At 43.2% G+C, this 144179-nt stretch overlaps 2 protein-coding genes and 1 pseudogene across 2 annotated transcripts in view; all 3 read left to right on the forward strand.

Annotated features, from left to right (window-relative positions):
• The first annotated feature begins 2074 nt into the window (after nucleotides 1–2074).
• Nucleotides 2075–82882, forward strand: LOC140193376 (solute carrier family 2, facilitated glucose transporter member 11-like; annotated as a pseudogene).
• Nucleotides 82883–116809: 33927 nt separating this feature from the next.
• LOC140193378 (basic phospholipase A2-like) lies at nucleotides 116810–123190 on the forward strand. Its single transcript, XM_072250714.1, has 5 exons — nucleotides 116810–116843; nucleotides 116940–117099; nucleotides 118333–118454; nucleotides 120754–120759; nucleotides 122917–123190. Exons 1-5 carry the CDS (start codon nucleotides 116810–116812, stop codon nucleotides 123030–123032), a joined length of 438 nt encoding a protein of 145 aa, XP_072106815.1. The 3' UTR covers nucleotides 123033–123190.
• A 12165-nt stretch (nucleotides 123191–135355) lies between these two features.
• Nucleotides 135356–144179, forward strand: part of LOC140193379 (phospholipase A2, minor isoenzyme-like) — an 11661-nt gene continuing 2837 nt past the window's right edge. The window contains exons 1-3 of the mRNA XM_072250716.1: nucleotides 135356–135389; nucleotides 135486–135645; nucleotides 136337–136461. Coding sequence (XP_072106817.1) covers nucleotides 135356–135389; nucleotides 135486–135645; nucleotides 136337–136461 — 319 coding nt within the window. The remainder of the gene's footprint in view (nucleotides 135390–135485; nucleotides 135646–136336; nucleotides 136462–144179) is intronic.

Consider the following 144179-nt stretch of genomic DNA (forward strand, 5'->3'; position numbering starts at 1 on the left):
GGACACTTCCATGGAGGTTGGGTGAGACTCGAACGAGAGCTCATGGGTTAAAGGTTAAAGGTTAAAGGTGAAATGTTTATTTAAGGGGGACCTGAATGGGAACTTGCTCACTGAGGGGATGGTGAGAGTGCGGAATGAGGGGCCAGCAGAAATGGTGGGTGTGGGTTTGGTTTCAACATTTAAAAGAAGCTTGGGTAACTTTAAAAGGGCTAAAATGAGGGAACACTCACCATTTCAAAGGGGGATCAGAAGTGGAAAGAGTAAGCAATTTTAAGCTCCTGGGTATCAGAATCTCTGCGGATCTATCCTGGGCCCAACATGTCGATGCAGCTACAAAGAAGGCACGACAGCGGCTATATTTCAATAGAAGGTTGAGGAAATCTGGTATGTCACCAAATACACTTGCAAATTTCTACCGATGTGTCTGATATTGGGGAGGGGGCGCACTGCACAGGATGGAAATAAGCTGCAGAGGGCTGCAAACTCCCAGCTCCATCATGGGCTCTAGCCTTCCCAGCATCCAGGACATCTTCAAGGAGCAGGGCCTCAAAAAGTGGCGTCCATCATTAACGGCCCCAGTCACCCAGGACATGCCCTCTTCTCACTGCTACCACCAGGGAGCCTAATGGCACACACTTAACGGTTTCTTCCCCTCTACCATCAGATTTCTGATTGGACATTGAACCCATGAACACTACATAAATATATATATATATATACTGTAATTCACAGTTTTATGTTTTTGTATTGCAATGTACTGCTGCCACATAACAACCAATCACATGACATATGCCAGTGATATTAACCTGATTCTGATTCTGACGCGTGAATGGAAGGTACGTGGATGTCTACGGTCTAAATGCAGGTCAGTGAGACTAGGCAGAATAAGAATAGTTCAGCACAGATTATTTCAGCTGAAAGGTCGGTTTCTGTGCTGTACTGCTCTCTATAACTATCTCTCGATGTAGATTCTTCTGGCCTTTATGAAGACATTCCAAAAACCTTTCTATTCAGATGGAGTATGTGCAAACTAACAAGCTGGCTGATGGAGAATAAGTCATGAACGAAAATGGTACAACTTCTTCCACAATTCAGTATGAGTACATGCAGTGGACCTCATGGGGATGGTTGGGTGCATGGAGATTTGCAGGAGTTTGACAGTGACATTTTGCGTGCTGACTACTGAGATGTGTAGCAGCCCCACTTTGATGCCTTCCATGGCAGTTCTGTGGGTGCGGATGAGAGGCTTCTGTTTAAATGTTCTGAAGTTGCGTCCCTTGCCCACAGATTGAAGTGTCATGAACAGTCTCTGCCCGAAATGTTGACTGTTTGTATCCCTCTATAAATGCTGCCTGACCTGCCGAGTTCCTTCGGCACTTTGTGTGTGTTGCTCAAGAATTACAGCATCTTCGGAATCTCTCGTGCCTTCATTTATACATGACCGTACTGCACAAGATCACCTGCGACGTTGCAGTACTTTCTGAGCACAATGCTGGATATGGTGATCAAATCTGAACAACAACCGCCTCTCTCAGACGTGAGGGCGTTTTGATCCATAGCGGACACATTTTACTTCCATCTTCCCTCTACTTTACACTCTAAAGCCAAGGCTAGGGACTCATCGTCTGGGGGAATTTAGATCAGTACGTTGACTTTGTGGCTGTGGATAGGACTTGCTGCAGTGCCATGTCACTCTGCTGCCTCTGGTACCGAGTCCGTGTGTGGGGCCAAAAATGGAACTTGAAGGCACTGATTGTACTTGTAGAGTACTTGGATCGATTGCGACATCACACTCACCTGCGCAATGGAAGAGTCTGGTTCTTCTAAAGGTTAATGGGTATTCTCATCGCAATATGAAGAAAGTGCAACTTAGGTATTTTTAAGATAATTAACAGAGCATGAAAAGAGATTCTGGAACAATCTGCTCATGCACAGACTATATATAAGACCCATGTTGGAACTTGAAACGCTACCCATCCGATCCTTCTTTTTCCCTTTGGTGCTTTCATTTAAACTTGCAGCCTTTGTAACTTTTTCCTTACCTGCAGAAATTGGGAGTGGCTTAGGATCAAAGATCTAATGGAAAATATCCTGAAGGAGCTGGTATGAACCATATTATTTTAATCATGCGTGTGTACAGATTGGGTGTTATTATTGACAATCTGTTTTGTGATTGGATGATGTTGTTTCTTCAGCAATGCTTTGATTCATGAAAATGGAGTTGCAGGGCAAACACTGGGACAATTCACCAAGCAATGCTTCTCCTGGGACTCCAGAGGTCCTCATCCAGGGGCAGGGTCCCCAGGAGGCCTGCTTTACAAGCAGAGGGGCAACACTTTGGCAGCACAGACTCATGGACTGAATCCTTCAATATGCACTGAAAGATAAAGCTTTCACCTTCTTCTCAACTTCTTGTCTTGTTTGACTTGCTCAGTAAAGTACATGGGTACAGAAGGTCTTGGTCTCCATTGGTAATGGGCACAGACCTTCAAACACTGTCAACCACTTACGCTTAGGGAGAGATTGAAACTGTTCAACAGCAGAAGCACAACCAGGAAACCTTCTCGGTATGATGCTTAAATAGAATTATAGTTAGCTACTTTCCATTTTCTGAATACTATTTTCTTAAATCTGTATTTTTAACACACAAGATTTAGTGGAATAAAAATGGTCTTATTACAAGTTAACAGTGCAGGGAGCTGAAAGTAAACTAGCTGTTGACCAGTATATTTCAGTGCAGAGAGTTTGTAATGGAGAAGTTATCAGCATGTGAACTCTAATATTTCAATTTCCTGATTGTAAGCACTTTTTTCTGACTTCTTTAAAATTTTCTATTTTTGGATTTTGTGGGTTTTTTGTTAACTACGTCAGAGGAGATTGGGGAGAATGGAGTTATATTGCACTAGGATGCACGCAGTTCAAGAAATTGCTTAGACACTGTTGGGAAAATTCCTTTTGAACAATGCAAGAGAGGAGAATAGAATGAAAGAGAGCATGTAGGATGGAGCTTACAACAAATAATGAGAAGGAGAGTGCAGAGGGAACAGAGGAACGTAGACAAAAGGAAATGCCGGGAGGAAGACAGTTGTTGGAAGTGTAGGAACAGGGACAAAGAACAAGTGTAACAATGGACTATTTGTCAGGCAAGTGGGTATATCTCTCCATTAATGTACGGACATTTTCAAGGGCTGGTTTTCAAAAGGAAAAGTGCATTGAGTAATGAAAATGAAAAAGGAATGCACAAAGACTGAGGAACTTAGAGTCAATGAAGAGAAAAATAAAAGATAATAAAAAGATACTTATAGCAGAAAAAAGCATACTATTCTAATGGTGAGAGATTAGGATGTCTTAACGTACGATTTTCCAAAGACTAGTAAGCAAAGGGGAAAGCTGACACGATGTAATTGCTTATTTACTGACTTACTGCCTGTTACACCGCTGGTGTTTAGGGCAGCAATGAAGGTCCCCCATCTCTGGTGGTGTTCAGGGCTTCTCTCATTGTGTCAGCAGCTTCCCCTCAGTTTCCACTACTGTCAATCATGCAGATCCTGGGCGGATACTGTCGCACTCAGTTGCAGAAGGATTCTTCATTGTTTCTGTACCAATTTTGTTTGACCAGTCAAGGTTGTAGCCCTGATCTGACCCCCCAAACCTGGAGGACCAGTGGACCACTCTTAGTCTGTCTCTAGCCTTTGACCTGTTTGGCATGGGTGATCCTACCAACAGCCAAAGCATAAAGTCCTGACATGGCTCTGCAGATCATTAAGGCAAGCAAACCTCCAAACCATCGCAAGGTTATGGTCCTCTATAGGAGCTGCTTATTGTGGAAGGAATGATTACAAAGATAAAGAGGTTATTCTTCAGTTATATAGGTCTTGATGAGACCCTGTCCTCAGTTCTGTGTAAGGCATTGATGTCATGACTTAAGAAAGGATGTAAATGCATTGGAAGCAATTCAGAAATTCACTAGTCTAATTCAAGTAATGGACAGGAATCTTGTGAGGCATGGTTGGATGGGCAGAGCTTGTATCCTCTGGATTTCAGTAGAGAGAGAAGTGAATTAGATATTGAGTAATTTTCACAGGATGAATATAGAGAGGATGCTTCCTTTCATGGGAGAATCGAGAACTTGGTGTGGAGGTCACCTTATTTTAACAAGAGGTTGGCAAACTCAGAGAGATGAGGAGAAATTGTTTTCTCTCAGCTTTGTCAATGTTTGAAATTCTCTTCCTTGAAGAGACAGAGTTCTGGATTTTTTTAAAAGTTGGAGGGGTCAGCAGCTTGGTAATCAAGGAAAAGAAAGGCATCAGTGAATAGATGTAAATGTCTAGTTGAGATTCAGATCAGATTAGCTATGAATTTATTAAATGGTGGGGCAAGCCTGGGGCCGAATGATTGAATCTCAAAGCACATTGTGTGAATGTCAATAAAGTACTTACGAATTTTCAGTGCACAGAGTGCAAGTAGAGTATGGTGGCAAATTTACATAAACTTCAGGGAAGGAAATTATATCGAGATGCAAGGGAATGTCATCAAAACTATTAAGTCATTTTGTACAAAGTCAGAATGTACTCGAAATACTGGAAATACTCAGCAGGTTAGTGGAGAGGAAAAGAGTTTTAGTGTTACTTACCAATAACCGCTCATCAGCACTAGATAACAAATAAGCAAAAATAAATCAAAGCTGAAATTAAAAAAATATGTAATAAGCAATATTCATTTCTACTGGAAAAGTAGTCCTATCTTGTGGCTTTTTCACGCAGGCTCGAATGCGGGCATGTAACTTCATGCGGACAGCTTCGATTGTTCAGAGATGTTTTGGAGGGATATAGAGAAGAGTTAAATTGGAACATGGGAGGACTTAATTGGAAAGCCTTTAACAATAGGTTGGCGACTAAATGTATGATTAACCCGTCCTTGTGGTTTCCAATACAGGGGAGACACTGACTTTGTGCTGCTTGCTTATTTACATTATTACCGCTAGCAGCTTGTACAAATTCATTGTTTCATTAGTTACACACTTCTGCCACGGACACAAAACTATAGCTGGTTATCACCACTTGTTACTTGTTAGAAGAGACTGGGCCATTATAGACCTGGACCTGCTTGAGTTTGTTCCTCCAAGGCTACCTCCGATGAGTCAACAGCCTTCCACCAGTCATACTGCAGCCACTACAATCGTGTTACATAGGACACTGGAGCAGAAAGATACATGCGAAAGACATTCACAAGGGTCAGTAGTTGACCTGTCATAGGAAGGTGCTAACTTTGTGTTGTCTTTTATTTTGGCATTATGGCCCAAATCGTCACTGTGATCAGAAAATGAGGCAAGGAAGTTGCCCGTATGGTGAATTGTGGTTGAATCTACTGGCATTGCTATTGGAATTGTAGTTTGTAGATAATCTGATCAATCTGATCAAGGTTACCTCTTCCTTTGGCTCCTACTGCAACTCCCCCTTCTGCTCCTGCACCTCGTCTACCCTCTACAAGTCTGCTAGCTGGGGGTAAGACCTGTTGACAGAGCTTTCCCAGAGTCTATTAACAAGTTATAAAGAACCGTGTTTGCAGATTAGAGTAAGTTTCTCATCATGTCAGGAATCTGTTTATTTGACTGTCTCTTTTCTGATTATGGAGCTTACAGTGGATACTGAGGCAACGGGAAACCATTTCCAGAACTATTCAGCACATCGCAGAAACCAGCCTTCCTTCTACACTTCCAGTTGCCTTGGCAAAGCAGCCAGCATAATCAAAGATCCTGTCCATCCTGGACTTTCTCTCTTCTCCTTCCTCACAATGGGTAAATCTACTGACTCTCGCTGCTACTTTGACTATACCTCTTCCCACCCTGTCACTTGTAAAAATGCTATTCCCTCTTTCATTCCTCCACCTCCACCCTATCTGTTCTCAGGATGAAGCTTTCCATTGCAGGACATCTGAGATATCCTCCTTCTTCAAAGAACGGGGTTTTCCTTTCTCTACCGTTGATACTGTCCTCACCTGTATCTCCTCCATTTCCTGGACACCACCCTCATCCCATCTTCCCACTGCCAGAACGGGGATAGAGTTCCTCTTGTCCTTAACTACCACCCCACGAGCCTCCATATCCAGCACATCATTCCCTGCAACTGCTGCCATCTTCAATGGGATCCTACCACCAAGCACAACTTTCCCTTTCCCCCATTCTCAGCTTTCCACAGGGATCGCTTTCTCCATTCACCCCTTCCTACTGATCTCCCACTTCTCCTTGCAAGCAGAAGTGTTACAGCTGTGCCTTCACCTCCTCCCTGACCACCATTCAGGGCCCCAAGCCCTCCTTCTTGGAGAGGCAACAATTCCCCTGCAAGTCTGTCGGGGTCATCTACTGTATCTGGTGCAGCTGGTGTGGTGAGACCCAATGCTTTGTTGAGCTCCTTTGCTCTGTCTGCATCAGGCAGGATTTCCCAGTGGCCATCCATTTTAATTCCGCTCCCTATTCCCATTTTGACGTGTCAGTCTGCGGCCTCCTTTAGTGGCATGATGAGGCCACTCTCAGGTTGGAGGAGCAACAATTCATATTTCATCTGGGTACTGTCCAACCTGGTGACATGATCTTCAATTTCTCTGACCGGTAATTTCTCCCCTGCCCCTTTTCTCTTTTTCCATTTCAGCTCCCCTCTTACCCGTTCTCTTCTTACTTGCTTATTACCTCCCTCTGGTGCCCCTCCTCCTTCCCCTTCATGGTTCACTCTCCCCTCCTTTCAGATTCCTTTTTCTTCATCCCGTTACCTTTTTCATCTATCACCTTCCTTTCCAGTCCTGATAAATGGTCTCAACCTGAAATATCGACTGTTTATTCCTCTCCATAGATACTAAGCTCCTCCAGCATTGTGTGTGCGTGTTAGTCTAGATTTCCAGCATCTGCAGGATCTCTGTTTATCAGTTTCTGTCCTGGTGTTCTAAACTTACTGAAAGGTACTATTGTATGATAGAAACATGGAAATCTACAGCACATTACAGGCCCTTTGGCCCACAATGTTTTATCGACCATGTAACCTATTCTAGAAACTGCCCAGAATTTCCCTACCGCATAGCCCTTATGTTCCTAAGCTCCATGTACTTATCTAGGAGTCTCTTAAAAGACCCTATTGTGCCTGCCCCAATCACCATCACTGGCAGTGCATTCCACGCACCCACCACTCTGTGTGTGAAAACTTACCCCTGACATCCCCTCTATACCTACTTCCAAGCACCTTAAAACTATGCCCCCAGCCATTTCAGCCCTGGGAAAAAGCCTCTGTCTATCCACACGATCAATACCTCTCATCATCTTATACACTTCTATCAGGTCACCCCTCATCCTCCATCGCTCCAAGGAGAAAAGGCCAAGTTCACTCAACCTACTCTCATAAGGCATGCTCCCCAATCCAGGCAACGTCCTTGTAAATCTCCTGTTACGTACCCCGTAACTGGGTTGCCAAACCAGCAGAAATGGATCACTCAGTTGGAGTCTGGATTACTAGAACTAAGAAAGTTTTATTAAAGAAACAAGCAACACGGTAATCGAAAGGATAATAAATGCAACAGTTCAGCAATGATAACCACACATGTGCACAGAATTAAGATAACAGGATCAATCAAGCTCTCTCGTTGTCTAGGGATAAATGACCAATTTCAAAGTGACACAAAGTTCAGTCCAATTTAGTAGTTCAGTTCGCAGTAATCGTTGCCATGGCGATGGACAGCGTGGGGGGAGAGAGAGAGAGAACGGGAACGACTGATCATTCAGACACGGCTTCCACTCACAGACCGGCGAGATTGCTCATAAGCAGCTTTCCGGGCGGGTCCTTGGTGATGTCACCTGAGGTCACCGACTGTGACCCCTCCTCCAGATGCGGTCGATCCTCTGCAGTGAACTCGGCACCCAAGCAAGGGAGGACACACACCGGGTTCCCGCTGATCGTACCTTTCCACCCTGTGCGTTGTCCGGTACTTCCCACCGACTCGTGAGAGGCGCACCGCTTCCAGGGTCTCGTTACCTTGGGTGTCGTGTGTGTGTTGCCTTAGCGAACCTGTCCCTTTTTATCCCCCTGCTGGGGTATCGCCTGTCCATCACTTCAAACAGTTCAGGGTTCAAAGGGGGAGCCGCTCCAGACAGCTCTCTCTCCCGTCCCTTCATTACACATCTTCAGACGCTGCTCCATTGTTCCTTATCTCTCCTTCCCCTGAGGACAGGTGGCAGACCAACTGCTGATGTCACTGATGCTAACCCAGGCCAGCAAACATCTTAATTTTATGTGTATTCTCGTCACACTTCCCCCCCTTTAAGGATTTTTACCGGGAGGTAAAAATTACAAACATGAATACATTATTTGATACACACACAAACATACATCTTTATCAGCTATTTGGCTAATACAGAGAATTTGAAGCTGTCAACACCTTGACAGACAGTCAACGATCACATTTTCCGTGCCTTTTATATTTCTAATTTTTATATCAAATTCCTGTAGCATCAGACTCCAATTTAGCAATCTTCTGCTTTATCTTTCATAGTGGCCAAAAACACTAATGGGTTGTGGTCAGTGTAAATTACCAGTGGTTTCCGTGCCGGGCAAATATAAACTTCAAAATGTTGTAATGCTAGTATGATGGCCAGTAGCTCCTTTTCCACAGTGGAATAGTCCCTCTGATGGGTATTAAATTTCTTAGAAAAGTAAGCGACTGGGTGCTCAACCCCCTCTTTGTCTGTCTGCAACAGCACCGCCCCGGCAGCTTCGTCGCTAGCATCTGTTGCTAGTTAGAAGGGTTTTGAAAAATCAGGCGCATTTAGCACAGGATGGTGACACAGAATCGCCTTCAGACTCTCGAAGGCTTGTTGACAAAGGTCGTCCCACACAAACTTCGCATTCTTTGGCAAAAGCTTAGTGAGAGGGAGAGTAATATCCGCAAAGTTTTTGCAAAACTTCCTGTAGTACCCCACTATCCCCAAGAACCTTCTCAGGGCTCTCTTGTCTGTCGGGGTGGGGACCTCCGAGATAGACCGCACCTTAGCCTGCATCGGAGCCAGCTGCCCCTGTCCTACCACAAATCCCAGAGAAGTGACCTTCGCGTGGCCGAACTCACTTTTTGCGAGGTTAGCTCCCCCACCGCCACAATGTGCTCCTCCCACGTGTCACTCCAGACCACAACATCATGCACCGACCCTTTGCATCGCCTCGGGACATCGGGACATACACCTGTGTGCCGTTTAATTAACTTTATCAATGGCCCGCTTTGTTCGGGGGTTAGGTGAGAGACCTTGTCAGCAAGATTAGCCAGAACAATAGAGTTCTCCAATCGGGTCGGCACCATATTCACCTTTTCAAAATGGGTTTTTCCCGTCTCATTCGACTCCCCAGTCTCAGTAATTTCTGTGATAACACCAACCGGGTTTTCTTTCTGATCGTGGTAGGCTTTTAACATGTTAATGTGTACCAACTGTGTGGGTTTACGCCTGTCCGGCGTTTCGATAACATAGTTCAAAGGGTCTATCTTCTTAGTTACCTTGTACGGACCGTGGAATCTCGCCTAGGGGGTTGGCTACCACTGGGTACAGAACTAAGACCCAATCGCCCACTTGGAACTCTTTTTCGCGGGCACGCCTATCATACCATTTTTTCATTTTAGTCTGGGAGTCTCGCAGATTTTCTTTGGCAAGGTCACAGATCCTTTCCAGCCTCTCACGAAATTTTAAAACATAATCAATCACATTAATTTGAACTGCCGGACTGAACCATTGCTCTTTTAGTAAGGTCAGGAGTCCTCTGGGCCGATGACCAAAGACGAGCTCGAATGGGCTTAACCCCAATGACTCTTGAACCGTGTCCCTCACGGCAAATAACAGGAGGGGCAAAGCATCATCCCAGCTCCTAGCGTTTTCTTGACAGTAAATTTTAATCATTGTCTTTAAGGTGGCGTGGAATCGTTCCAACGCCCCTTGTGACTCAGGGTGGTACGCGGAGGCCAAAATCTGCTGTGCTCCCATCTCATCCAACATCCGTCGGAATGTGTGAGATGTGAAGACACTCCCCTGATCCGACTGGATTTCCCTGGGCAGCCCCACCGTAGTGAAAAATTTCACAAGCGCCTTTACCACAGCGGGCGCCTTCACGCTGGCCAGGGGCACAGCCTCCGGAAACCTGGTGGCGGCGCACATCATAGTCATCACATACTCCCGCCCACTCGCAGTTCTGGGCAGGGGACCGACAAAATCCACAATGACTCGGGAAAAAGGTTCCCCGAAAGCGGGTATCGGTCGAAGGGGCGCTTTAGGCAGGACCTGATTTGGCTTCCCTACCACCTGACATAAATGACATCCCTACAGTATTCAACAATATCTTTCCTCATGTTTGGCCAGTAAAAGTCCTTCATAATTCTGTCGACTGTCTTCCTCACCCCGAAATGTCCACCGAGGGGTACCTTGTGGTCCAGGTTAAAAATCTCGCCCCTATAAATCTTCGGCACTACCACCTGGTGTACAACTCCCCATTCCTCATCTGCCGGCACAGTAGGTGGTCTCCATTTCCTCATTAGTACTCCCTCCTTTACATAATAGCCTACTGGCTCCTTTTTTAATTCTGCCTCTGAGAGCTGTCTCTGCCAAATCCATCAGCTCCTCGTCCCACTCCTGTGCCTGTATAAGGTCCCCCCGGCTAATGCTAAGTCTGCCTCAGCTCCCTCACTCCCTCTTGTTTCATTTCGTTCCGTCTTTTCACTTTCTATCCCCCCCCCCCCGTACAAGGCTGGCAGAAACGTTTCAGCTAACTTTAAGTCGGCCTCTGCAGCTTTTCTCGTCATCCGCCTAGTTACTGCGCAAACGGGATAAACCTGCGAGTCCACGGGCGGGGCCTCCATGCTGGCAGGCTGACTTGTAAACCTCATGGCGGGGAACACAATTCCCCCCGCGGGGTCATTTCCGAGCAAGACTTCCAAGTCTTTCATCGATAATTCGGACCTCACCCCGATCGTGACTAGTCCAGAGACCAAGTTGCTTTGTAGGTGTATCTGGTGCAAAGGCACGGCTTCAGTCCCTTTTCCAATGCCCTTTATCACACTGACCTCCCCAGTCTCGGTCTCTGAGCTAAAGTCTAAAGCACTCTTCAGTATTAGTGACTGACACGCTCCCGTGTCTCTCCAGATCTGCACTGGAACTGGTTTTAACCCCTCCTTCACTGACACCAATCCGGCCGAGATAAACTTCTCGCGCCCTTCCTGAACTTTATCAGACCTCCTCTCCCTTGGCGGTGGGTTTGCCGGCTCAATACAGCCAGCCGGAACCCCCGTCTTTCCTTTCCTTGCGGCAAAGCACCTGGACGCAAAGTGTCCGACTTTCCCACAATTATAACAGACGACCCCAGGGGACTTCCTACCAGACTGCTCCCGGTCTACCTTATCCTTTTCACTAGCCGCCGGCTTACTTACTGACTTTTCTGGCGGACTCTCCCCGCCGTCCTGACGACCCTTTTGGTAGCCTTTACTCGGGGCAAACTTCATTTTATGCGTCAACACATACTCATCCGCTAACTTAGCAGTTGCGGCTAACGTGGCTGCCTCTTTCTCATCGAGGTAGGGTCTCATACCCTCAGGGACACAACCTTTAAACTGCTCAATCAGGATCAGCTGTAGCAGTCTGTCATAATCCCCCTCTACTCCCTTCGAGGCGCACCAACGCTCACAATATGTCTGCATCTCACGGGCAAACTCCAAATACGTGCGGTCCCACTGCTTCCTCGCATTCCGGAACCTCTGCCGGTATGCCTCCGGGACCAACTCATAAATCCTGAGGATGGCCTCTTTCACCACCTCATACCGCTGGGCATCTTCTGCAGACAAAGCGGAGTAAGCTTCTTGGGCTTTCCCTTTGTTTCTCCTCTCTCTCCAACTGTCTGTCCCTCTCTTTCTCCTCTCTCTCCCACTGTCTGTTCCTCTCTTTCTCTTCTCGCTCCAACTGTCGTACCCGGAACTCGTGATCGAGTCTCAGTTTTTCAAGCTGTACCTGTACCGCGTCTCCAGCAGGTTTTTCAATAGACACCACCCCCAGCTCGCCTTGGGGAAACACACGTTTAGATACATAGTGCTCTACAATAGCTCTGTGTATCTCCTCTCTCCTCATTGTCGACTTCACCTTAGCAAGATTCAACCGTTTGGCCACAGCTACCAATTCCGATTTCCTGGCATCCTCTAGTGCCTCCAAGGTCGGCGCCTTTATAAATTCCTCAGCCTCCATTTCTGCTGTTTGTCTTTTCTTTCTTTCGGGAATTTTAACCCAACCAATTTACTCCATCCCAAATTTAGCGTTCAAAATCCCAGATGAGCCCCCACTTATGTTACGTACCCTGTAACTTGGTTGCCAAACCAGCAGAAATGGATCACTCAGTTGGAGTCTGGATTACTAGAACTAAGAAAGTTTTATTAAAGAAACAAGCAACACAGTAATCGAAAGGATAATAAATGCAACAATTCAGCAATGATAACCACACATGTGCACAGAATTAAGATGACAGCATCAATCAAGCTCTATCGTTGTCTAGGGATAAATGACCAATTTCAAAGTGACACAAAGTTCAGTCCAATTTAGTAGTTCAGTTCGCAGTAATCGTTGCCATGGTGATGGACAGCGTGGGGGGAGAGAGAGAGAGAACAGGAATGACTGATCATTCAGACACGGCTTCCACTCACAGACCGGCGAGATTGCTCACAAGCAGCTTTCCGGGCGGGTCCTTGATGATGTCACCTGAGGTCACTGACTGTGACCCCTCCTCCAGATGCGGTCGATCCTCTGCAGTGAACTCGGCACCCAAGCAAGGGAGGACACACACCGGGTTCCCGCTGATCATACCTTTCCACCCTGTGTGTTGTCCGGTACTTCTCACCGACTCGTGAGAGGCGCACCGCTTCCAGGGTCTCGTTACCTTGGGTGTCATGTGTGTTGCCTTAGCGAACCGGTCTCTTTTTATCCCCCTGCTGGGGTATCGCCTGTCTATCACTTCAAACAGTTCAGGGTTCAAAGGGGGAGCCACTCCAGACAGCTCTCTCTCCCGTCCCTTCATTACACATCTCCAGATCGCCTATCCATCACTTCAAATAGTTCAGGGTTCAAAGGGGGAGCCGCTCCAGACAGCTCTCTCTCCCGTCCCTTCATTACACATCTCCAGATCGCCTGTCCATTGTTCCTTATCTCTCCTTCCCCTGAGGACAGGTGGCAGACCAACTGCTGATGTCACTGATGCTAACCCAGGCCAGCAAACATCTTAGTTTTATGTGTATTCTCGTCACACTCCTCTGCACCCTTTCTATAATTTCCACATCCTTCCTATAGTGAGGTAACCAAAACTGAGCACAGTACTCCAAGTGGGGTCTATCTAAGATCTTATACAGCTGTAACAGTACCTCACGGCTCTGGAGCCCAGTCCCCATCACACCATACGTCTTCCTAACAACACTGTCAACCCTGTCAATGGACTCTTGACCTCATAATCTACCTCGTTATGACCTCCACTATACTTTCCCTGTACTGCAATTCTTCATTAAAATGGAGAGTGACATAGTTAATTCAGAAACAAAGGTTCTGAACTTAAAGATGGGTAACTTTGAAGGTATGAGATGTGAATTAGCTAAGATAGACTGGCAAATGACACAAAGGATTGACGGTGGATATGCAATGGCAAGCATTTAAAGGTTGCATGGATGAACTACAACAATTGTTCATCCCAGTTTGGCAAAAGAATAAATCAAGGAAGGTAGTGCACCCGTGGCTGACAAGGGAAATTAGGGATAGTATCAATTCCAAAGAAGAAGCATACAAATTAGCCAGAGAAAGTGGCTCACCTGAGGACTGGGAGAAATTCAGAGTTCAGCAGAGGAGGACAAAGGGCTTAATTAGGAAGGGGAAAAAAGATTATGAGAGAAAACTGGCATGGAACATAAAAACTGACTGTAAAAGCTTTTATAGATACGTAAAAAGGAAAAGACTGGTAAAGACAAATGTAGGTCCCCTACAGACAGAAACAGGTGAATTGATTATGGGGAGCAAGGACATGGCGGACCAATTGAATAATTACTTTGGTTCTGTCTTCACTAAGGAGGACATAAATAATCTTCCAGAAATAGTAGGGGACAGAGGGTCCAGTGAGATGGAGGAACTGAGCGAAATACATGTTAGTAGGGAAGTGGTGTTAGGTAAATTGAAGGGATTGAAGGCAGATAAATCCCCAGGGCCAGATGGTCTGCATCCTAGAGTGCTTAAGGAAGTAGCCCAAGAAATAGTGGGTGCATTAGTGATAATTTTTCAAAACTCGTTAGATTCTGGACTAGTTCCTGAGGATTGGAGGGTGGCTAATGTAACCCCACTTTTTAAAAAAGGAGGGAGAGAGAAACCGGGGAATTATAGACCGGTTAGCCTAACGTCGGTGGTGGGGAAACTGCTGGAGTCAGTTATCAAAGATGTGATAACAGCACATTTGGAAAGCGGTGATATCATCGGACAAAGTCAGCATGGATTTGTGAAAGGAAAATCATGTCTGACGAATCTCATAGAATTTTTTGAGGATGTAACTAGTAGAGTGGATAGGGGAGAACCAGTGGATGTTGTATATTTGGATTTTCAAAAGGCTTTTGACAAGGTCCCACACAGAAGATTAGTGTGCAAACTTAAAGCACACAGTATTGGGGGTAAGGTATTGATGTGGATGGAGAATTGGTTAGCAGACAGGAAGCAAAGAGTGGGAATAAACGGGACCTTTTCAGAATGGCAGGCGGTGACTAGTGGGGTAACACAAGGCTCAGTGCTGGGACCCCAGTTGTTTACAATATATATTAATGACTTGGATGAGGGAATTAAATGCAGCATCTCCAAGTTTGCGGATGACACGAAGCTGGGTGGCAGTGTTAGCTGTGAGGAGGATGCTAGGAGGATGCAGAGTGACTTGGATAGGTTGAGTGAGTGGGCAAATTCATGGCAGGTGCAATTTAATGTGGATAAATGTGAAGTTATCCACTTTGGTGGCAAAAATAGGAAAACAGATTATTATCTGAATGGTGGCCGATTAGGAAAAGGGGAGGTGCAACGAGACCTGGGTGTCATTATACACCAGTCATTGAAAGTGGGCATGCAGGTACAGCGGGCAGTGAAAAAGGTGAATGGTATGCTGGCATTTATAGCGATAGGATTCGAGTACAGGAGCTGGGAGGTACTACTGCAGTTACACAAGGCCTTGGTGAGACCACACCTGGAGTATTGTGTGCAGTTTTGGTCCCCTAATCTGAGGAAAGACATCCTTGCCATAGAGGGAGTACAAAGAAGGTTCACCAGATTGATTCCTGGGATAGCAGGACTTTCATATGAAGAAAGACTGGATGAACTGGGCTTGTACTCGTTGGAATTTAGAAGATTGAGGGGGGATCTGATTGAAACGTATAAAATCCTAAGGGGATTGGACAGGCTAGATGCAGGAAGATTGTTTCCGATGTTGGGGAAGTCCAGAACAAGGGGTCACAGTTTGAGGATAAAGGGGAAGCCTTTTAGGACCGAGATTAGGAAAAACTTCTTCACACAGAGAGTGGTGAATCTGTGGAATTCTCTGCCACAGGAAACAGTTGAGGCCAGTTCATTGGCTATATTTAAGAGGGAGTTAGATATGGCCCTTGTGGCTACGGGGATCAAGGGGTATGGAGGGAAGGCTGGGGCGGTGTTCTGAGTTGGATGATCAGCCATGATCATAATAAATGGCGATGCAGGTTCGAAGGGCCGAATGGCCTACTCCTGCACCTATTTTCTATGTTTCTATGTTTATTCTGCACTCTGTTATTGTTTTATCTTACAATGCTCAGTTGTAAAAATTGATCTGTACAAACATTACGCACGACATGTCTTTCACCTAATTACATATGACAATAATAAACCAATTTACCAACCTGCCACTCCTTCAGTCAGAAATCTTTTAGGATTGCACTAGAGACTTCGAGGGTTAATGTTCTGCATTTCAACGAACTAGTGAGAAAAATAGTTTTGTTGTTGAACAAAGTTGAACACCTTCATAGTTTCTGAATATTGCAAACAATGTGGCTGGGCTGCCTCCTGAATTGGGCTCTGTAGTAATCGGGGTTAGAGCAGGTTCAACACAAAGATTAGAATTGGAAGTAAAAGTGAACACGGCCACTCTAGGCAGTGTTATCAAATTACAGCTGGAGATGATTTCAAGGGTTAAGGATTAACCTTATTCATGATATACAGTCACATGGATTAGGAGTTTGTTGTGGTGTGTTGGTGTGATATGTAACAGAAAAAACAACATTCAACAATCAGAAGGAATCATTAATTCTATAAAAAATTAGAGGCTAAACACAGATATGGAATAAAATGTACATAAATACAAACACCAGCATGTATTTATAATGTAAACAATTTTATAAAATGCGGTTTAAAGTGTTTATCGTGCAGTGATTGAGATAATAGACAGAGGAGGGTGTGATGGGCTAATTAGAATGGTTAATCAGATCATCTGTCTGAGGAAAGAAACTTTTAAAATGCCATGAATTTTTTGTTTTACTAGCCCCATAGAGCTTTCCAGACGGGAGCTTTTGGAACAGGCAGTTTGCAGGGTGGGTGGTGTCTGCAATGATTTTGCAGGGATGGTAGACTGCAGACAATGGCCTTTCCTGCTGAAAATCTGGCGAGAGATCCAAATGTTTTGGAAGAGCTCTCACTTACAGAGGGAGCAAGGTGGAGAATCAGTTCAGAACAGAGAGTGACACCTGTATAATAAATCTCATTATCCTTTTTATCTTCGGGAGCACCTGGCTCAGTCTTCCATCAGCTTTATTGTAATTGCCATGAAATTTTTGTTATGATGCACACCAACTGCACCAGCTTCTGGGGTTTATACGCTCTGACTCTCCGGAATATCAGTAACTGGCACGGCCCCTTTAAAGATTCAAGCCCATCCGCTAACTGGCGCCCATGTTTTGGCACCTGGATTTTAATATTTAAAGAGTATCTGAAGTGAGCTTCGGTGCTCAGCTGTCAGCTGTACTTTGATTCTTGTCTAGTGTCTAGTTTTAAACCTGTCCTCGTTTCAGTCTCGTATCCTGTCTCGATTCTAATTTCGGGTGCTCCCACACTTGGATCCTTGCCATTCTTGTATGACTGAGCCAGGACCCAGTAGGGGATTGGAGCCTCTTGTCAGCTGTGGCCAGCCATGGCGAGAAGTTTTCTAGACAGAGCCTGGAGATACACGACCTCCAGGTCGCCATGCACCGACTGCCGCAAGGAGGATGCCAGAGTCGATCAAGTGAGGCTGTCGGTAGCATTGTGGAGTCGGTCCATCTGCTGACCCCAGAGAGACTCGGCAGTGACCCAGGTACTTGCCAGGGCTTCCTCACTCAGTGTTCATCGGTGTTTGAACTCCAGCCCTCCCAGTCTCACGTGGAGCGCAGAAAGGTGGCCTTCATGATCTCCCTTTTGACTGGGAGGACCCTGGCCTGGGCCACTGCGCAGTGGGAATAGAGGTGGAAGATCAGCTCTGACTCGGCAGAATTCATGAATGCCATGGAGAGGGTGTTCCACCATCCCACCGGAACCAGCTAGGGAACAACCCGTCAACTGAAAATCCCTCCGCAGGAGCTGAGCCAGCATGTGATCACAACTGCCTTGGGTAGTCACCCTCTCGGATCTGGGCAGATCATAAAGGAGATGCTGGTTTTACAAATGAGGACGGGGGAACATGCAGAGGACATTAGTTTCCATATCATAGCCTCTCCTCACACACCTCTGACTGTCCAAAAATAACTCTTGACAGCACCCTTGGCTGTCCAAAAATAACTCTTCCATGAACTGGGAGGAAGGGAGGACCATCGGATAGTCAAGTCTGGGCAAGAGGGAAAGTTTTCAGTTTGGTGAGCCTTTCGATTCTCCCAAGACCGGAGGCCAATTTTTGCTTGGACTAACCTGAAGCCATTAGGAGATTCAGTCCTGCACCTAAGGGCAGGCATGCCGGCTCCAGTCATAAGGACCATGTGAGTCCCAACCCTGTCTAGTCAGAGGTGCACTGGAACTGGAAAGAAAGGGTCTCTAATTCAGGAGCAAGCCAAGAAAGCCACCAAGGAGATGCCAAAGAATTCTGGTGGCTTAGCAGCCAAGCCTAAGGGAAACAGTCACCAGGTCCTGTACAAGGGAAAGGCTCCTAGGCATTGATCCTTGAAACCTAGTCTCTAGTCCCAGGAGAACAAAGACTATTCGTAGCGCCTCATTGTCATTGTCTGAGGATACAGATGACAATTTCGACTCTGATTTGGTCAAGGTTCTGGAGATGGATAAGTACTCTGATTTGGACTCTGTTTTGACAAAAGATTCTAGTGAAACTATGAAGGAGGCTCTGAGGTCTGCCGAATTCCCCTGCCACCTAAGGAGCCTCAGGAGGCACCCTTGGAGGGATGTTCGGAGGCAGTTTCAGCACTCAAGCTGGTCAAAGTTCCCTGTGCCTACAAGGATTTGGAAAAGGTCTTCAGCGAGGGAAGGGCTTTGACTGTTCCACCACGTCAACCCTACGACTCATGTCACTGGTGACTCCGATAACCTTGTCAGTCTCGTGACACAAACCTGACTGGAGTGATTCCAGGAAAGGTGGGCACGACTTTGCAGGGATTAACACTTACAAGGACTTTGAAGAAGAAAGGGAGGTTTGGATAAGGCAGCAGGTTTTCAGGGATTGCGGGATTTCGGGTGTATTTTTGTTTAGGAGGGTCATAATGGTGGGGTGCTGATCGCGCCTGAGGAGGAAGTATATCAGGCTGGGAGGGGAAGTGGGATGGATAGTGCTGGAGTGGGAATCAGATGAAAGACAATGCACGATTGCAAGCACGCACAGTGCAATGAAAAGCCTGCATACAGCAGCATCGCAGGCAACGGCATCAGATAAGCAGCATTCACAGAAACATGAATTAGTCATGAATTATTTTTACAAGCAAGAACGCCATTACAGCAAAAAAAAAGGGGAAGTCCATCTTAGTGCGAGGGGACCAAAGTGGACATAGCGTTGCTAAAGTGTAGTGATTAGGGCTGTGCCAGTTGGTTCAAGCACCTCCTGCAGATACTAATGATGGTGGGGAGGGATGTGTTCCTGAGGTACTGGGCTGAGTTTTCTGCTCTCTCCAGCTTCTTATGTTCCTGCGCATTTGAACTGACATACCAGACCATGATGTAGCTAGTCAGGATAGTTTCAAAGGTACATCTGTTTCTCAGGGTATTCAACGCTTATTTAACCTCCTTTGAAGGTAGAAATGCGGACACACCTTTCAGGTGATTGCACCTATGTGTTGGACTTTGGGCAGATCATTGCCCGGGAATCTGAAGCTGCTGATTGAAGGGTGCATGGTGTGAGTGTCAGGCACTTCCTTAGCTCAACGTGTCCTTAAAGAGAGGAACTAGAGAAAGATGTGACTATGTGTGGATAGTCAGAGTCAGACACCTTTTCCCAGGGCTGAAATGGCTAGCACGAAAGGGTGCAGTTTTAAGGTGCTTGGAAGTAGGTACAGAGGAGATGTCAGGGGTAGGTTTTTTATATGGAGAGTGGTGAGTGCGTGGAATGGGCTGCCAGCAATGACAGTGGAGGCAGATACAATGGGGTCTTTTAAGAGACTCCTGGATAGGTACATGGAACTTAGAAAAATAGAGGCTATGGGTAACCCGAAGTAATTTCTAAAGTAAGGACATGCTGGGCACAGCATTGTGGGCTGAAAGGCCTGTATTGTGCTGTAGGTTTTCTATGTTTCTATCTTTCCGGAGTGGAAACGTCAAACACTAGACAACGTAGAGTAGCTTAGGGTGAGAGAGTGAAAGTTTAACGGAGGTGTGTGAGGTAAGTTTGTTTTACACAGACAGCGATAGGTAGCCGGAATGTGTTGCCAAGGGAGAGAACAGAAACAGCTAAAACTATAAATTTCAAGAGGCGTTGAGACAGATGTATGAACAGAGAATGGAAGGATATAGACCATATGCAGAAAGAAGGGGTTAGCTTCATTCGGTGTCATGGAGAGCACAGACATGTTAGGCCGAAAGGCCTGCTCCTGCTCTGTATGTCTAGGTTTCCATGTAATGCTATGACAGGGGCAATATGACCTGGGGCTTGGGTAGTGTTCCTCAAACCAGGGGCTGCAATATTTTGCTCATGGTTGGTGGGGGGAGTTTTATCCTGGAGGCATCACACACCTCAACTGGTTAGCAATGACTTTGACTCATTCTCATCACTTCCCATACCAGGCCAACTGGTGATAATGCCGGGAGAGGCAGGAAATCCAACTCAACTTGTAACACTTAAACCAGCAAGTAACACACACACAATGCTGGAGGAACTCAGCAGGCCAGACAGCATCCGTGGAGAGGAATAAAGAGGCTGAAACATCTACTCTTTATTCCTCTCCATGGGTGCTGCCTGATCTCCGAGTTCATTTGTGCGTGTTGCTCTGAATTTCCAGCATCTGCAGAATCTTTTGTGTTTAAATGAGCACCTCCTTGCAATACTTGGCAATCAAGCTCACACCATCCCACGAGGAAAACTTGGATCAGAGCTTCACTGTAGAACATAGAACATAGTATGGTACAGAAAATTGAGGTAGTAAATTGGATTAGACATTGGCTTTGCAGAAGAACCCAGAAAGTGGTAGTAGATGGTTGCCTCTCTTACTGCAGGCCTGTGACTAGTGTTGTGTCGCAGGGATCGACACTGAGTCTTGTTGTTTGTCATCTATATCAATGATCTGGATGACAGTGTGATTAACTCGATTAGCAAATTTACAGATAACTCCAAGATCTGGGGTGTAGTGGATAACGAGGAAGGCTAACAAAGCTTACAGTGGGATGAAGGCCAGTTGGAAAAAACGGCAGATGGAATTTAATGCATTGGATAATTTACAATGACCAGTTAACCTACCCACTACGTCTTTGGTCTCCGGAAGAAACTGGAGGACCCGGAGAAAACCCATACATTCCACGGGGAGGACATAAAGAAACTTCTTACAGAGGACGCCAGGACTGAATTCCTAACTCCGACACCCCAAGCTGTAATAATGTCCTTCTAACTGTACGCTACAGTGGCGTAAGATGTTGGTGAGGCCTAATTGTAGTGCTGTGTGCAGTTCTGATTACCTACCTACAGGAAAGATATCAATAAGATAGAATGAGTGCAGGGAAAATTTACAAGGATGTTGCCAGGACTTGAGTTACAGGAAAAGGTTGAAAAGGATAAAACTTTATTCCCTGGCGCATAGGAGACTGAGGGGAGATTTGGTAGAAGTATACAAAAATATGAGGGGTAAATGCAAACAGGCTTTTTTTTCACTGAGGTTGGGTGAGACTAGAAATCGAGGTCATGGGTTAAGGGTGAAATGTGAAATGTATAATGGAACCTGAGGGGGGACTTCTTCACTGAGAATGTGCTGTGGGTGTAGAATGAGCCTCCAGCAGAAGCGATGGATGTGGGTTTGATTTTAACATTTGGGAAATTCCGATAAGTACATGGGTGCAAGGGCACTGGAGGTCCAAGTGAAAGTCGATTGGAGCAGGCAGCATAATAGTTCACCATGGGCTAGATGGGCCGAAGGGCCTGTTTCTGGCTGTAGTGATTTATGACTATACAACAGGCCCTCTGCCCACAATTTTACGCTGAGCTCAAGGTGGTAGTTAAACACCTAGCTAAATTAATCCCTTCTGCTTAAACAATGTCTGTATCCCTCCATTCTCTGCACAATCATGTGCCTACTTCAGAACCTCTTAAACACAATGATCAGATTTGCCTCCTGTGTCACCCCGGCAACACATTCCCAGCACCCACCATTGTCTGTGTGAAAATACTTGCTCACACACCTCTTCTGAAATTTCTTCCTCCTCCCTTATCCACATGCCCTCTAGTATCCAGACATTTCAACCCTGGGAGAAGTACTAGCTATGTATCTATTATTTTTTTGGATTAGAAATGTTTTCATATCTTAATATCTCTCTCACTGTAAACCATCCACTTCAAGGTTGATAATTATCACCTCAATACCTCAAAACATGTCCTCAACTTTGTGACTGTGACAATGAAAAGGTCTTGTTGAAACCAGCAACAATATTGGTGCTTCTGTCTATTAATCAGTTCACCATGTTGAGAATATACATAAAAATAAATTATTTGAAGCAGTGGCCTAGGATATCGGAATAAAAATCTACCTGTGAAGGCCTGTCCGTGTGTGGGAGATTATCTCTCTCTCCATTCTAGTCATCCCAGCGCACAAGGTTACTGGGCATCATTCTTTTGTTGCTGGAAATGCTTTGACAAAATGTCTCTTGTGATTTTTCATTTCATTTTAAAATCTTTTTATTAATATAATCTTCTACAGCTATAAAATAGAGATTCAGCAAATTAGTATATATATAATTAATAAAGCTAAAGAAAAAACCCATATATATGCTAATGGAAAAAAAAATTATAAAAGAAAAAGAAGGAAAAAAGAAAACCCCAGCTAACTAAAAAAAACCCACTAGCTATAAAACAAAAGAAAGAGGAAAAAAACCCATTAGGAACCAACTCCTGGAGCGATACATCTTACAATCATTTATATATATAAAGAAAAAGAAATCAACAACCACCAAATCACATTTATATAACATAAAATTGGAAGGAAACCACGTAAATTGATTCAAATTAAATGATAATATTTCGCAAAAGAGCCCCACCTTCTCTCAAAATCAAATTGGGGATCAAAAGTTCTACTGATTTTTTTCCAAACTAAGACATAACGTTACTTGTCTACGCCCACCTGGACAAGCCAGCGAGCACTGTGAGGGTCATGTTTTTTGACTTCTCCAGTGCGTTCAACACCATCCGCCCTGCTCTGCTGGGGGAGAAGCTGACAGCGATGCGGGTGGATGCTTCCCTGGTAACATGGATTCTTGATTACCTGACTGGCAGACCACAGTACGTGTGCTTGCAATACTGTGTGTCTGACAGAGTGATCAGCAGCACTGGGGCTCCACAGGAGACTGTCTTGTCTCTCTTTCTCTTCTCCATTTACACTTTGGAATTCAACTACTGCACAGAGTCTTGTCATCTTCAGAAGATTTCGGATGACTCTGCCATAGTTGGATGTATCAGCAGGGGAGATGAGGCTGAGTACAGGGCTACGGTAGGAAACTTTGTCACATGGTGTGAGCAGAATTATCTGCAGCTTAATGTGAAAAAGACTAAGGAGCTGGTGGTAGACCTGAGGAGAGCTAAGGTACCGGTGACCCCTGTTTTGATCCAGGGGGTCAGTGTGGACATGGTGGAGGATTACAAATACCTGGGGATACGTATTGACAATAAACTGGACTGGTCAAAGAACACTGAGGCTGTCTACAAGAAGGGTCAGAGCCGTCTCTATTTCCTGAGGAGACTGAGGTCCTTTAACATCTGCTGGACGATGCTGAGGATATTCTACAAGTCTGTGGTGGCCAGTACTATCATGTTTGCTGTTGTGTGCTGAGGCAGCAGGCTGAGGGTGGCAGACACCAACAGAATCAACAAACTCATTCGTAAGGCCAGTGATGTTGTGGGGACAGAACTGGACTCTCTCACGGCGGTGTCTGAAAAGAGGATGCTGTCTAAGTTGCATGCCATCTTGGTCAATGTCTCCCATCCACTACATAATGTACTGGGTGGGCACAGGAGTACATTCAGCCAGAGACTCATTCCTCCAAGATGCAGCACAGAGAGCCATAGGAAGTCATTTCTGCCTGTGGCCATCAAACTTTACAACTCCTCCCCTGGAGGGTCAGACATCCTGTGCCAATAGGCTGGTCCTGGACTTATTTCATAATTTACCGGCATAATTTATATATTACTATTTAACTATTTATGGTCCTATTACTATTTATTATTTATGGTGAAACTGTAACAAAAACCAATTTCCCCCTGGGATCAATAAAGTATGACTATGACTATGACTATGAAAACCATTGAGTTAGTGTAGGAGCAGAGGTATCTTTCCACTTCAGTAAAATAGCTCTTCTTGCCAACAATGTGACGAATGCAATTATATTTCTTGCAATATTTACAGGTCAGACATGTTACAAAAATATATTTCTACGTTTCCATATATGCAAGAATCTGATTTGTTGGACACTATTTTGAATATGAATCCCTTAGTGAGAGGTTCCATTGGTAGAATTTGTAATTTATTTTTACTACAGAAAGATAACCTCTCACTAAAGATTAAGTAAGATCGGAAGAGAGAACTTAATATGACTTCTGTTAATGAAGACTGGTCGCGAGTTTTGAAAATGGTTAATTCTTCTTCAATATGTGCCAATCATTGTTTAATTCAGTTTAAAATTGTTCATCGCTATTATTTAACAAAGGAAAGGCTATCCAAAATATTTCCTAGTAAAGATAATTACTGTGATAGGTGCAAATATGAAGTAGATACTTTGTCACGTATGTTCTGGTCATGTCCCTCGTTGAAATCTTTTTGGAAATCTTTATTTTCTACAATTTCTAAAGCTTTGAAAATTAATTTACAACCTAATACATTGACTGTTCTATTTGGAATAGTTCCGCATCATATTCAGGGTATTTCATTTTCAAACCAAAATGTAATTGCATTTGTCTCTTGTGATTTTTAATTAACCATGGTAAAAATAATATTATATCGAGCTTCAGTGTGGCAGTGGCAGCTGCTCTCTCAACATTTAAGACATATCTAAATGAACCAAATACACATCTCATTAGCCGACACAAAACTTCATCCAAAACCTTACTTCCTTAACTCCTTAACTGCCACGGATTCCCATTCATCCAAACATTCCCATCAGTTCCATTGGATGTTTTTATATTGAGTTGTTGAAGGAAAAAAAAACCCTAAATCCCCCAATCCCAAAGCAAAGGAATTAATGGACTAAGTGCTATAGGAAATGGGTTTTGTGGAGATAAATGCTTGATGGTAGAGGGCCAGAGAGCCTGGAGTCAGATCAATACAGAACATCAGAACAATGTAGACAGAGAGATTCTGCAGATGCTAAAGATCACACAAAAATTACTGGAGGAACTCAGCAGGTCAGGCAGCACCTATGGAGGGAATTAAACAGAGTCATCCTGATGAACGGTCTCAGCTGGAAAGGTTGACTAATTACTCCCTTCCATAGATGCTGCCTGACTTGAGTTCTTCCAGCATTTTGTGTATGTTGGCAAGATGTGATTGGTTCATGTGCTTGTTGTGGAAGTTTGTTGTATTTGTTTCATCTCCTCTTACAATGGCAGTAACACTTTGGGATATCTTTGTGACATAAATACCATGTAAATTCAAATGTCTTTTTCTCTTGTAGTACTTTGAATCTTTTATGGCATGCTCATTGGCATAAATCAGTCTCGCTCCAAAAGAAATGAGTTCAGATTACTGAGTCCAAGTAAACAGACAGAGGGTAATGTTGGGAGAAGAATAATTAAAATCACTGGATTGTACTCCAAACTGTCAAGAGCTGAATGTTCAAAGTATAAGGTTGAATCGTGATCTTAATAAAAGCTCCGCTAACTAGTTCCTTTTACTATTCAACTTTGTTTACCACTTCCTCATAAGTATTAACTTGCAAGGTGTGTTTATGTAATCTCCAGTCCATCTGTTCTTGTTATTGAAAGCAAGTTAACTGCTTAGGTGGTCACATTTCCCACGGACAACAGCACAAAGGATTTGTTCATTTCCATCCGCCCACCATTCAGCTGATCATTCCATAGTCACTTATGAAAGTGGACTAGGACATTAAATCTGCCAAGTCAAAGGCAATCACCTTACAGTCCAAAGCACCTGTAAAGGAATTATTAATTGAAGTAGCTAACTGGTTTTATGTCAGTCTTTCCCTGCCCGTGTAGCAATGGGATGAACGAACAGGGACCAGCATGTGGTGACACCCCCTCACCCACCTACCCAGGGATTACTTATTCATGCACTGACCTTGGCTTCATCTCTCATCGTATCTGTGTGATATAAATTCAGAGAACTACACTGAATACACTATGTTATAAAATACACTATATCATAAAAGTCACTTCGTGGGAAAAGAATGCACTTCCAATGTTTTCCACACCTGTGCGTTCCATTGTTATTTCTCGAAGCTGATTGTTTCTTTCTTATTCATGCACAGTATGCACTAGTTTTAATCTCTTCTAATTAAACTTGGAGCGTGTAGAATATTGAAAATTCAATCTGTATTGCAGCTGGATTCCCAGAAGCACACTCGGTGGCCTCTTTATTAGGTACAGGTGTGGTCCCCTGCTGCTTTAGTCTGTCCATTCCAAGGTTTGACATGTTGTGGTTTCAGAGACACTCTTCTGCACACCACTGTTGTAATGTGTGGTTATTTCAGTTACTGTCACCTTCCTATCAGCCCACAGAAATGCTGCTCACTGGATTTTTTTTGTAATTCACACAATTCTCTGTAAACTCTAGAGACTTTTGAGCATGAAAATCCCAGAAAGTCAACAGTTTCTGCAATACTCAGACCACCCCATCTGGCACCAACAATCATTCCACAGTCACAATCACTTAGATCACGGTTATTCCTCCGTCTAATGTTTTGTCTGAACAAGAACTGAACCTCTTGACCATGTCTGCATTCTTATATGCTTTGACTTGCTGCCACATGTTTGGCTGATTAGATATTTACATTAACAAGCAGATACACAGGTGTACCTAGTAGAGTGTGTAAATACAATTTGAGAGGCAACTTGGCCCATTATACTTGTACTGTACTGGCTATCTAACAATTCAGTCACTCCTCTGACCTTTCCCATTGTCTTACACTTGTTTTTCCCTTTTGTCCCACACTAAAGCATTTCTTATGGAGAATCCATGAAAAATGGGACTATCGGTAAAAAAGCAATGCCATTAATCTAGCTCCTGCACTTACCACATATTGTCCAAAGGAAGGTGAATATGTGTATGGAGAAAGATCCAGAGGAGATACATCTGCAGTCTCTTATCTGAATTGGGATTTTGGACATGTGCTGAGAAGTAGCAAGTAATATCCAAACTACCCTGATGTCCGACAACAGCCAACCATAACACAATGGAGGTCAACCCCGAGTTACCCACCTTCAGTACCCTGGCGTCACCACTGACCAGAAACTCAACCAGTGCAGCCACATTAATCCTGTGGCGACAAGAGCAGGTCAGGGGTTGGGTATCCTGTGGTGAGTGACATTTCTTTACACCTCAGAGCCTTTCCGCCATCTGTGAGACGCAAGGCAGGGAAATGTTGGAATATTCTCCACTTGTAGGATAAGGGCAGTGCAGGCCTGGAGCTCTCTCAACCATTCCCTCCCTCCACCAGCATCGCACAGCGTCTGCAGAGCGCGCCGTCTAAAATGCTCAGCAAATCCGTTAAAGTCCACCGTTGTATACCAAACCACACGTGCCCTCTCCCAGCCACCCACAAGCCACTCTTTAGGAAGGGAGACTCTCTCTTCATTGCCGTCTTCCCATTAACAATTTGCTCCAGGGCTTCCAAAGTCTGGCTGTCAAGTGCTTGCAGTTTAGCTTATTGTCAGTATGAAATATTGAAACATGTCAATCAAAGCTGTGTGTGCAAATGGGGTGATTCTGATAGGCATTATGGTTGTCATGGGTGAGCTAGGCTCGTAGGGCTTGCTTCTGTGCTGACAATTCTGTGATTCTATCATTTAATCAACTGGTGGTTTGGACATTTGCATAGCATTTGACATAGTGTGCACCCTCTTGGCACTTTCTGAACATCTCAGCTGTATTTTGTACACTGCCTGGTATTTTGACATGTTCTCTTCATATTCCTCACAATATTCCTGCATTTTGACCATGATTGGTATGTTGATAAAAAAAAATAGTAACACTGCTAATTGCATCATCAGGAAGGCAACTTTCATCATAGGATAGAACATTGACTGTGGAAGTGTGGCTAAGCTGAGCTGTTTTTTTATGAAGATGCAATGGAATTTTGCTAATGTTGAGTTCACATGTTCATTCCTGGTCTGTGGGTGGCATTGCTCAGGTTGCCATTTATTGCCCAACATCTCTTCACATGGGGTGCTTGGCGACCTAAGGGGGAAGCCCAGAGAAAACTTTTCTGGTGTGGAGCTCTGCACGTGGTGTGAACCACTATAATAACCATGGCATTCCTTAAAAGAAGTCCCAGCACCAGTTCAGTTTGGATTCAGATTCGGATTCGGATTCAGATTCAGATCGAGCTTCAGATTAGGATTCAGCTTTGCTTTGGATTCAGATTCGGCTTCGAATTCAGTTTCAGATTCAGCTTTGGATTCAGATTCAGCTTCAGCTTTAGATTCAAATTCAGCTTCAGATTCGGATTCAGCTTCAGATTTAGATTCAGATTCAGATTCACATTCTCGAAATGAATTCTAGCATTGGATTTGCCTTCCTTACCACCACCTCAACTGCAGGTTAACCTTTAGGGGATCCTGCACGAGGACTCCCAAGTCCTTTTTCACCTCTGATTTTTGATGTTTTTCCCCATTGAGAAAATATTTCTTCTACCAAAGTGCATGACCATACACTTCCTTACACAATATTCTATCTGCCACTTCTTTACCCGTTCTCTCAATCTGTCTAAGTCTTTCTGCAAACTCCCTGCTTCCTCAACACTACCTGTCCCTCCACCTACCTTTGTAATGTCCGGAAACTTGGTAACAATTCTGTCATCCAAATTATTGAGATATAAAGTGAGAAGAACTGGTCCCAGTACCGACCCCTGCAGAACACCACTACTCACATACAGCCAACCAGAATAGGCTCCCTTCATTCCCAATCTTTGCCTCCTGCCAGTCAGCCAATCTTTCTATCCATGCTAGTATCTTTCCTGTAATATTATGGGCCCTTAACTTGTTAAGCAGCATCATATGCGACACCTTGTCTGAAAATCCAAGTAAACAACACCTACTGGCTCTCATTTGTCTATCCTGCATATTTACTCACAGAATTCCAACAGATTTGTCAGTTAAGATTTTCCCTGAAGGAAATCATTTTGATTTTGGCTTAGTTTATCGCATGCCTCCAAGTACCCTGAAACCTCATCCTTACTAATGGACTCCAACATCTTCCCAACCACTGAAGTTAGGCTAACTTGCCTATAATTTCCTCTCTTTTGCCTCCCTCCCTTCTTAAAGTGTGGAGTGACATTTGCAATTTTCCAGTCCTCCAGAACCATTCCAGAATCTAGAGATTCTTGAAAGACAATTGACAATGACTCCACAAGCTCTTCAGCTACCTCTTTCAGAACCCTGAAGGTAGTCCATTTGGTACAGGTGACCTATCTACCTTCAGACCTCCCAGCTTCCCAAGCACTTCCTCCCTACTAGTAGCAACACTCACTTCTGCCCCCTGTCACTCTTGAAATTCTGGCATACTGCTGGTGTCTTCCACAGTGAAAACTGATGCAAAATACTTATTATGTTCATCTGCCATTTCTTTGTCCACTATTACTACCTGTCCAGCTTCATTTTCCAGCAGTCTGATATCTACTCTAACCTCTCTTTTACTCTTTATACATCTGAATAAACTTTAGGTATCCTTTTTATATTATTGGCTATCTTAACTTCATATTTCATCTTTTCTCTCCTTATGACATTTAAGTTGCCTTTTGTTATTTTTTTAAAACTTCTCAATTCTAAAACTTCTCACTAACTTTTGCTATATTATATGCTCTCTCTTTTGCTTTTATGCTGATATTGACTTCCCATGCCAGCCACGGTGGCTCCATCTTCCCTATAGAATACTCCTTCATCTTTGAGATGCATCTATCCTGCATCCACCGAGTTGCTCCCAGAAACTCCAGCCACCGCTGTTCTGCCATCATTCCTGATAGCGTCCCCTTCCTGTCAACTTTGGCCTGTTCCTCTCTAATGCCTCTGCAATTCCCTTTACTCCATTGTGATACAGATACACCTGACTTTATTTTCTCCCTCCCAAAATGTAGGAGAATTCTGTCATTCTATGATCACTGTCCCCTAAAAGTTCCTTTTCCTGAAGCTCCCTAATCCAAGCTGGTTCATTATAGAACATCCATTCCAGAATTGCCATTCCCCTAGTGCTCTCAACCATAAGCTGCTCTTAAAAAAACATCTCTTCTGCGTTCTACAAATTCCCTGTCTTGGGATCCGGCTGATTTCCCAATTCACCTGCATACTGAAATCCCCCATGACTATCATAACATTGTCTTTATTGCATGCCTTTTCTTTCTCCCATGGTAATTCACATCCCACATCTAGGCTACTTTTTGGAGGTTTGTATATACAAGTCAGAAGATGCAAGATACAGGTCAGAAGATTGGATGAAGGCTCCAGCAGTGTCTGCTTGCAGTCTGTCACTGCTATATGCTGTTCTACTTTGGGACTTACTAACTGGAAAGTTCTTCAGTTTATGATTCTGTCCTCCAAAATTAACTGTGCTTCTAGCCAGTCTGTTCTACTGCACAACATGGAAAATAGCCCAAACATGCGCTGTTGTCCAAAACCAGAACAAGTCTAGTGAAGTTCCCCAGCACCTGACCAGTCTTCTCTTAATCATCTGCAATCTGGTAGAAACTGCCATCACCACTTCTCTTGAATGGTCATTACTCATGTTGGCTGGATCGCTGATGCCCTGCTGGACTTTCACACAGACCATTCGGCTGCTGACTATCACAGTCGTGGACCAGGTGTCAACCAAAGCGATGACTTACTGAGGTGAGACTGGAGTAACAGCTCTTGATGCCAACATACCATCTGACAAGTGTGGCACTAAGGTGCCTCAGCAGAACCACTCCAGCGACTGGAGTTGTACTCTTCATGGAGTCAGTTGGCTGCGTTGTCAGAGATCATTTATCACAACCCAGAAGGCAGTGTCCTGCGATCAACCATTTCAGCTCTTCTGCAATGATCAGAAGGTCAGGAGAAAGCTGGAGATTGCATAATATTTATTTCCATTCTGAATTCCTCAGCAAATGAAGCAGAACATGCTTTCATGCATCTAGACAGTGGTTAGGCTTGGACTGCTAAATTACACCTTACGGCACTACAGCACAGTACAGGCCCTTTGGCCCATTATACTGTGCTGACCTTTTAACCTACCCCACCCTTCCCTCCATTTTTCTATCATCCATATTCATGTGCCTACCACCTAGAATTTCTTAAATGTCCCTAGTGTATCTGCCTCTGCCATCACTCCTGACAGGGCATTCCACACACATGCCACTCTTTGTATAAAAAGCATACCACTGATATCCCCCCTATACTTTCCTCTAATCACCTTAAAATTATGCCCCTTATATTAGCTATTTTTGCCCTGGGAAAAAAGTTTCTGACCATCCATTTGATCTATGCTTCTATTATCATCTCGTACATCTGGATCAAGTCACCAACTTTATTCTAGAAAGAAAATCCCTAGCCCACTCAATTTATGCTCATAAGACATGTTTTCCAGTCTTGACAGCATCCTGGTAGATCTCCTCTGCACCTTCTCTAAATCTGCATACCCCAGAGGCACTTGATAAAGACCATCTCTGACAGAACTGATCTTAATCATCTACCCTTAACATTCAATCCATTGCCATTGTCAATGACCAGGAGTTAAACTGGCCAAATCACACGATACTTCAAGAACAGGTCAGGGGCTGAGTAATTTGTTCCCTGATGCCTCATGTCCAAAGTGTGGAGTGTGATAGATTATACTCCGGCTGCCTGGATGAAAGCACCCTCAGCTACTCCTGAGGACCTCCACACCATTCAGGATGGGACATCATGCTCAACTGGTGCCTCATCAGTCACTCTAAACATTAACTTCCCCCACCACCAGGGTAGAGTGGTAGGGGTAAAGGGCTGAAAGAGGGGTGGGGAAGAAATTAATGGAATCGACGTCCATGCCAACAAGTCAGAGACTACCCAGATGGAATATGAGGTGTAGCTCCTCCAACCTGAGAGTGGTCTCATCATGGCATTTGAGGATTTTATCTCACAAATAACCTGTCCTGCTCCTAACTAGAAGCATGGATTATAATTATAAAAACTGTAATATTCTGTATACCAACAATGATGTTCCTCATTTTTATTTCTAATGGGCAAAAGAGGGATCAAAGGACAAAGGGAAGGGATTTCTGAAGACTTATACATGGAGGGGTGAACCACTCTTTGCAACTTAGATAATCATTTCTTGCTCAGGCTGAACATTAACCAGAAGTGAAACACGAATAACCTATAATCACCTTCATATAAAGCTGACAAATCTTAAAATTAGAGATGGTCTTTGAAATGAAACCAGAAAGCAGTTCCACCAGATATAATTTCACAGGAATTTGTAATTCTCTTCCCAATAAAAGCTGTGGATGCTCTGCCCATTGGGTCTTTCAGAGTTGAGAGGATGTTTTGTTTTGCAGAGTTGGGTCATCAAGGGATAAGGAACTAAGGCAGAAAAATGGAATGGAGACACTGATCAGTCACAGCGTAGCTTTAAGGATCCAAATGAGACTCTTGCTTTTATTATTCCCAAGCGAATTTTTCAAGATCCAGATGTTCATATAGCAGAGAGATTGTGTAAGAGATGGTAAAATGATCTCGGGTACTTAACATCATCAGTAAGTTAAATCTGGGCCTTTGCTGGGAAACAAATCCTGATCAGCATCTAAAATGTGTTGCCAGGAAATATAAAGAAGGGCAAGACCAAAGACCCATGGCATCATAGAAGATGCTCTAATAGAAATCGGTCACGGTTGGTATTATAGAAATATGAGATCAAATGAGCTCAGTATCTTTCAGCAAGTATGAATGTTAATTCCTACAATGGCTACATTTATGAATAATGATACTTTCTCCACATATAGTTCCATCTGAAGGTTCTCCTGCTGCTGATCATTGCCACAGGGATGGGAGGAATATTTCAGCATGGTCTCAATATGTCCCTCATTAACGCACCATCAATTGTGAGTAGACCTGCCTTATTATTGCTTATTAGTAAGGGACAATGCAATGGCATTGACTCATTGGTAAGGTGCAGTTTATTAAGGACCTGGTCCACTCTTAGAGCATAGAACATCAAACGTTACAGCACAGTTCAGCCCATGACCTTTTCAACCTACGCTAACATCAATCTAACCCTTTCCTCCTACACAGCCCTCTATTTTCTATCATTCAAGCACCTGTCTAATAGTTTCTTAAAAACCCCTAATGTATCTGCCTCTACCATCAGGGCCCCTCTATGCACTCACCGCTCTTTGTGTAAGAAGCGTCACTCTAACACTCCCCCCTATACTTTCTTCCAATCACCTTAAAATGATGCCCTCTCATTTCCACCCTGGGAAAGCCTCTGGATAGCCACTTGATTTATGCTTCTTATCATCTCATACACTTCCATCAAGTCAGCTCACATCGTCCTTTGCTCCACAGAGAAAGGTTCTAGCTCACTCAATCTTTCCTCAAAAGACATGCCCTCCAATCCAGGCAACATCCTGATGAACTGTCTCTGCACCCCCTCTAATGCTTCCACAGCATCCCTATTATGAGGCAACAAGAATTGAACACACCGGGCTGTATAGAGGCACAACACTACCTCTTGGCTCTTGAACTCAATCCACTGACTTAACAAAGGCCAACACACCATAGGCCTATCAAACTGCACAGCATCTTTGGACGCGGACCCGAAGATCCCTCTGTTCTTCAACATTGCTAAGAATCATGCCATTCACCCTGTACTATGCCTTTAAGTTTGACCTTCCAAAGTGAACCACTTCACATTTTCCCGGATTGAACTCCACCTGCCACTTCTCAGCCCAGCCCTGCACCCTGTCAATGTTTCGTTGCAACCTATGACAACCTTCTATGCAATCCACAACTCCACCAACCTTTGTGTCATCTGCAAACTTACTAACCCATCCTCCCATTTCCTCATCCAAATCATTTATAGAAATCACAAAAAGAATCACATCTCCTTTGCCAGTCCCTAGGCTTTAAAGACAACTTGCTTGCATGGAGTGGCAGGTCCGTGTTATTTCAATGTTGCAAGTGTGCAAAAATCTCTGCAAAATTCCAGGAATGTCAGGGCACAATTAATCAGAAGTTTCAGTGCTGTGATATTTATTTAAAATTTCCCTCCATTTATCTTAATACGTTGGAGGTGTTAAGGCACAGGAGGACAAGGGGAGGCCATTCAACCCTTTGGGATCCTGCAGGATAAATGGCTTGTTCCTGACATGAGGGCAGAGTTTGGAGAGGTTGGTAATTTGGTCAAATTCTCATTTTGTTGTACAATTAAAAGCCCTACCACTGAACCCACTGCTCTAGTTGTGATGATGATTTTCTCCTGACAATGTTAAAAAGGGGAATTTCTGGCAGTGATGAAAGAACAGTGACTGTGTCTAAGTCAGGATGCTGACTGATTTGGAGGGAATGTGAAGTGATGCTATTTAATTCATAATCCTTTGTTTATACTAATTATACCAGGGATCATTATCTCAGTATACCCAGATAACAGCCTGTTATCTCTTGTGGAATTACATGAGCCAATCTTTCTGACGTAGCCGGCTATATCTGCATTTTTAATGATTATTATCACCTGGTACCCATTGTTTATGAACCCATGAATTCTTCTGTTTTTTTAAACTCAATCGTTTCTTCCCTTCTGAAGAACACATGCTGGGCTGCTTTTATTTTTAACTCAACCATCTCTGCACGTGATGTGCTGTATTATTTTTTAGTTCGAGTGTCTTGCTGCAGTTCAATAGGTCGGTAGTCGTCTCGGGTGTGCTTTAAAAATACCTCCTCGCCAGTGTTATGCTTTGTAGCTTCAGAATGTTAAACTGATTGAATGGAAGATATGGGAGTTAGAAATGAGAGTCTAATTTCGAATTCACTTTAAGCGAGACGTGTGCATATCACATGGTATGCAATTCACATACTTTTACATAAAACCCGCAATGAATTACAGTATATGGAAGATTTCTCAAATTTTACTGAAATATTAAATACACAACAGAAGGAATGACTATATACTGAATTGACAAGTCAGGGTGACCTGTGAGCCAGAGGAGAAATTATAGAATATACCTGTAACGTGCTCCTGGCACTCTTGGTGTTAGGGGAGAGAGACAGATCTAGGAGGCGTCAATGAACTAGCCTGGGCTGTCGTAGAGGAATGCTGGAGTGGAGTCTATATTGTTATTTTTCTTGTAGTTTTTCTTTCTTTATGCTAGCTTGTGCTATATATTTGTATATGCTCAGTAGATTTTCAGTAACTTGAAGCATAGCTAGTTCTGTCATCCTGTAGTTTCTTTGTAAGCATATGTCATGGCAGCATAAATCAAGACTGTCCTTGTTGTCTCACAGGCTCTTTGTTATGTTTTGAAACTCTAAGGCATAAAAACTAATTGAAAGTAAAAGGTAGGAGCATGGAGATAACATGTCAAGTTTGATTTTTTTTAAGCGAGGCACACGTGTATGGCGTGACAGCATAATGAATCATGCCATTCACATATTGTTACAGATACTGTAACTCCTAAGGAAATATTTACGTAAAGGATCCTTAATTAAACAATATATTTACTATATTACTAACATATTAGACAATAGACAATAGGTGCAGAAGTAGACCATTCGGCCCTTCGAGCTTGCACCACCATTCTGAGATCATGGCTGATCATCTACTATCAATACCCGGTTCCTGCTTTGTCCCCATAACCCTTGATTCCCCTCTCCATAGGATACCTATCTAGCTCCTTCTTGAAAGCATCCAGAGAATTGGCCTCCACTGCCTTCTGAGGCAGGGTGTTCCACACCTCCACAACTCTCTGGGAGAAGAAGTTCCTCCTCAACTCTGTCCTAAATGACCTACCCCTTATTCTTAAACCATGCCCTCTGGTACTGGACTCTCCCAGCATCTGGAACATATTTCCTGCCCTATCTTGTCCAATTCCTTAATAATCTTATATGTCTCAATCAGATCCCCCCTCAATCTCCTTAACTCCAGCGTGTACAAGCCCAGTCTCTCTAACCTCTCTGCGTAAGACAGTCCTGACATCCCAGGAATTAACCTAGTGAACCTACGCTGCACCTCCTCCACAGCCAGGATGTCATTCCTTAACCCTGGAGACCAAAACTGCACACAATACTCCAGGTGAAATACACAACAGTCCTCCCTGCTTAACTGTAAACTCCAACTCAATATAGAATGCATCTTAACTTATATAAATATATACCGTGTATACAATATACTATATAATACAACTATTATATAGACATCTTCAGCATAGCAATTTTAAGTTGTCCCATTCAGGCCTAAAGATTTAATCACTGCGAAGGCTTTCTTACTCTTGTGGATAATGTCTTTCCTGATGGGTGGTGGGGGGTGGGCTGAGGGTCACTTTGCTTGGCAGGAGAGACGTGGATGTGAAACATTCTCAGTTTCTGGGGCCTCCATGATGGTTGTAGGATTTGACTCTGGACTGCAAGAAGTGGTTCTGGCAGCTCTGGGTACCTTTCTTCTGGAAGTGTTAGGATCCCAAACAGTTCATGGCAAGCTTCACTGGACGATGTGGATCATAATGTGTGAGTACAGTGTCTGACGTCACCATTTCTTACACCTTTTGGAAAGACACCTCACAGTGCTTTGTCCATTACCATTTTTTTCCTAATCTGTAATAAAGAGTTCAAGGAGTGGAACACAGAAGCCAGGTTTGGCAGGAACTTGTTATAGTGATTGACAAATCCAAACAACAACTGCAACTATGACGTGTTCTTTGCCCTTAGGTCATCCACCACTGCTTAAATTTTCTCAGTACACTTGCGTAATGCTTGTGCGTCAATGGTGTGACCCCAGGAAGTGACGCTTGGTTTAATAAATTCACACTTGCTGCCGCGTGCTCTGAGCGCATAATCTTCTTATCTTTTTAACACTCTCTTGAAATGTCAGAGATTTTCCTTGTCATCCTGACTAGCAACAACAACGTGATTCAGGTAGCACAGTACCTGGACAGCCTTGCATCACTTGGTCCATAGTCAGAGTGCAGGTGCAAATGCTACTCCACAAATAAGCCCTTTGTGACGGTTTATGATCAGAAACACTGTGGACCCTTCTTCCATCTCCATCAGTAGGTAAGCCTCAGCTAAGTCCACTTTGCTAAAGTGTTTTCCTCCAGAAAGGTTTGCAAAGATATCCTTTATCCTGGGCAGAGGGTATTGATCTGCCTCCAGTACTGGGTTGATGGTGACCTTAAGATCACCATAGATACTGACAAACCCATTCTTCTTGGCTGCTGGGACCACCGGCATTGCCCATGGGCTCCACTCAACCTTGGAAAGAATTCCTTCAACTTCCTCGAGATCTAGCTCACTAACTACTTTATCAAGGATAGTATAAGGAACTGGACAGGCTTTGCAAGACCTGGGTGTGGCATTTTCATTTAACACTATTTGATCCTTGATATGTTTGAGTTTCCCAGTTACCATCCCTGAACACTGCAGTGTTATCATCCATCCAGTACCTTTCTTAATTCACTTTCAGTTGACTCTATTAAAGGATATGTGGCATAACAGTGGGGGATGGGGCTCCAATCAAGTTGCAGTTGTCTCAGCCACTCATGTTCCCACAATGCTGGCCCTCCTGTTTTTACAAGCTCTATGTGGTGTGTTGGTTGTTTTATTTCACTGTTATGATTGTCGTTCCCACTGGAGTTATCTCTTCTCCTGCAGTCCTTAATTGGATATCTTCAATACCTTTGAAATGTGTTTCAGTCTCATTTTATGGAAAGACTGGAACAGCCAAGCCTGTGTCCATTTTAATTAATTGGCTGTTCACTTCTCATGAAATCATATTGCTTGGTGTTAATTTTCACATTGTAAATCTCAACTCTAGTCCGTCCTCTGCCACTCGCATCATTATCAGATTTTTCATCAACAACACGCTCTTTTTTAAAACTGCACCTTGAATTTTTATCTTTTTCTCTTCCCTGTGCAGTCCATTTACTTTTGTCTGCCAGACATGCTCTTTGTATGTGTCCTACTTTGTCGCATTTTCTGCAACTGTTACCTTTAAATCTGCATTGATTTGGTGTATGTGAGCCTCTGCCACAACAGTAACACAAGTTGTTTGGCTAGGTTGATTTCTGTCTAGACATTGCAACTTTGTTCACATTCATTTTTATTCTTGACTGCAATTCAATTGCATCTCTGTCTGCTGTTACCATTGATACAGCTATTCCATCTGCTCTTTTAAATGTGAGTTGTGCCTCAGTTAAAAGCTGTTTTTGAATGCTTTCCTGTAAGATTTCACAGACTAAAAGATCCCTCAGTGCATCATTAACCCCATTGTTGAATTAACAATGCTCAGACAATCTCTTAAGTTAAGCCAAGTACAACAAAATGGGCTCCCTCTTCCTTTTGATTCTGCTTATGAAACCTAAAGTGTACTACAATCAACAATGGCTTTGGTTCCAAATGTTCTTACATTATGTTCACGATATCAGTAAATCTTATTTCAATTTTAAAACTACAACTTAACTTTTTATCTTTTTCTCTTCCCTGTGTTCAGACCATTTATTTTTGTCTGTCTGTTTGAAGCAATCAAACTTCTAAGCAAACTGTCTGCTCTTCCATCGATCGCACTCAACAAAACTGGCATTGGCTATTCCATTTGCTGTGAAATACTGTTCAATTCACTCATTATACATATTCCAGTTATCTTGTATGCAATCGAATGCTTCTATCTTTCTGATGTAGATGGCCACCTCTGCTTTCTTTTATTTATGATTATTGTCAGCTGGTATTCATTGTTGTTGAACCCATGAATGTATCCATTTTCTGCCTTTATTAAAACTCGACCATTTCTTGCAATGCTTTTCTTCAATTCAAACGTCTCCCTGTGCTTCAACAGGTAGGTAGTTGGTTCAGCAATGCACACAACATGCTGGAGGAACTCAGCAGGCCAGGCAGTATCTATGGAAAAGAGTACAGTTGACATCTTGGGCTGGGACCCTTTAGCAGGACTGAAGAAATACAATCCTGCTGAACACAGTCATCTTTTTTTCTCATGTCGTCATGGTGAAGGGAGTGAATGTCTAGGATGATGGATAATGTACCAATCAAGTGGGATATTTCCTCATGGGTGGTACTGAACATCTTGTAGGAGAAACACTCATCCAGGCAAGTGGAGCTTTCCATTTTGCCTAGATGATTGGATATTCAAGAAAACAATTGCTTGCGGTAAGGTGGAAGTATTAAAAATAGAGAGAGACTCTCGTCCTCAGCACTAATGTGTGTTATGTGAGTTGGTGAGACCAGAGTTGAAGGCCCAGTGGTTGGTAAGTCTGGAGTTTGGTGTCCTCGTTCAGGATCCTCACTGGTGAGCCTGGGATCGATAACAAAGATCAAAGCCCAAAGATTGATTGGAAGTTCTGAAGATGAGGCCCGATGGCCGGAGCCCTGAATCTGCTGGAGAAGTCCAAGCCCAACGTCTGCGAATCTGAGAGTCCATTGGAGGTGGAAGGCTAGATTCAGCTTGCCCTGGGGTTGGAGGGCTGTGTTTGTGTGTGGGTGGCTGGGTGAGTGGGAAGGAGGAACGGGGCTCGTTTTGCTATTGTTGCATTTGCTGCTTGGTAGGCTCTGTTTTGCTGTGTTCTGTGTTATCCTGTCAAGTATTGCAGGCATGCTGTGTTGGTGCTGAAAGTGTGGTGGCTCTTGGGTGTAATGGTTGTTAAATGGAAATGACACATTTCACTGTACAAGTGCAATATTCATCTCAGCTCAATTCTTTCTAATTCCAGTACATTAAGTACTTTATCAATGAGACCTGGTTGGAACGATATGGCACTGTGATGGAAGAGCAGCTAATGTTAACAACCTGGTCGATCATTGTATCAATGTATCCAATCGGAGCTATTTTTGGAGCATTCATTGCCGGGCATCTGGCAGCAAGATACGGAAGGTAAGAACAGACTCATTCAGAACTTGCTACCCTTGTCTGTGCTCGCCTGATTTTGTGCAGAAACATTGGACTAAAATTGTGAATTTCCCATTCCAGAGGCGCACTGGAAATATTTCAGATGCCAATGCCATCTCACACGGGTTTCCATTCTCCAGCCTGAGATGATCATTGACTTCCTTGAATGTTTACATCTGGATGAGGGAGTCGATGGATGGTCAATGCAGAGGGTGAAGGGTTGCATGGAGGCAATGTGGGATTAAAATGGAGATCAGGTGGAGGAGTGAGTGTTGGATGGAGGAGTGGAGGGGTGAGGGAGAGGATGGAGGAGTGGAGGGGTGAGGGAGTGGATGGAGGAGTGGAAGGGAGAGGGTGGAGGAGGGAGGAAGTGGAGGGGTGAGGGAGTGGATGGAGGAGTGGAGGGGTGAGGGAGTGGATGGAAGAGTGAAGTGGTGAGAGAGAGGATGGAGGAGTGGAGGGGTGGAGGAGTGGAGAGGTGATGGAGTGGTTGGAGGAGTGGAGTGGTGAGGGAGTGGATGGAGGAGTGGAGGGGTGAGGGAGTGGATGGAGGAGTGGAGTGGTGAGGGAGTGGATGGAGGAGTGGAGGGGTGTGGAGTGGATGGAGGAGTGGAGGGGTGAGGAGTGGATGGAGGAGTGGAGGGATGAGGGAGAGGATGGAGGAGTGGAGGGGTGTGTAGTGGATGGAGGAGTGGGGGGATGAAGGAGAGGATGGAGGGGTGAAGGAGTGGACGGAGGAGTGGAGGGGTGTGGAGTGGATGGAGGAGTGGAGGGGTGTGGAGTGGATGGAGGAGTGGAGTGGTGTGGGAGTGGATAGAGGCTCACTCCATGGTATGAGTGTAAGGAGTTTGTACGTTATCCTGATGGGTTTTCTCTAGGGCTCTGGTTTCTTCCTATATTGCACAGACATATGTGTTATGGCTAGTGATTGTGGACATGTTACATTGGCCCTGGAAGCATGACAACACTTGCAGGCTGCCCAGTACAATCCTCTTGGGTTTGATTTGACACAAATGAGACAAACTGTATGTTTTGATGTTGCAATGTCCCCATGACAAATAAAGTTAAGCTTTAAAAGAGATCTTTATCTTCTACTCCCTGAGTATAGGCAGAGACTGAAGGCCACAGCACTAGTAGAGGGGACCAAGAAGATATGGACAAGGGAGGCAGGGAAGCACTTCCAGGTCTGCTTTGAGTTGGTGGACCGGACTGTATCTGGGATACATCTTCCAGTTTGATTGAATATGCTACACTTGTCACTGATTTCTTCAAAACCTGTGTGTCTAAAAGAGCATACTCTACACACCCGAATCAAAAGCCATGGATGAACCTAGAGATTCGTAGTCTGCTGAGGGCTAGATCTGTGGCATTCAAGTCTGGTGATGCAGGACGTATGACTTACGGGGGGTCTAGTTCAAGAGAAAAAAAAACAATTCTGATTGAGCTTAGAGGCAGAATTGGATGCATGTCAGGGTTTGCAGGCAATTAGTACTTCCTACAAAGCAAAACCTAACACCATGACTGGCTGTGATGTTTCACTCCCAGATAAGCTCAATGCCACTTATGCTCGTTTTGAAAGGGAGAATGAAGCTACAGCTATGGGTATCCCTGCAGCATCAGTGACCCTGTGATCTCTGTCTCGGAGGCCGACTTCAGAATGTCTTTCAGGAGGGTGCACCTTTCCGAGGTGTACCTGGTAACCCCTGCCAACAAACTGGCGAGGGTGTTCAAGGGTACTTCAATCTCTGATTGCTACAGTCAGAAGTTCCCAACTACTTCAAAAGGGCAGCAGTAATTCCAGTGCCCAAGAAGATCGGAGTGAGCTGCCTCAATGACTAATCACCCAGTGGCACTCACATCTACGGTGATGAAGTGCTTTGTTATGGCTAGAATTAACTCCTGCCTAAGCAGGGAACTGGACCAATGCAACTTGCCTATTCTCTCAATAGGTCTAGAGCAGGCGTGATCTCACTGGCTCTTCGTGCGGTCTTGGGTCACCCGGACAACACTGATACTTACATCAGGCTGCTGTTTATTGATTACGGCTCATTGTTTAACACAAACATTCCTACAGGTTTGATCGTAAAACTCCAAAACTTGGGCCCCCATACTTCCCTCTACAACTGGATCCTCGACTTCCTAACCGGAAGACCACAGTCTGTGCAGATCGGAACCTCGCTGACAATCAACACTGGCACACCACAAGGGTGTGTGCGTGGCCCACTGCTCTACTCTCTCTACATCCATGACTGTGCGGCTAGGCACTGCTCAAATGCCATTTATAAATTTGCAGGTGACACAACAGGACATCTTCAAGGAGTGATGCCTCAAAAAGGTGACATCCATCATTAAGGACCCCACATCACCCAGGACGTGCTCTTTACTCATCGGGGAGGAGTTACAGGAGCCTGAGGAACCACACTCAGCAATTTAGGAACGGCTTCTTCCCCTCTGCAATGAGATTTCCAAATGGACATGTAATGCATGAACACTACCTCACTACTTTTCTTTCTCTTTTTGTGCTATTTATTTAACTTTTTAATATATATTTACTTCTTACTGTAATTTACATTTTTTACTATTATGTATTGCAATGTACTGTTGCGGCATAACAACAAATTTCACGAGATATGCCGATGATATTAAACCTGTTTCTAATTCCTTTTGCCTAAACCAAGGGCTTTGTCCACAGGGTCACACACAACAGGATCTCTCTCCATACCATTACACCCAAGTCAAGAAACGTAAGCGGAGAAAAGTCACCATCCATACAATCAGACCCAGAGCATGGGCGTACAGTATATACGCATTGCAAAAAGCACAGGGCACCCATTCATTCGATCATACTCGGGACAAGACCTCCATTACATGGATAGGGTCCTGGTGTAGGTGTATTAGTGTGGGTGCACTCCTTCCTCTAGATCTGAGTGTCCTTGCCCTGGGCATGATTGTGTGGTCAGAACCTTTTCTCTGAGTAGGATGCAGTGCAGGTTGTTGCAATGGGTCGGCTATAATGGGTGATGTCCTTGTACTGGGTCGGCTATAAAGGGTGATGTCTTTGCAATGGGTCGGATGTTATGGGTGATGTCTTTGCAATGGGTCGCATGTTATGGGTGGGGTCCTTTGTCAATGGGTCACATGTTATGGGTGGGGTCCTTTGCAATGGATCGCATGTTATGGGTGATGTCTTTGCAATGGGTCGGATGTTATGGGTGATGTCTTTGCAATGGGTCGGATGTTATGGGTGATGTCTTTGCAATGGGTCGGATGTTATGGGTGATGTCTTTGCAATGGGTCGGATGTTATGGGTGTGGTCTTTGCAATGGGTCGGATGTTATGGGTGATGTCTTTGCAATGGGTCGGATGTTATGGGTGATGTCTTTGCAATGGGTCGGATGTTATGAGTGATGTCTTTGCAATGGGTCAGATGTTATGGGTGGGGTCTTTGCAATGGGTCGGATGTTATGGGTGATGTCTTTGCAATGGGTCGGATGTTATGGGTGGGGTCCTTTGCAATGGGTCAGATGTTATGGGTGATGTCTTTGCAATGGGTCGGATGTTATGGGTGATGTCTTTGCAATGGGTTGGATGTTATGGGTGGGGTCCTTTGCAATGGGTCAGATGTTATGGGTGGGGTCTTTGCAATGGGTCGGATGTTATGGGTGATGTCTTCGCAATGGGTCAGATGCTATGGGTGATGTCTTTGCAATGGGTCGGATGTTATGGGTGATTTCTTTGCAATGGGTCGGATGTTATGGGTGGGGTCCTTTGCAATGGGTCGGATGTTATGGTGGGGTCTTTGCAATGGGTCGGATGTTATGGCTGGGGTCCTTCGCAATGGGTCGGATATTATGGGTGATGTCTTTGCAATGGGTCGGATGTTTTGAGTGATGTCTTTGCAATGGGTCAGATGTTATGGGTGGGGTCCTTCACAATGGGTCGGATGTTATGGGTGATGTCTTTGAAATGGATCAAGTGTTATGGGTGGGGTTCTTTTCAATGGATCAGATGTTATGGGTGGGGTCCTTTGCAATGGATCGGATGTTATGGGTGGGGTCCTTTGCAATGGGTCGCATGTTATGGGTGATGTCTTTGCAATGGGTCGGATGTTATGGGTGATGTCTTTGCAATGGGTCGGATGTCATGGGTGGGGTCTTTGCAATGGGTCGGATGTTTTGGGTGATGTCTTTGCAATGGGTCGGATGTTATGGGTGGGGTCCTTTGCAATGGGTCAGATGTTATGGGTGATGTCTTTGCAATGGGTCGGATGTTATGGGTGATGTCTTTGCAATGGGTCGGATGTTATGGGTGATGTCTTTGCAATGGGTCTCATGTTATGGGTGGGGTCCAGTGCAATGGGTCGCATGTTATGGGTGGGGTCCTTTGCAATGGGTCGCATGTTATGAGTGATGTCTTTGCAATGGGTCGGATGTTATGGGTGATGTCTTTGCAATGGGTCGGATGTTATGGGTGGGGTCCTTTGCAATGGGTCAGATGTTATGGGTGATGTCTTTGAAATGGATCAAGTGTTATGGGTGGGGTTCTTTTCAATGGATCAGATGTTATGGGTGGGGTCCTTTGCAATGGATCGCATGTTATGGGTGATGTCTTTGCAATGGGTCGGATGTTATGGGTGATGTCTTTGCAATGGGTCGGATGTTATGGGTGATGTCTTTGCAATGGGTCTGATGTTATGAGTGATGTCTTTGCAATGGGTCGGATGTTATGGGTGGGGTCTTTGCAATGGGTCGGATGTTATGGGTGATGTCTTTGCAATGGGTCGGATGTTATGGGTGATGTCTTTGCAATGGGTCGGATGTTATGAGTGATGTCTTTGCAATGGGTCAGATGTTATGGGTGGGGTCTTTGCAATGGGTCGGATGTTATGGGTGATGTCTTTGCAATGGGTCGGATGTTATGGGTGGGGTCCTTTGCAATGGGTCAGATGTTATGGGTGATGTCTTTGCAATGGGTCGGATGTTATGGGTGATGTCTTTGCAATGGGTTGGATGTTATGGGTGGGGTCCTTTGCAATGGGTCAGATGTTATGGGTGGGGTCTTTGCAATGGGTCGGATGTTATGGGTGATGTCTTCGCAATGGGTCAGATGCTATGGGTGATGTCTTTGCAATGGGTCGGATGTTATGGGTGATTTCTTTGCAATGGGTCGGATGTTATGGGTGGGGTCCTTTGCAATGGGTCGGATGTTATGGTGGGGTCTTTGCAATGGGTCGGATGTTATGGCTGGGGTCCTTCGCAATGGGTCGGATATTATGGGTGATGTCTTTGCAATGGGTCGGATGTTATGAGTGATGTCTTTGCAATGGGTCAGATGTTATGGGTGGGGTCCTTCACAATGGGTCGGATGTTATGGGTGATGTCTTTGAAATGGATCAAGTGTTATGGGTGGGGTTCTTTTCAATGGATCAGATGTTATGGGTGGGGTCCTTTGCAATGGATCGGATGTTATGGGTGGGGTCCTTTGCAATGGGTCGCATGTTATGGGTGATGTCTTTGCAATGGGTCGGATGTTATGGGTGATGTCTTTGCAATGGGTCGGATGTCATGGGTGGGGTCTTTGCAATGGGTCGGATGTTTTGGGTGATGTCTTTGCAATGGGTCGGATGTTATGGGTGGGGTCCTTTGCAATGGGTCAGATGTTATGGGTGATGTCTTTGCAATGGGTCGGATGTTATGGGTGATGTCTTTGCAATGGGTCGCATGTTATGGGTGGGGTCCAGTGCAATGGGTCGCATGTTATGGGTGGGGTCCTTTGCAATGGGTCGCATGTTATGAGTGATGTCTTTGCAATGGGTCGGATGTTATGGGTGATGTCTTTGCAATGGGTCGGATGTTATGGGTGGGGTCCTTTGCAATGGGTCAGATGTTATGGGTGATGTCTTTGAAATGGATCAAGTGTTATGGGTGGGGTTCTTTTCAATGGATCAGATGTTATGGGTGGGGTCCTTTGCAATGGATCGCATGTTATGGGTGATGTCTTTGCAATGGGTCGGATGTTATGGGTGATGTCTTTGCAATGGGTCGCATGTTATGAGTGATGTCTTTGCAATGGGTCGGATGTTATGGGTGATGTCTTTGCAATGGGTCGGATGTTATGGGTGGGGTCCTTTGCAATGGGTCAGATGTTATGGGTGGGGTCTTTGCAATGGATCGGATGTTATGGGTGATGTCTTCGCAATGGGTCAGATGCTATGGGTGATGTCTTTGCAATGGGTCAGATGTTATGGGTGATTTCTTTGCAATGGGTCGGATGTTATGGGTGATTTCTTTGCAATGGGTTGGATGTTATGGGTGGGGTCCTTTGCAATGGGTCGGATGTTATGGGTGGGGTCTTTGCAATGGGTCGGATGTTATGGGTGATGTCTTTGCAATGGGTCAGATGTTATGGGTGGGGTCCTTTGCAATGGGTCAGATGTTATGGGTGGGGTCTTTGCAATGGATCGGATGTTATGGGTGATGTCTTCGCAATGGGTCAGATGCTATGGGTGATGTCTTTGCAATGGGTCAGATGTTATGGGTGATTTCTTTGCAATGGGTCGGATGTTATGGGTGATTTCTTTGCAATGGGTTGGATGTTATGGGTGGGGTCCTTTGCAATGGGTCGGATGTTATGGGTGGGGTCTTTACAATGGGTCGGATGTTATGGGTGGGGTCCTTTGCAATGGGTCGGATGTTATGGGTGATGTCTTTGCAATGGGTCGCATGTTATGGGTGGGGTCCTTTGCAATGGGTCGGATGTTATGGGTGATGTCTTTGAAATGGATCAAGTGTTATGGGTGGGGTCCTTTTCAATGGATCGGATGTTATGGGTGAGGTCCTTTGCAATGGATCGGATGTTATGGGTGGGGTCCTTTGCAATGGGTCGGATGTTATGGGTGGGGTCCTATCCATGCGTGGGGTCCTTGCTCTGGGTCATATGTAGGATCTTTGCTCTGGGCCAGATATTATGAGTGGGTTCTTTGCTCCAGATCTGATGTCTTCATGTTCTCTTACTACCGTACTTAGGCCTCTGCTGTTACTAATCAGCTCCTCAACAGTTATTTCTGCTGTCTGCTCCTCCTGCTTGGGGGTAGGGGTTATTTATCAACAATGTATTATCCTCACTTTCTCTTCTGCACTTATACCTCCCTTCTTCTACTTTCCTGAGGTAGGTTTACTCATTTACTAACATCTGCCACTGCAGTGTTGTGCTTTGCGAGTGGTGGTCAATGTGAGAGGATTGTGATGTGTTTGGTCTGCTGCGTGGTCTTTTCAAATCAAATGCATTGCATTGCAGGAAGAACAGTCTGATATTCAACAATGTTGTGGCAATAGTGGGAGCTGTAATAGTGGGTTTCAGCAGGATGGCAAAGTCCTTTGAGATGATCCTTGTGGCGAGATTCCTGTATGGAGTAAATGCAGGTACCAGGGATATTTCTTTAGCCTTGTGGCAAGATTGTAAGTAATGATGTTTCTAATGCAATTGTATGTGCTTCATATTTAAACTCCATTGCAACTCTGATCCTGTTTTCCATGAGTAGGTTCCGAGCTCAGCTCTTTGCTATGTTTAGATTTTAACAATGTACCGTGAGTAACTGGAGGAAATGTGAACTGATATTAATGAGGAAGGAAAAAACTGTTAGAAGAACATAGAACACTACAGCACAATACAGGGCCTTTGGCCCACAAGATGCTGTGCTGACCTTTGAAGCCATTCTAAGAGCAATCTAACGCTTCCCTCTTACATAGCCCCCCATTTCTCCATCATCCGTGTGCCCATCCAAGAGTTCCTTAAGTGCTCCTAATGTATCTAACCCTGCTGCCACACCTGACCAAGCTAATACTGATGAGCCCTGACATAAAAATCTGTAAACCTATGCTGCTCATTACATATTCTTACACTGAACTCTCTGTATCAAAAGGTGGGCGGCAAAAGTCTGAAAATCTCCATTCTGAAGAAAAGACTCAACCTTCTCCCCTCCCATGACATTAAACCGTTCCTCATGTAACAATAAACTGCCCCTCCTATGGTATTAAGCCACCTTCTTCTATGACCAGGACATTGAACCTTCCATTACTTACCTTAAATTCTTCCCACTTCTAGTGACATTGAAACCTTCCCTCCCCCTCACACAAGATTAACATCTCACTTCTGACAAAAACCTTGCCCCTTTCCTCCGATTTAATTTCCCCTCCTCTGGCTGTTCGGTCCTGTGAAAGTGCCTCTGCTAAGAACTAAATCCTTCTGTGAAAGGTTACATGGAGAGTTAAGTTGGCAGGTTAGATTGATCTTTGAGTAGTTTAGCAAGTTGGCTCAACAACGTGGGCTGAAGGGACTGTATTGTGTGGTAAAGTTCTGTGTTCTGTAAATGTGCCCTAATTCCTCCCAGTTATTGCAACTATTGCCTTCAAGGCATTGACGAGAAGCATAAATTATAGAACAATGTTCCAAGGGTCAGTTCCTTTCTCACCTGAGATTACTTCCCTTCTTTCTCAGAGAGAGTTCCTTTGTGGACGGGGAAACCCAATGATCCAAGTCACTGACCCAAACCTTTAATTCTCTTTCTTTCTCCATGGATACTGCCTTGCACACATCTTCCTGTTTGTTTCCCATGTCAAACAATCTACTCTCCTTTGATCTTGTGACAGTGCTTTCTTCCTTGTCCAGGGTCACTCCTTTCCTGTTCTGGCATTCTTCTTGTCCAGGGCCACTTTCTCCTTGATGTCGCTATCTTCCTGTGCTTAGGTCTTTCTTCCACTTGACGAGCCCCACACTCCCCGTTCGGGATAACCTGCCGTGTCAAATAATCAGAATCTCAGCACCACTAGATCTTGCCGGTTGAGCTGATGGAGACTTACATCTTAAGCACAAGAGATTCTGCAGGTGTTGGAAGTCCAGAGAAATGCACACAAACTGCAGGAGGAACTCAGCAGGTCAAGCATCATCTATTGATAGAACCCTGTTGAAGGGTCTCCGTCCGAAATGTTGACTGTTCATTTCTCTCCACAGATGCTGCCTGACCTGACAAGTTCTTCCAGCACTTTATGTAATTTACATCTTAAGTTCCTTCAGCATGCCAATAATGGGTCTGAATAACATTATTTCCTTTCTATCTGAAGGGAATGGTATGAATATTCATTGTATGTACCTTATGGAATGTTCTCCAAAGAAGTTACGAGGCCTTGTGACCATCACCACAGCAATATTCATTTCCCTGGGTAAATGCATAGGACAGATCATTGGACTCAGGTCAGTCCCTTTCTGATGCTCCAGCGCGTTCTTACACCGGTGGGATTACATGGCCACCAGGTTATTGCTGGTGTGGGAGGAGAGTTCACTCAGAGACTAAGGGGCTTCAGGAAACTCTACGTTCAGAGTGGCAGTTCTGCACATTAAGATGTAACAGTAAGAGAGGTCTGAGGCGCTTCAAGAGAGTGTTCCGACATTTGGGATTGCACGGTAACTCCAGGGCTTGAAGTCCCTGCTGCTTTTTGGAGTTCACTGCTCTTTTCTACTCTGCCCCATCTCAGGTTGCCATTGAAGGGTGCCTTGGTCATATATCTGCTCAGTCTGAGTGGATGGCAGATCAAACCCTCACCATGCCTCCTCTTCCACAGTGGCAAGTTATTTGCCTTCTATCTGATAGCCGATCCCTGAGCACTGGTGTTTTATAAGAATATTTTCCCAGTTTGTCCAGCAGGTTCCTTCCCTCTCTGTTCACTGGAGATGGTGATAGGGTCATGAATGGTGTCAAGTTACCGGACATCATGACCTCGCTTAGTCTTGCCTGTGGTCCTACAACCAAACCCATGCTGCAGGGCTCACTGGTAAAACATAAAACTTTTCTGGCTGGTAACATTGTCCCTAGACTGCTTCACTGGCGTGGCAGTTCACCACTGAATGAGCTGTGCACCAGCGAATGAATAGTCTGCTTTACGGCAACACTTTGTCCTCTGCACCAGTGGCGCCCCATGTCCAAATCCCTACATTGGTCAACCTGTACACAGTGTCTGCTGGCACTTCACCGTCTTTCATTTCAAGGGGACAGACCTTTGCTCATGTTCTTTATGAAATAAATGGTTATGGCTGCTTGTGAACCTGAGTAATTTCAGAGGTAAAATACATAAATGAAAGCAAGATGGTTAGAAAGAGGCTGAACATGGCTGCAGATGTGAAGGAAATGTTTGACAGCTGGACAACCAGACCATCCAGGGGCTGGTAAGCATCTCTGATGGGTGAAGAAACTGGACACAGAACAAGGATGTGGCCACAGTTATAGAGATTTAACAAGCTATCTTAAAAAAAGAAAATGTTGTTATGGTGAGTAACAAAATTGGTACGTGAAATTTGTAACCTTTAGTTTCTTTGCTACATCTCTGGTAAGTTTAGAGGAAGCAAGCTGCAGTAATACTGTTTTAATCTGCTCTTGCGTAATTTTTAATTGTTATTGTAAACCAATAATTGTGTTGGGTAAATGACAGCTTGATGTAAATCAACTTTTAATAATGCTGTATACTTTGCTGGAATATTTACAGATTAGTGACAGATTTCTACGGAATCTAAACGGAAGGTCTGGACTGGTGTGTTAGTTATGGCTTCATGTGATGTTGTGCTGAGTATGGGTTCGGTCACACACAGAGAGGGCTGAGTGATAGGTGTAGAGGAAGTGTGGGAGTGTTTGGCTTTCTATAAGCAGAGAGATCATTTCCGTAGTCAGGGGCCATGCTGCTGTAACAAAGGCACCTGGAAAAATGAATCTCGCCTTTGCTCTGTGAATCAACTGTGGCAGCTTAACAGTGAGCTGGATAGATCTCATGAGTTATTCTCATCCAAAATGAATTGTTTTCTGATCCTGTTGGCACCACCCACACTTGGGACACAGTCTACTATCTAAGATAAATTCTCTGAACAGACTGGGTACACTAAAGGCTGGAGACTTACTGGTGACGATTTTTGGAAGGGCAATAAGAGCCCTTTTGGGACAAGTGGCCTTGATTGAAGAAGAGGTTCCATGGATGAAACATTTTTGTTGGAGGAAAGAAAATCAAAGGGAGACACACCCCAACTATGAATCAGATATTCATAAATCTGTACCTACTGGTCACACTCCAGATTAGCTGCCCATTGTGGAATTCATCAGTGAGGCAGGAGGGAGCGAGGGGATTGCTGATCTTGCTGCTGTCTTCACAGGTCTCACAGAGTAAGCTTAATGGTATATTTGTGAAATGGAGAACTGTGCTTCGCTCTTAGATGTAAGCCAGTGGTCTTGTTGCAGAAGAACAAGATATATGAAATGACATTGATGGAATGCAGGATACATACTAATACCATTTTCACTGAATACCAACCCCTGCTTCATATAAAAATTAAGGACTTAATGGTTCTAGCATCACTGGAACCCTGACTCTGTAGAAACGTGGTGAAGATGAAGAAAGTACAGTTCTACAGCATTGATCATGACCATGGATTATCTTTGTAGTTACTGTGGTACTTTATTGTAGTAGTCAGTATCACGATGCACAGAGAGATACAATTACTTCAGTTTATTCTATCAATGTGGCTGGAGGGATAAAAAGGTAACAAGGGCAATGCTGAGAATATCTCGGTTCTTTTTCAAAAAAATATCGTGCATTCAGTCTGCAGTCCTTGTCAACAAGGGGATGCCTGATTGTGGAACAAGCCGCTATATTTCAGGCACATAGACGTTCTTCTGTCACTTTCAATAAATGGACAATGGCAATGACATCAGCCTTGTGCGGAAGATTATGAGTGTATGCTACACGCATCATGATAAGGCATCGAGCAATGCTTGGGAAAAATACTTGGAAAAGTTTCAATAAAAGACATTGCTACTACATGCCATGTTGAGTTGTTTCGTTGTGAAGCACGTCTCAGGTATTGAAATTGACCAGCCTGCAGAAAAGACTACAATAAGAACCAGACCATGACACCAGCCCTCCTTACTGTGACGTTTATGGAGAGGAATGGGGAATGAACAGTCGACGCTTCAGGCTGAGACCCTTCATCAGGACTGGAAAGGAAGGGAAAGAAGCCGGAATAAGGAAGTTATGGGGGCAGCAGAAGAGGAAGGAATACAAACTGACAAGTAATAGGTGAGACCAGGTGATGCGGAAGGCAGATGGGTGGGAGAAGGAATGAAGTGAGAAGCTGGGATGTGATAGCTGGAGAGAAAAGAATCTAAGAGGAGAGGAGAGTGGTCCACGGGATTAAGGGAAGGAGAAGGAGCACCAGACAGTGGTAAGAGAAGAGGTGGGGATGAAAAGGTAAACAGATTGAGGAATAGAAAAAGAATGAAGGGCCCTTCTAGCTTCTTATCCATCACATTGGATGCCTCAGTGCTTGATTGGAATTCAGCATGTTTGGCAGATCCATTGAGAGGTAAAAACAATTAGATATTGAAGATGAAGGGATGAGTGAGCTCATGGTTATGCTATTTGTATCTATCAAGCTGGTGATATCCAGCTACACCCCAGAGGTTGGATAACTCCAGGCGTAAGGCTGTCCAAGTATAGCTTGTATATGGTTGAAGGAAGGTCACCAAAACCCCGGTTGGAAAAGGAAACATCAAACTCAGCCTGAAGAAATTCAACATTACATCTAAAAACTGGGAAGACATTGCACTCACTAGACACACCTGGAGGAAATCTGTTCAAGAGGGAGCTGTGCTACATGAGAACAAACTCCGCTGTGCCGCAGATAACAAGCAGTGGCTCTGGAAGGAGAGACTGACGAACCAAAAGACCCAGCCACTGACCACAGACACTGCTTACTCATGTCCACACTGCAGCAGAATCTGTGGGTCCCGGATCAGCTTGAGGACCCATCAATAGACGATCTCTCAGGAGAACATCTTACTCAACTTCCGTGATCGCGTTAGTACTACAACTAGTACTTTACACCAATGACTGTGTGGCCAAGCACAACTCCAATGCCATATTTAAGTTTTCTGACAACACCATTGTCGTGGGTGGAATCAAAGGTCAGCATCTGGAAATGGACAGGCCAATTTTGGGTTCATACTTTTCACCTGGTCTCGACCCAAAGCGCAATAAAGTGGACTAAAGTGTAAAAGCCATTTTAGTGCAAAGTGGTCATCTTGCTGAACTGAAACTGAGGTGATTAGGGTTGTGCACAGAACCTGGAAGATTGAGAGAAGTAGCTGTTCTGACTTCTGGCCCTCTTGCCTGATGATAGCTGCACAAAGATGGTGGTGGAAATATTTGCTGTTGCCTGACTCCTGAGTTCCTCCAGCGCTTTGCATACTGACCTCCAGTGCTGTTTGTGTGGAGTTCACATGACTTTCCAGTAACTTTGGGTTCCTCCCTCAGTCTTGCTGTTAGGTTAATGGACATTGCCCCCAATGCGTAGGCGAGCGATATCTTCTCCAAGGGTCGTCACCTTGCCTCGGTGGAGAGGCTTGTGAGTTCCTGAGATCCCAAGAGCAATGCCTTCTGGGGATTTGCCATCCTGGTGCTCAGCTCTTGGTAGGGTTACCCATGGCGATAAGGTCAAGGGGGAAGTTCCAGAAAAAGAGTGATCCAACTAAGACCTCGACAGTGGAGCTGGCAGAAGATGATGACGACATCACAAAAGGAGGAAGGCTGCAGCAGTGAATGGTTGGTTCATCTTGCACTCCATGCCACCGCACCCTGACCCTCACCTGTTAAGGACCACGTGGTAGCAGCCCATGCATCAGCCTGGGCACATTAAACAGAGTCATGCAGAGTTCTCTATTAAGGAAATCCTCCCTAGTATCCAGGTATGTGGATCCTAGATCAGCCTCTACAGCCTGAGGACCCAACATTTGACAATCCCTGAGGAGAACATCATACTCAACTCCAGTGATCGTACTACTGCTGGATGAGTGGCTAAAATTTGGGAAGGCAAAGGCGAGTGTGAAGAGAATAAAGGAACAATGGGATTAACTAAGCTTGGAGCTTGGCGATTGGTGTGCATTCAGTAGGCCCAAGGGTCTGTTTCTGTGCTCTTTGTCTCTACAACACCACAAGCTGCTCTACAGGGTCCTGCAAGGCACTGGAATGTCATTCCAGGGCAGCTTGTTAGTCTACTGGTGACCGTATGGCTACATTGTGGGTGCAGCCTCTCGCCAGTGGATTCAGCACAGAGGTTGGACTTTGCCCCAGCTACTCACCTCTGGTTTAACATGATGACTGAGACAAAGGACTCAACACCCTGTCAGACTGGCACGTGGTGACTATTCTCAGGTGTTTGCAATTTCCTCCTTCTTTGCTTAACTATCTCAGAACATGCATCGAATGTTCTCAAAGCACTGTGCGCAGTCTGTGGCTCCCAGCTCTGGGAGATGAGCTATCCAGGCAACACCATGTACTCTGGTTGTTTAGCATCAAAAAATAATGCAAATACTGGAACTCTGAATTAAAAACTAGAAATGCTGGAAACACCCAGCAAGCCAGGCAGCATACGGTGGAGTGAGAAGTAGGTGAATGATCCTTCAGTAGAAAGGTTCTGATTGAGAGGTTAATGGCCTGAAATGGTAACCCCGTCACTTTCTCCACAGATGCTGCCTGACCTGCTGAGTTTTTCTGGGATTTCCTATGACTTTAATTTTTACTTTATTTTACTTAGAAGTACAGTACAGCCCACCAGGCTGTGCTGACCAGCAACCCATCGATTTTAACTCTAGCCTAATCACAGGGAAATCACAATGACCAATTAACCTACCAACCAGTACATCTTCGGCCTGTGGGAGGAAACCAGCACACACGGGAAGTGGCATCAGATTTGAACTTCGAACTCCGCTACCCCAAGGAGAAATAGCATTGTGCTAACTTCTACGCTACCACTGCAGTTGGTTCATTTTGGTTGGTTCCTGCTCACCGTTGAAGCGGAAGGAAAAGAGTTTGGCTGTTTTGGAGAAGCAAGGCCCCCTGTGATCTCTGTATTGCATCAGTGCACACAAGTCATAAGCTGGTGCTGTCCACTGCACGTCTGATGACTGTTGTGACCATTGTTGTCACTGGTTTCCCTCTGACCCTGAAGCTGTGACAGAACCACGTAACAAACCTACGCCACCGCCTCCTGGAGAAGTTCATTTTTCTCAGGCATTCCTGTTGTGAGGAGCATGCGATATTAACAAAACCTCTTTGTTGTATTGCCTCCTGCTCTTGGGGCTGTGCCTTCTCCTGTTTCTTTGCCCAGCAACCATCCAAACTCTACAAGCTTTCTCCTCACTCTCCCGTCATGCAAGAGGAACAACATCGTCTGTCCTAGGCATTAGGAGCGATCCTAAATTTTACCCACACTTTGGACATTAGGGATTGTGGGATTTTCAAAGGCAGCATCAAACTTTGCTGCAGCTAGCTCTTCCACAAAAAAATTGCCAACAAAGCTGAAAGTGGTCTGAAAGATCATGGGTTAAGGGTGAAAGGTGAAATGTTTAAGGGGAACCTGAGGGAGAACTTCTTTGCTCAGAGGGTGGTGAGAGTGTGGAATGAGCTGCCAGTGGCAGTGGTGGATGTGGGTTCAATTACAACATTTAAGAGAAGTTTAGATAGGTTCATGGATGGGACGGGTATGGAGGGCTATGGTCCGGGTGATGGTCAATGGAACTAGACAGAATAACAGTTCAGCACGGACTGGATGGGAGGAAGTTTTTGCACTATAGTGTTCTATGACTCTAGTGGATTATTCTTTTAAGTACTGGAGTTGAGTGAAATACTGGAATCTCTGCATAAGCATGGCTTTGACCACGTCATACAGCTGCAGTTTGACAGTGATGGTAGGGAATCAGTACTTTGATCTGATTAATGCAGCAATTTGGCCTTTTCTGCGAGACCGATGTCCAAATATGGTGGTTGTTAAAGGTAATTGAAGAGTGTGCGTGCTAGGTAATTTAAAGAAAATAGCACCTGCAGTGCAAAAGCCGTGCAGTCAGTTTCACAGGCTTCATGCTTCATGTCTTTTATAATATCAATTTCACTAGAACAATAAAATCTCTTGTAGATAGAAATGTCTGAAAACCTTTTAGAACCGTTAAATATATCTCAACCTTGTGTTATGTGCTCTTTTTGTTTCTCCAGAGAGATTTTAGGCAGTGAAAGTGTATGGCCTTTATTGATGGCCTTCAATGCCATACCTGCCTTTATACAGCTTGTTATCCTGCCCTGGTTTCCAGAGAGCCCCAGATACCTCCTGATTGACAAAGGAAACAGGGCTTTGTCCATAAATGGCAAGTGACAACACTTTATCTCCTGGGTGATACCTCTCAGTCCATTTCTGTAGCTGTAAAGAGCCAATCATTTGTAACTCTCAGCATTGTCGTTGAATTTGTGGTTGCGAGAAGGGTTAAGTAGAATTTCAACTCTTGCAATTCACTGTTTCACCTGCTATTATTATTGTGAATAGACAGTATTGGAACATGGAGCACTTGCAGTTCCAGCCCCGCTCTAACCTTTTGTTAGAGATTGAGTATCCAAGCACTTATCTGGAGAAATAGTGGTCTCATTGATCACCTACTCAACTTGGGCTGACCGGTTTAAATTGGCATATGGGCCTTTGCATTGATAGGATGAAAGGGCGACTGTCGAAAGAGGTAAAGAGCAGTAATGTGAGTCATAGTTAATCATGTTCCTTCTGCTTTTTGTGACAGAGATTTTTATCGTATTGGGCCATTGAACTGTAGGGGGACTGTTGAGTAGGTTAGGTGACTCATCTTGGAATAAGTCTTTGTTATCAATCTTATATATATATTTGATAACAAATGCTTATTCCAAGCCCTGATAATCTGGAGACTACTGAAAAACCAATATCACACCTGCTGCCTTCCTTCAAAATGCTGGAGGAGGCTTTATTTTACAAAACACACTCTTTCAGTACAAATTTCTCACTGTGCTGTCTGGAAAATTTGTAATTAAATATTATATTTATTTAATTTAAAAAAAAAAAATATATATATCCTCTGCCAATGATTTTGTCCTAAAATCTGTTGGCCTTGAGTTTGCTTAACAACAGGAAAGCCTGAACAGGAGAGGTTCTCAGTACTAATGCATTTAGCTTGCATGGGGTTGAGACTGATAAACCAGTATATGATTCTGCTCTGGTCATGTTGAAGGTCCCATTAAAATTTTTCTGCAAGCGCATTCAAATAAGCTATACATTAGTACGATTAGACCAGCTGCCCACCTCGCCTCTCAAGCCTGTCCCACCTTTCAGTGAGATTTGTCCCAAGCCTCAACCCCTCTGATATACCAATTCCCCACAGCCCTCAGCCTCCTGGTCTTTGAGGTATTTATCCATCTCCACTTGCGGCAATTCCAGTCATCCAGCCTCCGTAGCTCTCTGGGGCAGAGAATTCCAGGGGTTCTGCAAGCTCTATGAAAAGAAATTTTTATGGCAAGATACTTCTGTCTCCCTTCAAGAGCTCATACACACTGAGTGCCTTTCTGCAATAGGTGACCAGTGCAGTCATGACACCGGACTTACGTTGGCCCTCTTTCCGTCTGTTATACCTGCAGCACTTCAAAGACTGTGGGGCAAACGTGACTTTGGTCAAGAGCTTGAAGAAATGCAAGCTGAACAGACTGCGATAAAGGGTGGAAGATCAAGAAGTGTGTGGGAGCTCTGCAGGGATCCCGCCGTTCGAAGCCAACTGATTATCAACACAATGCTGTCATTTTTTATGCAGCTCAGTGGCATTAATGCTGTAAGTACTAAGGATAAAAGGGGGTAGCTTATAGATTGGTGCCCACGCAGCCCTCCAGTGTTCACCTACTGTCTCGCAGTTCCTCCAAGAGGGCCTCAACCTTGTCATGGTTTGGAGACTTGTGGAGAGCTATGCTGGCTGGCTTTATGCTTTGGCTCTTGGTGGGGTCACCCATGCCAAACAGGTCAAAGAGTAGAGGCCTGACTAAAAATGGTCCACTGGTCCTCCAGGGTCTAGCTCAGAGCTAACAACCCTGGAAAGAGCAATGAAGAATCCTTCTACGTCTGAGTGCAACAGTATTCCTGAGTCTCCATCCGGGACCTGTGTGACTGACAGTAGTGAAAACCGACATGATGAAGGAAGCTCTGCACATCCTCAGAGACGGAGGGCCGTCATTGCTGCCCTAAACACCAGCGGTGAAATAGACAGTCAGTAAGTCTCTCCCTATTCAAGGGGTACATCACAATTTCCAAGGTCAGGAGGGCAAAGACAGCTGATTAGAGGCTGACAGCTTTAGTGCTGCTTCAGGACTTACAGAGAGGAACCTGAATGAGTTTTGCAGAGTCACTGACTGGGTTCTATCCTGGCCTCTGGTTTGGTTCTCCCTATGACTGCATGGGTTTTCCCTGGAAGTTCTGGTTTCCACCCACATCCCCAAGACGTGCGGGTAGGTGGGCTAATTTCCATAGCAACTACCCACAGTGTGTAGATGAGAGGGTGAGTCGGGGGGGGGGGGGGAGTTAAATAAGTTGATGGGAATGTGGGGTGAATGTATCAATGGAATTAATGACTGTTTGATGCTTATTTTTGACCGGGGGGGGGGGCAGAAGATTTTTTCTATGCTCTGTCTCTCTGTGACTCTATAACCCAAAGGTAAAATACTATTTCTATTATAAACTAAAATACATACTGGAGTGAAAAGGCAGGGGAAAGGGTGTACAAGCTGATATAAAAGTAGGTGCAGTGTGTAGTGAGACTGTGAAGAAGGACAGGCAGACAATAAGACAAAATTACAGTCATGCCTTTAAACTGAATAAAAGGTTCAACAGTTCAACAATTTGGAAAAGTGAGGACAAAGTGAAAGGGGAAAAGAGTGCAGGAGAGGTTATGAAAGTCTCCAGAATAAATTTTTAAAAAGTTTAGAAAGGAATAAAAATGTAACTTCCAGTAACATAGAGATAAGATTGAAAAGGGTGATGATTACAGGACTGAAGGTGTTACAGAATATTTGAATGCACGCAGTATACAGAATAAGATAGGTGATCTTAAAAGCACAGTTAGAGATTGACAAGTATGACGTTGTGAGCATCACTGGGTTGTTGCTGAAAGAAGATCATAGTTGGGAGCTTAACATCCAAGGATATACCTTGTATTGAAAGGACAGGCAGGTAGGCAGAGAGGGTGGGTGGCTCTGTTAGTAAAAACTGAAATCAAGTCCTTAGAAAGAGGTGGCATATGATGGAAGATGTAGAATCCTTGTGGGTAGAGTTAAGAAACTGCAAGGGTTGAAAAAAACCCTGATGGTGGTTATATACAGGCCTCTGAACAGTAGCAAGGATGATGGTACAAATTACAATGGGAGATAGAAAAGCCATGTAAAATGGGCAAAGTTATGATAGTCATGGGAGATTTCAATATGCATGAAAATCGGGAAAATCAGATTGGTGCTGAATCTCAAGAGAAGGAATTTGTAGAATGCCAATAAGATGGCTTTTTGGAGCACGTTGTGGTTGAGCCTACTAGAGGAAAGGCTATTCTGGATTTGGTGTTGTGTAATGATCTAGATTTGATTAGGGAGCTTAGCGTAAAGGAACCTTTAGGAGGCAGTGATCATAATACATTAGTATTCACCCTACAGTTTGAGAGGGAGGGGATAAAGTCAGACATATCACTATTATAGTGGAGTAAAGGGCATTATCGAGGCATGAGAGAGGAGCTGGTCAAAGTAGATTGGAAGGTAATACTAGCAGGGATGAGGGCAGAACAGCAATAACTGGAGTTTCTAGGAGCAACTTGGAAGGCACAGAATAGATACATCCCAAAAAGAAGTATTTTAAAGGGAGGATGAGGCAACCACGGCTGACAAGGGAAGTCAAAGGCAGCATAAAAGCAAAGAGCAGGGTATAATAAGACAACTATGCTGCTCCAAAGCACGCCATAAGAGATCAATCTTACCCTTGGCCATTAGGCTCTATAATGAGCCAACCTATAGCTGCGGAAATGATGACTGTTAGACTGTTTGAGATAACTTTATTTTTATTTTTATTCTTTCTTACTTCTCTTCTAATATTTGTATATTCTGTGCACTTGTAATGCTACTGTGACTCTGTAATCTCCTTTGGGAATCAATAATCTATTTACCTATAGGATAGCAAAAACCAGTGGGAAGCTAGAGGATTTTAAAAACCAGCAGAAGTCATCCTCAAACAAACAGGAAGAGAAAAGATGGAGTATGGAGGTAGGCTAGCCAAACGTATCAAAGAAGATACCAGAAGTTTTTCAGATACAGTATATAAAGAGTAAAAGAAAGGTGAGAGTGAGTATTGGACCGCTGGAAAATGACCGCTAGTAATGTGGGACAAAGAAATGGCAGACAAGCTCAGTAAGTATCAGTCTTGACCATGGAGGGCACCAGCAGTATGCCAGAAATTTGAGAGTATCAGGGGACAAAAATGAGCATTGTTGCTATTAAGGAGAAGGTGCTTGGGAAGCTGAAAGCTGGACCAAATGGACTACACCCCACGATTCTGAAAAAGATCGTTGAGGAGCTTGTGGAGGCATTAGTGATGATCTTTCAAGAATCACTAGATCCTGGAACGGAGGACTGGAAAGTTGCAAATGTCACTTCATTCTTTGAGAAGGGAAGGAAGCTAAAGAAAGGAAATTACCGGCCAGTTAGCCTGACTTCAAGGGTTGGGAAGATGTTACAGTCCGTTATTAAGGATGAGGTTTTGGGGTACTTGGAGGTATGTGATAAAATAGGCCAAAGTCAGCATGGTTTCTTAAGGGGAAGTCTTGAATGACAAATCCTTTGAAATCATTTAAGGATATAACAGGAAGGATAGACAAAGGAGAGTCAGTGGATGTTGTTTACTTGGTATTACGGGCAAGATATTAGCATGGATAGAAGATTGGCTGACTGGCAGGAGGTAAACAATGAGTATGAAGTGAGCCCTCTAGGGTTGACAGCGATAGGTAATGGTGCTGTGCTGGGGTTGGTGTTGGGAACGCTTGTTTTTGCATTACTTGTCAATGATTTGCATGATGGAATTGATGGCTTTGCGGCCAGATTTGCAAATGATATCAAGGTAGGTGGGTCAAACAATCTGCCAACCTGACAATGGCAGTCTGCTGTACTTGGAAAAGCAACAAGAAAGGAATGAGGTTGCTGCGCTATCGGGCGAGGCATGAATGACTGGATTTTTCCCTTAACTCCAGCAGAAAGGCTCCATACTCGAGGGATTGATGGCTTTGTGACGAAGTTTGCAGACGATGCAATGATATATGGAAGGGCAGGTAGTGCTGAGGAAGCAGGGAGTCTGCAGAAAGATTTAGACAGATTAAGAGAATGGGTAAAGAAGTGTCAGATAGAATACAGCGAAGGGAAGTGTATGGTCATGCACTTTGGTAGAAGGAATAAGGGCATAGACTATTTCCTGTAGACTAGTTCTTCTCCTTGTAGCCCTTCATGCCCTGCACAATCAAGAATCTATCAACCTCTGCCTTAAATATACATAAAGACTTGGCCTCCACAGCTGCCTGTGACAAAGAATTCCACAGATTTTCCACTCTGTGGCTAAAGAAAATCGTCCTCATCTCCATTCTAAAAGGACAACGCTCCATTCTAAGCCTGTGTTCTCTGGTCTTAGACTCTCCCACCATAGGAAACATCCTCTCCACATCCACCCTATCATGGCCTTCCTGCCTGTCTTTCGATACAAGGTGTATCCTTGGACATTGACCTTCCAGCTATAATCTTTCAGCCATGATTCAGTGATACTTGCAACATCATACCTGTCAATCTGCAACTGTGCTGCAAGTTCATCTACCTTATTCTGTATACTGTGCACATTCAAATACACACCTTCAGTCCTGTATTCACCAGTCCTGACGAAGGGTCTCGGCCTGAAACGTCGACTGCACCTCTTCCTACAGATGCTGCCTGGACTGCTGCGTTCACCAGCAACTTTGATGTGTGTTGCTTGAATTCCAGCATCTGCAGAATTCCTGTTGTCTGTATTCACCTTTTATGAGTTTGTCCACATTTTACATTGCATCTCACCCTGTTCACAGCAATGTTGCCCTATCAACAGCTTCTCCTCGCTGCACATTTCTTCTGTTTGTAAACCAGCTACCTCCCCTTCAGCACTATCACCTGCCTTTCCTATGATACTTCTTGCATTGAAATATAGGCAGCCTAGGACATTAGTCGTACCATACTCAAGCTTTTGATTTCTGACTTTGTCTTACCAACATCTGCCTCCATAACCTCTCCACTAACTGTTCTGGTACTCTAGTTCCCATCCCCCTGCAACTCTAGTTTAAACCCCACTGTGCAGCATTAACAAACCTTCCCACTAGGATATTAGTCCCCCTCCTGTTCAGGTGCAAACTGTCACTTCTGTACTGGTCCCCTGCAAGACAGCCCTATGATCCAAAAAGCTTATACCATCCCTCCTACACCAATTACTTATTAAACTGTACAATCTTCCTAGTTCTTCCCTCACTAGCATGTCGTATAGGTAGCAATCCTGAGCTCATAACCCTGGAGGCTCTGCCTTTAACTTAGCACCTATCTCCCAGAACTCCCTATGTAGAACCTCGTCACTCACCTAGCAGTGTCATTGGCACCCACATGGCCCACAACTTCTGGCGGTTCATTATTAGTGGTGCAGTGCTAGCCGGAGCGCACGGGAGCGCGTCCCGCACATCTTTAAGAAATAAAGAAGCTAATTAATTAGGTGCAGCCCAGGGTGATTTGAGTATCTCAGAAACTGCTGATCACCTGGGATTTTTACACACAACAGACTCTGGAGTTTACAAAGAATGGTGCCAAAAACAAAAAAACATCCAGCGAGTGGATTTAACAAGATGTTTTCGCTCACAGAACAGCCACTCGCTGGATGTTTTTTTGTTTTTGGCACCATTCTTTGTAAATTCCAGAGCCTGTTGTGCATAAAAATCCCAGGAGATCTGCAGTTTCTGAGATACTCAAATCACCCTGGGGGGCACCTAATTAATTAGCTTGTTTATTTCAGCTTTTTTCTTAAAGATGTGCGGGACGCGCTCCCGTGCGCTCCGGCTAGCACTGCACCCCTGTTCATCCTTCCACTTAACTATGCTCTGGATTATCCCCTGTGCCACGGGCTAGTGCAGGTAGGAGTGGCATTGATTGTACAGGTGAATGAGTGGCTACGATGCAGGGGGCAGGGTTTCAGCTCTTGGATCATTGGACCCTTTTCTAGGGACGGAGTGACCTGTACAAGAGGGACGGGTTGCACCTGAACTGAAGAGGAGCCAATATCCAGGTAGGGAGGTTTGCTAGTGCTACTCGCGAAAGTTTAAACTAGTTTTACAGGGGCTAGGAACCAGAGCACCAGCTCAGCAAGGGACAAACCAGACCAGAAGATAGATGTCAGGGAAATTGAAAAGCAGAATTGAACTGACAGGTATGATGGGTTGGATCATTTGAAGGGTGTCATTTTTAATGCTAGGAGTATTATAGGTAAAGGTGATGAACTTAAAGCACTGATCAGCACATGGAACTACGATATTGTAGCCATTACTGAAACTTGGTTGAGAGAGGGGCAAAAATGAGTGATTAATGTACCAGGTTTTTAAAGTTTTAGAAAAGATAGAGGAGGAGTTAAGAGGGGGTGGGGTTGCACTTGTAACCAGGGACAATATCACAGAGGAGATATAATGGAGGGGTCAGATACTGAGTCTATTTGTGCTGAGCTCAGGAATAGGAAGTATAGACTCCCCAACAGCCCCCGTACCAGACCTGGTGTTGGTTAATGAGTCTATCTTTCGGTAGATAGACAATTAGGGAACAGTGGCAACTCCTTAACTTTCAGGATAACTATAGATAATGATAAGCATGGTCCTTGTGAGAGTTTTAAATTGGAGTAGAGCAAATTACAAGGGCATCAGGCAGGAATTAAGAAGCATTAATTGGGAACACTTTTTCACTGGCAAGTCCACATGTGGGGGGTTTTTAAAGATCAATTGCACAGAGTACAGGAAAGGTATGTTCCTGCTGGAAGGAAGGACGGGGATCGAAAGATAAGAGAACCTTGAATGTTCAGAGAGGTGATGAATTTAGTCAAGAAGAGAAAGGAGAAGTATGTAAAGCTTCAGAAGTTAGGATCAACAGAGCACCAGGAGTATAAAGAAACTGGAAAAGAACTAAAGGGAATTAGGAAAAGTGGGAAAGACCATGAAAAGTCCTTGGCAAGTACAATTAAGGCGAATCCCAAGGCATTCTATACATACGTCAAGAGCAAGAGAATAACTTGGGAGAGGATGAGATTCACTCAAGGATAAAGGGGAAACATTTGCTTGGATGTAGAGAATGTGAGTGAGGTACTTAATGAGTACTTTGCTTCAGTATTTACCGAGGACAAGGATATAGAACATAGAATAGTACAGCACAGTACAGGCCCTTCGGCCCACAATGTTGTGCCGACCCTTAAACCCTGCCTCCCATATAAGCCCTCACCTTAAATTCCTCCATATACCTGTCTAGTAGTCTCTTAAACTTCACTAGTGTATCTGCTTCCACCACTGACTCAGGCAGCGCATTCCACGCACCAACCACTCTCTGAGTAAAAAACCTTCCTCTAATATCCCCTTTGAACTTCCCACCCCTTACCTTAAAGCCATGTCCTCTTGTATTGAGCAGTGGTGCCCTGGGGAAGAGGCGCTGGCTATCCACTCTATCTATTCCTATTATCTTGTACACCTCTATCATGTCTCCTCTCATCCTCCTTCTCTCCAAAGAGTAAAGCCCTAGCTCCCTTAATCTCTGATCATAATGCATACTCTCTAAACCAGGCAGCATCCTAGTAAATCTCCTCTGTACCCTTTCCAATGCTTCCGCATCCTTCCGATAGTGAGGTGAGCAGAACTGGATACAATACTCCAAGTGTGGCCTAACCAGAGTTTTATAGAGCTGCAACATTACCTCGCGACTCTTAAACACTATCCCTCGACTTATGAAAGCTAACACCCCATAAGATTTCTTAACTACCCTATCCATCTATGAGGCAACTTTCAGGGATCTGTGGACATGTACCCCCAGATCCGCTGCTCCTCCACACTACCAAGTATCCTGCCATTTACTTTGTACTCTGCCTTGGAGTTTATCCTTCCAAAGTGTACCACCTCACACTTCTCCGGGTTGAACTCCATCTGCCACTTCTCAGCCCACTTCTGCATCCTGTCAATGTCTCTCTGCAATCTTCGACAATCCTCTACACTATCCACAACACCAGGAGATAAGTGCTAAGTTTATAAGAGCATTAGGGCATTTAGAGGGCAAGGAGGAGGAAGTGTTGGGCCTCCTGATGAGTGATGATAGTGATGACTGGTTGCCAAGATCAGGAGGGAAGAGGAGTCCTCAGGGGCGACGGCACGACTGTTGGGCAGGTCTGGATCTGCAGACTCTGGAGCAGGAGGGACACAGGAACAGCTGGAATGTGGACGCTTGGGTTGTAGGATCCTTCCTGCATCTCCCCTTCTCTTCCGTCATCGCTCTTTTGGATCACCTCAGGATTCTGGGCTGTTCCATTGATCAGTGTTCTCCAGTGGTCTCTGTCACAAGCCGGCTGCTGCCACTCGATGACCTCAATGTTTGCCTGAGAGAGCTGTTGCTTAAATTTGTTTTTGTACCTCTTGTGTGGGGCGCCATGATGTCTCTTGGCCCGAGAGGTTCTCTGCAGAGTACTGCTCTGGGTAACGTGGCGTTGTCCATGTGCGACACGTGGCTGGGCCAGCAGAGCTGCCTGAGCTGCTTCAGTGCTCGGGAGCTGAGCCTTCTCCAGGTCCCCGTTGTTGGCGACACGATCCTGCCAGCTGATACCCAAGGCGGAGAGGAGGCAGCGCTGATGGAAGCGCTCGAGCAACCGGATTTGCTTGCGGTACAAGTCCCAGGCTTCGGAGTCAGATAGCAGCGATGTGATGACGGCAGCCCTGTACACCAGGATTTTTGTGGACAGACGCAGCTGGTAGTTCATCCACATTCGTTTCTGGAGGCACCCGAAAGCACTGCTAGTTCTGGCGAATCGAGTGTCAACGTACCTTACTACGGTGGCGTCGCTGGAGATGACACTGCCCAGGCAGGTGACCTGCTCAACCGTGGTGAGAGGGTGGTCGTGAATGATGATCTGAGGTAAGTTGTAAACACCACCAGGGGCTTCTAATGGAGGATCATTGTTTTCTTCGGACTGACCGTTAACCCGAAAGCCCTTGCAGCCCGGGCGAACTTAGAGACTCTGCAGCCTGTAGCGCGACCTCTGTGTGCGTGAGAAGAGCCAGGTCGTCCGCACATAGTAGCTCGAGAATGGTCTTTTGCGTGGTTCTTGTTCGAGCAAGAAGGCAGCAGAGGTGGAAGATATTTCCGTCAGTGCAGGACCCAATGTAGATGCTCTCCGAGGTGGTCTCTTTTGCTGCCAGTAGACTCATATGAGCAACTGGAAACGCACGGCCTAGTTAGGGAGAGCCTGCATGGCTTTGTGCAGGGCAGGTCACGCCTTACCAACTTGAGTTAGTTGTTTGACGAGACAGATTGATATGGGCAGGGAATTGGATGTTGTTGACATGGATTTAGTAAGGCATTTGACAAAGTCCCTCATGGGAGGCTAATCCAGTAGATTAAGACGCATGGGATCTGTGGCGAATTGGCTGTTTGGATTCAGAACTAACTTGTGCACGGAAGACAGAGGGTAGTGGTTGAAGGCACTCATTTGAGCTGGAGGTCTGAGTAGCAGAATTCCACAGGGATCTGTGCTGGGCCCTCTGTTGTTTGTGATGTATACAAAGGACCTAGATGAAAACCTAGATGGGTGGATTAATAAATTTGCAGATGATACGAAGGTTGGTGGAGTTGTGGATAGTGTAGAAGACTGGCAAAGAATACAGCACAATATAGATCGGATCCTTGCAGATAAGGGCTGAGAAATGGCAGATCAAGTTTAACCCAGATAAATGTGAGGTGTTGCACCTCAGTGAGGCAAGCGTAAAGAGACATAGAAACATAGAAACATAGAAAATAGGTGCAGGAGTAGGCCATTCGGCCCTTCGAGCCTGCACTGCCATTTATTATGATCATGGCTGATCATCCAACTCAGAACCCTACCCCAGCCTTCCCTCCATACCCCTTGATCCCCGTAGCCACAAGGGCCATATCTAACTCCCTCTTAAATATAGCCAATGAACTGGCCTCAACTGTTTCCTGTGGCAGAGAATTCCACAGATTCACCACTCTCTGTGTGAAGAAGTTTTTCCTAATCTCGGTTCTAAAAGGCTTCCCCTTTATCCCCAAACTGTGACCCCTCGTTCTGGATTTCCCCAACATCGGGAACAATCTTCCTGCATCTAGCCTGTCCAATCCCTTTAGGATTTTATACGTTTCAATCAGATCCCCCCTCAATCTTCTAAATTCCATCGAGTACAAACCCAATTCATCCAGTCTTTCTTCATATGAAAGTCCTGCCATCCCAGGAATCAATCTGGTGAACCTTCTTTGTACTCCCTCTATGGCAAGGATGTCTTTCCTCAGATTAGGGGACCAAAACTGCACACAATACTCCAGGTGTGGTCTCACCAAGGCCTTGTACAACTGCAGTAGTACCTCCCTGCTCCTGTACTCGAATCCTCTCGCTATAAATGCCAGCATACCATTCGCCTTTTTCACCGCCTGCTGTACCTGCATGCCCACTTTCAATGACTGGTGTATAATGACACCCAGGTCTCGTTGCACCTCCCCTTTTCCTAATCGGCCACCATTCAGATAATAATCTGTTTTCCTATTTTTGCCACCAAAGTGGATAACTTCACATTTATCCACATTAAATTGCATCTGCCATGAATTTGCCCACTCACCCAACCTATCCAAGTCACTCTTCATCCTCCTCACAGCTAACACTGCCACTCAGAACGTACACTGTGAAGGGCAAGGTCCATAACCGTGTTGCTGAGCAGAGGGATCTTGGGATCCAAGTTCATAGCTCCTTGAAAGTGGCTACACGGCTCGATAAAAGTGGTTAAGAAGGCTTGGGGAATGCTTGCTTTTATTAGTTGAGGCTATGTTGCAACTTTATAAAACTCTGATTGGACCACATCTGGAGTATTGCCTACAGTTCTATTTGACCCAGAAGGCAAGCACTGAAGGTGAGAGGGGGTAGGTTCAAGGGGGATGTGAGGGGTAATTTTTTTTTAACTCGGTGTTGTGGATGCCTGGAATATGCTGTCTGGAATATGCTGCCTGGTATGGTGGTAAAGGCAAATACATTAGAGGCTTTCAAGAGACACTTGGATAGGCAGATGAATGTAAGGAAAATGGAGGGATATGGACATGGTGTAGATAAGAAGGATTAGTGTTTGGGTGTTTTTGATTTGCTTTTCAGCTGGTTCAGCACAGTGTTGTGAGCCAAATGGTCTGTTACTGTGCTGTACTCTTCTATGTTTCTGTGTAAACATGGGCCAACCTTCCTCCCAAAATTTTACCCCTTTTTTTTATTTTGATCTATTTTACAGAGACGCAGAATTCTATAGAATGTGGTTGCTTCATCCTTTTAACTTTATCTAATTCCCTAGAGAAACATCTTGCACATATACAGTCACAGAATACTCCCTGTACATTTCACAGTGAGTGAAGCATAAAGCAATAATAAAGGGTTAAATGAAACAAAATGGAGCCTTTATCATTCGAACAGTGGAGATGCAATATAAATCCATAACATGATTGGACATAAGGGCTGCATTTTGTAGAATGTTTTTAGCTGCAGATTGTCAGTAATACACTCACAGTGTTTCCTCTGTTCATTTTATTTTAAGTGGATTAGTGTCACATTAAGACTGGGAGGTAGGAATTTGATTACATTGATCTCTATTCAAACAACTTGGCATTCTCCCTACTTTTAAATTTGTATAAAATAAACTAGTAAACCTCTCAGTCAATGATGGTCACACTTCCATTTTGTTCCTCGTGTAATGGTGTTCTATCTGCTGCCTGGTATTTTTTCTGTCCATTGGATTGAGAAGAAATTGAGATTTTAGAAACTCACTCCACAGCACCACCAACAGGTAATGGTGTGAAACTACAGCAGATGCAGGTTATATCTTGGTTAACCATTGACACACAAGTGGAGTTAACATCATAATAGAGCACGTGAGCTTACAAAAGATAGGCAACATAACCACTGATTCTTCTGATAGAAATAGCAATGCTTTAATCACACCACGTGGGCAGGTTCCACCCACTCACGTAATGCAATTCTTCCTAAATCTCTCTATTTGATTGGTTAACATTTCCTTGTACTTAGCGCAGCCCGTGAAACCTCTTAATAGTTTTATAGACTCTCTTTTATGTGTCCTCTTCTATTGTTTTCTTTTTCACGATAGAGTCATTGAACGCTCGGTCTTTCTTGACAACTGCATGCTCTCAGTTCCGATAATCTTCTTGCAAATCTTGTCTGCACTTCTCCCAGTACCTGTCTATAGAACGAGCACCTTGAATGCATGCAACATCCTGCTGTAATCTGTTCAAGGGTCAATGCCAAGGTGCATGAGCCCTGATCCATTAAGTTATGATGCTAAGGAGGCATGGGAGCTTCTGCAGACGCTGGAAATATGGAGCCACACACACAAAATGCTGGAGGTATTCAGCAGGTCAGGCAGCAACCGTGGATGAAAATAATCAGTCAACATTTTGGGCCAAGGAAGAGAAATGTCGACTGTTTCCATCCTTTCATAGATGCTGCCTGACCTACTGATCTCTGCCTCCATTTTTTTGTGTGATGTTTTGGTTCTCAATTCTCTGATTGATGGAAACTTTGTGCAATTGCTCAATGAGTGAGCTTCCTTAAACCTCTTCTGATCCTTACGTCCATTATAATCAATGAAGTAACCGCAGCCAGCCTTTCCATTCATTTTGCACCAATACTCAAACTGGATGCCATTTTTTAACAATATCTGTATCCATACTATCGGGTTTCTTTGTTCTCCTACCCAATGTCATGTTTTATTTCAAGCAAGGAGTAAGCTCTTTATTCCACCTCTCGTCTTGCTTTCCTATAGTTGGAGTGCAGACATACTTTTAGCTAAACACCACCATGTTCTTTAGTCAATATAATTTATATGCATGAAAACCAAAGGCCTTCATTCCCTGGAGCATAGGAGAATGAGCAGAAATTTGATAGAGGTATACAGAATTATGAAGGGGTACAGATAGGGTAAATGCAAGCAGGCTTTCTCCACTGAGGCTGGGAGAGACTAGAACTAAAGGTCATAGATTAAGGGTGAAAAGGGAACAAGCTGCCAGCAGATGTAGTGGATGCAGGTTCAGTTTCAGCATTTAGAGCATAAGATATAGGAGTAGAACTAAACCATTCAGCCCATCATGTCTGCTCTGTATAAAGAGACATTGGATAAGTACATAAGTAAGAATTAAGCCATTCAGCCCATCATGTCTGCTCTGTATAAAGAGACATTGGATAAGTACATAAGTAAGAAGGGTATGGAGAGATGTGGTCCAGCTGTGGGTCCATGGGACTAGTCAGAATAAGGGTCCTGCATGGACTAGATGGGATGAATGGCCTGTTTCTGTGCTGTAGTGTTCTATAACTGTGACTATGACGATGGAGACACAGGAGAATGATGCTAAACATTAGAAAGAAAAACATTTGAAGGTCTGTGAGCTGAGGGTTAGCGAGTCAGAGCACAGAGGAGCTGAATTGCTGTCTAAGCTCCCGTGACAGTGATTGCGTAAGAAGGCGATTTTTTAAAATACATCAATACATTGTTGGATAATGAGGCACCTTAAAAAAACAATTTCAATTTAAAAAAAACTTTTCTCCAAGAAACTTAGTACAATTTTTGTTTTCCAGATCTATTCATACGCCTTTGAGATTTTCTATGTGGCAGGAATTTCCAGGAATATGATCCCGTACGTGTCCATTGGAACCGGGCTGATTGAAACCCTCATGTTGGATGATCTGTGTAGGTACAATGTCCGTCTAAGTGGCTGGTGATGGGGGAGGCTCGTAGCTTTGGTCGGTTAGTTATATCAGGTGTGGAAGCCGCTTTCTCTGGACTGGCCTCCTCTTTGGGATTTCTCTGGACTGGCCTCCTCTTTGGGATTTGGCTGTGCCCTCTTGGATTGACTGAGATCATGAACAGAATCAACCGAACACGGAGACCTGCAGGTCCCTTACACCCACAGCTTCTAACAACACAGCTCGGCCGTGAGCACTTTCATCATCTTCACAATACCCTTCATTATTTCCCAGTACACCTGCAACTTAACTTCTCTCATACGTCCCATCATTTCCATTAAGACCATAAGACATAGGAGCAGAATCGGATCCATCAAGTCTGCCCCACCATTCCATCATGGCTGATTTATGACCCCTCTCAACCACATTCTCCTGCCTCTCCCTGTAAATTTTGACAGGCTTACTACTCGAGAACTTATCCAACCTCCACTTTAAGTCACCCAGTGACCTGGCCACTACAGATGTCTGTGGCAATGAATTCCATAGATTCACAACCCTTTGGCTAAGGGAATGCCTTCTCGTCTCCGTTCTAAGTGGCCATTCTTCTGTTCTGAGGCTGTGTCCTCTGGTCCTAGATTCACCCACTATAGGAAGCATCCTCTCCACGTCTACTCCTTCCAGGTTGTTCAGTATTTGACAGGTTTCAATGAGATTCCCCCCGGTTCTTCTAAACTCCAGTGAATACAGGCCTGGAGTCTTCAAATGCTCCTCATACATTAACCCTCTCATTCCTAGGACCATTCCCCTTTGTGTCTTTAAACAACAAAGGAGATTATGAGCGGAAGCCAGTTAACCGGCCGACACTGCTTTGGGATACGGGAAACCAGAGTGCCCAGAGGAAATTTACCTGTTAAAACGCTTCACAGGCAGAGTCTGTGCTCAGGATCAAGGCCAGGCATCTGAAGCTGTGAAGCAATGGCACCAGACCAGCGTTGCTGTCGAGTTCAGAGTAGGTCCCATGTGGCAGGCAGCCTGAGCCATCACACAGTTGTCACTGTTGAGGTTGCTCTCAGAGATTTGAAAATGATGATCCACTTAACTAGAAGTGCATGGAATATGTCTGAAATTATTGCATTTATAAACCTAAATCACTGCACAATGTAAGAGGCTTAAGCTACGTTAGGACATAGAACAGTACAGGCCCTTCGGCTCACAGTGTCGTGCCGACCTTTTAACTTACTCCGCGATCAGTCTGACCCTTCCTTTCTACACCGCCCTCCATATTTCTTTCATCCGTGTACCTGGCTAAGAGTCTCTTAAATGTCTCCAAAGTATCAGCCTCTACTACTACCCCTGGCAGTCTATACCAGGAACTGACCCCTCTGTGTAAATAACCTGCCTCTGACATCTCCCCTAAACTTTACTCCACTCTCCTTAAAAGGACGTCCTCTGGGATTGGCCTTTGCCTCCCTGGGAAAAAGGTGAGGGTAGTCCATTCTATCTCTGTCTCTTATTAACTTAAACACCTCTACTAAGTCACCTCTCATCCTGCTTCACTCCAAAGAGAAAAGATCTAGTTCACTCAGTCTTTCCCAATAAGACCTGCTCTCTAATGCAGGCTTCTCCTCTACCCCTTCTCTAAAACTTCCACATTCTTCCTATAATGAAGCAACTAGGACTAAACACAGAACTCTGGTCTGACCAGAGTTTTACAGAGCATTGTGGAAGTCTTTCTGCCCTAGTAAAATATAAAGTGAAAATATTGGAATCAGTTTCTATCTTGATGTGTGAATCTTCACATCCGAAGTACTCAGCTTCTTCTGAATTTGATAACAGTACGATGATCCATGGATTGTTCAGCTTCATACTGAAGCAGATTTCTGTTGGATTTGCCAAATTAAGGAATAATTTTAGTTCATTAATGCCCCATTAGAGAGAGTGGCTGAAGAGTGTAGAACTACCCATGTTACGTACCTGACCATCCCCAGCACAGATGAATCGGTGCTGATATAGCCTGAAACTTAATGATGCTCCGACAACACCAACAGGACAAATGGGTTCAGAGCCTACTCTCCCAGGACTGCAAACCGAAAAGCAGCATCAGAGTTCCATGAGATCAGGGAATAAACCTTTCAATCCAAATTTATTAACACTAAATATCTCCCAAGGCCAAGAAAAAGGTAACCACAGTCAGAGCTTCACTGTAACTCTGTGTTTTATTCTGTGAATCTTAATGTACAGGGTTTCTTCGTTGAATGAACTGGAAGAAAATCCCTCTTCTGTGGGGGATTAGGCTTCATGAGCCTGTGGACAGCACTTTTGACGATCTCCTTTGCTCTGCAGGTGAGCAACAATGGGTGAAGCCAGAAGGAAAGAGCGAGCCCTTAAATTAGCATTCATAACTATTCAGGTTTGTGATCTGTGGACATTAACGAAAGAGATAAAAGACAGTTACAGGCCTCAGGGGGACGGGGGGGACAAAAAAGGAGACAATGAGAGAAAAAAGACTTTTTGGATGAAACAACACGGATTACCTAGGGACATAAGAGAAACTGCAGGTGCTGGGTATCTGGACAAACACATAAAGGAACTCAGTACGCCTGGCAGCATCTTGGGGAGGAAAACGGGCAGCTTACATTCTGAGTCATCAGCCAGTCCTCTTTCGAGTCCAGGTGAAGGGTTAGGACCCGAAATGTCAACTGTCCATTTACCAGCTTGGATTACCTTGAGTTTTGTCAAATGAATGAGTATCTAATTGTGACATTTTAAAATGATAGACATGTTAAATAGAATAAAGAGAATGTATTTGTCCTAGTGGAAATAAGACAAAATATGACAAAAAAAACTTCACCCACAGTCCCCTCATCTCACATTCCCTCATTTCACCACACATTCATCATATTATACAGTGTTCCTGCTATTAAAGCAGTGTTTTTTTGGGGGGAGGGGGAAGATGGAAAAGAGGAAGAGGCGTTGCAATATTGATTAATGAGTTCATTACAACAGTAATGGGAGAGGATATCTGAGAAAGCTTTTCAAATGAAGTCATATGCACAGAATTTATAAAAAATAGAAGGGGACAATCACTTTGCTGAGGATATACTATTGGTCTAACACAGGGGTCCCCAACCTTTTTTATGCCATGGACCCTATCATTAAGTGAGGGTCTGTGGGTCCCAGGCTGCGAACCCCTGTTCTAACAGAAGTAGGAGATAGAAGACCAGATATGTCAGCAATCACAGAGGAATGTGAGACCACTAGGGTAAACGTAATGGGAGATTTCAACTTTGATGCTAAAGATATTGGGTGAAAATTTTAAAGCATGCCCAGTGCCAGTGTGTGGATGTTCCTACAGGAGCTTGGACGACACTGGAACTATCCTTAGAGAATGTAGCTGAGCAAGTGGTTGAAGTGTCAGTGGGAGATTTTTTATCGAGATAGTGACCCCACTCTATAAGTTTCAATGGAGTTACAGAAAGAGTTAAAGATGGGCCGGAAATTGAGATCCTGGATTGGAGAAGGCCAATTTCAGTATCATCATGCAGGCAAAAATAGACTGGCGAAGAGTCTTGGTCAAAGCATCAACTGTTTATTCCTCTCCATAGATGCTGACCGACCTGTTGAGTTCCTCCAGTATTTTGTGTGTTTTGCTGTGAACAGCTACTTGTAGATGGGTCAACATCTGATCAACGTAGGAGTTCAGGGCCAACAGGTGAATGATAAGGCTAACACGTCCGAGGAACCAGTAAGTCTCGGGATATTGAGGGCTGAATTAAAAAAAGTGTAGAAAGTATGACGAAATGGAGATGAGGAGGCCTGACAGGAACGGTTTCAGGGTACAGAGCAGCAGAGCTTTGGGGCTTCTGCCCATCAGTTCCTGTTACATTGGTTCAGTCCTGCCCTCTGGAACTGCTTGTATAGAGTCCGCACATTCTCCCCGTGACCACACAGCTTCCTCCCCCTTGCTCTGGCTTCTTCCCGCATTCTTAGGCACGCGAGTCGGTCAGTATGTCGGCCGCCCTAGGCAGTAGATGAGAGGCAGAACTTTGGGGGATTGAATGGAAGGCAAGGAGACTGAAATGGGATGAGTGTAGGATGAGTATAAAAGGATGCTTCTTGTCCTCTTAGCAGGTCAGAGGGCATGTGGCCAGGCTGTAAGATTCTCCACAGATCGTCACCTTGTCATGGTGGAGAGGCTTGTGAGTGCCCAAGATCCCAAGAGAGATGCCGTCTGGAGTTCAGCCACCTGGTGCTTAGCTCCTGGTAGGGTTACCATGGTGGTGAGGTCAGGAGGGACATACCAGGCAAAGAGTGATCCAACCAAGACCTCAGCAGCAGAGCTGAGGGAAGGCAATGACACATCACAACAGCAGTGAAGGTGAAAGGTGAAAGGTGAAGGAAGGCCTTGCATTCCATGCCACTGGACCATGGTTCTGATCTGTCACGATACCGTGCGGTGGCTGTGCCTCCCCACGTTAAACAAAGTCACGTCTGTCCTGTCTGTGGTGAGGAAGGCAAATGCAATGTTAGCATTCATTTCAACAGGACGAGAATATAAAAGCAAGGATGTAATGTTGACACTTTATAAAGTGGAGTATTGTGAGCTTTTTTGGGCCCTTTATCTTAGACAGGATGTGCTGAAACTGGAGAGGATTCAAAGGAGGTTCACAAAAATGATTCCAGGATTGAATGGCTTGTGATATGAAGAGCGTTTGATGGCTCTGGGTCCGTACTCACTGGAACTCAGAAGAATGAAGGGTGACCTAATTGAAGCCTATCGAATGGTGGAAAGGCCTTGCTGGAGTGGATGTGGAGAGGTTGTTTCCTGTAGTGGGAAAGTCTTAGACCAGAAGACACAGCCTCAGATTAGAAGGGTGTCCTTTTAGAATGGAGATGAGGTATTTCTTTAGGCAGAGAGTGGTGAATTTAGGGAATTCTTTGCTCCAGGCAGCTGTGGAGGCCAAGTCTTTATGTATATTTAAGGCAGAAGCAGAGTTTGATAGACTCTTGATTGGGCAGGGCATGAAGGGATATGGAAAGGCAGGAGATTGGGGCTAAAAGGAAAATTGGATCAGCCATGATGACATGGCGGAGGAGACTCGATGGGCCAAATGGCCTAATTCTGCTCCTGTATCTTATGGCAACATCTGAAAAAAAAAGTAAATCAATTACCCTAAGTATATATATGCATATTAAATACACCAAGGGCAATCTTTTCCAATTGCCATGAAGGACTGAAACTACTCATACCAGTGTGTTGGGGTTTTGGCAAGAGAAGGGAATTGTCTATTTATCACTATGATTATTCCTGCAGAAAACTAATGTAAGATTTATGCATTATCCATGCTATGAGTTATAAAAGGAAAGTTATTTGTATGGTACCAGCATCAAAGGACTCCATTTATAGGCAGGAAGTGAAGGAGATTTAATAGATATATTCAAGACATAAACATATTATTGAGGTAAGAGGGAGTCATCATTTCAACTGGCAGGAGGCCTGTAACCACAGACTTAAGGAAAAGTGCCAAAGGTGCTGAAGCGAGGAGGATTTTTAATGCAGTGAATTGGTATGTTCGGTTTTATTTGAAGATCGTTAAGAGGAAGATTTGTTAATAACTTTCAAGGTACTTTGATCTTTAGGAAAGATAACACCAGCAAGTCAATAGCTTGGGGTTACGGGATAGGACAAATTGGACACGTTTTTTGCAGAAGTTCCGCAGGCAAAGTGGACTATTGGCCCTTGTCTGTACTGTATGATTTTGTAGTTACTAATATCTGGTCTACTTTGCAAAGTAACGGGGGATGATTTAACAATAAATTTCACTGGCACAATACCGCGACTCGTGAGGATGGATGAGGGGCTAACTGGACGTCATGTTTGCTGTTCTCGTACCTTCACCGTGGTCCTCGGTGAGATGGAATGAATGAGGCAGAACAAAGGTGAGGGATGGGGGAGGTGAGGTGGTGTGCATTTTTCCCCACAGCTGATACATTGTCTTGCCTTTCCTCTGCAGAGTCTTGTCAGCTGGATGCCGTACTGCAGCCTTGTCTTCATTTTCGCCTACGTTCTCAGCTACGGACTTGGTCCAGGTGAGCCAAGTTGTGCAGGTGCTCCTCTTTTCCCAGTCAACCTCCCTGGTCTTGAAAGCCACCACCTACAGCAGCACCACACATTAAAATAGGCAAGTGCCACCCTCAAAGGCACAGGTCACGTTCAAGTTGACATTTGTGGATTCCCGGTGGCGATCTACTCCCTCTAATAGTGAATGTGTAGAAATTAAGGAAGCTGTAGCTGCCGAGCCTAATTCAAATGGAATGCTGACTTGTGATTGCAATGAGAACGTTTTGTTTAAACTGATTGTAACCTGAGAAACTTTGCCACTCACACACTGACAGACCACTCTCTGAAACAAAATCAAGCAGCACAAACTGATTCCTCAGCTTGGACTGGGCCACGGGACAGAGCTGAGGTTGCCGTGACACTTATGTCAAATACAGTGGGTGTGTTGCATCTTGGACATGTAAAATGAGCAGATGATGAAGCTCCTTCTCTTCTGCACAATGATCCCAGGGCATTCCATGAGTACACTGCATATCCTATTGGCTTGAACTAACCCAGCAGGTTTAACTTTGCAATTTCGTCAGCTTTGTGAGGTATGGGATTGGGAATAAGAGGAGGCCATTTGGCCCTTCAGGTGGAGCCTATTATTCAATAAAATCACAACTGATCCAATCTTGGCCTCAATACCACTTTGCTTTCCCTCTCCCTGTTGCTTTAAATGACAGCAGGTTCAACAACAGCTTAGTCACCCCTGGCATCAGGTTCCTAAACCACAATGAAGGACACTAATTCTACCTCAGCCTATATTTTTCTCAAGTTGCATTTATGTTGTCAATTTATTTGTTCTTATTTTTTTTATCCTGTAAACTGTGTGATTTACTGTATGGTAATTTAAATCAATCTAATTAATGTTTGTCCTGTCCTGTGTTCCGGTGCAAAACAGAAGCCGATTTTCAGGGTATTTATATCCTGGGTATGAATACCCTTGCTCATGGACTTGAACTTTTGCCCTCAGCATTGAAGAAGAGGCAAGAATTGTGTTATTATACGAGTAGGAGTAGTAGCCAGATACCAGAGATGGTGCAGTAAGATCTCACTATGCCAGCTCAGTGACAGTCTGCAGGAGCAGTTGCAGTACGGAATTACCAGTGCTTATTTTCCAGTGGATTAAATGGAGTGGAAGTCAGGTGCAGAGGTTCAATACTGACTCTGCGGCAGCTTACTACACTGAAGATGAAGATACATTCTCCCATAAAAAGGCTCAAAAGTTGCTTTGTATCAATGACGGTCATTCATATTGATTTTTTTGTCCCTAGGGAAGAGTTTTGAGACAAATAAATGTGGATTTGTATAAGCTCATCCTCAGGGAATGCAAAACATGTTCAAGATTCAATACTCAAGATTGTTTAACATCACTGCCAGTGCACAAGTGTAAGGGAGAACAAAATACTAGATCTTGATGCACTGCAGCACAAAGAAACACAATATGGTAAAGAACATAATAACAATAAAAACACAAATACATAAAATAGCTTATATACATCAATTGATTGTATGTCCATAAAGTGATACTAGGCACAGGAGTGTCTCCACACAAGGTGACTGACACAAAATGATAAAATAGTGGTGGTTGAGGGTGTGGAGGGGTTGATCAGCCTTACTGCTTGGGGAAGGTAACTGTTTTTGAGTCTGCTGGTCCTGGTGTGGATGCTACATAGCCTTGTCCCTGATGGGAGTGGGTCCAACAGTTCATGAGCAGGGTTGGTGGGACCCTTTCCAATGTTACTGGCCATTTCAGGCACCTTTTTGCATAGACGTCCTTGATGGCAGGTTGTTGGTGCTGGTGATGCGTTGAGCAGATTTGACAACCAGTAGCAGAGCCTTCCTCTCTGCCTCCGTGCTGTTTCTGTACTATGCAGTGACACAACACGTTAGGATGCTCTCTACTCTGCATCTGTAGAACAAATTGAATGTTGTTGGCTGGGTTCTTTTACCCTTTTATTGAGTCAATAATATAGCATTTGTAGAGTCTGGACTGCTCAAATTAATATTGAAAGTTACAATAAATTCAATGTAACTTGTCATTATCGAACTCTAAACACAAGAGACCATGGAAATGCAGAGCAATACACAACCAGCTGGAGAACCTCAGCACGTCAGGCAGCGTCGGTGGAGGAGAATAAACTGTCGCCCTTTTGGGTCCAAAGCCTTCATTGGGACTGGAAAAGGGGGGGGGAAAAGTCCTTCACTCACATCCACTGTGATGAATTGTTTTGAGAAGTTGACCATGACATCTGACATATATACTGTACGACGTACATCCGTAATAATAAACCTGATTCCGATTCAAGAACTACAAAGGAGCACTGGAAACAAAACGTAATGGAGTTGCACCAAAGAAGAGCAATTCATTGCTGACTGTGAGAACCCCAAGAGAGAGTTGTTTCTCCTGTCGTCACTGAAGACGGCTGTGGTAAGGAAACTGGATTTGCCTCAATGAGCACGGTTTACTCCCAGGTAGACAAGATGGCCGGAGTGGAAACCAAATAACAACATCTGTGTCAGTGCTAACCTAGTGCAGTCCCATCAGGAACCATAGAGAGTGTAGCCACATGATTCAACCTTTTCCCAGTCCCACACGCAGTGTTGGGGCACCAGACCATCCACTAACGATGAATGTTCACTTCGTCCCTCTGATTCTCCACTGCCGATGACGAATGGGGAATACAGCCTGAAGGATCAGGCAGACCAGGCCAAGAGAAGACCAGGGAAGTGAAGACATTATGTTGACCAAGGTGGCACAAGGAACAACAGGAGAAATATTCTCATGTGAGACACAACTCTGCTGATACTTGAAGCAGTCCATCTACGTGATCGGAATCAACTTGCCCATTCTGGATGGGAGAGTTGACTGATGCTCTGGAGCCTATTCAATGTTTCTGATCTGGATCACTGTAGACTGACACTCTGAGTCCTGATAGACCGGATGTTCCACCATGGAACCTGGTAAATTAATGACTAATCACCTCCCTCTCCATTCTTCCCTGTCACTTCCCCTCAATACTCGCAGAATTACTTCATCTGCAATACACAGAAAGAGATGTGGTTCTTCACTCCCTGCAGTTTCCATTCTATGATGCAGCTTTGGGCTTCCAAATCTCAGAACGTCCCCTTTCCCTACCCCAACCTACCACTGTATGTTTGACCCTGTTTGGGTGAGGTTCAAAGTTTCTACTCGGGAGCAGGGACAGACAGCTGAACTTCAAATCTGCCACCCAACAGTGTCTGGCAACTCATTCACAGCCCCCTCATTTGCCTTTTTATTCCATTATAATCCTTTGTTCTCAGGCTGCAGATTATTGCTATCTGACAAACTCAGCAATTCAAATTACATTTTTAGTTAGTGTTCCAGCTCTTAGTTTTATTGATTATTTGCATGTGATATGTAAGAAGTGATCACTAGATCTGTGCATTTGCATTGTACCAGACAAAGATTGCTCCTTACTGTAACTAAGTTAAAATAAGTAGTAGTTTTCCCAGTGAACTCTTGCTCCAGAAAAGCAGTTTGAACAGGAGTATTGACTATTTATGTTTGGTTCAGCTTGTCAGAAACAGAAAATAAGCCCATTCTTATTGAGGAAAACAGCATTTATGATTCCTCCTAATTGTCCCAAACTATTTGGCAAAATTACCAAAACAGTATTGTCTATTTGTAAAGCCTTGAGCCAATATTCCAAATCCATGTGAGTTTTATTATATCTTCCTGAATTGTACATGACCCAGTTCATGTTTTGTTTTCACCAACTATAGTTCAGATAACTAACAAGGGATTGGAATATCATAGTTAAAGGAAAGGTAAAACACCTCCCAACTTTAGCTCATCACGAGCAAAGCAACTTTGTCTAAGATTAAAAAATCATAATTTTCCTTAGGTCACAGTCTATTTCATCAAACATGGAGTGAATTCAAAATCCCTATCTTGCTCTTCATCTCTGTTATTATCTGGTCTGTATCCAACCTTCATTCTCACCCTCTCTGAATCACAGAATCTCAAAAGCTGCCAAGCTTCAAGAAACATTTTTGAAACTCAGCCTCATCTGCTCTCTTTTCCCTCCACACTCACTCACTCTCTCTCTCACTCTCTCACTCTCTCTCTCTCTCTCTCTCACTCTCTCACTCTCTCACTCTCACTCTCTCACTCTCTCTCTCTCACTCTCTCACTCTCTCACTCTCACTCTCTCACTCTCACTCTCTCACTCTTTCACTCTCTCTTTACTCTCACCAAATCACAGGATCTCAAAATTTGAAAAATCTCTTTTGAAACTCATGGATCACTCACCTACTTTCTATCAATTCAGAACATGAAAAAGGTGGTCAAGATGGCGCCAGCGTACAACATTCCTATAGTCGACATCTTCCAGATGGCAAACAAAAAGTTTTTTTTACTTCTTTTATGTCTGTTTTCACCTTACAAATGTTTCTGGACGGATAGAGCCTGCAATTTACAGTTTGGAATCCCCGAGGAGATTTCAGGAAGTGAGCTGGTGCTCTGACGGCCTCAATGTGAAGAAACCGAGACCGGTGTGAGCTGATGTTTGACTCCATTTCACCATTTAAAGTGTGAATTAATCGCTGTTTAACCCGTAGAGGAAGACTGAGACATTGAGGCAAATGCAGAAGGCGAGCGAGAGTTTGGGCGATGACCGCCTGCCGTTTCGTCGCTGCAGGAGGAGGGTTCTGTGAGCAGCCTATCTGTGTGGCTTGCTGTGACAGGCGGGTAGGCCTCTGCACTCGTGTGGTGTCCCTCTCTTTCGATGAATGTTGGTGCTATCGGAGGATGGCATTGTGGTTCTGTGTTTATGGATTGGACTATTGTGTTTATCGACTGTAGACTTCCTCAGAATGATGTTTTTATATTCTGTGTTGTTTTATTGCCCGTCCCTTTTCCTTCTGGTTGTGCTAGGGGACTGGGTTTGGAGGCTGATGTTTTGTTGTGCTCGTTTTTGTGCGGGGGAAGGGTTGTTATTTTGGGGGTCGATGTTCTTGTTCCATTTTGTGTGGGGGGGAGGGATTGGGTTGGTGTTAATGATCAGGATGTCGTTCTTTTCTGTACAGGGCTGTGCGTTTGATGTTACTCTCTGAAAGACCTTCATGTTCTTTCTTTGTTTCGTGGCTATCTGGAGAAGACAAATTTCAGAGTTGTATATGGACACATGCTTTGCTAACAAATGAACCTTTGAAGCTTTGAATGTGGCTTTCTCTCAAAAGTTTAACAAATACACAACAATAATAGATTAATCAAGGACACTTTTAAACTGTAAGGAATGTTAAAGGTTATTGATCCAGCAGACACCTGTAAACAAACATTTCCAATCATTAAAGCCTCCAGCAACTTGCAACATTTCTGAGTTTCTAAGCCCTGACTTTACGATCCCTCTAGGACATACTGTACAGCAAAGATCACAGCAACTAGCTCACTTTCAGAGGGGTTAGCAAAGTCTCTCCCTCGAACATAGAACAGTTCAGTACCGGAACAAGCCGTATGATGTCTGTGCGCAACATGATGTCAAATTAATCTAATTCTTTCTGCCAGCAACCTTGCATATCCCTCCATTCTCTGACTATTCATTTGCCTTTCTGAGAGTCTCTTGAATGTCACTATCATATCTGTTTCCACTATCATCACTGGGCTACTGTCACAACCACGGACTCCGCTGTGGGGTCTGTGTGAGCTGCGGAAGGGGCTTGGCAAGCACACTTGTGAGTAAGCATGTTGCAGCTGATTAGTGTTTCATTGTGGTGGGATTTAATGCCCTTCCTCCCATTCCAGTTTTGCTGAGACCTGATCAAAAGCACAGCAACGTCTACACCCGCTCATTACCTTCGGCCGTGTCTGGGACAGAAGACTACTGTCTGTTTCGATTGATGCTCTAAAGGAGAGGTATTCCTCAAGTAATAAGTTACCGCTTTCTAGCCACAGTGTTGATGTTAGCTTTCAGTTTGAGAGTTTTAGTTAACGGGCCTGTTGGCCTCGCATTTTTCCTTTATCCTGCACAGTTCTCACTAAAAACTAGTGATCTGTTCATCTGCCTTGGAGTCGCTCCCTCTGTGCTTGGGCCCTAACCTCACACTTGTGGCTGCAAATCCTAACAAACTAATATGGACCCAGCAAAGAGAGAACAGCTGATCACAGCCCTGTATTTCATTCGGCAGGTAAGAGAGAGAGAGAGAGACCGTCAGATATAGGAGAAGAAGTAGGCCATTCGGCCCATCGAATCTGCTCCGCCATTCAATCATGGGCTGATCCACTTCATCCAGCCATCCCCACTCCCCTGCCTTCACCCCATACCCTTTGATGCCCTGCGTAATCAAGAACCTATCTATCTCTGCCTTAAATACACCCAGTGATGTGGTCTCCACAGCCACGTGTGGCAACAAATTCCATAGATTTATCACCCTCTGACTAAAGTAATTTCTCCGCATCTCAGTTCTAAAAGGACGTCCTTCAATCCTGAAGTTGTGCCCTCTTGTCCTAGAATCCCTTTGCCATATCTATCTGATCATATTAACAATGTTACTATAATCAATAATCTGATTGAAATCCAACACCCCTTATCCTGTCTTACATTATTTGTGCCACTCAGAAAGATAAAGCTCTTCATCACTTTAATCTTTCTCCCAATGAAAGCACATACTGGTTACTTTATAAACCAAAATCTGAAAGTATCATGTCCATTTTGCCGATATTTTCACTAAAATATCAATGCTGCAGCACGTGGGAATCCAATTGAACAACCAGGAATAAATTTAATTGGGATGATAATCATTCCCTCAGCCCAGGCTTTCCTTAAAGCCTCAGCTGTGGAACCTGAGGAAAAATCTGTTCACATCAAGGTGATGAAAACTTTGGGATGGCCCACAACAGATGCTCAGTTGGTTCCTTACAGGGCGTCTAAACACAATAACGATTGGAAGCTGCACTTGGAAATCCAGTTGTGATTATACTCGGAGATTGTTTGCAATGACGTTGCTGGTGGCACTCATAATATTAAGGTGGTGGGCAGGTATCTTCTATAATCAATTAAACCTGATTTGAGAGCATTGAAACATGCCTGGCGTCTCACTCTTGTATCACACCACATGTACCACAACGAGGAAAACCAGTCAAAGGACGGGAAGCACAGGCTGGGACTTCTCCTGGAGTGTTTCCATCCCACAGGCACAACTCAGACAAAACCTTCACCTATTCCATTACCACCCCTCCCCACTCCCCACCACCCACCACCCATGTGCTTATAAACAAGTGGAGCATCAAATGAATTTCCAACACTGAACCAGAAGTAAGACGGCGGTGATCACATTAATGAGGTTGTACTGCAGGTTCAGAATCAGAATCAGGTTAACATCACCGGCATATGTCATAACTTTACGTCAGCAGTACAATGCCATACATGGTCAATAAATATAGAGAATTAACCTGAGTGGCATTTGGTATCTATATGTCTGTTAAATAGTGAAGGTAAAACAAGTAGTACAAAATACTGTAACAGAAATAACAAAGTAGTGAGGTAGTGTTCATGGGTTCAATGTCCATTGAGGAATCGGGTGGCAGAGGGGAAGAAGCTGTTCCTGAATCGCTGAGTGTGTGCCTTCAGGCTTCTGTATCTCCTCCCCGACAGTAACAGCGTGAAGAGGGCATGTCCTGGGTGGTGGGGATTCTCAATGATGGACGCTGCCTTCTCTCAAACTAGCGGGCATAGAATTAAGACAAGAGGGAAAGTGTTAAAGGGGACCTTAGACATCCCTCAGCAAATGGGGTCAATTGGAAGTGGTCAGGCTGTTTAATGCAATGAGTCTAGCGTCTGCCCCATTGGAGTAGGTCAAACATTGACATCTTTCCAAATTCCAGGCAGAGTGCCCTGTTCTGAGGTCCCATTCCCAAATTCCCATTAAGCAATTATCAGGTATTGCATTGCAAGGTTAACAAATTTCACGACATAGGCCGGTGATACTAAACCTGATTCTGGTTGTGAAGCATCTGATGCCTGTCACCTGGTACTTTCATGGAAGAGAACAGAAGTAGGTGACTTCGAGAGCATGTGCAAGGATTCACTCCTGTTTTAGCTTCTGACTGCTGTGGAATTGATGGAGTTACAAATACAGGGAGGGAAAGGGAAAGAGAGAGAGAGGGAGGGAGAGAGATGAAGTGAGAGAGAGAAAGAGAGAGACAGAGAGAAAGAGGGAAGGAGTGAGGGAGAGAGGGAGAGAGATGAAGAGAAAAAGAAAGAAGGGAAGGAAAGGGTGAGGGAGAGAGATACAGATAGAGAGATGAGAGAAAAGAGAAAAATAGACAGCAGGTATTCAAGGCTCATTTCTTCAGCGGTTTGATCAGAGAATGACTGCGTAGGCGCGTGGACATCAGCCAGTGAAACGGTGAGAAGAGTTTAAAAGGATACAGCTTTACAGAGCGTGTGACAGAGTAGAGGGAGACAGAGTAGGAAGGCTTTGGCTCAACAGGGCTTCAGCAATAATGGGTCAAGGCAATGTAGGTTGCCTGTGTAGAATACAGACAGGAAGAATGTGTGTGAACCCGGTGTTCTGTGTTTGGTGTCAGAAGTGGGCAGTCCGGGAGACTCCCAGCCTCCCAGACGGCCACATCTGTGCCAGGTGCATCGAGCTGCAGCTCCTTAGGGACCGTGTTAGGGAACTGGAGATGCAGCTCGATGACCTCCATCTGGTCAGGGAGAGTGAGGAGGTGATAGAGAGGAGCTATAGGCAGTTAGTCACACCGGGGCCTTGGGAGACAGACAAGTAGGTAACAGTCAGGAGAGCAAAGGGCGGGAGTCAGAGGCTAGAGAGAACCCCAGTGGCTGTACCCCTTGACAATAACTACTCCTGTTTGAGTACTGTTGGGGTTAAACTAGTTTAAACTAGTATTGCTGGGGGCATGGGAACCAAACTGAAGAGATGAAGGAAGAGGTGGTTGGCTCACAAATAGAGAAAGCTTGGAGACAGTGTGAGAGGGATGACAGACAGGTGATAGAGAATGGACACAATCAGATGGACAGTTTGAGATGTGTCCATTTTAATGCGAGGGGTATTATGAACAAAGCGGATGAACTAGAGTGTGGATCAGTACTTGGAACTATGATGTTGTGGCTATTTCAGAGACTTGGATGGTGCAGGGGCAGGAATGGATACCTCAAGTGCCAGGCTTTAGATGTTTCTGAAAGGACAGGGAGGGAGGCAAAAGAGGTGTGGTATTGTTGATCAGAGATAGTGTCCTGGCTGCAGAAAAGGAGGAAGACATGGAGGGATTGTCTACAAGTCTCTGTGGTGGAAGTCAGGAACAGGAAGAGGTCAATAACTCTACTGGGTATTTTTTATAGACCACCCAATAGTAAAAGGGAAATCGCAGAGCAGATATGGAGACAGATTCTGGAAAGGTGTAATAACAGGGTTGTCAAGGCCGGAGATTTTAATTTCCCAAATATCAATTGGCATGTCCCTAGAGCGAGGGGTTTAGATAGGGTGGAGTTTGTTTGGTATATTCAGGAAGGTTTCTTGACACAATATGTAGATAAGCCTACAAGAGGCTAGGCTGTACTTAATCTGTATTGGGAAATGAACCTGGTCAGGTGTCAGATCTCTCAGTGGGAGAGCATTTTGGAGATAGTGATCACAATTCTATCTCCTTTACCATAGCATTGGAGAGGGATAGGACAGACAAGTTAGGAAAGTTTTTAATTGGAGTAAGGGGAAATATGAGGCCATCAGGTAGGAACTTGGAAGCGTTAATTGGGAACTGATGTTCTCAGGGAAATGTAGGGAAGAAATGTGGCAAATGTTCAGGGGATATTTGCGTGGAGTTGTGCATAAGTACGTTCCAATGAGCCAGGGGCAGGATGGTAGGGTACAAGAACTGTGGTGTACAAAGGCTGTTGTAAATCTAGTCAAGAAGAAAAGAAGAGCTCACGAAAGGTTCAAAAAACTAGGTAATGATAGAGATGTAGAAGATTGTAAGTCTAACAGGAAGCAGCTTAATAATGAAATTAGGAGAGCCAGAAGGTGCCATGAGAAAGCCATAGCGGAGAGGATTAAGGAAAACCCCAGTGGAAAAGTGTGTATGGAACTGGAGGAGATAGCAGAGGTACTTAATGAGTACTTTGCTTCAGTATTCACTGCGGAAAAGGATCCTGGTGATTGTAGGGAAGACTTACAGTGGACTGAAAAGCTTGAACATGGAGATATTAAGAAAGAAGATGTACTGGAGCTTTTGGAAAGCATCAAGTTGGATAAGTCACTGGGACCAGACAAGATGTGCCCCAGGATACTCTGGGAGGTGAGGGAGGAGATTGCTGAGCCTCTGGCAATGATATTTGCATCATCACTGGGGATGGGAGAGGATCTGGAGGATTGGAGGGCTGCAGATGTTATTCCATTATTCAAGAAAGGGAGTAGAGATAGCCCAAGAAATTATAGAACAGTGAGTCTCACTTCAGTGGTTGGTAAGTCGATGGAGAAGACCCTGAGAGGCAGGATTTATGAACATGTGGAGGGGCATAATATGATTAGGAATAGTCAGCATGGTTTTGTCAAAGGCAGGTCATGTCTTACGAGCCTAATTGAATTTTTTGAGGATGTAATTAAACACCTTGATGAAGGTAGAGCAGTAGATGCAGTGTATATGGATTTCAGCAAGGCATTTGACAAGGTATCCCGGGCAAGGCTAATTGAGAAACTTAGGATGCATGGGGTCCAAGGGGACATTGCTTTGTGGATCCAGAAACAGCTTGCCCATGGAAGGCAAAGAGTGGTTGTAGACGGATCTTATTCTGCATGAAGGTCGGTGACCAGTGGTGTGCCTCAGGGATCTGTTTTGGGACCTCTACTCTTCGTGATTTTTATAAGTGACCTGGATGAAGGATTGGAGGGATGGGTCAGTAAATTTGCTGATGACACAAAGGTTAGCATTGTTGTGGATAGTGTGTGTGTGTGTGTGTGTGTGTGTGTGTGTGTGTGTGTGTGTGTGTGTGTGTGTGTGTGTGTGTTTGTGTGTGTGTATGTTTGTGTGTTTGTGTTTGTGTGTTTGTAGGATAATGTCTCTGTGTTTATGACTGTCTGCATTTGTGTGTTTGTGTGCATGTGTGAGAGTATGTTCTTTATGAGTGTGTGTGACTGATCAAAATAGGATTACGGCTGGTCTCACTGACTGAAACATAGACACTGAATACAGAACGAGACGGGGTGATGGGCTGGAATTGTCACGACACGAACTCTCGATAATTGGTATCACAATATGGCGAGGATGTGGTGATATCTCTGAAAATGAGACGAGTCACTGTGGGACTTGCCCTGCGAGTTGCATGAGAGGTTTCAGAACCAGAGATTGGAAAATGACAAAACATGAAGACCATTGAGTTTTGTTTGATTTGGGGTGCCTGGATGTGTCGGTAGGATTAATAACCTCCAGCATTCCTACAGATTTCAGACGTTAAGATATGTGTCTGAGCCACAGCCATTTTGCATTCTTCTTTTTCTTTGACGACCTTGTTTCAATTCACTGAAAAGTTAAGCTTTTAACAGTCTTCCATCATGTAGAATGATTCCTGGTGTAAAGCACCTGCTTGACTTTTGACCTTCTCCCTACATCAAAAGAACACAATTTTTTTTATTAGTCAGTTATCTATACTAATCAATTCAGAGGAATTGATCTGAATTCCATTCCAGTCACGCACAGCTCCATATAAACAGTTCCCCATACATACTGGATATAAATAAAATGCAAATCCCTCATTCTGCTGAAGAAGATCTAGAATCTCATTCCATGCAAATGCACACACCTGCTCAGCTTTATCTCACCGAACATAAATGATTAGTTCTGACCAATAAGAATCGGAATTTGTACTGAAACAACCAAAGTTGAAGCACTGGGTTTTTTGGCTGACTTGTGAGAAAATGTTGATTTACAATCGGATGAAATGAGGGTGAAGGTGGGAGTTGCCAGGGTGTTGGGTTGGTGTTTGAGGTATTGGATTGAACAGGTCATAAGCTATATTTCCTGCTTCATCCCAACTCCTGAGCACAATGTGAACCTCGACCAAATGGGGTCAAACTTATAAGACGAAAATTGTCACAGAATGGCAGCTGTAGTGATGATGGAGGCTCATTTTCTGTGCCCTAAAGGTTAAGGAACTTTCAGGTGTGAACGGGAAGAGTCATGGAGGGATGGAGAGGGAGGTGGTGCTCTTCCTGGGGTTTGGTGACTGTGGTGGTGACCCCATCAATAAAAGAACCCCTCCCACCCTCCTTCCTCCAGCTCCACTTTCCAGAGAGTGTTTGGGGACAGGTCCAACAAATATCACCCACTGAAACCTAAATTGCCCCCATCTCAGCACGTGCCCGAAACTGACTGATCAAAACTTGACCCTTGCAACTTTATTGTCAAATTGAGGGAGGGTATCACAAAGGGGCAGTTTGACAGCCCTGTTGGGGCATAAAGAGACCCACAGGGCACCAGTCTTCACATCAGTTTAACAGAGCATTAAGCATCCAAATGTGTGACCCCACACACTCCACACCCTAGGACATGGGGAGGCAGAACCAAAACCATGTCAGGAGTGAATGTGATGATATCGGGTATACCCATTTTATTGTCCTAAACAAGCCAAGATCTTAAGTCTTGTATGTAGCTATTAAATTTCAAAGTTCAAAGTATATATATGCACTATACACAAGCCTGAGATTCATTTTCTTGCGGGCACACTCAGAAAATCCAACAACCACAATAGAATGAATGAGGGACTTCATCAAGTCCTTCGCTCACATCCACTGTGATGAAGTGTGTTGAGAAGTTGACCATGACATCTGACATATATACTGTACGACGTACGTCCGTGATAATAAATCTGATTCTGATTCAAGAACTACAAAGGAGCACTGGAAACAACCCAATCATAATGGAGTTGCACCAAAGAAGAGCAATTCATTGCTGACTGTGAGAACCCCGAGAGAGAGTTGTTTCATCTGTCGTCACTGAAGACGGCTGTGGTAAGGAAACTGGATTTGCCTCAATGAGCATGGTTTACTCCCAGGTAGACAAGATGGCCGGAGTGGAAACCAAGTAACAACATCTGTGTCACTGCTAACCTAGTGCAGTCCCATCAGGAACCATAGAGAGTGTAGCCACATGATTCAACCTATTCTCAGTCCCACACGCAGTGTTGGGGCACCAGACCTTCCACTAACGATGAATGTTCACTTCGTCCCTCTGATTCTCCACTGCTGATGACGAATGGGGAATACAGCCTGAAGGATCAGGGCAGACCAGGCCAGGAGAAGACCAGGGAAGTGAAGACATTATGTTGACCAAGGTGGCACAAGGAACAACAGGAGAAATATTCTGATGTGAGACACAACTCTGCTGACACTTGAAGCAGTCCATCTACGTGATCGGAATGAACTTGCCCATCCTGGATGGGAGAGCTGACTGATGCTCTGGAGCCTATTCAATGTTTCTGATCTGGATCACTGTAGACTGACACTCTGAGTCCTGATGGACTGGATGTTCCACCATGGAATTTGGTAAATTAATGACTGTGGTTGTGTCACCCCCCTCTCCATTCTTCCCTGTCACTTCCCCTCAATACTCACAGAATTACTTCATCTGCAATACACAGAAGGAAATGTGGTTCTTCACTCCCTGTAGTTTCCATTCTATGATGCAGCTTTGGGCTTCCAAACCTCAGAACGTTCCCTTTCCCTACCCCAACCTACCACTGTATGTTTGACCCTGTTTGGGTGAGGTTCAAAGTTTCTACTCGGGAGCAGGGACAGACAGCTGAACTTGAAATCTGCCAAGCAACGGTGTCTGGCAACTCATTCACAGCCCGCACATTTGCCTTTTTATTCCATTATAATCCTTTGTTCTCATGGTGCAGATTATTGCTATCTGACAAACTCAGCAATTCAAATTACATTTTTAGTCAGTGTTCCAGCTCTTAGCAGTTTTATTGCTTATTTGCATGTGATGTGTAAGAAGTGATCACTAGATCTGTGCATTCGCATTGTACGAGACAAAGACTGCTCCTTACTGTAACTAAGTTAAAATAAGTAGTAGTTTTCCCAGCAAGCTCTTGCTCCAGAAGAGCAGTCTGAACAGGAAGAATAGAAGGTACAGAAATAACATTGCTGAATGTTTATGCTCCTCCAGGTTGTGAATGGTCATTTTATAGGCACATTTTTGACCTAATGGTCAGTTCTCAAGGGGTAGTAATTTGTGGAGGGGATTTTAATATTAGATTAAATCCTGTATTAGATTCTTCAAGAATAGTTACTCAGAATAAACCTCTGACTCGGAAAATGAATTTATTGATGGAGGAGTTGGGAATTATAGATGCGTGGAGGGAATTACACCCCACTAGTAAAGATTAGACACATTACTCTTTCCCTCATTCAGCCTATTCAAGGATAGACTATTTCTTTATCTTTAATACAGATAGACTCAGGATAAAAAACTGTAATATTGCAACAGTTGATCTGTCGGATCATAGCCCAGTCTCTATGTCTCTAATCCTGGAAAGGAAAATGAAGAAAACACTATGGCGGCTAAACTCACATATACTCAATAACCCAAAAATAATAGAGAGATTAAGGGGAGAAATCAAAGAATATCTAGACCTTAATGACACGAGAGAAACATCACCAGTGATCTTATGGGATACATTGAAAGCTGTACTGAGAGGGAAAATTATTTCCATTACCACTCACATGAAAAAAATCAATGCACAAAAATTAGCAGACCTTCAAGGAAAATTAAAACAACTTCAAGTTGTAGATAGCAACAAAATTAATTCAAATCTAAAACAGGAAATTAGGAAATTGCAAAGTGAAATTGACGATATTTATACATTGGAAGCTCAAAGAAATTTTCTCTACCTGAGACAAAAGAATTATGAAGTAGGAGGTAAATCAGCTAGATTATTAGCATATAAATTACAAAAACAACAAGCAGACAATACAATTCATAAAATAAAGAATCCAAAGACAAAGCTTGCGGAGAGTACAATAGGGAAAATTCAAGAGAGTTTTGAAACATATTATCGAGAGCTGTACTCCCAACCCCGGGCCCCCAATGAGCCCTATATAGACAGTTTATTGAATTCTTTAGATCTACCTAAACTTACAGATTTACAAAATGAAAGTTTATTAGAACCAGTAACTGCCAAAGAACTGAACGTGGCCATCTCTAGGTTAAAGGCTGGAAAGTCCCCAGGTTCTGATGGGTTTACCTCAGAGTGGTACAAGTCCCTGAAGTCACAGTTAGCCCCATTACTACTTAACACCTTTAATTGGATCTTGCAGAGAGGAGAAACTCCACCTTCCTGGAGAGAAGCGATTATTTCAGTTATTCCTAAAGAGGGTAAAGATAAACTAGAATGTGGCAATTATCGGCCAATTAGTGTTCTTAATTTAGATTACAAACTATTTACATCTATATTAGCGCGCAGATTGGAAAAGCTTTTACCTGGCCTAATCCATTTAGACCAGACTGGATTTATTCAACAAAGACAAACACAGGACAACATAAGGAGAACTCTGCACATATTAGAACAGGTTAATAAGAACGAGACAGAGACAATGGTAGTAGGATTAGATGCTGAGAAAGCTTTTGATTCGGTTAGTTGGGCATTCCTATACAGAGTGTTAGGAAGATTCGGCTTTCAAGAAAAGTTTATTAAAGTAATTCAGACCCTATATGACAGCCCTACAGCCCGAATTAAGATAAATGGGGACCTCTCTGACTCTTTCATCTTAGAGAGAGGCACTAGACAGGGATGCCCAATTTCTCCTCTCCTTTTTGCGCTATATATTGAACCGCTTGCCCAACAAAGAAGACAGAGCGAAATCGTAAAAGGTATCAAGGTGGCAGGGATTGAACAGAAAGTGGCGTTATTCGCAGATGATGTTTTGGTCTATCTGAGTGAACCAGAAAAATCATTTATAGGATCGTTTACACTGTTGGATGACTTTGGGAAAATATCAGGTTATAAAATAAATGTAAAGAAAACGCAGGTTATGTCCCTAAGTTATACACCATCCAAAAAATTGCAGGATACATATGATCTTAAGTGGGAAGCTAAATCATTAAAATATTCAGGAATAACCCTGCCGAAGGATCTTTCAACGCTGTCACAGGTAAGTTATGGGCCATTAATCTCAGGGATAAAAGCAGATATGCATAGATGGAATCTTATCCCCTTTTTAAGTTTAAATTCAAGGATAAATACTATAAAAATGAACATTCTTCCTCGGTTACTGTATCTTTTCCGTACTTTACCTGTGGAGGTGGATGATAATCAAATCAGGGAATGGGACAAATGGATTCCCAGCTTCATTTGGCAAGGAAAGAAACCTAGAATTCGATATAACACCTTACAGTTAGGGAAGGAAGGAGGAGGTATGGTTCTTCCTTGCCTGAGAAATTATTTTTATGCCTACAGATAACCCCTCTATTATATTGGTGTAATAGGGAATATAAGGCTAGATGGAAGGAAATAGAATTTGGATTAGTTGACAGTTTTCCTCTACAGGCCTCAATAGCTGACAAAGGATTGATGGCCCAATTGGAAAAATTTTAAAACAGTTGGATAAATCTTACATTAAAGGTATGGCAGAAGGTGATTAATTCGTGTGGAATTAATAACATGTTAAAACTCTTCAGATGGTGTGCATATGATACCGAATTCCTTCCCAACAGAGGAGATAAAAGATTTGAATTATGGAAAAAGAAAGGTCTTACAACCTACCTCTCATTTATAGATAAAAGAGTATTACGAAGTTTCCAAATCCTGCAGGACAAACATGGCCGAGAACACAATGACTTCTTTAGGTACCTTCAAGTACGAAACTATGTTAACCAGAGTTGTAGATATACAGACCTATCAACAGTAGAATTAGAATTTTTCAAGATCCTGAATTCGGCTTGCAGTTCAATACCTAGTAAATCAGTTTCTCGAGTATATAATGCACTCTCCCATGCTAAAAATGTAAACACATTGTATATTAAAGAGAAGTGGGAGAAAGAAGCGGGGTTGGTACTTTCAGAGGAGGCTTGGGGGAAAATCTGCAGCTTTCAATGGTCCTCGACTAATTCTTTGACTTGGAGAGAACATTGCTGGAAAAATGTTATAAGATACTTCAAGACCCCATATCAGGAAAAATATAGAGATACAAATGTGATGTGTTGGAGAAGGTGCGGCTCCAAGGAGGCAAATCATTTTCATATTTTCTGGGATTGCCCTAAATTAAGTATATATTGGGAAAGTATTCATAGAACATTACTTAAGGTACTTAGGTCCCAGATACCTCTGAACTTTGAGACGCTCTATTTGGGGCATGTATTGTTTCTTGAACAGAAGGAAGATATAAAGTTGCTGCAGGCCCTCTTAGAGGCAAGTAAGAAATCAATCACTAGAAAGTGGCTAAATCCAATACCACCTACATTAGAAGATCGGCACGAAATTATCTTGGAAATATTTTAAATGGAAAAGTTGACTTACTCCCTGAGAATTCAAAAAGAAAAATTTTATCAAATCTGGAATAAATGGATTGAATATATAACCCCAATGCAAGCAGACTTTAGATGACTCTCCTAATGATTTATACTGCTCTTCTCATCAACACAGTAATATTGCTAACATAAGCACCCCTAGTCTAAATGTTTACTGTTTTTGTTTTCTTTTGGAAAATAGAGAATTAATACAAGTAAAGGAAAAGATTTCGGAAAGGGATAAAAAATGATAAAATTAAGTAAATAAGTACATAGGGATTGGATAATTATGTCTGGGGGCAGGAGCAAGCATGAACAAGTTAGGATATAAACACCTACAATGGTTGTTACATAGGCTTACATACAACATTTTGGACCAGAAGAGATTTATGGAAACTATTATTACTATGTTTCTTAACAACTAATACCATTACTTGGCCTAATAGATTAGAATTACCACTGTACATAATTATCTATTTAAGTGTCTAATTTCCTTTTATATCATCTCAATGTGTACTTAAGAATGTATAAATAATTATAGTTTTATACATATAAAAAAATGGAAAAGGTTATAAGTGTGGAAAAAGTACATGATACCTATGAATTCCTTATCCAAATAAAAATAGAACCCCCTATCAAAAAAAAAGAAATCTGTCAACCAACGGTGTCTGGCAACTCATTCACAGCCCCCTCATTTCTCTTTTTATTCCATTATAATCCTTTGTTCTCAGGCTGCAGGTTATTGCTATCTGACAAACTCAGCAATTCAAATTACATTTTTAGTTAGTGTTCCAGCTCTTAGCAGTGTTATTGCTAATTTGCATGTGATGTGTAAGAAGTGATCACTAGATCTGTGCATTCGCATTGTACGAGACAAAGACTGCTCCTTACTGTAACTAAGTTAAAATAAGTAGTAGTTTTCCCAGCAAGCTCTTGCTCCAGAAGAGCAGTTTGAACAGGAGTATTGACCATTTATGTTTGTTTCAGCTTGTCAGAAAGAGAAAATGAGCCCATTCTTATTGAGGAAAACAGCATTTATGATTCCTCCTAATTGTCCCAAAGTATTTGGCAAAATTACCAAAACAGTATTGTCTATTTTTAAAGCCTTGAGCCAATATTCCAAATCCGTGTGAGTTTTAATGTATCTTCCTGAATTGTACATGACCCAGTTCATGTTTTGTTTTTACCAACTATAATTCAGATAACTAACAAGGGATTGGAATAACATAGTTAAAGGAGAGGTAAAACACCTCCAAACCTTAGCTCATCACGAGCAAAGCAATTTTGCGTAAGATTTAAAAAACCACAATTTTCCTTAGGTCACGGTCTATTTCATCAAACATGGAGTGAATTCAAAATCCCTATCTTGCTCTTCATCTCTGTTATTATCTGGTCTCTATCCGACCTTCATTCTCACTCTCTCTGAATCACAGAATCTCAAAAGCTGCCAAGCTTCAAGGAACATTTTTGAAACTCAGCCTCATCTGCTCTCTTTTCTCTCCACACTCACTCTCTCTTTCACTCTCTCTTTACTCTCACCAAATCACAGGATCTCAGAATTTGGCAAATCTCTTTTGAAACTCATGGATCACTCACCCACTTTCTCTCAATTCAGAACATGAAAAAGGTGGTCAAGATGGTGCCAGCGTACAACGTTCCCATAGTCGACATCTTCCAGATGGCAAACAAAATCCTTTTTTACTTCTTTTACGTCTGTTTTCACCTTAAAAATGTTTCTTGATGGATAGAGCCTGCAATTTACAGTTTGGAATATCCGAGAAGATTTCAGGAAGTGAGCTGGTGCTCTGACGGCCTCGATGTGAAGAAACCGAGACCGGTGTGAGCTGATGTTTGACTCCATTTCACCATTTAAAGTGTGAATTAATCGCTGTTTAACCCGTAGAGGAAGACTGAGACATTGAGGCAAATGCAGAAGGCGAGCGAGAGTTTGGGCGATGACCGCCTGCCGTTTGGTCGCTGCCGGAGGAGGGTTCTGTGAGCGGCCTATCTGTGTGGCTTGCTGTGACAGGCGGGTAGGCCTCTGCACTCGTGTGGTGTCCCTCTCTTTCGATGAACGTTGGTGATATCGGAGGATGGCATTGTGGTTCTGTGTTTATGGATTGGACTATTGTGTTTATCGACTGTAGACTTCCTCAGAATGATGGTTTTTATATTCTGTGTTGTTTTATTGCCCGTCCCTTTTCCTACGGAGGAGATGTCAGGGGTAGGTTTTTTTACACAGGGAGTGGTGAGTGCATAGAATGGGCTGCTGGCGACGGTGGTGGAGGCGGATACGATAGGGTCTGTTAAGAGACTCCTGGATAGATACATGGAGCTTAGAAAAATAGAGGCCTACAGGTAACTCTAGGTAATTTCTAAGTTAAGGACATGTTCGGCTCAGCTTTATGGGCCGAGGGCCTGTATTGTGTTGTAGGGTTTCTATGTTTCTATGTTTTTATGTTCTCTATAGCTGCATCAATATGTAGTGACCTGGTTAAGTCCTCAGAGATATTGACACCCAGGAACTCGAAATTGCTCATTCTCTCCACTCCTGATAGATACAGAAATAAAATGAATGGCAGTAATTATATATATGTTTATTAAATAGTTAAATTAAATACGTAGTAGAAAAAAAGGAATTAAAAAAGTAATGGGGTAGTGTTCATAAGTTTAATGTCCATTTAGAAATCAGATGGCAGAGAGAAAGAAGCTGCTCTTGAAGTGTGTGCCTTCAGGCTTCTGTACCTCCTTCCTGACGGTGACAATGAGAAGAGGGCATGTACTGGGTGGTGAGGATCCTTAATACTGGACAACTCCTTCCTGAGGCAGCTTATGGGACATAAAGGGTAAGCAACCCAAGGAAGACCATATACCTGAGAATTATGAGAGGCACAGATAAAATAAAAAATCACAGCCGTTTTCCAAGGCAGGAGGGTCTAAAACTAGAGGTCTAGGTTTAACGTAGGAGTAGAAAAAGATTTAAAAGGAACAACTTGTTCACACGGAGGCTGCTGGGTATGTAGAAGGTGCAAAGGAGATGGGAACAATTACAATGTTTCAAAGATAGTTGGAAAGCTTTAGAGGAATCTGGGCCAAGTGCAGACAGATGGGATAGCATAGAAAGACAGTGGGTCAGCATGGATGAGTTGGGCCGAAGAGCCTGGCTCAGAGCTGCAAAACCTTTACGACTCTATGAACGTGAAAGATGGCTGAATTACGCTCCTTATTTGAAGATGGTTATTGTCTGACACGTGTGTGTTGTCAATGTTACTCACCAGCTAGTGGTCAGGGCCCAGATATTGCTGGATCATAAGCAGAGAGCAAATTATGAACTGAGCATTATTGATGAGTAAGTGCCATCTGGTAGCACTGACACCATCAAAAATCATTTGAAATAGTAGATTGAGTAAATATTTGGCTCTGAAAGCCTGCTGCACTATTTGTCAAGATATAGGTTTATCTTCTTGCTCAACAATTTTTCCTGACTTATTTCAATATTCCCAGATTCCTCCAATTTATCAATTTCAATCAGCTTCAGTTTTGAGTGAATTCATGGCATCCACAGCCCTCTGGCACAGGATCTTCCCCCAGTTTGAACCCTCAATGGCTTGCCCTTAATCTGCGCCAGTGACCCCTGGTTCTATTTCCCATCAGTACAGGAAACACCCTCTTCATATCTGTCCTGTGATCCCTGCTGTGGTTTCGAAATTCAACCCACAGAAAATGGATTCAGATGAATAAAAGAGGAATATTTTTGCATCACTTCACCTCAGCATTTTACAGAATGCAATAGAAACGTTGTGACCAGTTTGATTGCAGCAAGATCCCAATGGAACCATGAGCAAATAAAATATCTAAGCTGATATTTGCAGGACATTTCTTGTCACATTAAAAGAGGGTTCTCCCAAGCTCTTTTGTTACATACAATCTCCTCACCAGACAGATGAAAAATATAAACAACAGGAATTCTGCAGATGCTGGAAATTCAAGCAACACACATAAAAGTTGCTGGTGAACACAGCAGGCCAGGCAGCATCTCTAGGAAGAGGTGCAGTCGACGTTTCAGGCCGAGACCCTTCGTCAGGACTAACTGAAGGAAGAGTGAGTAAGGGATTTGAAAGTGTTATTCTGATGTCAATGCATGTCTGACATCAGTTTAAAAGGATCTATTGACTCCAGAAATGATGAGATCATCACAATGAAATTAAAAACCCAAATTACAATTAGTATTTTAAACTGTTTACAGAACATTTATATAAAAATTAGAATGTTGCACATACTATATAGATGTAAGCTGAATTATCAAAATATATTAAAATATAAAATTATCTTTCATTCTTTCATAATCCAAGGCAAATACTGTATCATTAATATAATGGAATATTTTGAATATGCTTCCTTTCAGGTAATTATCACTGCGCGAAGTTTATCTGTGAATGTGATCGAAATGCGGCCATCTGCTTCTCGAAAGCAAAATACAACCCTGAGAATAAAGGCATCAGTCAATCTCGCTGCAAATAGGAGGTCGATCTGACCATGTGGTTATGATTTTTCTTGACTTTATCTAACAAATACTTTCCTTCCAAATTGTGCCATCTGTTTTATTTCCAGGAACTCAAACATCTTTGAACTCCATATTAACTATGATACTATAATCAATAATCTGATTGAAATCCAACACTCCCTATCCTGTCTTACATTATTTGTGCCACTCAGAAAGATAAAGCTCTTCATCACTTTAATCTTTCTCCCAATGAAAGCACATACTGGTTACTTTATAAACCAAAATCTGAAAGTATCATGTCCATTTTGCTGATATTTTCACTAAAACAAATCTCATTGAACAACCAGGAATAAATTTAATTGGGATGATAATCATTCCCTCAACCCAGACTTTCCTTAAAGCCTCAGCTGTGGAACCTGAGGAAAAATCTGTTCACATCAAGGTGATGAAAACTTTGGGATGGCCCACAACAGATGCTCAGTTGGTTCCTTACAGGGCGTCTAAACACAATAACGATTGGAAGCTGCACTTGGAAATCCAGTTGTGATTATACTCGGAGATTGTTTGCTATGACGTTGCTGGTGGCACTCATAATATTAAGGTGGTGGGCAGGTATCTTCTATAATCAATTAAACCTGATTTGAGAGCATTGAAACATGCCTGGCGTCTCACTCTTGTATCACACCACATGTACCACAACGAGGAAAACCAGTCAAAGGACGGGAAGCACAGGCTGGGACTTCTCCTGGAGTGTTTCCATCCCACAGGCACAACTCAGACAAAACCTTCACCTATTCCATTACCACCCCTCCCCACTCCCCACCACCCACCACCCATGTGCTTATAAACAAGTGGAGCATCAAATGAATTTCCAACACTGAACCAGAAGTAAGACGGCGGTGATCACATTAATGAGGTTGTACTGCAGGTTCAGAATCAGAATCAGGTTAACATCACCGGCATATGTCATAACTTTACGTCAGCAGTACAATGCCATACATGGTCAATAAATATAGAGAATTAACCTGAGTGGCATTTGGTATCTATATGTCTGTTAAATAGTGAAGGTAAAACAAGTAGTACAAAATACTGTAACAGAAATAACAAAGTAGTGAGGTAGTGTTCATGGGTTCAATGTCCATTGAGGAATCGGGTGGCAGAGGGGAAGAAGCTGTTCCTGAATCGCTGAGTGTGTGCCTTCAGGCTTCTGTATCTCCTTCCCGACAGTAACAGCGTGAAGAGGGCATGTCCGTGGTGGTGGGGATTCTCAATGATGGATGCTGCCTTCTCTCAAACTAGCGGGCATAGAATTAAGACAAGAGGGAAAGTGTTAAAGGGGACCTTAGATGTCCCTCAGCAAATGGGGTCAATTGGAAGTGGTCAGGCTGTTTAATGCAATGAGTCTAGCGTCTGCCCCATTGGAGTAGGTTAATCATCGACATCTTTCCAAATTCCAGGCAGAGTGCCCTGTTCTGAGGTCCCATTCCCAAATTCCCATTAAGCAATTATCAGGTATTGCATTGCAAGGTTAACAAATTTCACGACATAGGCCGGTGATATTAAACCTGATTCTGGTTGTGAAGCATCTGATGCCTGTCACCTGGTACTTTCATGGAAGAGAACAGAAGTAGGTGACTTCGAGAGCATGTGCAAGGATTCACTCCTGTTTTAGCTTCTGACTGCTGTGGAATTGATGGAGTTACAAATACAGGGAGGGAAAGGGAAAGAGAGAGAGAGGGAGGGAGAGAGATGAAGTGAGAGAGAGAAAGAGAGAGACAGAGAGAAAGAGGGAAGGAGTGAGGGAGAGGGGGAGAGAGATGAAGAGAAAAAGAAAGAAGGGAAGGAAAGGGTGAGGGAGAGAGATACAGATAGATGAGAGAAAAGAGGGAAATAGACAGCAGGTATTCAAGGGTTATTTCTTCAGCGGTTTGATCAGAGAATGACTGCGTAGGTGCATGGACATCAGCCAGTGAGAGTGAGGAGGTGATAGAGAGGAGCTATAGGCAGTTAGTCACACCGGGGCCTTGGGAGACAGACAAGTAGGTAACAGTCAGGAGAGCAAAGGGCAGGAGTCAGAGGCTAGAGAGAACCCCAGTGGCTGTACCCCTTGACAATAACTACTCCTGTTTGAGTACTGTTGGGGTTAAACTAGTTTAAACTAGTATTGCTGGGGGCATGGGAACCAAACTGAAGAGATGAAGGAAGAGGTGGTTGGCTCACAAATAGAGAAAGCTTGGAGACAGTGTGAGAGGGATGACAGACAGGTGATAGAGAATGGACACAATCAGATGGACAGTTTGAGATGTGTTCATTTTAATGCGAGGGGTATTATGAACAAAGCGGATGAACTAGAGTGTGGATCAGTACTTGGAACTATGATGTTGTGGCTATTTCAGAGACTTGGATGGTGCAGGGGCAGGAATGGATACCTCAAGTGCCAGGCTTTAGATGTTTCTGAAAGGACAGGGAGGGAGGCAAAAGAGGTGTGGTATTGTTGATCAGAGATAGTGTCCTGGCTGCAGAAAAGGAGGAAGACATGGAGGGATTGTCTACAAGTCTCTGTGGTGGAAGTCAGGAACAGGAAGAGGTCAATAACTCTACTGGGTATTTTTTATAGACCACCCAATAGTAAAAGGGAAATCGCAGAGCAGATATGGAGACAGATTCTGGAAAGGTGTAATAACAGGGTTGTCAAGGCCGGAGATTTTAATTTCCCAAATATCAATTGGCATGTCCCTAGAGCGAGGGGTTTAGATAGGGTGGAGTTTGTTTGGTATATTCAGGAAGGTTTCTTGACACAATATGTAGATAAGCCTACAAGAGGCTAGGCTGTACTTAATCTGTATTGGGAAATGAACCTGGTCAGGTGTCAGATCTCTCAGTGGGAGAGCATTTTGGAGATAGTGATCACAATTCTATCTCCTTTACCATAGCATTGGAGAGGGATAGGACAGACAAGTTAGGAAAGTTTTTAATTGGAGTAAGGGGAAATATGAGGCCATCAGGTAGGAACTTGGAAGCGTTAATTGGGAACTGATGTTCTCAGGGAAATGTAGGGAAGAAATGTGGCAAATGTTCAGGGGATATTTGCGTGGAGTTGTGCATAAGTACGTTCCAATGAGCCAGGGGCAGGATGGTAGGGTACAAGAACTGTGGTGTACAAAGGCTGTTGTAAATCTAGTCAAGAAGAAAAGAAGAGCTCACGAAAGGTTCAAAAAACTAGGTAATGATAGAGATGTAGAAGATTGTAAGTCTAACAGGAAGCAGCTTAATAATGAAATTAGGAGAGCCAGAAGGTGCCATGAGAAAGCCATAGCGGAGAGGATTAAGGAAAACCCCAGTGGAAAAGTGTGTATGGAACTGGAGGAGATAGCAGAGGTACTTAATGAGTACTTTGCTTCAGTATTCACTGCGGAAAAGGATCCTGGTGATTGTAGGGAAGACTTACAGTGGACTGAAAAGCTTGAACATGGAGATATTAAGAAAGAAGATGTACTGGAGCTTTTGGAAAGCATCAAGTTGGATAAGTCACTGGGACCAGACAAGATGTGCCCCAGGATACTCTGGGAGGTGAGGGAGGAGATTGCTGAGCCTCTGGCAATGATATTTGCATCATCACTGGGGATGGGAGAGGATCTGGAGGATTGGAGGGCTGCAGATGTTATTCCATTATTCAAGAAAGGGAGTAGAGATAGCCCAAGAAATTATAGAACAGTGAGTCTCACTTCAGTGGTTGGTAAGTCGATGGAGAAGACCCTGAGAGGCAGGATTTATGAACATGTGGAGGGGCATAATATGATTAGGAATAGTCAGCATGGTTTTGTCAAAGGCAGGTCATGTCTTACGAGCCTAATTGAATTTTTTGAGGATGTAATTAAACACCTTGATGAAGGTAGAGCAGTAGATGCAGTGTATATGGATTTCAGCAAGGCATTTGACAAGGTATCCCGGGCAAGGCTAATTGAGAAACTTAGGATGCATGGGGTCCAAGGGGACATTGCTTTGTGGATCCAGAAACAGCTTGCCCATGGAAGGCAAAGAGTGGTTGTAGACGGATCTTATTCTGCATGAAGGTCGGTGACCAGTGGTGTGCCTCAGGGATCTGTTTTGGGACCTCTACTCTTCGTGATTTTTATAAATGACCTGGATGAAGGATTGGAGGGATGGGTCAGTAAATTTGCTGATGACACAAAGGTTAGCATTGTTGTGGATAGTGTGTGTGTGTGTGTGTGTGTGTGTGTGTGTGTGTGTGTGTGTGTGTGTGTGTGTGTGTTTGTGTGTGTGTATGTTTGTGTGTTTGTGTTTGTGTGTTTGTAGGATAATGTCTCTGTGTTTATGACTGTCTGCATTTGTGTGTTTGTGTGCATGTGTGAGAGTATGTTCTTTATGAGTGTGTGTGACTGATCAAAATAGGATTACGGCTGGTCTCACTGACTGAAACATAGACACTGAATACAGAACGAGACGGGGTGATGGGCTGGAATTGTCACGACACGAACTCTCGATAATTGGTATCACAATATGGCGAGGATGTGGTGATATCTCTGAAAATGAGACGAGTCACTGTGGGACTTGCCCTGCGAGTTGCATGAGAGGTTTCAGAACCAGAGATTGGAAAATGACAAAACATGAAGACCATTGAGTTTTGTTTGATTTGGGGTGCCTGGATGTGTCGGTAGGATTAATAACTTCCAGCATTCCTACAGATTTCAGACGTTAAGATATGTGTCTGAGCCACAGCCATTTTGCATTCTTCTTTTTCTTTGACGACCTTGTTTCAATTCACTGAAAAGTTAAGCTTTTAACAGTCTTCCATCATGTAGAATGATTCCTGGTGTAAAGCACCTGCTTGACTTTTGACCTTCTCCCTACATCAAAAGAACACAATTTTTTTTATTAGTCAGTTATCTATACTAATCAATTCAGAGGAATTGATCTGAATTCCATTCCAGTCACGCACAGCTCCATATAAACAGTTCCCCATACATACTGGATATAAATAAAATGCAAATCCCTCATTCTGCTGAAGAAGGTCTAGAATCTCATTCCATGCAAATGCACACACCTGCTCAGCTTTATCTCACCGAACATAAATGAATAGTTCTGACCAATAAGAATCGGAATTTGTACTGAAACAACCAAAGTTGAAGCACTGGGTTTTTTGGCTGACTTGTGAGAAAATGTTGATTTACAATCGGATGAAATGAGGGTGAAGGTGGGAGTTGCCAGGGTGTTGGGTTGGTGTTTGAGGTATTGGGTTGAACAGGTCATAAGCTATATTTCCTGCTTCATCCCAACTCCTGAGCACAATGTGAACCTCGACCAAATGGGGTCAAACTTATAAGACGAAAATTGTCACAGAATGGCAGCTGTAGTGATGATGGAGCCTCATTTTCTGTGCCCTAAAAGTTAAGGAACTTTCAGGTGTGAACGGGAAGAGTCATGGAGGGATGGAGAGGGAGGTGGTGCTCTTCCTGGGGTTTGGTGACTGTGGTGGTGACCCCATCAATAAAAGAACCCCTCCCACCCTCCTTCCTCCAGCTCCACTTTCCAGAGAGTGTTTGGGGACAGGTCCAACAAATATCACCCACTGAAACCTAAATTGCCCCCATCTCAGCACGTGCCCGAAACTGACTGATCAAAACTTGACCCTTGCAACTTTATTGTCAAATTGAGGGAGGGTATCACAAAGGGGCAGTTTGACAGCCCTGTTGGGGCATAAAGAGACCCACAGGGCACCAGTCTTCACATCAGTTTAACAGAGCATTAAGCATCCAAATGTGTGACCCCACACACTCCACACCCTAGGACATGGGGAGGCAGAACCAAAACCATGTCAGGAGTGAATGTGATGATATCGGGTATACCCATTTTATTGTCCTAAACAAGCCAAGATCTTAAGTCTTGTATGTAGCTATTAAATTTCAAAGTTCAAAGTATATATATGCACTATACACAAGCCTGAGATTCATTTTCTTGCGGGCACACTCAGAAAATCCAACAACCACAATAGAATGAATGAGGGACTTCATCAAGTCCTTCGCTCACATCCACTGTGATGAAGTGTGTTGAGAAGTTGAACATGACATCTGACATATATACTGTACGACGTACGTCCGTGATAATAAATCTGATTCTGATTCAAGAACTACAAAGGAGCACTGGAAACAACCCAATCATAATGGAGTTGCACCAAAGAAGAGCAATTCATTGCTGACTGTGAGAACCCCGAGAGAGAGTTGTTTCATCTGTCGTCACTGAAGACGGCTGTGGTAAGGAAACTGGATTTGCCTCAATGAGCATGGTTTACTCCCAGGTAGACAAGATGGCCGGAGTGGAAACCAAGTAACAACATCTGTGTCACTGCTAACCTAGTGCAGTCCCATCAGGAACCATAGAGAGTGTAGCCACATGATTCAACCTATTCTCAGTCCCACACGCAGTGTTGGGGCACCAGACCTTCCACTAACGATGAATGTTCACTTCGTCCCTCTGATTCTCCACTGCTGATGATGAATGGGGAATACAGCCTGAAGGATCAGGGCAGACCAGGCCAGGAGAAGACCAGGGAAGTGAAGACATTATGTTGACCAAGGTGGCACAAGGAACAACAGGAGAAATATTCTGATGTGAGACACAACTCTGCTGACACTTGAAGCAGTCCATCTACGTGATCGGAATGAACTTGCCCATCCTGGATGGGAGAGCTGACTGATGCTCTGGAGCCTATTCAATGTTTCTGATCTGGATCACTGTAGACTGACACTCTGAGTCCTGATGGACTGGATGTTCCACCATGGAATTTGGTAAATTAATGACTGTGGTTGTGTCACCCCCCTCTCCATTCTTCCCTGTCACTTCCCCTCAATACTCACAGAATTACTTCATCTGCAATACACAGAAGGAAATGTGGTTCTTCACTCCCTGTAGTTTCCATTCTATGATGCAGCTTTGGGCTTCCAAACCTCAGAACGTTCCCTTTCCCTACCCCAACCTACCACTGTATGTTTGACCCTGTTTGGGTGAGGTTCAAAGTTTCTACTCGGGAGCAGGGACAGACAGCTGAACTTGAAATCTGCCAAGCAACGGTGTCTGGCAACTCATTCACAGCCCGCACATTTGCCTTTTTATTCCATTATAATCCTTTGTTCTCATGGTGCAGATTATTGCTATCTGACAAACTCAGCAATTCAAATTACATTTTTAGTCAGTGTTCCAGCTCTTAGCAGTTTTATTGCTTATTTGCATGTGATGTGTAAGAAGTGATCACTAGATCTGTGCATTCGCATTGTACGAGACAAAGACTGCTCCTTACTGTAACTAAGTTAAAATAAGTAGTAGTTTTCCCAGCAAGCTCTTGCTCCAGAAGAGCAGTCTGAACAGGAAGAATAGAAGGTACAGAAATAACATTGCTGAATGTTTATGCTCCTCCAGGTTGTGAATGGTCATTTTATAGGCACATTTTTGACCTAATGGTCAGTTCTCAAGGGGTAGTAATTTGTGGAGGGGATTTTAATATTAGATTAAATTCTGTATTTGATTCTTCAAGAATAGTTACTCAGAATAAACCTCTGACTCGGAAAATGAATTTATTGATGGAGGAGTTGGGAATTATAGATGCGTGGAGGGAATTACACCCCACTAGTAAAGATTAGACACATTACTCTTTCCCTCATTCAGCCTATTCAAGGATAGACTATTTCTTTATCTTTAATACAGATAGACTCAGGATAAAAAACTGTAATATTGCAACAGTTGATCTGTCGGATCATAGCCCAGTCTCTATGTCTCTAATCCTGGAAAGGAAAATGAAGAAAACACTATGGCGGCTAAACTCACATATACTCAATAACCCAAAAATAATAGAGAGATTAAGGGGAGAAATCAAAGAATATCTAGACCTTAATGACACGAGAGAAACATCACCAGTGATCTTATGGGATACATTGAAAGCTGTACTGAGAGGGAAAATTATTTCCATTACCACTCACATGAAAAAAATCAATGCACAAAAATTAGCAGACCTTCAAGGAAAATTAAAACAACTTCAAGTTGTAGATAGCAACAAAATTAATTCAAATCTAAAACAGGAAATTAGGAAATTGCAAAGTGAAATTGACGATATTTATACATTGGAAGCTCAAAGAAATTTTCTCTACCTGAGACAAAAGAATTATGAAGTAGGAGGTAAATCAGCTAGATTATTAGCATATAAATTACAAAAACAACAAGCAGACAATACAATTCATAAAATAAAGAATCCAAAGACAAAGCTTGCGGAGAGTACAATAGGGAAAATTCAAGAGAGTTTTGAAACATATTATCGAGAGCTGTACTCCCAACCCCGGGCCCCCAATGAGCCCTATATAGACAGTTTATTGAATTCTTTAGATCTACCTAAACTTACAGATTTACAAAATGAAAGTTTATTAGAACCAGTAACTGCCAAAGAACTGAACGTGGCCATCTCTAGGTTAAAGGCTGGAAAGTCCCCAGGTTCTGATGGGTTTACCTCAGAGTGGTACAAGTCCCTGAAGTCACAGTTAGCCCCATTACTACTTAACACCTTTAATTGGATCTTGCAGAGAGGAGAAACTCCACCTTCCTGGAGAGAAGCGATTATTTCAGTTATTCCTAAAGAGGGTAAAGATAAACTAGAATGTGGCAATTATCGGCCAATTAGTGTTCTTAATTTAGATTACAAACTATTTACATCTATATTAGCGCGCAGATTGGAAAAGCTTTTACCTGGCCTAATCCATTTAGACCAGACTGGATTTATTCAACAAAGACAAACACAGGACAACATAAGGAGAACTCTGCACATATTAGAACAGGTTAATAAGAACGAGACAGAGACAATGGTAGTAGGATTAGATGCTGAGAAAGCTTTTGATTCGGTTAGTTGGGCATTCCTATACAGAGTGTTAGGAAGATTCGGCTTTCAAGAAAAGTTTATTAAAGTAATTCAGACTCTATATGACAGCCCTACAGCCCGAATTAAGATAAATGGGGACCTCTCTGACTCTTTCATCTTAGAGAGAGGCACTAGACAGGGATGCCCAATTTCTCCTCTCCTTTTTGCACTATATATTGAACCGCTTGCCCAACAAAGAAGACAGAGCGAAATCGTAAAAGGTATCAAGGTGGCAGGGATTGAACAGAAAGTGGCGTTATTCGCAGATGATGTTTTGGTCTATCTGAGTGAACCAGAAAAATCATTTATAGGATCGTTTACACTGTTGGATGACTTTGGGAAAATATCAGGTTATAAAATAAATGTAAAGAAAACGCAGGTTATGTCCCTAAGTTATACACCATCCAAAAAATTGCAGGATACATATGATCTTAAGTGGGAAGCTAAATCATTAAAATATTCAGGAATAACCCTGCCGAAGGATCTTTCAACGCTGTCACAGGTAAGTTATGGGCCATTAATCTCAGAGATAAAAGCAGATATGCATAGATGGAATCTTATCCCCTTTTTAAGTTTAAATTCAAGGATAAATACTATAAAAATGAACATTCTTCCTCGGTTACTGTATCTTTTCCGTACTTTACCTGTGGAGATGGATGATAATCAAATCAGGGAATGGGACAAATGGATTCCCAGCTTCATTTGGCAAGGAAAGAAACCTAGAATTCGATATAACACCTTACAGTTAGGGAAGGAAGGCGGAGGTATGGTTCTTCCTTGCCTGAGAAATTATTTTTATGCCTACAGATAACTCCTCTATTATATTGGTGTAATAGGGAATATAAGGCTAGATGGAAGGAAATAGAATTTGGATTAGTTGACAGTTTTCCTCTACAGGCCTCAATAGCTGACAAAGGATTGATGGCCCAATTGGAAAAATTTTAAAACAGTTGGATAAATCTTACATTAAAGGTATGGCAGAAGGTGATTAATTCGTGTGGAATTAATAACATGTTAAAACTCTTCAGATGGTGTGCATATGATACCGAATTCCTTCCCAACAGAGGAGATAAAAGATTTGAATTATGGTAAAAGAAAGGTCTTACAACCTACCTCTCATTTATAGATAAAAGAGTATTACGAAGTTTCCAAATCCTGCAGGACAAACATGGCCTAGAACACAATGACTTCTTTAGGTACCTTCAAGTACGAAACTATGTTAACCAGAGTTGTAGATATACAGACCTATCAACAGTAGAATTAGAATTTTTCAAGATCCTGAATTCGGCTTGCAGTTCAATACCTAGTAAATCAGTTTCTCGAGTATATAATGCACTCTCCCATGCTAAAAATGTAAACACATTGTATATTAAAGAGAAGTGGGAGAAAGAAGCGGGGTTGGTACTTTCAGAGGAGGCTTGGGGGAAAATCTGCAGCTTTCAATGGTCCTCGACTAATTCTTTGACTTGGAGAGAACATTGTTGGAAAAATGTTATAAGATACTTCAAGACCCCATATCAGGAAAAATATAGAGATACAAATGTGATGTGTTGGAGAAGGTGCGGCTCCAAGGAGGCAAATCATTTTCATATTTTCTGGGATTGCCCTAAATTAAGTATATATTGGGAAAGTATTCATAGAACGTTACTTAAGGTACTTAGGTCCCAGATACCTCTGAACTTTGAGACGCTCTATTTGGGGCATGTATTGTTTCTTGAACAGAAGGAAGATATAAAGTTGCTGCAGGCCCTCTTAGAGGCAAGTAAGAAATCAATCACTAGAAAGTGGCTAAATCCAATACCACCTACATTAGAAGATCGGCACGAAATTATCTTGGAAATATTTTAAATGGAAAAGTTGACTTACTCCCTGAGAATTCAAAAAGAAAAATTTTATCAAATCTGGAATAAATGGATTGAATATATAACCCCAATGCAAGCAGACTTTAGATGACTCTCCTAATGATTTATACTGCTCTTCTCATCAACACAGTAATATTGCTAACATAAGCACCCCTAGTCTAAATGTTTACTGTTTTTGTTTTCTTTTGGAAAATAGAGAATTAATACAAGTAAAGGAAAAGATTTCGGAAAGGGATAAAAAATGATAAAATTAAGTAAATAAGTACATAGGGATTGGATAATTATGTCTGGGGGCAGGAGCAAGCATGAACAAGTTAGGATATAAACACCTACAATGGTTGTTACATAGGCTTACATACAACATTTTGGACCAGAAGAGATTTATGGAAGCTATTATTACTATGTTTCTTAACAACTAATACCATTACTTGGCCTAATAGATTAGAATTACCACTGTACATAATTATCTATTTAAGTGTCTAATTTCCTTTTATATCATCTCAATGTGTACTTAAGAATGTATAAATAATTATAGTTTTATACATATAAAAAAATGGAAAAGGTTATAAGTGTGGAAAAAGTACATGATACTTGTGAATTCCTTATCCAAATAAAAATAGAACCCCCTATCAAAAAAAAAGAAATCTGTCAACCAACGGTGTCTGGCAACTCATTCACAGCCCCCTCATTTCTCTTTTTATTCCATTATAATCCTTTGTTCTCAGGCTGCAGGTTATTGCTATCTGACAAACTCAGCAATTCAAATTACATTTTTAGTTAGTGTTCCAGCTCTTAGCAGTGTTATTGCTAATTTGCATGTGATGTGTAAGAAGTGATCACTAGATCTGTGCATTCGCATTGTACGAGACAAAGACTGCTCCTTACTGTAACTAAGTTAAAATAAGTAGTAGTTTTCCCAGTGAACTCTTGCTCCAGAAAAGCAGTTTGAACAGGAGTATTGACCATTTATGTTTGTTTCAGCTTGTCAGAAAGAGAAAATGAGCCCATTCTTATTGAGGAAAACAGCATTTATGATTCCTCCTAATTGTCCCAAAGTATTTGGCAAAATTACCAAAACAGTATTGTCTATTTTTAAAGCCTTGAGCCAATATTCCAAATCCGTGTGAGTTTTAATGTATCTTCCTGAATTGTACATGACCCAGTTCATGTTTTGTTTTTACCAACTATAATTCAGATAACTAACAAGGGATTGGAATAACATAGTTAAAGGAGAGGTAAAACACCTCCAAACCTTAGCTCATCACGAGCAAAGCAACTTTGCGTAAGATTTAAAAAACCACAATTTTCCTTAGGTCACGGTCTATTTCATCAAACATGGAGTGAATTCAAAATCCCTGTCTTGCTCTTCATCTCTGTTATTATCTGGTCTCTATCCGACCTTCATTCTCACTCTCTCTGAATCACAGAATCTCAAAAGCTGCCAAGCTTCAAGGAACATTTTTGAAACTCAGCCTCATCTGCTCTCTTTTCTCTCCACACTCACTCTCTCTTTCACTCTCTCTTTACTCTCACCAAATCACAGGATCTCAGAATTTGGCAAATCTCTTTTGAAACTCATGGATCACTCACCCACTTTCTCTCAATTCAGAACATGAAAAAGGTGGTCAAGATGGTGCCAGCGTACAACGTTCCCATAGTTGACATCTTCCAGATGGCAAACAAAATGCTTTTTTACTTCTTTTACGTCTGTTTTCACCTTAAAAATGTTTCTTGATGGATAGAGCCTGCAATTTACAGTTTGGAATATCCGAGAAGATTTCAGGAAGTGAGCTGGTGCTCTGACGGCCTCGATGTGAAGAAACCGAGACCGGTGTGAGCTGATGTTTGACTCCATTTCACCATTTAAAGTGTGAATTAATCACTGTTTAACCCGTAGAGGAAGACTGAGACATTGAGGCAAATGCAGAAGGCGAGCGAGAGTTTGGGCGATGACCGCCTGCCGTTTGGTCGCTGCCGGAGGAGGGTTCTGTGAGCGGCCTATCTGTGTGGCTTGCTGTGACAGGCGGGTAGGCCTCTGCACTCGTGTGGTGTCCCTCTCTTTCGATGAACGTTGGTGATATCGGAGGATGGCATTGTGGTTCTGTGTTTATGGATTGGACTATTGTGTTTATCGACTGTAGACTTCCTCAGAATGATGGTTTTTATATTCTGTGTTGTTTTATTGCCCGTCCCTTTTCCTACTGTTGTGCTAGGGGAATGGGTTTGGAGGCTGATGTTCTGTTGTGCTCTGTTAGTTTTTTGTGGGGGGGAAGGGTTGTTATTTTGGGGGTCGATGTTGTTCCATTTTGTACGGGGTTGAGGGATTGGGTTGGTGTTAATGATCAGGATGTCGTTCTTTTCTGTACAGGGTTGTGGATTTGATGTTTCTCTCTGAAAGACTTTCATGTTCTTCCTTTGTTTCGTGGCTATCTGGAGAAGGGAAATTTCAGAGTTGTATATAGATACATGCTTTGATAACAAATGAACCTTTGAACATTTGAATGTGACTTTCTCTCAAAAGTCTTAACAAATGGACAACAATAATAGATTAATGAAGGATGCTTTTAAACTGTAAGGAACATTAAAGGTTATTGATCCAGCAGACACCTAAAAACAAACATTCCCAATCATTAAAGCCTCCAGCAACTTGCAACATCTCTGAGTTTCTAAGCCCTGACTTTACGATCCCTCTAGGACATACTGTACAGCAAAGAGCACAGCAACTAGCTCACTTTCAGGGGGGTTAGCAAAGTCTCTCCCTCGAACATAGAACAGTTCAGCACAGGATCAGGCCGTATGATGTCTGTGCGCAACATGATGTCAAATTAATCTAATTCTTTCTGCCAGCAACCTTGCAAATCCCTCCATTCTCTGACTATTCATTTGCCTTTCTGAGAGTCTCTTGAATGTCACTATCGTATCTGTTTCCACTACCATCACTGGGCCACTGTCACAACCACGGACTCCGCTGTGGGGTCTGTGTGAGCTGCGGAAGGGGCTTGGCAAGCACACTTGTGAGTAAGCATGTTGCAGCTGATTAGTGTTTCATTGTGGTGGGATTTAATGCCCTTCCTCCCATTCCAGTCTTGCTGAGACCTGATCAAAAGCACAGCAACGTCTACACCCCCTGCTTACCTTCGGCCGTGGCTGGGACAGAAGACTACTGTCTGTTTCGATTGATGCTCTAAAGGAGAGGTATTCCTCAAGTAATAAGTTATCGCTTTCTAGTCACAGTGTTGATGTTAGCTTTCAGTTTGAGAGTTTTAGTTAACGGGCTTGTTGGCCTCGCACTTGTCTTTTATCCTGCACAGTTCTCACTAAAAACTAGTGATCTGTTCATCTGCCTTGGAGTCGCTCCCTCTGTGCTTGGGCCCTAACCTCACACTTGTGGCTGCAAATCTTAACAAACTAATATGGACCCAGCAAAGAGAGAACAGCTGATCACAGCCCTGTATTTCATTGGGCAGGTAAGAGAGAGAGACCCAGATATAGGAGAAGAAGTAGGCCATTCAGCCCATCGAGTCTGCTCCGCCATTCAATCATGGGCTGATCCACTTCATCCAGCCATCCCCACTCCCCTGCCTTCACCCCATACCCTTTGATGCCCTGGGTAATCAAGAACCTATCTATCTCTGTCTTAAATACACCCAATGATGTTGTCTCCACAGCCGCGTGCGGCAACAAATTCCACAGATTTATCACCCTCTGACTAAAGTAATTTCTCCGCATTTCAGTTCTAAAAGGACACTCTTCAATCCTGAAGTCGTGCCCTCTTGCCCTAGAATCCCTTTGCCATATCTATCTGTTCAGGCCTTCTAACATTTGGAAGGTTTCTATGAGATCCTCCCTCATTCTCCTGAACTCCAGGGAATACAGCCCAAGAGCTGCCAGACATTCCTCATACAGTCACCCTTTCATTCCTGGAATCATTGTTGTGAATCTTCTCTGAACCTTCAATATATCCTTTCTAAAATAAGGAGCCCCAAACTGCACACAATACTCCATGTGTGGTCTCACGAGTGCCTTATAGAGCCTCAACGTCACATCCCTGCTCTTATATTCTGTACCTCTAGAAATGAATGCCAAAATTGCATTGGCCTTCTTCAATACCGACTCAACCTGGAGGTTAACTTTTAGGGTATTTTGTACAATGACTCCCATGCCACGTCCATTTGCATTTCTGCATTTTGAATTCTATCCCCATCTAAATCATAGTCTGCCCATTTATTTCTTCCATCAAAGTGCATGATCATATACTTTCCAACATTGTATTTAATTTGTCACTTCTTTGCCCATTCCCCTAAACTATCTAAATCTCTCTGCAGGCTGTCTGTTTCCTCAACACTACCCACTCCTCCACCTAAAGCCAGTGGAGGATGTGGCTCGTATGGTGCGACAGCTTCTCGCAGGGCGGCAGGCCCAGTCCAAACGGGAAGAACAGAGGTAGCACTCGGAGCGAAAGATCAACAACTCGCCTCAGACAGCCAGAATCAGGTGCCAGCCATTACCACTCCTGTTGCCCAGACCAGCAGCAGCCTTCAGCACGGACGGTCCCACTGCCGGCATCTCCCACATCTTCCCTGTCACAGTCTCAGCCATTCCCTCAGCAGATCCTGGATCAGAGCCGAGCATCCCTCCACCAGGCAGATACTCCGGTAACCCTAACGGCTGCAGGAAGTTTATGACCCAGTGTGAGCTGACTTTCCAAGCCCAGCCAGGTTGGTTCAGTGATGATGTGCGTACGTGGTGAATCACTCGGACTCCATTCACCTGTTCAACGCTCTGTGAGAACAAGGTTCCCCCTACAGCTCAGTCCTTACACCAACTCGTGGTTGAGTTCAAGAGAGCGTTTGATCTTCCGGTGCAGGGTTAGGAGGCAGCTCACCGAATGGTACGGCACAGAAGAGTGCGGTGGAGCAAAGGGATCCATAATTCATTGAAAGTGGCCTCTCAGGTTGATAGGGTCATAAAGAAAGTTTTTGCCACATTGGTTTTCATAAATCAATGTACTGAGTACAGGAGATGGGATATTATATTGAAGCTGTATAAGACATTAATGAGACCTAATTTGGAGTATTGTGTGCAGTTTTGATCACCTACTAACAGGAAAGTTATAAACAAGGTTGCACAAGTACAGAGAATATTTACAAGGATGTGTTGCTGGAGCTTGAGGGCCTGAGTTATAAGGAAAGATTTCATAGGTTAGGACAGTATTCCTTAGAACATAGAGGATTGAGAGGAGATTTGATAGAGATGTACAAAATTATTAGTGCTTAGATATTGTAAATGCAAGCAGGCTTTTTCCACTGAGGTTGAGTGACACTACAACCAGAGGTCATAGGTTAAGGGTGAAAGGTGAAAAGTTTAAGGGGACCATGAGGGGAAACTTCTTCACTCAGAGGGTGGTGAGAGTGTGGAACAAACTGCCAGTGTAAGTGGTGCATGAGAGCTCAATTTTAACATTTAAGAGAAGTTTGTATCGGTGCATGGATGGTAGGGGTACGGAGGGTTGTGGTCCGGTGCAGTTCGATGGGAGTAGGCAGTTTAAAAGTTTTCAGCATGGACCATTTTTGTCCTGTACTTCTCTATGATTCTACTCAGTCTCAACACGAGATTTACAACTACAAAGAGCCTCCTTTCTGTGGCCCTGACATGTCTGTCTGCAACTCATGGCAAAGCTTTTGTAAGAATGGTACTTGTGTCTGGAAATCTGTAGAATTATAATCTCTGTTAGAATTACTCCAGAGAATAAATGTGCAATTTAAGAATAAAATAATGATGTTTAATCTGCTTCGTTAGCTGGAAGTATCCCCTCCTTGGTTGTGAGGGGTGGTCCCACCACTTGAAATAGTGATTATTCACAGCTAAACTCATGCAGAAAAGAGACCAAAATAGATAAGTAAATTAGTCTTTGATTTATAGGTTGCTACAGTATAATCTCTCCAAAGTGAGTAGGCTAATAGCTATCTATAACTTTAAGGCTTAAGCTCTTGGCATAAGTTTAGGACAATAAAACGGATACACCCAGTATCATCACATACATGTACTGCCTGTGACTGTGTTCTAGCATACAGAGTGTGGGTGGTCACACATGAGATCGCTCAGAACTATGTTAGACTAATGTGAAGAATGGGGCCCCAAGGGTCTATTTATGCCCCTGTGGGTCTGCACAGCAGCACCAATGTAAAATCATCCCTCGCTGTAGCAATGAAGTTGGAAGGGGCACAGTGTGTTCAGTATCTGCAGAGAGTGTGCAGAAATTAATGCATTTTGTATTTCAGTATAGGGGATTCTGTTGATTCAGTCCCCAAGCACTCTCTGGAAAGTGGATCTGGAGGAAGAAGGGTGGGAGGGGTTCTTTTATTGATGGGGTCACCACCATAGTCACCAATCCCCAGGAAGAACACCACCTCATGGAACTCACAGGGCAAGTCCCACAGCGACTCGTCTCATTTTCAGAGGTGGTCACCATATCCTCTCCATACTCTAATACCAATTATCGAGAGTTCGTGCCGTGACAATTCCAGCCCATCACCCTCTGTCAAGGACTCTGTTTAGTGTCTATGTTTCAATCAATGAGACCCATCATGATCACATTTGGGGTAGTTATACACACTCAAAATAGAACACCGTCTCACACACACGCACACACACACACACGCACATACACGCATACATTTAAGTTGACACACACTCAAACACATACGTGGACACACAGTCGTGGACATGCACACACACATACACATGTAAATTGGCACACACTCAAACACATGTGGACACACACACATACATGTAAATTGACAGACACACACACACACACACACACACACACACACACACACACACCCACTGCGAAGAGCCAGAAGCAGTCAGGATTGGCTCTGTCTCTCCAGCTCAGTCAAATAGAGACCAGCTGTATCAACATGAGAGTTTGTCTTTATCTTATCCATGTTATCAGCTCCCAATATATAATCCAGGGACTGAACCTCACAAGTGTGATTTCCAGGACATGGAAGAGCAAACGACAATGTTGGGCCTGTTTGTCCTGCTTCTGCTCTCAGGTAAGGAGACTCTCCTCGAGTGAGCCTTACTTTGATGTTGGTTGCTTCATGTTCTAACCTGTTTGTGTCTGTCTGGTTCTCTCTCTCCGGATGTAGCTGGTGCTGAGAGTGCTTCCATTGAGTCCAGGAACCTCATTCAATTCAGTGATATGATTTCATGCGCAATACCAGGCTGCAGCGCACTACTGAGATTCAATGACTACGGCTGTTACTGTGGACCTGGTGGATCTGGGACACCAGTGGATGACCTTGACCGGTAGGTGGACAGACAATCTCTACAGAGCCAGTTACCATCCGTTGGAGTCCAGGGACAGGGAAATGTTCTTATTCATTGTCAGAGGCAGTAGGATTAAATCTTCCCTGAAGCTTTAAAATACCCCATTAAATCTCCCAATGTGAAATATGTTTCTGATGGTGGTAGTGAGTGACAACATGATGTCATGGGGTTTGCAGCCAGATTATGGTGCCTGCTGTGGCCACATGAATACTGGCTGTGTGTCCTGGAAATAATCAGAGAGGGCAATTGCTGATGGTATATCTCACAATCTGCTTTTTGCTGTAGTTGTCAGAACTCTGACTTGAGTTAAGTTCCTGTTGGTGCAGATATGGCCATGTATTAATGTTCTGTTTGGTGTCACTTTCAGTCCAGAAATTGGTTCCATTGAGTTGGTGACGCGGTCTTTGTTGAAGAATTTTTTGCACCGTGGTTTTAGCGAGTTGATTTGCTGGAGCCTCTCCAGTGATGGTTTCTGAGATGTGAGCCAGGATCGGGATATGCCTTCTGTCCTGCAGTGATCACGAGAGACAGATCACAGATTGGTGCAGCTGGGGCTGAAGGTTTCCTGCTGAGGGTGGGGGAGGACAATGACACTTGCTAGGGCTGGGAGACACTCAGTGCCGGTTGACTTCAGAGCCCCAGTGATGGAACAGAGGGTAGTGCTGGGTTTGCAGTGCCACCGGTCTGTACAGGAGTTCAGGACTGTGTAGTGGAACACACCGAGGACAGAGCAGCTGCTCCCAGGGAGGATTCTGTCCTTCTGGAGGATTCAACAGGGGGTTCGATTATGGCAGCACAAGAGAGAACCATGACACAGTAGCTACCTTAGTAAGGGAGCGAGGAAGGAGAGAGGGCAACCAGCTGGTCGATCAGTCTGTTGCTTGTTGTTGGGTGTTGAACACACACAATCCATAGAAAAAGGGAAAAACTAAACATTGGTCACCTTCTCAGGTCTATTGTGGTCATGTCACTAGGAGGAATTCTTTTCCACATTCCTGCCTGAGTCCCCACAGATCCTGATTCTACATCCCACTGTGAAGCTCCTCCCCAACTCCCTGGGACGATATGAGCCTGCTCAGTTTGCCTCAGCTCAGATCACCTCCTGACTCTTAGCTCTACATGGGAAGTGTGTGACACTGGAGGCTGCTGTAACAGTGTTCTGTTAATTCTAGTCCATGAGTTTTCTACTAAACGTTATCTGTGATTTTACAGGTGCTGCCAGACCCATGACAACTGTTATGGTGATGCTGAGAATAAAGAGAACTGCAAAACTGTCTTTTCACCCACAATGGTATATTACCACTGGAGCTGCTCAAAGGGGAAAATCGAATGTGGTAGTGAGTATGATCGGAGAGTGCCTCATTGTCTTATTTTTATCTCTGCTTCCATGGTCAGCATTTTTTGTCCATCCCTCATCGCCTTTGTGAAGGTGCTGGTGAGCTGCCATCTTGAACTACTGGAGTTGCCCTGGTGATGGTTCTCCCACAATGCTCTTGTGCTGAAGCTCCAGCATTCAGACCCAGTGATGATGGAGGAACAGGTTATGTTCCATGTCTGGATGGTGTGAGACTTGCAGGGACCTGTATGTGATGCTGATCTCTGTCTCTCTAGATGGTAAAGGCTATTGGTCTGGGAGATTTAGCTGAGATACACTGGCTGCTGAATTATACAATAGCACAGAATGCTGATAGTGGATATTGCTAGAGATCATTTCATTTGGTTTATTATTGTCGCAGGTAACAGGCCACAGTGAAAAGCTTTGTTTTTCCTGCCATCCATACAGACAGAGTTGCAATGAAATCAGTTCCTTTGTCACTAGTAATGACGAGCTCCTTCTGTGTTTGGGAGCTGCACTCACCCAGGTACTGGGGCGATATCCCACTCCTGGCTGATGGTGGAAAGGCTTCAGGCAGTAAGACATCAATCACTTCTTATGGGATGTTTAAGTTCTGACCTGCTCTTGGAACTACTCGTTAACGCATCTTGGTGAATTATATGTGAGGGTCACCAGTGAACCCCAGTGCAAAATCACAGAGACTCTGGCAATTCAAACACAACAACAGATTTAAGACAGAAAGTAAGCAAGAAAACTAACAAGAACTCAGGCAAGCTATGCAGAATCCTGACAAACAGAAATCACTCAGATTCACAGAAGAACTCGGACAGAGTTTCACCAGACAAGGGCCCACAATGACTGAGCAAAGAGGGGCTGGACAGTTCCCCTGACATACACCCTGGAGCACATAGGAATTCAGAACAGCCTGGGAGCCCAGGCAAAACATTAACCCCCAAGTCAACGACTACACTGAAAGACAGAGAAAATCCTGTGCTGACTCAGTTACCCAAATTGAATAAAAATGATAAATGCAAGGAGAGCGTCTGATCCCAAACGAGACACCTGCAATACAAAGTGAGTGAGTTCTAAGAAAAATAATTAGAATCCGAATCGGAATCAGGTTTAATATCACCAGCACATGTTGTGGAATTTGTTAACTTTACAGCAGCAGTACAATGAAATACACGATAAATAAATATACAGAAAAAATATGAGTAACATTAAGTATATATGTCTAATAAACTCTTCTTGGACTTCTAGCCAAGTACAGGTATCAATTATATCTGACGTCATCAAAACATCAGTGATAATCAATACCGATACCCAGCTGGAAGCCCAAGAAGAGTTTATTCATCATATATGCCGGGAAAGCACGAGGTGCTTTTCTTTTATACACATGTCTATTAAATAATTGAGGTAAAACACGTAGTGCAAAATAACAGAAATAAAGAAGTAGTGAGGTGATGTTCACGGGTTCAATGTCCATTTAGAAATTGGATGGCAGAGGGGAAGAAACTGTTCCTGAATTGCTGAGTGTGTGTCTTCAGGCTTCTGTAGCTCCTCCGTGATGGTAACAATGAGAAGAGGGCATGTCCTGGGTGATGGGGTCCTTAATAATGGATGCCACCTTCCTGGGGCATCGCTCTTGAAGATGCCTTGAATACTACAGAGGCTGGTACGCATGACGGAGCTGACTAATTCTACAGGTCTCTGCAACTTAATTCGATCTTGTGCAGTAGCCCCCTCCCACATACCAGACGGTGATGCAGACAGTCAGAACACTTGGAGAAATGTTTGAGTGTTTTAGTTGACAAACCAAATTTTCTCAAACTCCAAATGAAATATAGCTGCTGTCTTGCGTTCTGTGGTTAAGAAAGCATACTGTGCATTGGCCTTCATCAATCATGGGATTGAGTTTAGGAGCTGAGAGGTAATATTGCAGCTATATAGGACCCTGGTCAGACCCCACTTGGAGTACTGTGCTCAGTTCTAGTCACCTCACTACAGGAAGGATGTGGAAACCATCGAAAGGGTGCTGAGGAGATTTACAAGGATGTGGCCTGGATTGGGGAGCATGCCTTATGAGAATAGTTTGAGTGAATGTGGCCTTTTCCCCTTGCAGAAAGGGAGGATGAGAGGTGACCTGATAGAGGTGTAAAAGATGATGAGAGGCATTGATCATGTTGATAGTCAGAGGCTTTTCCCCAGGGCTGAAATAGGTAGCACGAGAAGGCACAGTTTTAGGATGATTGGAAGTAGGTACGGAGGAGATGTCAGGGGTAGGTTTTTTTACACAGGGGGTGGTGAGTGCATAGAATGGGCTGCTGGCGACGGTGGTGGAGGCGGATACGATAGGGTCTGTTAAGAGACTCCTGGATAGATACATGGAGCTTAGAAAAATAGAGGCCTACAGGTAACTCTAGGTAATTTCTAAGTTAAGGACATGTTCGGCTCAGCTTTATGGGCCGAGGGCCTGTATTGTGTTGTAGGGTTTCTATGTTTCTATGTTTCTATGTTCTCTATAGCTGCATCAATATGTAGTGACCTGGTTAAGTCCTCAGAGATATTGACACCCAGGAACTCGAAATTGCTCATTCTCTCCACTCCTGATAGATACAGAAATAAAATGAATGGCAGTAATTATATATATGTTTATTAAATAGTTAAATTAAATACGTAGTAGAAAAAAAGGAATTAAAAAAGTAATGGGGTAGTGTTCATAAGTTTAATGTCCATTTAGAAATCAGATGGCAGAGAGAAAGAAGCTGCTCTTGAAGTGTGTGCCTTCAGGCTTCTGTACCTCCTTCCTGACGGTGACAATGAGAAGAGGGCATGTACTGGGTGGTGAGGATCCTTAATACTGGACAACTCCTTCCTGAGGCAGCTTATGGGACATAAAGGGTAACCAATCCAAGGAAGACTATATACACCTGAGAATTATCAGAGGCATAGATAAAATAAACAATCACAGCCGTTTTCCAAGGCAGGAAAGTCTAAAACTAGAGGTCTAGGTTTAACGTGGGAGTAGAAAAAGATTTAAAAGGAACAACTTGTTCACACAAAGGCTGCTGGGTATGTAGAAGGTGCAAAGGAGATGGATACAATTACAATGTTTCAAAGATAGTTGGAAAGCTTTAGAGGATCTGGGCCAGGTGCAGGCAGATGGGATAGCATAGAAAGACAGTGGGTCAGCATGGATGAGTTGGGCCGAAGAGCCTGGCTCAGAGCTGCAAAACCTTTACGACTCTAGGGACGTGAAAGATGGCTGAATTACGCTCCTTATTTGAAGATGGTTATTGTCTGACACGTGTGTGTTGTCAATGTTACTCACCAGCTAGTGGTCAGGGCCCAGATATTGCTGGATCATATGCAGAGAGCAAATTATGAACTGAGCATTATTGATGAGTAAGTACCATCTGGTAGCACTGACACCATCAAAAATCATTTGAAATAGTAGATTGAGTAAATATTTGGCTCTGAAAGCCTGCTGCACTATTTGTCAAGATATAGGTTTATCTTCTTGCTCAACAATTTTTCCTGACTTATCTCAATATTCCCAGATTCCTCCAATTTATCAATTTCAATCAGCTTCAGTTTTGAGTGAATTCATGGCATCCACAGCCCTCTGGCACAGGATCTTCCCCCAGTTTGAACCCTCAATGGCTTGCCCTTAATCTGCGCCAGTGACCCCTGGTTCTATTTCCCATCAGTACAGGAAACACCCTCTTCATATCTGTCCTGTGATCCCTGCTGTGGTTTCAAAATTCACCCACAGAAAATGGATTCAGATGAATAAAAGAGGAATATTTTTGCATCACTTCACCTCAGCATTTTACAGAATGCAATAGAAATGTTGTGACCAGTTTGATTGCAGCAAGATCCCAATGGAACCATGAGCAGATAAAATATCTAAGCTGATATTTGCAGGACATTTCTTGTCACATTAAAAGAGGGTTCTCCCAAGCTCTTTTGTTACATACAATCTCCTCACCAGACAGATGAAAAATATAAACAACAGGAATTCTGCAGATGCTGGAAATTCAAGCAACACACATAAAAGTTGCTGGTGAACACAGCAGGCCAGGCAGCATCTCTAGGAAGAGGTGCAGTCGACATTTCAGGCCGAGACCCTTCGTCAGGACTAACTGAAGGAAGAGTGAGTAAGGGATTTGAAAGTGTTATTCTGATGTCAATGCATGTCTGACATCAGTTTAAAAGGATCTATTGACTCTAGAAATGATGAGATCATCACAATGAAATTAAAAACCCAAATTACAATTAGTATTTTAAACTGTTTACAGAACATTTATATAAAAATTAGAATGTTGCACATACTATATAGATGTAAGCTGAATTATCAAAATATATTAAAATATAAAATTATCTTTCATTCTTTCATAATCCAAGGCAAATACTGTATCATTAATATAATGGATTATTTTGAATATGCTTCCTTTCAGGTAATTATCACTGCGCGAAGTTTATCTGTGAATGTGATCGAAATGCGGCCATCTGCTTCTCGAAAGCAAAATACAACCCTGAGAATAAAGGCATCAGTCAATCTCGCTGCAAATAGGAGGTCGATCTGAACACGTGGTTATGATTTTTCTTGACTTTATCTAACAAATACTTTCCTTCCAAATTGTGCCATCTGTTTTATTTCCAGGAACTCAAACATCTTTGTACTCCATATTAACTATGATACTGTAATCAATAATCTGATTGAAATCCAACACTCCCTATCCTGTCTTACATTATTTGTGCCACTCAGAAAGATAAAGCTCTTCATCACTTTAATCTTTCTCCCAATGAAAGCACATACTGGTTACTTTATAAACCAAAATCTGAAAGTATCATGTCCATTTTGCTGATATTTTCACTAAAACAAATCTCATTGAACAACCAGGAATAAATTTAATTGGGATGATAATCATTCCCTCAGCCCAGGCTTTCCTTAAAGCCTCAGCTGTGGAACCTGAGGAAAAATCTGTTCACATCAAGGTGATGAAAACTTTGGGATGGCCCACAACAGATGCTCAGTTGGTTCCTTACAGGGCGTCTAAACACAATAACGATTGGAAGCTGCACTTGGAAATCCAGTTGTGATTATACTCGGAGATTGTTTGCAATGACGTTGCTGGTGGCACTCATAATATTAAGGTGGTGGGCAGGTATCTTCTATAATCAATTAAACCTGATTTGAGAGCATTGAAACATGCCTGGCGTCTCACTCTTGTATCACACCACATGTACCACAACGAGGAAAACCAGTCAAAGGACGGGAAGCACAGGCTGGGACTTCTCCTGGAGTGTTTCCATCCCACAGGCACAACTCAGACAAAACCTTCACCTATTCCATTACCACCCCTCCCCACTCCCCACCACCCACCACCCATGTGCTTATAAACAAGTGGAGCATCAAATGAATTTCCAACACTGAACCAGAAGTAAGACGGCGGTGATCACATTAATGAGGTTGTACTGCAGGTTCAGAATCAGAATCAGGTTAACATCACCGGCATATGTCATAACTTTACGTCAGCAGTACAATGCCATACATGGTAAATAAATATAGAGAATTAACCTGAGTGGCATTTGGTATCTATATGTCTGTTAAATAGTGAAGGTAAAACAAGTAGTACAAAATACTGTAACAGAAATAACAAAGTAGTGAGGTAGTGTTCATGGGTTCAATGTCCATTGAGGAATCGGGTGGCAGAGGGGAAGAAGCTGTTCCTGAATCGCTGAGTGTGTGCCTTCAGGCTTCTGTATCTCCTTCCCGACAGTAACAGCGTGAAGAGGGCATGTCCTGGGTGGTGGGGATTCTCAATGATGGACGCTGCCTTCTCTCAAACTAGCGGGCATAGAATTAAGACAAGAGGGAAAGTGTTAAAGGGGACCTTAGATGTCCCTCAGCAAATGGGGACAACTGGAAGTGGTCAGGCTGTTTAACGCAATGAGTCTGGTGTCTGCCCCATTGGAGTAGGTCAAACATCAACATCTTTCCAAATTCCAGGCAGGGTGCCCTGTTCTGAAGTCAGTGCACCATTCCCAAATTCCCATTAAGCAATTATCAGGCATTGCATTGTAAAGTCAACAAATTTCACGACATAGGCCGGTGATATTAAACCTGATTCTGGTAGTGAAGCATCTGATGCCTGTCACCTGGTACTTTCATGGAAGAGAACAGAAGTAGGTGACTTCGAGAGCATGTGCAAAGATTCACTCCTGTTTTAGCTTCTGACTGCTGTGCAATCGAGATAAAGGGAAAGAGAGAGATAGAGAAAGAGAGAGATGGAGAGAAAGAGGGAAGGAGTGAGAGAGAGAGTGGGAGAGAGATGAAGAGAAATAGAGAGAAGGGAAGGAAAGGGTGAGGGAGAGAGATACAGATAGAGAGATGAGAGAAAAGAGAAAAATAGACAGCAGGTACTCAAGGCTCATTTCTTCAGCAGTTTGATCAGGGAATGACTGTGTAGGCGCGTGGACATCAGCCAGAGAGAACACTGAGAAGAGTTTAAAAGGAGAGAGCTTTACATAGCATGTGACAGAGTAGAGGGAGACAGAGTAGGAAGGCTTTGGCTCAACAGGGCTTTGGCAATAATGGGTCAAGGCAATGTAGGTTGCCTGTGTAGAATACAGACAGGAAGAATGTGTGTGAACCCGGTGTTCTGTGTTAGGTGTCAGATGTGGAAAGTCCGGGAGACTCCCAGCCTTCCAGACGGCCACATCTGTGCCAGGTGCATCAAGCTGCAGCTCCTTAGGGACCATGTTAGGGAACTGGAGATGTAGCTCGATGACCTCCGTCTGGTCAGGGAGAGTGAGGAGGTGATAGAGAGGAGCTATAGGCAGTTAGTCACACCAGGGCCTGGGGAGACAGACAAGTAGGTAACAGTCAGGAGAGCGAAGGGCAGGAGTCAGAGGCTAGAGAGAGCCCCAGTGGCTGTACTCCTTGACAATAACTACTCCTGTTTGAGTACTGCTGGGGGAGACGGCCTACCTGGGGGAAGCAACAGTGGCCGTGCCTCTGGCACAGAGTCTGGTCCTGTGGCTCAGAAGGGTAGGGAAAGGAAGAGGATGGCAGCAGTGATAGGGAACTCTATAGTTAGGGGGTCAGACAGGCGATTCTGTGGATGCAGGAAAGAAGCACAGATAGCAGTTTGCCTCCCAGGTGCCAGGGTCTGAGATGTTCCTGATCGCATCCACGATATCCTGAAGTGGGAAGGTGAACAGCCAGAGGTCGTGGTACATATTGGTACCAACGACATAGGCAGGAAAAGGGAGGAGGTCCTGAAAGCAGACTACAGGGGGTTAGGAAGGGAGTTGAGAAGCAGGACCACAAAGCTAGTAATCTCGGGATTACTTTCTGTGCCACGTGACAGTGAGTATAGGAACAGAGTGAGGTGGAGGATAAATGTGTGGCAGAGGGATTGGATCAGGGTCAAGGATTCATATTTCTGGATCATTGGGACCTCTTTTGGGGCAGGAGTGACCTGTACAAAAAGGACGGGTTGCACTTGAATCCCAGGGGGGCCAATATCCTGGCAGGGAGGTTTGCTAAGGCTATTGGTGGGAGATAAACTAGTATTGTTGGGGGGTGCAAACCAAACTGAAGAGATGGAGGAAGAGGTGGCTGGCTCACAAATAGAGAAAACTTGGAGACAGTGTGAGAGGGATGACAGGCAGGTGATAGAGAATGGATGCAATCAGATGGACGGTTTGAGATGTGTCTATTTTAATGCAAGGAGTATTATGAATAAAGCGGATAAGTTTAGAGTGTGGATCAGTACTTGGAACTATGATGTTGCGGCTGTAACAGAGACTTGGATGGTGCAGGGGCAGGAATGGATATTTCAGGTGCCAGGCTTTAGATGTTTCAGAAAGGACAGGGAGGGAGGCAAAAGAGGTGTGGCATTGTTGATCAGAGATAGTGTCCCGGCTGCAGAAAAGGAGGAAGACATGGAGGAATTGTCTACGAGTCTCTGTGGTGGAAGTTAGGAACAGAAAGAGGTCAATAGCTCTACTGGGCATTTTTTATAGACCACCCAATAGTAACAGGGACATTGCAGAGCAGCTAGGGAGACAGATTTTGGAAAGGTGTAATAACAGGGTTGTCGAGGTCGGAGATTTTAATTTCCCAAATACCAATTGGCATGTCCCTAGAGCGAGGGGTTTAGATAGGATGGAGTTTGTTAGGAGTATTCAGGAAGGTTTCTTGACACAATATGTAGATAAGCCTACAAGAGGAGAGGTTGTACTTGATCTGGTATTGGGAAATGAACCTGATCAGGTGTCAGATCTCTCAGTGGGAGAGCATTTTGGAGATAGTGATCACAATTCTATCTCCTTTGCCATAGCATTGGATAGGGATAGGACAGACAAGTTGGGAAAGTGTTTAATTGGAGTAAGGGGAAATATGAGGCCATCAGGTAGGAACTTGGAAGCAGAAATTGGGAACTGATGTTCTCAGGGAAATGTAGGGAAGAAATGTGGCAAATGTTCAGGGGATATTTGCACGGAGTTGTGCATAAGTACGTTCCAATGAGTCAGGGGCAGGATGGTAGGGTACAAGAACTGTGGTGTACAAAGGCTGTTGTAAATCTAGTCAAGAAGAAAAGAAGAGCTTACGAAAGGTTCAAAAAACTAGGTAATGATAGAGATCTAGAAGATTATAATTCTAGCAGGAAGCAGCTTAAAAATGAAATCAGGAGAGCCAGAAGGTGCCAAGAGAAGGACTTAGTGGACAGGATTAAGGAAAACCCCAGTGGAAAAGTGTGTATGGAACCGGAGGAGATAGCAGAGGTACTTAATGAGTACTTTCCTTCAGTATTCACTGCGGAAAAGGATCTTGGTGATTGTAGGGATGACTTACAGTGGACTGAAAAGCTTGAGCATGGAGACATTAAGAAAGAGGATGTGCTGGAGCTTTTGGAAAGCATCAAGTTGGATAAGTCACTGGGACCAGACAAGATATACCCCAGGATACTCTGGGAGGTGAGGGAGGAGATTGCTGAGCCTCTGGCGATGATCGTTGCATCATCAATGGGGACGGGAGAGGTTCTGGAGGATTGGAGGGTTGCAGATGTTGTTCCATTATTCAAGAAAGGGAGTACAGATAGCCCAGGAAGTTATAGAACAGTGAGTCTCACTTCAGTGGTTGGTAAGTCGATAGAGAAGATCCAGAGAGGCAGGATTTCTGAACATTTGGAGGGGCATAATATGATTAGGAATAGTCAGCATGGCTTTATCAAAGGCATGTTGTGTCTTACGAGCCTGACTGAAGTTTTTGAGGATGTAACTAAACACGTTGATGAAGGTAGAGCAGTAGATGCAGTGTATATGGATTTCAGCAAGGGATTTGACAAGGTACCCCAGACAAGACTAATTGAGAAAGTTAGGATGCATGGGAACCAAGGGGACATTGCTTTGTGGATCCAGAACTGGCTTGCTCATAGAAGGCAAAGAGTGGTTGTAGACGGGTCATATTCTGCATGCAGTGGTGTGCCTCAGGGATCTGTTTTGGGACCCCTACTCTTCGTGATTTTTATAAGTGTCCTGGATGAAGAATTGGAGGGATGGGTCAGTAAATTTTCTGATGACACAAAGGTTAGGGCTGTTGTGGATAGTGTGGTGTGTATGTGTGTGTGTGTGTGTGTGTGTGTGTGTGTGTGTGTGTGTGTGTGTGTATGTGTTTGTGTGTGTGTGTGTGTGTGTGTGTGTGTGTGTGTGTGTGTGTGTATGTTTGTGTGTGTGTGTTTGTGTGTTTGTAGGATAATGTCTCTGTGTTCATGACTGTCTGCATTTGTGTGTTTGTGTGCATGTGTGAGAGTGTGTTCTTTATGAGTGTGTGTGACTGATCAAAATGGGATTACGGCTGGTCTCACTGATTGAAACATAGACTCTGAATACAGAACGAGACGGGGTGATGGGCTGGAATTGTCACGGCACGAACTCTCGATAATTGGTATCACAATATGGCAAGGATGTGGTGATATCTCTGAAAATGAGATGAGTCACTGTGGGACTTGCCCTGCGAGTTGCATGAGGAGGTTTCAGAACCAGAGATTGGAAAATGATAAAACATGAAGACCATTGAGTTTTGTTTGATTTGGGGTGTCCGGATGTGTCTGCAGGATTAATAACCTCCAGCATTCCTACAGATTTCAGACGTTAAGATATGTGTCTGAGCCACAGCCATTTTGCATTCTTCTTTTTCTTTGACGACCTTGTTTCAATTCACTGAAAAATTAAGCTTTTAACAGTCTTCCATCATGTAGAATGATTCCTGGTATAAAACTCGTGCACGACATTTGAACCTTTCCCCACATCATAAGAACTTAATTTTTTTTATTAGTCAGTTATCTATACTAATCAATTCAGAGGAATTGATCTGAATTGCATTCCAGTCACGTACAGCTCCATATAAACAGTTCCCCATACATTCTGGATATAAATAAAATGCAAATCCCTCATTCTGCTGCAGAAGGTCTAGAATCTCATTCCATGCAAATGCACACACCTGCTCAGCTTTATCTCACCGAACATAAATGAATAGTTCTGACCAATAAGAATCGGAATTTGTACTGAAACAACCAAAGTTGAAGCACTGGGTTTTTTGGCTGACTTGTGAGAAAATGTTGATTTACAATGGGATGAAATGAGGGTGAAGGTGGGAGTTGCCGGGGTGTTGGGTTGGTGTTTGAGGTATTGGGCTGAACAGGTCATAAGCTATATTTTCTGCTTCATCCCAACTCCTGAGCAGAATGTGAACCTCGACTAAATGGGGTCAAACGTGTAAGAGGAATATTGTCACAGAATGGCAGCTGTAGTGATGATGGAGCCTCATTTTCTGTGCCCTGAAGGTTAAGGAACTTTCAGGTGTGAATGGGAAGAGTCATGGAGGGATGGAGAGGGAGGTGGTGCTCTTCCTGGGGATTGGTGACCATGGTGGTGACCCCAGTCAATAAAAGAACCCCTCCCACCCTCCTTCCTCCAGCTCCACTTTCCAGAGAGTGTTGGGGAACAGATCCAACAAATATCACCCAATGAAACCTAAATTTCACCCATCTCAGCATTAGCACGAAACTGACTGATCAAAACTTGACCCTTGCAACTTCATTGCCAAGCTGAGAGAGTACCACGGGGCACCAGTCTTCACATCAGTTTAACAGAGCATTAAGCATCCAAATGTGTGACCACACATACTCCACACCCTAGGACAGGGGGTGGCAGAATGGAAAGCATGTCAGGAGTGAATGTGATGATATCGGGTATACCCATTTTATTGTCCGAAACTTAAGCCAAGATCTTAAGTCTTGTACGTAGCTATTAAATTTCAAAGTTCGAAGTATATATATGCACAATATACAAGCCTGAGATTCATTTTCTTGCGGGCATACTCAGAAAATGCAACAGCCACAATAGAATGAATGAAGGACTTGATCATCAAGTCCTTCACTCACATCCACTGTGATGAAGTGTTTTGAGAGGTTGACCATGACATCTGACATATATACTGTACGACGTACGTTCGTGATAATAAACCTGATTCTGATTCAAGAACTGCGAAGGAGCACTGGAAACAACCCAAAACGTGATGGAGTTGCACCAAAGAAGAGCAATTCATTGCTGACTGTGAGAACCCCGAGAGAGAGTTGTTTCTCCTGTCGTCACTGAAGACGGCTGTGGTAAGGAAACTGGATTTGCCTCAATGAGCACGGTTTAATCCCAGGTAGACAAGATGGCCGGAGTGGAAACCAAATGACAACATCTGTGTCAGTGATAACCTAGTGAAGTCCCATCAGGAACCATAGAGAGTGTAGCCACATGATTCAACCTTTTCCCAGTCCCACATGCAGTGTTGGGGCACCAGACCATCCACTAACGATGAATGTTCACTTCGTCCCTCTGATTCTCCACTGCTGGGGACAAATGGGGAATACAGCCTGAAGGATCAGGGCAGACCAGGCCAGGAGAAGACCAGGGAAGTGAAGACATTATGTTGACCGAGGTGGCACAAGGAACAACAGGAGAAATATTCTCATGTGAGACACAACTCTGCTGATACTTGAAGCAGTCCATCTACGTGATCGGAATGAACTTGCCCATCCTGGATGGGAGAGTTGACTGATGCTCTGGAGCCTATTCAATGTTTCTGATCTGGATCACTGTAGACTGACACTCTGAGTCCTGATGGACCAGATGTTCCACCATGGAACCTGGTAAATTAATGACTAATCACCTCCCTCTCCATTCTTCCCTGTCACTTCCCCTCAATGCTCGCAGAATTACTTCATCTGCAATACACAGAAAGAGATGTGGTTCTTCACTCCCTGCAGTTTCCATTCTATGATGCAGCTTTGGGCTTCCAGATCTCAGAACGTCCCCTTTCCCTACCCCAACCTACCACTGTATGTTTGACCCTGTTTGGGTGAGGTTCAAAGTTTCTACTCGGGAACAGGGACAGACAGCTGAACTTCAAATCTGCCACCCAACAGTGTCTGGCAACTCATTCACAGCCCCCTCATTTGCCTTTTTATTCCATTATAATCCTTTGTTCTCAGGCTGCAGATTATTGCTATCTGACAAACTCAGCAATTCAAATCACATTTTTAGTTAATGTTCCAGCTCTTAGTTTTATTGATTATTTGCATGTGATATGTAAGAAGTGATCACTAGATCTGTGCATTTGCATTGTACCAGACAAAGATTGCTCCTTACTGTAACTAAGTTAAAATAAGTAGTAGTTTTCCCAGCAAACTCTTGCCCCAGAAGATCAGTTTGAACAGGAATATTGACCATTTATGTTTGGTTCAGCTTGTCAGAAACAGAAAATAACCCCATTCTTATTGAGGAAAACAGCATTTATGATTCCTCCTAATGGTCCCAAACTATTTGGCAAAATTACCAAAACAGTATTGTCTATTTGTAAAGCCTTGAGCCAATATTCCAAATCCATGTGAGTTTTATTATATCTTCCTGAATTGTACATGACCCAGTTCATGTTTTGTTTTTACCAACTATAGTTCAGATAACTAACAAGGGATTGGAATATCATAGTTAAAGGAAAGGTAAAACACCTCCCAACTTTAGCTCATCACGAGCAAAGCAACTTTGTCTAAGATTAAAAAATAGTAATTTTCCTTAGGTCACAGTCTATTTCATCAAACATAGAGTGAATTCAAAATCCCTATCTTGCTCTTCATCTCTGTTATTGTCTGGTCTCTATCCAACCTTCATTCTCACCCTCTCTGAATCACAGAATCTCAAAAGCTGCCAAGCTTCAAGGAACATTTTTGAAACTCAGCCTCATCTGCTCTCTTTTTCCTCCACACTCACTCTCTCTTTCTATCCCTCTCCTCTCTCTCTCTCTCTCTCTCTCTTTCACTCTCTCTTTACTCTCACTAAATCATAGGATCTCAGAATTTGGCAAATCTCCTTTGAAACTCATGGATCACTCACCCACTTTCTATCAATTCAGAACATGAAAAAGGTGGTCAAGATGGTGCCAGCGTACAACGTTCCCATAGTCGACATCTTCCAGATGGCAAGCAAAAAGCTTTTTTACTTCTTTTACGTATGTTTTCACCTTAAAAACGTTTCTGGAGGGATAGAGCCTGCAACTTACAGCCTTCAGCACCGATGATCCCACTCCGGGATGTCCCACATCTTCCCCATCACAGTCTCAGCCATTGCTTCAGCTGATTCTGGATCAGAGCCGAGCATCCCTCCACCAGGCAGATACTCCGGTGACCCTAACGGCTGCAGGAAGTTTATGACCCAGTGTGAGCTGACTTTACAAGCCCAGCCAGGTCGGTTCAGTGATGATGTGCATACGTAAACTAGCTTACATGGTAAATCACTCGGACCCCATTCACCTGTTCAACGCTCTGTGAGAACAAGGTTCCCCCTACAGCTCAGTCCTTACACCAACTCGTGGTTGAGTTCAAGAGAGCGTTTGATCTTCCGGTGCAGGGTTAGGAGGCAGCTCACCGAATGGTACGGCACAGAAGAGTGCGGTGGAGCAAAGGGATCCATAATTCATTGAAAGTGGCCTCTCAGGTTGATAGGGTCATAAAGAAAGCTGTATATGATGTTGGTGAGGCCCAATTTGGAGTATTGTGTGCAGTTTTGATCACCTACTAACAGGAAAGTTATAAACAAGGTTGAACAAGTACAGAGAATATTTACAAGGATGTGTTGCTGGAGCTTGAGGGCCTGAGTTATAAGGAAAGATTACATGGGTTAGGACAGTATTCCTTAGAACGTAGAGGATTGAGAGGAGATTTGATAGAGATGTACAAAATTATTAGTCCTTAGGTATTGTAAATGCAAGCAGGCGTTTTCCACTGAGGTTGAGTGACACTACAACCAGAGGTCATGGGTTAAGGGTGAAAGGTGAAAAGTTTAAGGGGAACATGAAGGGAAACTTCTTCACTCAGAGGGTGGTGAGAGTGTGGAACGAGCTGCCAGCGTAAGTGGTGCACGAGAGCTCGATTTCAACATTTAAGAGAAGTTTGGATCGGTGCATGGATGGAAGGGGTATGGAGGGTTATGGTCCGGTGCAGGTCGATGGGAGTAGTCAGTTTAATAGTTTTCGGCATGGACCATTTTTGTTCTGTACTTCTCTATGATTCTACTTCCGTTTCCCATTGAGAAATAATGTGCGGGTTCAGGGACAGGAACCTACCTGAGACTTGAACCCAATCCGGAGAAAACACATTGTCTACTTTAATCTAAGGGTCCTGCCATCTGACCTGATAAATCCAGTTGTGAAAACATCACAGGCCAATGAGGTGAATTTAGATGAATGGCAATAAAATGGATATAAAGTTTAGAAGGAAGTGGAGTTGTGAGGACTGACAGAGATGAAGACATAGAATCTTCTCCTCAGTCTCAGCCCGAGACTTACAACTACAGAAAGCCTCCTTTCTGTGGCCCTGACATGTTTTTCTGCAACTCATGGCAAAGTTTTTGTAAGAATGGTACTTGTGTCTGGAAATCTTTTTTAGAATTATAATCTCTGATGGAATTACTACAGAGAGTAAATGTGCTCTTTAAGAATAAAATAATAATGTTTAATCTGCTTCGTTAGCTGGAAGTATCCCCTCCTTGGTTGTGAGGGGTGGTCCCACCACTCGAAATAGTGATTATTCACAGCTAAACCCATTCAGAAAAGAGACCAAAATAGATAAGTAAATTAGTCTTTGACTTATAGGTTGCTACAGTATAACCTCTCTCAAGTGAGTAGGCTAATAGCTGTCTATAACTTTAAGGCTTAAGGTCTCGTCTTAAGTTTAGGACAATAAACTTGTCTGGCGGGAGGATAAGATGGCGGCGCACCTGCATGTGCGCAGCTCTCCAGTGAAAAATGATATCGTATCTGTTAAATAGGGGCCGTGGACAATTCTGATTTGATGGAGAATGGATGGGAAAGCACAGAGGAACATCTGGAGAAATTTCTGAAACGCCCGTTCGCTGCTGTCTTTACTGTGCGGTCAGGAATCTTTCGGAGGCTAGGCCTCAAAATCCCGTCCTTGCCTGCTTTTGGCGACCGAGAAGGAGGTCGAATCGTTCGGACAGAGATGGCGCTCAGTACTCAGTGTCGGAGAGCTGATCAGAGCTCGAAATTTTCGCATGACTCAGAGTCGGACCGTGGTCGGGCATGGAGGGGAGAGTTTTTCTTCCTTCTCCCCTCTGCGTGAGATGTGGGACATTTGAGAGACTTTGAACTTTACTGTGTTCATGGACTTCTTCATCAAGTTATGGTATTGTTACACTGTTTGTAACTATATGTTATAATTATGTGGTTTTGTCAGTTTTTTTCAGTCTTGGTTTGTCCTGTGTTTTGTGATATTACACCGGAGGAAATAATGTATCATTTCTTAATGCATGCATTACTAAATGACAATAAAAGAGGGCTACATGTCTTCATAAGCAATCATCATAAAATGGATACACCCAGTATCATCACATACATGTACTGCCTGTGACTGTGTCTTAGCATACAGAGTGTGGGTGGTCACACATGAGATCGCTCAGAACTATGTTAGACTAATGTGAAGAATGGGGCCCCAAGGGTCTATTTATGCCCTGTGGGTCTGCACAGCAGCACCAATGTAAAATCATCCCTCGCTGTAGCAATGAAGTTGGAAGGGGCACAGTGTGTTCAGTATCTGCAGAGAGTGTGCAGAAATTAATGCATTTTGTATTTCAGTACAGGGGGTTCTGTTGATTCAGTCCCCAAACACTCTCTGGAAAGTGGATCTGGAGGAAGGAGGGTGGGAGGGGTTCTTTTATTGATGGGGTCACCACCATAGTCACCAATCCCCAGGAAGAACACCACCTCATGGAACTCACAGGGCAAGTCCCACAGCGACTCGTCTCATTTTCAGAGGTGGTCACCATATCCTCTCCATACTCTAATACCAATTATCGAGAGTTCGCGCCGTGACAATTCCAGCCCATCACCCATTGTCGTGGACTCTGTTTAGTGTCTCTGTTTCAATCACTGAGACCCATCATGATCACATTTGGGTTAGTTATGCACACTCAAAATAGAACACCGTCTCTCACACACACACACACACACACACATGTAAATTGACACACACTCAAACACATACGTGGACACATACACACACACATACATGTAAATTGACACATGTGGACACACAGTTGTGGACATGCACACACACATATACATGTAAATTCACACACACACACTGAGAAGAGTCGGAAGCAGTCAGGATTGGCTCTGTCTCTCCAGCTCAGTCAAATAGAGACCAGCTGTATCAACATGAGAGCTTGTCTTTATCTTATCCATGTTATCAGCTCCCAATATATAATCCAGGGACTGAACCTCACAAGTGTGATTTCCAGGACAGGGAAGAGCAAACGACAATGTTGGGCCTGTTTGTCCTGCTTCTGCTCTCAGGTAAGGAGACTCTCCTCGAGTGACACTTACCTTGATGTTGGTTGCTTCATGTTCTAACCTGTTTGTGTCTGTCTGTTCCCCTCTCTCCGGATGTAGCTGGTGCTGAGAGTGCTTCCATTGAGTCCAGGAACCTCATTCAATTCAGTAATATGATTTCATGCGTCATACCAGGCGTCAGCCCACTACTGAGATTCAATGACTACGGCTGTTACTGTGGACCTGGTGGATCTGGGACACCAGTGGATGACCTTGACCGGTAGGTGGACAGACGATCTCTACAGAGCCAGTTACCATCCGTTGGAGTCCAGGGACAGGGAAATCTTCTCATTCATTGTCAGAGGCAGCAGGATTGCATCTTCACTGAAGTCCCAGTGATGGTACAGAGGATAGTGTTGGGTTTGCAGTGCCCCCGGTCTGTACAGGAGTTCAGGACTGTTTAGTGGAACACACCGAGGACAGAGCAGCTGCTCCCAGGGAGGATTCTGTCCTTCTGGAGGATTGGACAGGGGGTTCGATCATGGCAGCACAAGAGAGAACCATGACACAGTAGCTACGTTAGTAAGGGAGCGAGGAAGGGAAGGAGAGAGGGCAACCAGCTGGTCGATCAGTCTGTTGCTTGTTGTTGGGTGTTGAACACACACAATCCATAGAAAAAGGGAAAAACTAAACATTGGTCACCTTCTCAGGTCTATTGTGGTCATGTCACTTGGAGGAATTCTTTTCCACATTCCTGCCTGAGTCTCCACAGATCCTGATTCCACGTCCCACTGTGAAGCTCCTCCCCAACTCCCTGGTACGATATGAGCCTGCTCAGTTTGCCTCAGCTCAGATCACCTCCTGACTCTTAGCTCTACATGGGAAGTGTGTGACACTGCAGGCTGCTGTAACAGTGTTCTGTTAATTCTAGTCCATGAGTTTTCTACTAAACGTTATCTGTGATTTTACAGGTGCTGCCAGACCCATGACAAGTGTTATGAAGATGCTAAGGAAAAAGAGAAGTGCAGAATAGTCTACTCACCCAAAATGATACATTACAAGTACAGCTGCTCAAAAGGGAAACTCGAATGTACAAGTGAGTATGATCGGAGAGTGCCTGATTGCCTTAATTTTATCTCTGCTTCCATGGTCAGCAACTTTGGTCCATCCCTCATCGCCTTTGTGAAGGTGCTGGTGAGCTGCCATCTTGAACCACTGGAGTTGCCCTGGTGATGGTTCTCCCACAATGCTCTTGTGCTGAAGCTCCAGCATTCAGACCCAGTGATGATGGAGGAACGGGTTATGTTCCATGTCTGGATGGTGTGAGACTTGCAGGGACCTGTATGTGATGCTGATCTCTGTCTCTCTAGATGGTAAAGGTTATTGGTCTGGGAGATTTAGCTGAGATACACTGGCTGCTGAATTATACAATAGCACAGAATGCTGATAGTGGATATTGCTAGAGATCATTTCATTTGGTTTATTATTGTCGCAGGTAACAAGTCACAGTGAAAAGCTTTGTTTTTCCTGCCATCCATACAGACAGAGTTGCAATGAAATCAGTTCCTTTGTCACTAGTAATGACGAGCTCCTTCTGTGTTTGGGAGCTGCACTCACCCAGGTACTGGGGCGATATCCCACTCCTGGCTGATGGTGGAAAGGCTTCAGGCAGTAAGACATCAATCACTTCTTATGGGATGTTTAAGTTCTGACCTGCTCTTGGAACCACTCGTTAACGCATCTTGGTGAATTATATGTGAGGGTCACCAGTGAACCCCAGTGCAAAATCACAGAGACTCTGGCAATTCAAACACAACAACAGATTTAAGACAGAAAGTAAGCAAGAAAACTAACAAGAACTCAGGCAAGCTATGCAGAATCCTGACAAACAGAAATCGTTCAGGTACACAGAAGAACTCGGACAGAGTTTCACCAGACAAGGGCGCACAATGACTGAGCAAAGAGGGGCTGGACAGTTCCCCTGACATACACCCTGGAGCACATAGGAATTCAGAACAGCCCCGGAGCCCAGGCAAAACATTAACCCCCAAGTCAACGACTACACTGAAAGACAGAGAAAATCCTGTGCTGACTCAGTTACCCAAATTGAATAAAAATGATAAATGCAAGGAGAGCGTCTGATCCCAAACGAGACACCTGCAATACAAAGTGAGTGAGTTCTAAGAAAAATAATTAGAATCCAAATCAGAATCAGGTTTAATATCACCAGCACATGTTGTGGAATTTGTTAACTTTACAGCAGCAGTACAATGAAATACATGATAAATAAATATACAGAAAAAATATGAGTAACATTAAGTATATATGTCTAATAAACTCTTCTTGGACTTCTAGCCAAGTACAGGTATCAATTATATCTGACGTCATCAAAACATCAGTGATAATCAATACCGATACCCAGCTGGAAGCCCAAGAAGAGTTTATTCATCATATATGCCGGGAAAGCACGAGGTGCTTTTCTTTTATACACATGTCTATTAAATAATTGAGGTAAAACACGTAGTGCAAAATAACAGAAATAAAGAAGTAGTGAGGTGGTGTTCACGGGTTCAATGTCCATTTAGAAATCGGATGGCAGAGGGGAAGAAACTGTTCCTGAATTGCTGAGTGTGTGTCTTCAGGCTTCTGTAGCTCCTCCGTGATGGTAACAATGAGAAGAGGGCATGTCCTGGGTGATGGGGTCCTTAATAATGGATGCCACCTTCCTGGGGCATTGCTCTTGAAGATGCCTTGGATACTACAGAGGCTGGTACACATGATGGAGCTGACTAATTCTACAGGTTTCTGCAACTTAATTCGATCTTGTGCAGTAGCCCCCTCCCACATACCAGACGGTGATGCAGACAGTCAGAACACTTGGAGAAATTTTTGAGCGTTTTAGTTGACAAACCAAATTTCCTCAAACTCCAAATGAAATATAGCTGCTGTCTTGCCTTCTGTGGTTAAGAAAGCATACTGTGCATTGGCCTTCATCAATCGTGGGATTGAGTTTAAGAGCTGAGAGGTAATATTGCAGCTATATAGGACCCTGGTCAGACCCCACTTGGAGTACTGTGCTCAGTTCTAGTCACCTCACTACAGGAAGGATGTGGAAACCATAGAAAGGGTGCTGAGGAGATTTACAAGGATGTGGCCTGGATTGGGGAGCATGCCTTATGAGAATAGTTTGAATGACCTCGGCCTTTTTTCCTTGGAGAGACGGAGGATGAGAGGTGACCTGATAGAGGTGTAAAAGATGATGAGAGGCATTGATCGTGTTGATAGTCAGAGGCTTTTTGCCAGGGCTGAAATAGCTAGCACGAGAAGGCACAGTTTTAAGGTGATTGGAAGTAGGTACGGAGGAGATGTCAGGGGTAGGTTTTTTACACAGAGGGTGGAATGGGCTGCTGGCGGCGGTGGTGGAGACGGGTACGATAGGGTATTTTCTTTCTTTCTTTTTAAATCTTTTTATTCATTATTATTGAAAATCAACAACAGAGAAAAATACATCAAAATAATCAAGACAACATATCCATATGTAGAATAAGAGTTAAACTATCAACCAAGTTGAACAGTATATCAGGAATAATAAAGAAACAAAATGTTAAACCTTTTTTTATGGAAAAAAGAAAGAAAGAAAAAAAAGATCCCCTACTAACTAAAACAGAAGAGAACCACTAATAACAAAAATAAACGGGAAAAAAAAACCCATTTGGAGCACAAACCCGAAGCTATATGCCATGCAAGCTTCCATAAAAAAAAGACATCAATCCGCCAACCAAATCCATTTACCCAAGCATCAGAAAAGGACCATCTTTATTAACTCAAATCAAATGATAATAACGGGCCAAAGAACCCCACCTTTTCTCAAAGTCAAATCTGGGATCAAAAGTTCGACTTCTAATTTTTTCCAAACTAAGACATAACATCACCTGAGAGAACCATTGTATCAAAGTGGGAGCAGAGGCATCTTTCCATTTCAATAAAATAGCCCTTCTAGCCAATAATGTGACAAATTCAGTTACGTATTGGTCTGATATAGAAATACCATGAATATGTTGAGGAATTATACCAAACAAAACTGTCAATTTATTAGGTTGTAAATTAATTTTTAAAGCTTTAGAAATTGTAGAAAAAATAGATTTCCAAAATTGTTTCAATACCGAACACGACCAAAACATATGTGTCAATATAGCTATCTCAGTTTTGCATCTATCACACTGACTATTTACATTAGGAAATGTTTTAGACGATCTCTCCTTTGTCAAATAATAATGATGTACAATTTTAAATTGAATTAGGGAATGACTGGCACAATTCGAAGAAGAGTTAACCAGCTTCAAAATTCGCAACCAATCTTCTGTTATCAAGGTCACGTTAAGCTCTCTTTCCCAATCTTGCTTAATCTTAAGTAGAGAATAGTTATCTCGTTGTAATAGTAAATTATAAATTTTCCCAATAAAACGTTTCACTAAAGGGTTCATTTTTAAAATAATGTCTAACAGGTCAGAGTCTTGTATATATGAAAATTACTTAAATATTCTTGTAAGAAATGTCTGACCTGAAGATATTGCAAAAATGTGAATATGAGAGAGAGTATTTGGTTACTAATTTCTCAAAGGACATCAATCGGCTTTCTTGAAACAAGTCCATAAAGGAAAAAATTCCTTTATTCCTCCAAAGAGAAAAGGTAGGATCACTAAGTGAAGGCTTAAATAAATAGTTTTGATAAATTAAACTAAAAAGGTGAAATTTTTTAAGATTAAAAAACTTACGAAACTGGTACCAGCTTCGTAATGATTGATTAATCATAGGATTTATATTTAGAATAGAAATTTTGGCTAATTGTACAGGTAAAGGAGCTCCTGATAACGAAGTTAAATGAAATTGTTTCACAATTTTCAATTTCACATCAACCCAAGATGGTCGTCCCTTTTTATCAGTCCAATATAACCAAGAACACGCATAACATATATTAACCGCCCAGTAATACATTCTTAAATCAGGCAAAGTAAGACCTCCATCCTTTTTTAATTTTTGTAAATGACATTTTCCAATTCTTGGTCTTTTATTATTCCAAACAAAAGATGAAATAATAGAGTCAACCTGATCAAAAAACTTCATAGTTAGAAAATTAGGAATATTTTGAAATACATATAAAAATTTTGGTAAAATCATCATTTTAAGTGCCTGAATTCGACCTGCTAACGAAAGTGTAAGTGGATTCCATCTACAAAAAAATTGCTTCATAAAATCCACTAAAGGAACTATATTAGCTCTATAAAGGTCTCCATAATTTTTAGTGATGATAATACCTAAATATTTAAACGAATCCGTAACTTTTAGAGGAATGTCATCATATACAGAAGCAGAATCATTTAAAGGAAATAATTCACTTTTATGCAGGTTTAACTTATATCCTGAAAACAATCTAAATTCATTTAATAATTTCACTAAACTAGGAATAGGTTCTTCAGGATTCGAAACATAAACCAAAAGATCATCCGCATAAAGGGAGATCTTATGAATAGCCCCATTTATAGAAATTCCTTGAATATGTTTAGCTTCACAAAGTGCAATAGCCAAAGGTTCCAACATCAAATTAAATAACAGAGGACTTAACGGACATCCTTGTCTCGTACCCTGGGAAGGTTGGAAAAAGGGGGATCTACAGTTATTAGTGATAACAGTGGCAATAGAGCTTTTATATATCAATCTAATCCATTTATTAAAATTAGTACCAAAGCTAAATTTCTCTAAAACTTTAAATAGATATTTCCATTCAACTCTATCAAATGCCTTTTCAGCATCTGGAGAAACAACACATTGGGGAGTCTTAGAGAGGGATGAGTAGATAATATTTAACAGTCTCTGAGTGTTAGAAAAAGAATAACGGCCTTTTATAAAACCTGTTTGATCCAGAGAAATAATCTTAGCTAGTATATTCTCCATCCGATTAGCCATTATTTTTGAAAGAATTTTGGCATCCACATTTAATAATGAAATATGTCTATATGAAGCACAATCAGTAGGGTCTTTATCTTTCTTAAGAATTGAAGAAATAGAAGCTTCATAAAATGTGGAAGGTAACTCTCTTAGCAGAAAAGAATCTTTAAGCATTTCCAACATATAAGGAGTAAGCAAATGTTCAAATTTTTTATAAAATCCTACAGTAAAACCATCCAATCCAGGAGCTTTACCAGACTGCATTGAAAGAATAGCTTTCTGAATTTCTCTTTCAGTAAAAGGAGCATCAAGAATTTGCTGATCTTCAACAAATATTCTAGGAAAATCAATCTTTTGTAAAAAGGCAGCTGGAAACTGAGATTTATAGAGTTGACTGTAATAGTCTTGAAAAATGTTATTAATATCTTCATAATTACAAGCTAAACTACCATCTCCCTTACGAATTTTTAAAATTTGTCTTTTAGCTCTAACTGCTTTAAGTTGAGACGCTAATAGCTTGTTACTTTTATCTCCAAACATATAAAATTGACTTTTTAAATTAAGCAAATTTCTTTCAATAGGATAAGTTAATAGTAAATTATATTGTGATTGAAGTTCAACCCTTTGTTTAAATAAATCAACATTAGAGGAAACTGCATAAGTATTAGCCAGATCTTTAATTAGTTTTGAAATTCTATCTAACTCTATTTTTGTCTGTTTCTTGAGTTTAGTCAAATAAGATATTATCGGACCTCGCAAATATGTTTTAAGTGTATCCCATATAATCAATTTCGAGACATCTCCTGTATTATTAAGAAGAAAGAAATCTTTTATCTGAATCTCTATAAATTTGACAAAGTCCGAACTTTGTAATAAATTCTTTGGAAAGCGCCAAGGCAAGTTTACATTACTAACATCATTTAACTCAAAAGTTAAGCTTAAGGGTGCATGATCCGAGACTGCAATAGCATCATATTCACATTTCTGGACTTTGGACAAAAATCGGAAATCAGCTATAAAATAATCAATTCTGGAATATTTATTATGAATATGTGAATAAAAAGAATAATCTCTGTCATTAGGATGTAAATTTCTCCAGATTTCTATCAAACCATAATCAATTAAAAAGGAATTATTAAGTGTTGCCGAACGACTCGGAAGCTGCTGATTGGTTGAACTCTTGTCAATCAAAGGGTTTAACCAACAGTTGAAGTCACTTCCCGTCAGCAGCATATATTCACTTAAGTCTGGTAATAAACCAAACATATTTTTTAAAAAAGGATCAGCTACATTAGGTCTGTATAGATTAACTAGGACAATTTTTCTATTACAAATTGTTCCTTTAATAATTAAAAATCTACCATTATTATCTGAGACAATGTCTTCTTGAATAAAAAAAATTAGATTTAATAAAAATAGATACTCCCTTTGTTTTATTTTTACAAGTATCATGGTATTGAAGGCCCTTCCATGTTTTAAAAAATCTATTTTGATTGCCCATTCTGATATGCGTTTCTTGAGCAAAAATTATATCGGGCTGGAATCGATTAAAAACTTTAAATGTCTTCTTTCGCTTAATAGGGTGATTCCATCCACGTACATTCCAACTAATAACGTTTATCAGTTTAAGTACCATTGGATATTATTCTTAAATACAACAAACACGCGGGCTAATCAAAGATGGCGGAGATGAATATAACCAAATAGAAAACGCGCATGCTCCGGAACTCCATAATGGGGAAAAAATACCAAAAGTGTGTGTGGAAAAAAAACCCACAAAAAACCCCAAAATACAAAAATAGCCCCAAACCTCCCACCATCCCCAAAGAAGGAAATCTGACAAAAGAAAGAAAGGCCGGAACGCATCCCCAAGAAAAGACTTAAGAATGGAATTCCGCGTGCTGCTCAATTTAAATAATAATTAGAAGTTTTTTCTCCCAATTCCCCCCTCCCCATTACAACGAAAATACGTAACCTTAAGATAAGAAAGCCCAGCAAAGAAAAAGATGTTCATACTTAATCATTGAAAATAAACTAAGGGAATGCGAAAACAGTCTCCAAAGATGCCAAAGCAATACTACTAACCCAAAGAGTTTAATCTCTAAAGAGAGAAAAGCAGCGCCATTATTCTTTAACTTACTACCTTATTTAACAAAAGAACCAAAGCTAATTATCTATTACTAAACACTCCGCAATATAAGAAAAAAGCCTATATAAACTGTAAGCAAACTATCACTTAATTAATAAAGAAAAAGAAAAATAGAAACAGATAATCAAACCAGTTCACAATCTATCCACTGTATTAATACACTCCGTATACTAAACAGTCTTTAAAAAAAGTCATTCTTAGTCAAACCAAGAAGATCACCTCTTCTTTAAGTAATTCATCGATCAAAGGATATCTTCAGCATACCGAAATCTTCAAAGCCTGTTTTCTTTCAGAAAATTATTCAGAAATATCTAATATCCTTCATACATCAGCCGATTCCACAATAGAGTTGACAAAATCCGATGCCGCTTGGGGATCCAAGAAGACACGAGGGTTGAATCTTTAGGAAATAACTTTAATCTCGCTGGGTATCTCAGGGATGGAAAGAGTCTTTTTTCGTGAGCGATCTTCATGACCGATAGGAATTTGATCCGTTGTTCCATAACTTCCCATGGATAATCTTCATAAAAACGGATCTCGGAACCGTTAAATTTAAAAACTTTCTGTTTTCTTTCACATTTTATGATTTGGTCTTTAACTTTAAAGCGAAGAAAGTTGACTAAAATTGGTCGAGCTTTATCTGACGAAGTGAAAATTCTGTGAGCTCTTTCAATATCGGGAGGCTGAGATAGAATATCCAGGACAGGGATTGAAACAGA

Source organism: Mobula birostris, unplaced genomic scaffold, assembly GCF_030028105.1.
Source record: "Mobula birostris isolate sMobBir1 unplaced genomic scaffold, sMobBir1.hap1 scaffold_576, whole genome shotgun sequence".
Lineage (NCBI taxonomy): Eukaryota > Metazoa > Chordata > Chondrichthyes > Myliobatiformes > Myliobatidae > Mobula > Mobula birostris.

Excerpts from the sequence above, each read along its gene's own strand:
- LOC140193378 (XM_072250714.1), top strand. The coding sequence starts at position 116,810 with ATGTTGGGCCTGTTTGTCCTGCTTCTGCTCTCAG. Across the intron at positions 116,844-116,939 it reads TGTCCTGCTTCTGCTCTCAG|CTGGTGCTGAGAGTGCTTCC; the intron begins GTAAGGAGACTC and ends CTCCGGATGTAG. Across the intron at positions 117,100-118,332 it reads CCAGTGGATGACCTTGACCG|GTGCTGCCAGACCCATGACA; the intron begins GTAGGTGGACAG and ends GTGATTTTACAG.